Genomic DNA, 143,145 nt, shown 5'->3' with positions numbered 1-143,145 from the left:
AAAAAATTATTTTCTAAAATATAGTATTTAAAAATTATTTTTAGGTACACAAGAATTTGTGTTATTTTTTTGAGAAATAGTTTCACTTTAACTAATGAATTTTGAAGTCAATTTCTTGAAGAAGCAACTTTAAATTTTAAAATTGACATTGAAATTATTTCTTCAAAAGAAAACTTCAATAAATTTAACTATATTGAAGTTATTTTTTCAAGTGTAATACTTTACAAACTATCATCAATTTCTAAATACTTCTTCATTGCAATAAATTTCAAATTGTGATTTCAAGTATTAATTTTTACAAATATTCTATTTAAAAGACATAAAAAAAATGTCAAAAATCCCTTAAACTTTTGTATTTCTTTTTTACATACAAAAATATTAAATTCAAAGGGTTAATTTTGTTTATCTCTCCCGAGGTTTTGGATAAATACATCTAACACATAGGTTTGAAATTTCATTAAATACAAAGGAAGTGAGTGAAAATAAGACACGAAAAGGATATGAGAAATATTTAATGAAATTCCAAACCATGGGATTAGTTATATTTAGTTAAAACCTTAAGGAATGTGAACAAAATTAACCCTAAATCTAAACACACGTGACAAAACAATGGTCTCAAAAGTATCATTAATGAAACACACGATCTTGGGTAGGACGGTTAAGATTTTAGTGAATAAATTAACACATTTGATATGGAAAGAATTATCAAATGCTCTATAGTTAAAGCAAAATTAGAATTTGTGTATTGGGATCTTATATGGAGATGGGTAATAATTTTCTATAATATTTCTAAAAATGTTGTATTAACATTCAAATATTCAACTAAAAATAAATCTATTTGTAAACGTGTAGCCATTAAAGTGTCACAGTTCGAGAAACAAGAATGATCGATCCCTCTCAAGATCATTAGTTTGTGAATTAGAATCCATTGAGGATAACTTTTTTTTAAAAAAAAAAATTAGTTGACGGATGAAATCGAAATTAAAATTAAAATTTTAAAAGTTAATGTTATAAAAGTTTTATTAAATATGAAAAAACTTATCATATAAGTCAAAATATAGCTTATATAAGCTAAGAAATTCTGCTTCTTCGAAAAATTTAAAAAAATTTGTCTTCAAAATTAAAATTATTCATCAAATGGCAAATATGTATGGGAAGCCCAACTCATGGGTTAAAATATTTTTAACACTTTTACATTTTAATAAATAATATTCTTTAAAAAAAATCCACATGATCTTAAGGAAAGGGCTCTTGTTAACTCAACTCTTTTTTGTATCCACTTGTGATGTATTTAAGATAATTGAAGATTGATTTATTCAAATTAAGTATTCGAAAATCCTACATACTAAAATAAAATAAATTTTAATTAATAATAAATGAAATTAAGTTAGAAATAAATAATGTCTAATTATGAAAAATTAAAACCATAGTTAGGATTCAAAGAAATGATGGTATGTGAGCATATGGCCACTTTGATTATCCAAAAGTGAATTTTGAATATCGTAGAAAAAATCCAATGAGCTTTTATCAAAAGCCCACCGGCCCACATGAACTGGGCTAAGATATTTTCCACATTGAGCCCAAAAACTCCTACAAAATCCTATTGAATATCATAGAATAAGCTTTTAGAATTCAAAAACTCCTACAATATTATGTTATGTTTAATTCCAAAAAAAAAAAAAAAAAAACTAGTAAAGAAAATGAGAAGTTAATTTTTTTTTTCTTGTATTTGATTTTATTGTGAAAAATATTTTAAAAATTAAATATAATTAAAATTACTTATAAATTTTCCTCTTTATTTTCCCTTGTAAATTTTTTGCAATCAAGCATAACCTAATAAAAATTATTTTCTCAAATTCGGTTTTATTACAAAAATTATGAAAAAAATATATATAATTAAAATTAGTTAGAAATGAATTTCTTTTCAAATTATTTACTTTTTATAAAAAAATAATTAAAATAAATAAAAAATAATGTATAAAAATAATTTATTCACTTTAACTCTAATATTTATTTTTCTTTGCTTTCTCTCTTTTCCTCAAATTTCTCAGTAACCAAACGTAGCTGTCCAGTATCCAAAACCAATAGACAATCTGCAATACCAGAGGGGTGTATTCATGTCATGGTGGTCACATGTGAGAGTGAAGAGTTGGGAATGAAGACTCAAACCCTACATTCTCGCAAAAAAATTGATCAAGACCCTGAAAAACAACAAATGTGTTGTGCAGATGGATCCTAACCATAAAGTCTCCCATGTGCATTTTCTCTGGATCCAGCTGCAGAATTTATAGGACAGACAGATCTGCCATCAAACCCAACAAAAAAGAAAAAGAGAAAGAAAAAAAAAACAAACAAGATTCACACTGTGCTCTCATATCTAGGCAAATTGGTCAAAATCACAATTTATTTTTGAATATGCAGTAGCACTGACAACCAGAGGAAAGAGACAGTTCTGAAGGGATCTCGAGGTGGGCATTTCCATAAGATCAAACTCCATACAATTCAGTACAAAGATGAAGAAGAAGAAGAAGAAAAATAAATACTAATCAGAATAGTTTCCATTCTGATAATTGGCTGATGGGGTGGTGATATAGTCATATAATTATCAGTCTGCCTTGGCTTCCTTGACTTCTTTGGCAGCTACCTTCGTCTCCACCTTAGATTCCTTTGTAGCTTCAGTTGCTGCATTGGCTGCTTGCTTCACTGCTGGTTTCCCCTTCTTGGGCTTCATGAAGCAGAAACAAGAGCAACATGGGCACTGAAACAAGAACTTCATGGCTTCTGCAGTTCTGCTGCCTTCCCTGCAGTACTCAAAATGCAGCCGGAAACCAGTTTGTATTGGAAGGAATTGAAGCTATAGATCCTACTCTTATCTCCATTCCCATCCTTTCTTTTTCTTTTTTTAATAATTTGTTTGTTTATTGATTATCAATTGGATTCCATTTCAGTCACTTTCAGAAATAAAATCATGCATAATAATGCCAGCTTTAGGGTGTGGGGGGGAGGTCATGTGGTGGGGCTACCCATGCTCAGCAATGAACTTAATGCACTCTTCAATAGGCTCTACTTTTGTGTCACATGGTTGGCCATTTCCATTGACAAAAGAGGACTCCTTTTCGAATTCTTTGTCTCTCACACAAGATTGCAGGGCTGGCAAGCAGTATGAAACATTGATCTTACGTTCAAATTTTCATAGACCACGAGATTTTGACAAGAGGGGGAAAAATTATGAGATGAAGATAGATGAACCATGAAAATTACGTATGGTAGATAAAATAAAGTGAGAAGACCAATAATTCAAGATGTGGATAAATGAAATGAAATACTATAGAATGTTTGTTTTGTATTATTTATAATATTTTTTTATGATATAATAGAATAATTTTTCTTATACGTGGATATAGTCATAGTCGATCGAACTGTATTAAAATTTTATGTATTTTTGTATACGATTGTTTTTACATTAACATGTTTGTATTAAAACTTTTGCTAATCAACAAGAATCTAAACGCAATTATGTTTTTCACCTTTTCATCTTGCTCATTTATCATCGTGTTTTGGGATAGACAAATCTTAACCCGTAAGTTAATGAAGATTACCTTAATTGACAAGATTGCAAATCAATCATCAATTTTGTATCAGGGATTGACTTATTGGCCTCACATTGGCCTACAACTTTTGGAAAAAGGGACTTTCATAGTTGCATTTGGATATAATTTCAAGGAAGAATGATTTCCTAACACTTGACTTCGGTGAATTTTAGGAGGCCAAATTTGTCCCTAATGCCATATTAAAGGCATCCGATAGGGTAGACTATGGAGACAAAGACATAGTCCTAATTTGCAAGGCACATGGTGTGCCTGAAAAGCTTAGCAATCCAATTTACAGAATGCCTGAAGTCCCAATTTTCAATGCTTCATGCTTCGATGAATATAAACTTACGGCAAAACCATAAAAAGTTTATATTCTTGTATTTTTAAAATAAAAAAATAAATATAATTAAAATTAGTTATAAATTTATATAATTTTAAATTATTTTATTTTTATATGCACGAATTAAAATAAATGAAATAATTTTTAATTACATATATTTGAAAAAGGATGTGAGCAAAGATTCCAAGAGTTACTGATGAAACTTGGTTGGTAGAAGATCACCTCTACTCTATACACAATTAAGTCTTATCCCAATACGTACACCCCTTCTTTGGATCCTTTTGAACCGAGTCAACACACCTAAAAGTTGAGTTATCAAGGATTTAGACACTTAAACACCAACCTGCATCCAACATTCATACCCAAACACATGCAACATAGTAATTATCTACCCATATATCAAATATCAGCATCAATGAAGACAATGGGAAACAACAATTCCTATGCTACATGAAAGGGATGGTCTTCTTGCAGACCATTGGATGTGTATACATCCTATCGAAGTTTCGAAATCTTTATATATGATAAATGATCCTAGAATTGTGACGTGATGCAGCACCATGGCTGGCATCTGTTAAAGGGTTTGGATTGAAGCTTCAAAAGTGATCTTTTTTCTATGGCCATGTCGTGGAGTCGGTCAGCAACTAGTTTGCCAGTATACATAATCAATCACTACTTTGGTATTAGATCAACATCAATAAAATGTATTAGGTCATTCCCCTCTAACCAGTCCTGAGTTTGACAAACATGGCAACTGATTCATTGTATGAACCAATAATACTAATAGACCACCTAATCAAGGATGTTCCATGATTAATTAACAAAAATTAAGAATACCCAGCTCCAATGTCTTCATCTCATCTAAAACCAATTGATATCAAGCCAACTTTCGTGACGCTAAACATCATACCCCCCAGCCTGTTCTAAGAAGCATCATTTGGATGATACAACATCGGGCTTAAAAGCGACATTGTTACACCTCTTAACAATTGGCTATACATGAACATCTAATATCTTTGCATGTAGTTCTTGTTAAGGTAAACCAGATTTGAGAAGAGCATATATTCTGCAAGATTTTAACCCATCTTGCAAACAGAAAGGAAAAAAAGGTAGAACTAATCAGCATTTAACAGTTCATGTCAAAGAAAATTATATCTAAACTACCCTATACATCATTGTAATAGTACCATACAGGAATGGCCACTAGAAGCTACATTAGAGGACAAAAAAATAAAGGAGAAACTTTTTGATAATTGGAGCATAGAAAAAGTAGGGATTAAACAACCAAAAAGTCAAAAATGTGATAAACGTCACAAGGAAAGTGAAATTTACTTGAATATTCTTCTTGAAAAGTTTGCTTCACCAAGTTTGTGTTACTTTTTATCCAAAGGCTGGGTTTGCTTGAGGACCTCCTTCCTTTTTCTGTTGGTTTCTGTAATTGACATCGTAGGCATTTGTTGCCCATATCATCTTAAGACAGATCAAATATACAAAAGCATTATTTACAAAGGCATTATGTTGAGTAGCTCAATAATCTCAAAATGCCGAAGGTTCAAATTCGAGATGATAGGTTGGTTGCTCCTGTTACTTTACGATAGTTGTAAACCCCAATTCCTCGTTTTCTCCCAAGGCGACCTGCATCAACATACTGCTGGAGAAGAGGACAGGGAACATATTTACTGTCCCCTAGGCCAGCATGAAGAACTTTCATTATTGACATACAGACATCCAAACCAATGAAATCTGCAAGCTCTAAAGGACCCATTGGATGGTTTGTTCCCAGCTTCATTCCTGTATCAATGTCCTCCTTTGTTGCCACCCCAGTATAGAGTGTGAAAAATGCTTCATTAATCATTGGCATTAGAATCCGGTTTATGATGAACCCAGAATAATCCTGAGAGCATATCACAGTCTTGCCAAACCTGCAAATTCAGCAGTCACCAGTTAAATAAATGGCAAAAGGATGAGGAAAAAAGATAAACCCTTTCCCTATGCTAAAAAATAGAAGAGACTCATATTGAGCTAAGGCAAGCCCTCCATCCCCACCCTCCAAAAAAGGGAAATGATATGAAGCATAGGCATCTGCTAATCCCACCAGAAAAATTGAGAGAGAGAGAGAGAGAGAGAATATTCAGGCAAAAAGGTAGCCTTTATTCCATTAAGTGCTTCATCCTAGGCATGCAATGCATCCCCTTTCTCCCTAGATTAAACACCCTCCTCCATGCGACCGACAAGGTATTTCAGTGGATTACCTCTCTGCCAAGGCCTTTGTCAAATTAAAAGTTTCTTCTGATGTATCTGCACCTCTCACAATCTCAACCAGTTTCATGATAGGAGGAGGATTCATAAAATGCATACCAATAACCTGAAAAAGTGAATGTTACTTTTTTAATCGAACCTGTGATATAGTATGTTATGTTGGGATGAACATATTGATTTCACAAGCCATCCACAAATCTATGCAGTTAAGAATTCAGAAACATATTTTAATTATGTAGAGGCTAGGTTACACACAAATTTACCATTAAAGTCATGATAATGCAAGTGAAAGAATTTGTGGTATAACTATGCATGCATTTTAAATTATTAGGGGCACATCAAACAACCTGTTTATTTACTCAGAGGCACATCAGTTGCATGCATTAAGAATTTGAGGGTAAATTTTTATTTCATTTGGAAACTAAACCATTTCATGCTATTCTACATGACTTTGTTATAGATTCACTTTGCCCTTTGTAAAATTTGAAAGAAACATAATAAGCTTTTTCTACAAACCAGAAATACATGTTTGCAACAAAAATTCAGACAATGAATAAATAAACTAGATAAGTAGCTTGTATGACTAAAGTCTGTAAACAGGAAGTTTGGCCTGACCTGGCGTGGTCTGCTAGTTGCCAAAGCTAGACGAGTAATGGAAATAGAACTTGTATTAGATGCTAAAATAGCAGAACCCTTTGCAAGCTTATCTAATTCAGAAAATAATTTTTTCTTGGCATCCTCAGATTCAACGATTGCTTCAATTATAACATCTGCAGAACAAAGTTCCTCCAAATTTGAGGTACATCGTAGACGTTGCAGAGCACCAGTAGCTACTTCCTGTTAAGAGGAGATGTCAAAAACCAGTAAAATTTAAATAGTTGAAATATAAACTTGCATGAGCCCACTAGAAACAAAGATTTGATTGTTTGAAAAGAATTTGTTTTTCGCAAGTTTGAAATAAAAAATCACAGAAGGGCTTGAGAAGAGATGGATTTAACCCCTTTTGTCATCAAGTAGACCTTCTAATCTTGTTTTCCCATTATTTATTTTGGTTTCCCAAAAACAAGTCTACCGTTAGACATCACATGTCAAAGGATGGCACAAATTCTTGATAATGAACATAACTCAAATTCTTAAGATATATTCACTAAATAATCTACTAAATCATTTTTCAATAAAAACAAAAACTAAGCTTAGACAATGGGAAGCTAAAAACAGCCATCTGCAAGAAGTTCATAAGACACACCTATTAGAGAGAACACCAAAGCCCATAACTCAGAAACCCATTCACAATGGATGGGGATATGATAGGCAGACAGAGAATTAAGTTTACAGAGAAAACACCGATTGACCAACTTCCATCACCTTCTCATGATATTATCAGTGGGAAAAATTTCTCCCAAGCCTGTTTCCACACAAAAAAAAAAAAAAAAAAAAAAAGAACCAACCTTAGAAGGTGTCTTAGAAATTCCAAATCAACCTAGATGGGAAGGTGACAACATCTTCATATTCAAAAAATTAATAACAAGGTCTGACAGGGAGCCCCCCCTGAAAATGTTAAAAAAAAAAATTCCACTTCTCATAAGGGGAATCAAATCCCAGACCTAGTGTTTGCAAGAAGTTCATAAGACACACCTATTAGAGAGAACACCAAAGCCCATAACTCAGAAACCCATTCACAATGGATGGGGATATGATATGCAGACAGAGAATTAAGTTTACAGAGAAAACACCGATTGACCAACTTCCATCACCTTCTCATGATATTATCAGTGGGAAAAATTTCTCCCAAGCCTGTTTCCACACACAAAAAAAAAGAAAAAAGAACCAACCTTAGAAGGTGTCTTAGAAATTCCAAATCAACCTAGATGGGAAGGTGACAACATCTTCATATTCAAAGAATTAATAACAAGGTCTGACAGGGAGCCCCCCCTGAAAATGTTAAAAAAAAAAAATTCCACTTCTCACAAGGGGAATCGAATCCCAGACCTAGTGTTTGCAACAACCCCCCCCCCCCCCCCCCCCCCGAAAAGTGTCATGGCTGGCCATTGGGCTAAAGCCCACATCTTTTGTAATTGGCAAACTTTACATATGTTTTAGAAGTTGCCCCGAACTAAAATCCTGGCTCCACTATCTGCGAACCACATTATCTGCGAAAAAGTCTACAAGAACCAGCTCTCAGTCCATAAACTTCCTTCCAATCCTTGGCTTCCAGCAAACCCCATCACAATAATCAGACACCCAAGCCTCTATATGTACCACATCATTGAATAGCCCAAGAAACCAATCTTTTAGCAGAACCCACCACTCCAAGAGTCGTGCCAAAACTTGATCCACACTGAGCATTATCCACTGATATTTGAATCCTCAATAAAATATCATCCCTACCTTCCTGATTGTCTTCCACAAGCTTGAACTAAAAAACTTCTATACCTTCTTTCCCCACAATTACTTCTCTCCAAAAAGCTCCTAAGCACATCTCCAAAGCCATTAAGGCTTAGTTGAGAGGTTCAAGTCTCCTAATGCCCGAACCCCCCATCCTACTTATTAGAACATACAATCGACCACCTAATTGAATGAATCTTTTTGTCCTCGTGGCCTCTCCATCAAAGGAACCCTTCCGCATCCTTTCCAATCTGCTCCTCGACAAACAAGGAATTACAAAGGCCGACAAATAAGTTGGCAAGCTAGAAATAGTACTCTTCAAACGGGCAAGTCTCCCACGTTTACAGAGATATTGGAATTCCAAAAGGAATAATAAAATTTATTTATTTTTGTTCATCAGACCCTAATGCAAAATCCTTCAAATTCTCCGTCCATTTTATCAGCAACCAAACAGAGGGTAGTACAACAACTCACCTAGGTGCACTTGACCTTTTCATTTCCAAAATTAACAACGAAACATAAAAATCAAAAAAAAAAAAATTCTTTCTATGTTTTCCCAGCAACCAAGCAGAGGAAGGCAATTGGTCGACGCCGAACAATAAATGGAAGCTTATTTGGAGCTGGAGGGGCCCTCAGATAATTCGGTCGTTTATGTGGCTTGCTGTACATAATAGGTTGATGACAAATGAAAACCGGTACAAGAGACATATTGCCAGGGTAGTACAACAACTCGCCTTGGTTCGCCCAATTTTTTCATTCCCGATTAACAATAAAGCAGAAAAATAAGAATTCAAAAAGAAAATTTTCTATGTTTTCTCATCAACCAAACATAGCGACAGAGGGCGAGCTGTGTATACAGAACCTGAGAGAGCTGTCCTTTGGAGACGAAACGTTGGATGGAAGTGGAGATGGATTTGGTGGCTCTGGTAAGAGCCTCGGCGTCGGTGTCGTGAAGCCAAACGTCGACGCCGTGCACGGCGGCGAGTTGGGCGATTCCCGAACCCATCTGACCGCCGCCCACCACTCCGATGCTCCTGACCTCTGCCATGAGTCCCGAGTCCCGAGTCCCGGCTACGACCGCTTCGCATAAAATACAATAGCTCCGTTTGGGTGGGATCACGTGACTACACGTGCCTTTGTTCTATATAATTTTAAAAACAAAATAATTTAGGGTGTTTTAGGTATTTAAAATTGAAAGAAAAATAAAATTATTTTGAAGCTATAAATATATTTTATTTAAATTATTATTTCGTTTCATTTTCTAATTTCTATAATGAGGGTACGAGAATAATTAAAATAATGGAAAAAAGTTAATTTAAATTATTTTCTAATTCCTTAAATTGAAATCTCTTTTCATCGATCTTGGCATATTAAGACTATATTTGATTTCAAAAACAAAAAAATATTAAGAAAAATTATTTTTTTAAATTTGATTTTACTATAATATATATATATAAGTCAAATATAATTAAAACTATTAAGAAAATTATATATTTTTAAATAATGAAAATGATTTTTTCATTTTTTATTTTCCTATGAAAAATGTAAAAAAAAAAAGTCAAATATAATTAAAATTATTAAGAATTTTACATATTTTTATTTATTTAATTTTTATATAAAATATTAAAATAAATGGGAAAATTATGAAATAATATATAAAGTAATTTATTTTTTATATTTTTTTTCACTCTTCCTTTCATTTTACTTTTCCTCTATGTTTTTTTTTTTTTCCCTACATTTTCCTTCAAAATCACCGTGTACAAACCATAACCTAAAAGAATCGGAAAATTATATTATGTCAATTAGAATACTCTTGCATATTTAAATTGAAGCTAATCCAAGTTTATTATTTGATAACTTAACCAAACATAGCCTTGTTGAATTAAAGTTCATTTTAAAATTTGATTGATATATCAAAATTTAAAAAATGATTTAAAATTATATTAGATAAAATTTGTATATCATAAGATATCATAACCTATTGAATAAGAAATGCATATCTTATGATATCATTTCAAGTGGAATACGATATTCTTGAATATTATATCCGATGAACTTAAATTCGTAAAGTAACATATACAATGAGATATATTTCATTATGCTTATATGGAAATTATTAATAATTTCTATTTTTAAAATAGGAAATAGAAGGTATAACAAATAGTTATTAAGTTTATCGAATATGGTTTCTCATAATCCTATAACACAAAAAGGTTCCGAGACACTAGGTTTGATTGGTTGGATATAAAGGGAATATGATAATAGATAAAATAATACATTTTGCCTCATACCGGGATTTTGTTATAGGATAGAATAAATTATTTAATTACTCATTATATTTTATATTTAATACAATATTGGATAAAATAAGTGGTAAAATATATTATCGGATCTCTTTTTTATATCTTTTACATAAAATATATGTATCTTAAATCAAGATTATCATAAATTTATTTTTTTTCAATATTTTTATATTATTTATTTTGCAAAACAAAAAATTTTGAAAAAAAAATTAAATTTATAGTTAATATATATATATATATATATTATTCAAAATTTGTATATATTAAAAATACATATATATAATACATTATATATATTATAATATATATATAATGTATTATATATATGTATTTTTAATATATACAAATTTTGAATAATATAATATAAAATTTGTTATTTATAAAATTTTAAATGTTTTAATCATGAATGTTATTATTGAGTATGTAAATAATTACTAAAATTTAAATTGTTGAATAATTTTCAAATAATGTTAAAAATGAGATAGATTTCATTTTTTTAAATAACAAATATTGAAATATAATATGATTTTTATTTTAAGTAAATATTGAGTAATAAAAAATAATATATTTCATTTCACATTTTTTTATTCCTTTTACAAACTAAATATTTAGTTTATTTTATTCAATGGGATATAATCATAAGATATACCCAATCAAATCTAATTTAAATGAATTATATGGAAAAAAATAAAATGATTACACTAATTGAGACAAATTTATGAGTATTTATTTTATTGAAATTTGGCTGTTGGCTGACATGACTTGAGTGTAATTATACTTCATTCATTTTGAAGAAACAATTTTATTATATTCTAAATCTCTAAGACACAACTTCAAATTTTTGTATTTAAATAAAAATATTATTTTTTCCCCTCACACCAATAAATTTTAAAATGATTTTTTTACTATCATGTTTTAAAAAATATTTATAAAAACTATCTTTAAAAATCCCCAAAGATTTTGCTCATTAGCACCATGATGGATCACCTTCATTCTCTTCATGGTATCCATTATAAAAGAAAAAATATTTGAAATTTACGTTTATAACAGAGGTATAAACAAAATAAAAAAAACCGATAAATCAATCCAAAACAATTAAAATTGATCATATTAGTTCGGTTTTCAAAAATAGAAAAAGTTAATTCGATATGAAATTTTTGAAAACTAAATTTATTGGTAAAGTTTTCGATTTTCTTATTTTGCAATCGATGAAAATTAAACTAAACAGATGTTTTAAAACTTATATATAATTATATTTGATAATTTTTTTATATAAAATTTTAGAGTAACGATAAAACAAAAACTCAAATTAATGGGCTTTAAGCTTAAAAACAAATAAAGTCATTGAGTTAGGTTAAAACCGATCCACAAAAATTGAACCAAATTGACTTAAAGAACTTGAATTGGTTCAATTTTTCATTCCAAATATGTTTATTTATTTTAAATAGAGTAATCACTTTTCATAAATCTTTTTCCACAAAAAGGGAAAAGAAAAAGACCCAACTCTATTAAAAATGCGTGGTCATAACACACTAAGAGTCCAAAAGGAGTAAAGGCCATCAAATAGTTATCATTATTATGTGTCTTCATGTGGGCTACATGTCATCACTCCATGCACCATCCCACATGCTTTCCTCTAACCTTATTATATAACAAAAATATTATTCTACATTCCCCCCAAAAAAAAACATTTTTTATTAATTAAATAAAAAAATATTTTTCATATTAAATCCAAAAGAAAATAAATATAATCCCCTCACATAATAACCATGGTACATAATTATAGTGTGTTAATGTGGCCAAAATAGCATTATGAGTTACTATACTTTTTACATGTGCTTTTGGAAAAACATAAGAGTCAATTTCCTTTTGGCTTAATATGCAACTTTTAGGGTCAACTTTGACATATCAAATCAAAATAATATAATATGATATTAAGATAGCATAATTGTTGTATTTTTTTATTTTAAATATATTTATTCAATGAAAAATATTTTTTTTCTTAATATATGAAAAAAAAAATTATTGTACCATAGTGTTATAATAATTTTTTAACAAAATTTTGAGTAGATTATAATTAAAATTTCAAAATAAATATGAAGTATTTGGGTCATTTTTAAAATAAATCCAAAAATATTATTCAAAAAAATTATTTTTCCAAATTAATATTCCTAATGTTATGAAAATAAATAAATAAATTTGTCACTTTTTAAAAATAATTTAATGGGGGAATTATTTTAAGAGATAATTTTAAAATTCAATAAAAAAAAATTTAAATTTTGGTTTAGAAGTAATATTAAAAAAAGAAAAACAAAATAGAAATGGAGAAAAGGCCAAAGTGGGTTGGGTGGGTTTCACATGAGAGTTAGGTTGAGTCGTTGACCGGACAACCCAGGTGGCATGTGGACTCTCGTTTAGATCCACCGCTGTAGCCCGTGATCTCCACCGGATACTCCCGGTCAACTCTCCTTTCTCCCGCTCTCACTCGACCACTCCTAGCGCGTGTAATATGTACCTAATTATTTGACTGAAATCATTAATTTAAAAATAGGAATAAATAAGATAATTTGCTTTGTAAAATTATTATAATTTTAGAATTGTCATGTTAAGTCATGTTCTTCTCAATTTAAAAAAAAAAGTATTTTTATAATATTTTCTGGATAAAAAAGTAATTTTTGAAAGAAATAATTAATGAATGCTAATCCAAAAATCCAAATATAATACACTATTGAAGAAGTATTTTCAAAAATAATTTTTAAAAGTAATTTTAAAGGATTGTTTAATGATATTTTATAATACAAATGTTTATACAAAAAATTCATTTGTTTTCTATATTTTTAAATATATTTTAAAAAATATTTTTATATGCAACATTTTATTGAACCAAACAAATCTTAAATAAACCCCTCTATCAATATCGAAGATCAATTTTAATACCATTTATAATGATTTGTACTTAACAATATAGATTGAGAGAAAGACACGTATAAAAATCAGATACTTTCTTAATCGAGAACTTTTAAATGAAATTTTTTAAAAACATCATATTTTCTATTTCTAAAAACATAAAATTATTTTATGTTTTTTTGTTATTGTTTTGTTTTTATTGGAGAACATTTATATGATTTTGATTTGGGAATGTTTTTAAAACCTGTTGTCAAAGAATTGTTATTAAAAATAACTTATTTTCAGAATAAATTATTTTTATCAAAATTTTATTAAACATGTTTTTAGAATTAAAAAACTGTTTTCTATAGAAAAAAAAACACACACAAATTGTTTATATTGCCTTTGATCTTGTAATCCTCTCAGAATCACAAGAATTGGGCAAGAACTCAAAATTTTAGGATGAAATTTGCAATGATGGGAGCATGCATGATTACAAGCGCAGAAACTGCAAGTGGGCATAGGAATGATCTCTCTCCCAGGTATCCAGGCTAGATCGCAACCAAAATGGAGAGAAGCTCAAGTCCTGAATCAAAACCCCACCTCCACCCACTAAATAATGTGTTTTTCAACGAGAGATAAAGAAAGAGACAAATGTTGGTATTGAAATTTGACGCTTAGACCATAGCCACACTAGTAATCTGTGAGAAGTGAGGACAAACTAAGGAAAAAAGAAAAGAAAGAAAAAGGTGGGGAGAGAGAAATTGTCCAAAAAGTCAGCCCTTGTGTGCCATGCCATTTCAAATCACACTCCACACTGACTGCTCCATGTGTTTGTCCAATAAAAAACTAGTTTTGAATAAAGGACAGCCTCCCTTTTCTGTAACACAGTGAGTAATAGACTAATAGTAATGGTGTGTTGAACACTGTTCCTTTGATTTGAAATCTCTTCTTTCTTTTTCCTTCTTTTTCCCTCTTCATTTTTCTTTCTCTAGATTCTGTTTAAAATTTCTAGGGAGAGAGAGAGAGAAAGAGAGGAGGAGTTTGGTTTGGTTTGAAATTGTGGGATGACCCAGTTGTGGAAAAGTGGCTGGCTGCTGGCTGCTACCTGCTACTTGATGTTGGCTTCATAGGGGGCTGTTGCTTCACTTGCAAGTGATGGGTACTGAAATGGGATGTATCTCTGGGGGTGTTCATTGTAAGGCTTTGGTACACAGGTCTAGACTAGAAAAGTTGGTTGCTTTCTTTTCTGCGCTCCTGCTACTCTTCTTTGCTGATCTTTGATCTGGGGATTTGGTGTCAGTTGGCGTTCCTCATTGGGTCTTACTGGTAATTGTTGCTTTACTTGCAAGTTGGGGGTGTTGGTGTTTGTGGTCTCTGAGGTGTTATTGGGATGTGGGCTTGAAGTTTCTTCATATGGTTATCTTCTTCCCCCTTTTTTTTAATAATATTTAATGTATCTTGTTTTCCACTCGGGGATGTGGTAGTTCACCAATATCATATTGTACTTGAGACTAGGGTTCTGGGTTTTATGACTTTGGGGTTATGGTGGGGACTAGGGATCTATGCTGGTCTTACCGGTGATTGTTGCTTCACATGCAAGTTGTTGTTGATAGTTGGGTTTTTTATTTGGTTATGGGTTGAGTTTCTCCATTTGGGTTTTCTTCACTCTTTCTACAAGAGGCAGTCCCTGTTCACTGCAACTAGGGTTTTGAGTTTCCTTGATTTGTGGTCTAGGGATTTGATTTCAGGTGGGAGTTGGTAATCACAGTTGATCTGACGTTTGATAGCTGCTTCACTTGGAACTTGTTGGTTGGGTCTCTTTTGTGGGAGGTGTTTTGGTTTTAGGATGTGAGTATGCAAGTTTCACCATTTGTGTTTCTTCTCACTTCTGAAAAGCAGTGCATGCCCATTACCCATCAGGTTGAACTCAGTTTATAGGGGTGTCTTGGCCTTGATTTGAGTTGGGCATCTCCTTTGATTTCTGCAATGGTGATGCTGGAATTCACTCCAATGACTTTCCTCAAGTGGGCATTGTTGGCTTGTCTTGTTTGTTCCTCTTTAAGCCTTCAAATTCCAAACCTAACCCAATCCTGTGATCCAAATGATTTGCGTGCACTGAAGGAATTTGCAGGAAACCTCACCAATGGGTCAATTTTCTTCCTTTGGTCCAATGATTCTCACTGCTGTAGATGGGATGGTGTTGGTTGTGAGGATTCTAATAATGGGTCGGTTGCTAGTAGAGTCACTAGCTTGATTCTGCCCCACAAAGGCCTCAAAGGAGTGAATTTAACAGCTTTGGGTCGTTTAGATCATCTGAAATTCCTTGATCTTTCAAGCAATCAACTAGATGGTGAATTACCCATGGAGCTCTCAAATCTGCATCAGCTGGAAGTTCTTGATTTGAGCTACAACAAGCTCCTGGGACCAGTTTCAAGATCCCTTCTTGGCTTGAAATCTATAAAGTCACTCAATATTTCAAGCAATTTATTCAGTGGGGATTTCTTGGGAGTTGGAGGGTTTCTGAATCTTGTTGTGTTCAACATAAGCAACAATTTCTTCAATGGCAGTATCAGTTCTCAGTTTTGCAGTTCTTCTAATGCAATTCAGATGATTGATTTGTCAATGAACCATTTCACAGGGGGGCTTGAAGGCTTAGGCAACTGCAGCTTTACATCTCTCCAGAACCTGCATGTGGATTACAATTCTCTTTCAGGCCAGCTTCCAGAGTTTTTGTTTTCATTGCCATCTTTGGAGCAGCTCTCGATCCCCGGCAACAATTTCTCCGGCCATTTAAGCAGAAAATTGAGTAAGCTCCACAGCCTTAAAGCCTTGGTTATATTTGGAAACCGATTCAGGGGTCCAATTCCGAATGTATTTGGGAACCTTACACAACTGGAAATATTAATTGCACACTCAAATTCATTCTATGGGGTGCTGCCTTCAACCTTGGCTTTGTGCTCAAAGCTTCGAGTGCTTGATCTTCGAAACAATTCCCTAACAGGTCGTATTGACCTTAATTTCACTGGGTTGCCACATCTCTTTGCGCTTGATCTTGCCACAAATCATTTTTCTGGTTTCCTGCCAAACACACTCTCTAGTTGCAGGGAATTGAAACTCTTGAGCCTTGCTAAGAATGATTTACGAGGCCCGGTCCCTGAAAGTTTTGCAAACCTCAAATACCTTTCGGTTCTCACGTTGTCGAACAACAGTTTTGTGAACTTGACTGAGGCATTATCTGTACTGCAGCAGTGCAAAAATCTTACCACTCTTATCCTTACTAAGAATTTCCATGGAGAAGAAATTCCCAAGAATGTGAAGGGGTTTGAGAGCTTAATGATTTTCGCACTTGGGTATTGTGCACTTCGTGGCCAAATCCCATATTGGTTATTGAATTGCAAGAAGTTGCAAGTCCTTGATTTGTCGTGGAATCACTTGGATGGGAGTATCCCTCCTTGGATTGGTGAAATGGAGAATTTGTTTTACTTGGACTTCTCTAATAACTCGCTCACAGGACGAATACCGAAAAGCTTGACAGAGCTGAAGAGCCTTATCTTCACAAAATGTAACTCGTCAAATATTACTACTTCTGCAGGCATTCCACTATATGTGAAGCGAAACCAGAGTGCAAATGGTTTGCAATACAACCAGGTCTCAAGTTTCCCTCCATCAATATTCCTGAGCAATAACAGAATTAATGGGACAATTTGGCCTGAAATTGGGAAACTTAAACAGCTCCACGTCTTAGATTTGAGCAGAAACAACATTACAGGTACCATCCCTGACTCCATTTCGAACATGGCAAATTTGGAAGTTCTGGATTTATCATGCAATGACCTGCGTGGGGAGATCCCTTCATCATTGAACAAGCTCACTTTCCTATCAAAGTTCAGTGTGGCTGACAATCAGTTGCGTGGAATGATTCCCACTGGGGGGCAGTTCCTGAGCTTTCCCAACTCGAGCTTTGAGGGTAACCCTGGCCTCTGTGGCGAAGTGTTTATTCCTTGTGACACTGATGATACTATGGACCCGAAACCAGAGATCAGAGCAAGTTCGAATGGTAAATTTGGTCAAGGCAGTATCTTTGGAATAACAATCAGTGTAGGAGTTGGGATTGCTTTACTTCTGGCAGTTGTTTGGCTTAGAATGTCAAGGAGAGATGTGGGGGATCCAATCGTTGATCTGGATGAGGAAATCAGCCGGCCACACAGGCTATCTGAAGTGCTTGGGTCTTCAAAGCTGGTCCTGTTTCAGAATTCAGGTTGCAAGGATCTCTCAGTAGCAGACTTGTTGAAGTCAACAAACAATTTCAACCAAGCAAATATAATTGGTTGTGGTGGATTTGGTCTGGTTTACAAAGCCAACCTTCCTGATGGCACAAGGGCTGCAATCAAGAGGCTTTCTGGGGATTGCGGGCAGATGGAGCGCGAGTTTCGAGCTGAAGTGGAAGCCCTCTCAAGAGCTCAGCATAAGAATCTTGTTTCTCTTCAAGGCTATTGCCGGCATGGTAATGATAGATTGTTAATTTACTCCTACATGGAGAATGGAAGCTTGGACTATTGGCTGCATGAAAGAGTTGATGGAGGTTCATTTCTTACATGGGACACAAGACTCAAGATTGCTCAAGGAGCAGGTCGGGGATTAGCTTACTTGCACAAGGTTTGTGAGCCAAGTGTAGTTCATCGAGACATTAAATCTAGCAACATTCTTTTGGATGAAACATTTGAAGCTCATTTAGCAGATTTTGGTCTCTCAAGGCTACTTCGGCCTTATGATACTCATGTAACAACGGATTTGGTTGGGACTTTGGGTTATATTCCTCCTGAATATAGTCAGACATTAACAGCAACCTTCAAAGGTGATGTTTACAGCTTTGGTGTTGTTCTTCTCGAGCTTCTTACTGGTAGGAGGCCTGTGGAAGTATGCAAAGGAAAAAATTGTAGGGACTTGGTGTCATGGGTGTTTCAGATGAAATCAGAGAAGAAAGAGGAGCAGATTATGGATTCATCGGTTTGGGATAAGGATCGTGAGAAGCAGTTCTTAGAAGTGCTTGGTATTGCCTGTAGATGTATAGACCAAGATCCAAGGCAGAGACCCTCAATCGATCAAGTTGTCTCATGGCTTGATGCTGTTGGAAAGGAGGGCGTGTAACAGCAAATTTCATTTCTGTGTTTTCCTCTTCTGGAGCTCAGCTTCCTTTGGGATTTACATCATGTATAACTGTAAAGCAACAGGATTTAAAGTTTCTATGAGTTTGGGGGGCATTTCTTTATAAACAATCCTTTGGTACTGTATACTGACAGGCTTGAACTTTGTATACCTAGGCCAGTTTGGCCATTTCTTCCACCTAAAATGACCATTATAGATTGTCTAAATTTCTTATAAAATCTTCATCAATTGGGGGCATTTTCAATGTCTTGTGAAAACGAAAGCCTTCCATTGTTTATAGCATTTGAAATTAGCTCATTTTCTTTCTTCCTTTCTTAGCATATGGATTGAGTCTAGCTGATCAAATGTGTAAGATTATTTTTAGATTTCATGGATTATAGTTCCATTTCTCTACTGTTATTTCTGGTTCATGAATGCAACCTTCATTTTCTGTTCGCAGGACTTAATTAGGCATCTTGTCATACTCAAATCTGGTAAAAGTCGGGAAGTTCAGGTGAGCTTTTCCTCAATGTTTGTTGTAAACTAGACTCTGGACCTCTGGTAAATGCATGAATGGTAGTATGACTGAAAGCAGAGTATTTTGTTTCTGATTTCTTTTACCATTGTTGCTTCAGTTTTTTTGTTCCTTTGTAGTCTTCCATATTAACAACCCCAATCCACCTTATTTTGCAGAAGGCCTTGGACACAGATCTTAAACCTACAACATCTTGCAGATGCTCTGAAATGTCATAATCAGGGCCTGTTCAGCAGCACAAGGAGCTTGTAAAAAGATCGATATCTGCAAAACCCCAGAAGGCATGGTTGCTTTTTCTCTTTTATCTCCCTTGTGAATACCCTGTCTTTCATATATTGGTCTTGATGTTGCTGATTCAAGGAAAGCATATTTTAATTGTTTTAAGTTTTCACTTGTTTTCTAAAAGTTGCTTTAAAAAATAATTACACCAAATGGAGTATGATTAAAAATAAAACATTATAAATAAAAAATTATTTTTTAGAAATATTTGAAAATAAAGAAAACATGTTAGAGATAATTTTCATAGAACTGTTTTCAGAAATTATTCTTAAAAACTATGTTTTGAAAACTGTTTCCAAAAACGATCCAAAACAGGCCCAAAATTGCACTCCTGTTGATGATCTTGTTATCCACCTTATTATTAACAGACAGAGGAACTGAGATAACTGAGATCAAATCAAAGGACATTTAAAAAATCATGTTTGCTTGGTGAGAAAAGAAAACTGAAAACCAATTGTTGTCATGCCATGCAATTTTCTTATCTTAAGGGAAGAAGCAAGAAACTGTTTCTTGTTTGGTTCAAAGAGATCCCTGTGAATGAGACATGGGATTCTTCCTATTGAAAAGGGAAAATCACACATTGGATTCTCTCCCTCTGACAATTATAGCTAAAGCAAGTTATCAATAGTTGAATGGAACTAAGGGAAGCTTATCCTAACATGCTTGTTAAGTGCTTATTATTTCTCTTTTTATGGTTAGGTGAAGGAGGTTTGAGACAAGGAGATCCTCTTTTGACTTTGCATGCAATGGCCAATAGCCCGCATACCGAATTCTGATGTGAAATCAACTCCACATTTTCTGCATGCGGGTTATTCTCATGGATCGTTTTCCTCGAAATTGGTAAGAATGGACTTAAAGTTACTTTTGAAAAAAGAAAGTGATTCCTTTGGTTTGGTTTAAGAATAAAATGCTAGCAAAGATAACTTTGTAGATGGAAAAAGTTGTTCTGATAAGATTGAAACCCCAGAAAAACCAAGGCCTATGGTGTCGAAAACCTGTCCTATTAGGGGCAGGGTAGGTACCCAAAAATCCATTCCTACTTTTCTTTCATATGTTCTCTAGAAAAGGCTCAAGCATATTGTGAAATATGTCAAAAGAAAAGTTAGATGGTAGGTTGAATCCATGACTAAATGCAGTTGGTTCCAAGTTTGGTGCCTAAAATGTTTGGGCTAAGATAAGTGTTGGGATGTGGGCTAAGATTTGGGCCATTTAAATCCCATACAACATTGGGCGAATTAGGGCTTGGGTTCTAGATGGGTGGTTCAAAGTACCCAACCCAAAATATTTTATGTCGGGAATATCTTCTAAAAACATTACCAAACGGGTTCTAAGTAAGTGTTTCTTCTAAAAATTATTTATTTATTATGTAATATTAAAAAAGCACTTTTACCAAAATCATTTACAAATGGTCGCAAATTGTGTCATATTTAGAGTGCATTTGGTAGTGATTCTGGAAAGTATTTCTAGTCTTTTTAACACTTGAAAATTTTTATATTTTAAGTATCAGAAAGACTAGAAACACTTCTAAGAATCACTGTCAAACGCACTCTTAAAAAATTAAATTTAAATTTTATTCAAATGCATCAATTGGTGGTAATTATAAATAACGGTCAAACTATGGTATCAAATGATACATTGAGGTGCCATCGATCAAATGGTGTCACATATGCACTCCCCGATTCCATTTGTTTGTGCCTTTATACCTTGGTCTTATAAGTTTGTATCCTCATTCGACAGTTTAGATTTTGTCATACATATTCACCGATTCAATCGAGGAATTCAGTAGTAATTTGCATTTTCCTAAAATTAATGGAGTTGTATGGATGAAAAATCAATGAATCCAATGCCCTGTCTATTTCTTATCCCTAAATAACAAGATAATGTTGGAAAGATGATAGAAATGTGAGATTCTAACAAGGTGGAGGAAGTACCCCATTGGAAAGTGACTGAATGGGGCTCAAATGGAGAAGGTCTTTATCACCAATTCGTCTTCTACTCACCACCATCATACACTTTTCAATATGGACTAGCATGTGAATATATTTTTGTTAAGTTTGGTCCCTGTGCTCTGCAAAACACCAAATTCTTTGGCCCACAGATACAACTTTCTTTGGCCCATATCACTTGGGGTTTCCTCTATCTACATTTGGATAATAACTAGGCCCACAGATAGGGCCCATTTGGAGGTCATTTTCTTCGAAATGTAGGCCCGGTTTGGAGAGTATTATTTTTAAATATGTTTGATGAACTTTTGATTAAAAAAAAAAAGGTTTTTAAAAATAATTTTTAGATGTTTTTGTAAAGTATTTTGAGCAACAATTAAAAGAATAGAAAACATTTTCAAAAGTTTTGCATGGTACATAAGTGCGTGTACTAACAAGCTAAGAATTGAGTTCTCAAACAAAAATTTAGTTCATAAAAATAATTAAGAACCGTTTCAAACTTTTTTTTTTTTTTTTAACTCATAGAATTTGACACTTTTATTATAAACATTTTTGTGGAGAAACAATTATGCCACCTTTTTTTTATTTTTTATTTTTACTGGTTGAAATGTGAATAGAGCTAAATGTTATGAAGTCTACGATTATGTTTGGTTTCTAGAAAATTTGAGGAAAAATGTAAAGGAAAGAAAATAGAAATAAAAAGTATAAGAAAAAAAAAGATTTAAAATTAGTAAATTATTTTTAAATGTTACTTTAAACTCATTTCACTTATTTTTTTATTATATAAAGATTAAATAATTTTAAAATGTATAAATTTCTAATTAATTTTAATTATATTTGATTTTTTTTTTCATATTTTTCATAAAAAAACCAAACATTAAAAAACCATTTTTCTTAATTTTTTTCTTTCCTTATTATTTTCAAAGAACCAAACATATCTAAATATTAATAGTAACTTGTTGATTTTTATTTTTTAACATTTAATAAAGATAAAATATTTTTTAAAAAATAATTTAATACTTAATACTATTAAGTAGTGATTAGTTTTAAATTTTATTTAAAATTAAGTTTTAAAAAAAACAAATACCACCTAAATGCATAGTTAAATTTTGGTTTATGTTTAAAAATTTTTGAATTTAATTTTTATTTTTTTTCATTTCTTTAGTAAATATTTATAAGAAAACTCTATTTCTAAATTTGTTTGAGAAATAAGAGAGAAAATGGTAAAAACCAAAACTTTTCTAAGTTGTATTCAACTTTGATCTTAAGCACAATTTTTTGGGTTTTTAATATTTCTAAAAGGTATCAAAAAAGGAAAAAAAAATGTTAAAGAAAACAATTTTCTCATAGTTGTAATATGAAAATTATTAAAGATATCAAATATAATTAAAATTAATTAAAATTTTATACATTTTTAAATTATTAGATTTTTATATAAAAATTTTAAAATAAGTTAAATAAGTTTAAAGTGGAATATAAAAATAATTTTAGACTTTCAACCTATTTTTAAATTTTATTTCATATTTATTTATTTTATATATTTTCTCTTTATTTTTTTTCCTTATATTTTTTCTCAATTTTTTGGAAACCAAATATACCCATTGGTATAAATTTATATGAGAAATTGAGCATATTCAAACATATCATGAAAATATATATATATATATATATATATATATATATATATATATATATATATATATATATATATAAATATATAATTGTCATAGGAAGCTTATTTTATGGAGAGGTGATATGGCTTAAAAAATTTTACCCACCACCAAATATAAAAAAATAAATAAACATAAAAGTAGTACATGTGAGTGTGAGGTATGGGTACCTGACTACTGAGTACTGAGAGCGTACATTACAAATTTACAACTAGGCTGACTTTTCATATGGTACAGTTGCTCAAGGGAGCCATGTGAAATGATGGGTGTTGGGTCATGTCAATTGCACAATTTTGTCCTCCTCCTATTCATAATAATTGCTGCAACATAACAACATTTCATGCCAAAACTTCTTTCTCTCTCTCTCTCTCTCCCCCTCTCTCTCCCCAGTCCCCCCCCCCCCTCCCATGCCCCAATCTTTATAACTTTGTCCATTTACTTATGACCCTGTCTTCTCCATGTTAGTACTTAGGACTACTCTCTTTCTCCAACCTTCCCCTTCCTGTTTCTCTTTGTACCCTTCTTTCATAATCTCATCTCAACTACTTGTTGCCTTTCAACAAAATCAGGCTAAGCTCTGCATCTAATTCCCCCATTTGGGAGATTGCATAGCCCACTGAATCACACCATATACTGCAATTATGACCAATTAACCATTGTTTTTCATGATTGATCATGTGTGTGAGTTTTTTCACTGACCCATCATGAAAAATTTGGACAATTAAATGGATATCAAAACGCCTTGAGTTAGAGTTATAACACATGGCCCATCCTTTCAATGAAACAGATACGGGATTTCATTGAATTCTTAAGAGAGATGATATTAGAGGATGTTGGTAGTACAGATCCAAGATGTGGCAAAGAGAAGAGGAGAGGAGAGGAGAGAGATGAATAAAAGCCAAGGGGCTAGGGATTAATAAAGAAAGGAGTAGCATAGGACACTGTGCTGCACTGCTGTGTCCAACTCAGAGACTTCAATTTTGTGAAACATTGGTGCTGTACGGCCCTTCTAAAGGGGGGTCCCTCCATTACTGAGCTGTTCCTCTCAACTACTCCCTTGCCCCTCTTACTTAGGGTTTTGGCTTCTGCCCATTGAGATCTCCCCTATTTCTTGGAGGTGCAAGCTCATTCTAGATATCAGAAAGTAGGATACAGTAAATGTTTCTACAATAATTTTGGATTGATATTAACATGATGCCAGACTCTTGTAATCAGTTTGAAATTTGTTTGTAACATCGATTTTTAAAATTAAATAATTTTAGAAAGTATTTTTAATTTTTAATTTTTTAAATATTTAAAAAGTTAAAATACTTTTTAAAATCAATATAAAACTTACTTTTAATTAAAAAAATATTTTTTCACATGGGTTTGTAAATGAAATTATTTTTAATAAAACCAATTTTTGGGAATTGTTTTGAAGATATTCTATAAAGTTTTAGAAAATAATGTTACAAAATAGGTTATTGATTTTCAAAAAAAATACTTGAGATTAGTTTGATGTGGATGAAACCCACCAAGCAGTTGGGATTGTGCTGGTGGGTTTGGTACCAGTTTGCCAGCAATGATATAAATCTTGCACAAAACTCAATTCCCATACAAGGGTACATGGCCCCTACCCACTATTATTTTCTACCATTTGTACGGCTCTTTACTTTTTTTTTTTTTTTCATTTTTTTACTTGGAGCTGAATTTTATATACTTCGTTCAATCAAAATCACTCTTACTTATAAGTTTATAACACATTTTAAATATATTTATATTAAATAAAATAATAATTATAAATGATATCATAGCAAATCATTAATTCAAAGTCGATCACCAATTATAAAACATATATTTGGTTATGTAATTTTGTGATGTAATATTTACGTAAAGTTTTAAAATCATGAAATTTGTTGAATTTATGATTATCTATGTATATAAAGATTATAGGAAAAGGTTGCCTAAGGATAAGGTCTTATCCCCACCTTATCACGAACCCTTTATTAATATGTGAAAATAACATGATGGTAGTGATATTGAGAAGGTGGAAGATTCACTTTTGGTAATGAAATATTTTATAGTTATAAGCAATAATGCTTTATTTTTGCCACAAAAATTCCATAAAGAAGAAAAAATTGAATTGATATCTTTTATTAGGTCTAGTATTAAAAAGATGAAGTGGAATAAATATAATTAAAAGTTAAAATTATTTAAAATTTATATTTTCTTTAAGTAAAGAAGAAAAATAAATAAATTTAGAAAAGTATTTGAAAAAATTTTATTAAGTTTAAGTTTATATGTTATTTTTCCTATTATATTTTTCTTCGTTTCATATCTTCTTTAAAACTTTTCAAGAACATGACCAAACCTAAAAATTCAACAAAACTAAGATACATTGTTGAATAATTACTCCAAAGACCATGCTAATGTAAGGACTCTAATTAAATGCCTCCTAATTAATTACGATCTTTAGTAAATTAAGTCATCCAATCATTCTTAACTAAATCACCTAAAAATACAAAATCAAATAATTTCTCGTATCCCTTGCATTATAACAAGAGTAATACCAAGGAATTACTCATCCTTCAAATTCTAGTTAGAGCATATCTTGATAGACATGTAACATATATAATATTAATTTAATAAAAAAAGAAAAAGAAAATTGAAGTCATGACCCCTCTAAGGCTAAATTATATACTAAGATTAATGTTTTAGATTTTATGCACATGCCGTAACTCTTTTTTTCGTGTCGAGAATGAATATCAGGCTCATCCTTTGCATGGCAAGGCGAGTAATACCAAGGAATTACTCATCATTTATATTCCAGTAAGAGTCGTATCCCAATTTGCTTCTCCAACAGACATATAACATGTATAATATTAATTTTATGAAAAAAAGAAAATCTGGTCTCAGTCTTGACCTCTCCGCCAAATTAAATACTAAGATTAATGTATTGCATTTTATCCACATGCTTTCCTTTTTGTTTGGAGAATGAACATCTCACTGGGCAACTGCAAATACATTCAGTAAAAGGTGACAAAGGAATTCAGAGGGAATTACAAAAATGAAAAATGAGCAGAGCCCCTCTTGTTTAAAGTCCTTTAACCATCATTCACTGTGTCACTAACCTAGACTGACAAATACCCACACGCAAAAAAACACAAAAACACGGAGAAATATGGAGCAGCTGGTCTTGTGGTCCTCACACCCTCACTTCTCCTCTTTTTTGACCTTTTTCCATCATATGCCTCCACCAACTTTTTCCTTCTTCTTCTTCTTCTTCTTCTTCCTCCTCCTCCTTACCAGCCTCTCATACAATGGAATCCAAGTCTTCTACCACCCCAAAAGCCCTGGAAACCAAGTTTGCTTTCAAAGAAAAAGTTGCGCCAAAGCAAGAGACTGGTGCAATTGACTTTGACTTTGAAGAAGAAGAAGATGATGATGATGATTACCCTTATGGTGGTAGGGCGCTGTTTAAGGATGATGATGGTATTAACAAGAAGAAGAAAACGGTGGCTGCTGTGTCAGGTAGCCGGAGTGGTGGTGGTGGGGTGGGGTCGCCCTGCTGCCAGGCGGAGAAGTGTGGGGCTGACTTGACTGATGCCAAGCGGTATCATCGACGGCATAAGGTCTGTGAGGTTCATGCCAAGGCAGCGGTGGCTGAGGTGGCCGGGCTCCGGCAGCGGTTTTGCCAGCAATGCAGCAGGTCTTGAGGAACCCTACTTGGTTTTTTAGCTAACTATATATATTTATATATCTGTTTGTTTCCAAGGAAAGTATTCCCAGAAAGTTTTAATTTCATGGGAAAGAATTTAATTTTGGTTTAGGGTTTCATTTACTTGGACTGATATTTTATGGACTTTTTTTTTTTGGGTTTTCCATACATTTTTTTCAGCATTGAATTGAATGCAGTCCCCTATTCAATTCTATGTTGTATGCAAATAAACTTGCGTTCCTGTTTGTTTTGATGGAAAATATGGGCATGTCCTATATTAATTTACCTCAGTTACCTTTCTTCAACAAAAAAACTACTTTCACTGAACCCCAAATTTTCCCTGAAGATTTTCTGTTCAAACAAATGAATCCAATGTTGTAAAACTTTCCCTTTTTTTCTCTGCAATTTATATATGTTGGAGTTTGATTTTCACACTCTTGAAACCGATGAATCCTGTGTTTTTGGCATCATTTCATGATGATAATTGAAAATCTGCAGATGGTTTTTATATTTCATCCATGTATGATGATCAGTTCTTTCACAGGTTCCATGAGTTGTCTGAGTTTGATGAAGCCAAGAGGAGTTGCCGGAGGCGGTTGGCCGGCCACAATGAGCGGCGGAGGAAGGGTGCATCGGAGTCTCAGAATGCAGAAGGGTCAGGCGGGAAAGAGAAGGAAAATCAGTGCAGGCAAGCCGAGGAAAGAGCTGCGGGCAGAGTTGAGATCAACCTCCCTGGAACCTCTTCTTATAAGCATTTCCAGATCAGATGAAAAAAAAAAGGGAAAGGAAAAAATTCGAAGTGTTTTTGCTCCCTCTCTTCTGTCATCATCCTATATCAATTTGGCCTTTGATCTTTGGCCTCTCTTCCCCCTTTGAGTGATTTGTGTTTAGGATTTGTGGGCTATTTGCATGTGGATTAGGCCTTCTGGGTTGGTGTGTGATTATGTGCCATGTACTTCTATGGTTAATAATGATTAATAAATTAGAGTCCTTTTTGGGTTTTTTGAAATCATTTCTATTATAAAATGCATTTAAAAATAGAAAGAAAAAAAATCAAACATCTAACAAAAAATTAAAAAATTACTTATTGTACTTCATGAAGAAATTCTTTATATAAGGTGATTCTTTTAAAAATATTTTTACTATGATTGAACGTACCAGGTACAAAGAATGACCTATTCAAGTCGACAAGTACTATCAACCCATTAGCCTTATCATTTCAAATACCTCGCTAAGTTTGGGAATTAGTGGCCGATCCCATAATTTGATTTTTGGCATTCACACAAAATTAAGCTCATGGCTCAAGAGCACATCTAAACCTACTAAAATAGAAAACAGTTCTTGAAAACTCATAAGAGATCAAGAGGTTGAACTCGGGCATTTGGGAAACAAGGCTAGATAAAGTCCATCAGGTCACTTGAAAAGCCCATAAGGCACAAACACCAAGGGTTGCGACAAGATGCGTACAAGGAACATCCGAAAATGAATTTTGTTCTATCCCATCAATAGAAGGCCCCTCATGCTAATCAAGCACACACCACTTAGCATAGGCCTAACCAACCAATGATAAGCTCTACATGATCCCCGACGTTTAAACCCCTAACATGCCACTTCCCAAGGGTAAGTTAACTCCTTCAACCAATCAAAGCCTAGGACAAGAAGCCTATAAAAAGAAAGAGGACTAAGAATGATAGAAAAGGTAATATGTTTTTTCTCCACAATCTGCACACTCTTTCATTTTCTCCTCATTTATTTATGCTTTTACTTCTCTCTCTCTTCCTCTCCCTTCTCATGGGTCATTTCAATTTTCATATCTCCCCCCCTATATACCTCACCATCCCCCTTACTTGTGGGTCCTTTTCCATTTAGGGCTATGCCATGGCTACTCCACTCATTTCTACTTTACTCCTTCTCTTTCCTTAAAAGTACATTTATTAATTTGAAATAGTTTGTTTTTTTAGATTTTTCTCTTTGTTGATTTCATACATTTGCTTGAGATGTATGTTTTCTTTCTACATTGTTTCAAAAAAAAAAAAACGCGGGATAAAGTAATGGGTTTATATGTTCACTTTTTGTTAAGCATAAATTTAAGGGTTTTTCTTAAATTTGTTAGTCTATTCCTCTTTGATTTTGAACTCTGAAAACACATTGGTCTACCAAAGAAGATAACTAGTTGAATTGAAAAAAAAAATGTCTTTAATTAGATTTCTTCACTATTTTATTTTGATGTTTTGCTCTACTTGTTAAGATTTTGAAGCATGATGTTGTGGCAAATGCTCTATTTCTATAGTGTAAAAAACTATTCTTGTGGTTCTTGTCGTATATGTACTTTTAAGCATAAGTCTAGTGGAAAAGTGACAAATGTGTTGACCAATTTGGTGTTTTAAAGAGTTGAATCAGAATCAGAGAAATAGAATTTGTCCCCATTTTGATTTCTCATCCCTGGTGATTGGAAGAAACATTCCATTTGTCCCACAAAGGAAAATGAATTTGTTTCCTTAAACCCCCCAATGAGAGATATTAGAGGTGCTATTGAAGTCTTTTTCCATGAGTAGTGTTGGAAGAATGGTTTGATTTCTTTTCTAAAATTCAAAACCCCTCTTTTAGAGTAGTTTTGGCTTCTATCATAAAGTGAAAACAATACTTCTTTTATGAGCATTCATGTCAATTATTCTCATTTTGTGTTGCTTAACTTTTAAGTAATGGAACCAATCTGATATACATGAATAGTCATTCTTTTCTATTAATGACAAAATTGGAGATCGTCGTAGCCTTTGCCAATTACGTATCTAGTTTTTCAGTAGTTTAGGAATTTTTTTTTTCTTATTTGTAGTTCTCTTCCCAAGGGATAGGAAGTTGGTTTAACTGAAAACCTCAATTTTCATCAAACAATTTGCATCCCTTGCCTATCTACAATTTCCATTTTTCTTGTATAGATTGAGAAGAAAACCTCTATTCTCCCTTGAAGGTGAACCAACATTAAGAAGCACCTTATCAAGGTCTGAACCCAATTTTTTTTTTACTAAATCATAAGTGACATTTCCTAAATTTGGAACCCAGTTGGTCCTGCAATGCAAACCACAACATTCAAATAGTAATCTCTAACAAAAGTCATGGAAAAGAATGATTCCAACTGAGGACTGAAATATTACTCACAACTAAAATATTATGTGAGATGATGCTTATGCATAGCCAAAATACTTTTGTCATATGCTTTCTATAAGTAAGGATGGCCCTTTAGAACTTCATTTATACCTAGATATAGATGCAAGGAAAAGTAATATGACATGGACTCATCATTAGTTCTTAAAATTTAGGCAGGAATAACCAAAGTGTTTGAACTCATTGGAAATCATGTGCATTATGCAATATCTTTGATCAATAATCCATTTAAAAGAATTCAATGAAAAATGGAGTGTAAGTTTTATCCAAATGCAAATTTCTAAAAACTGTTTATAAGGTGATGAAAAAAAATGTTGTACAATGGTCTCTATTTCTCTTTATATATATATATATATATAGTATAAACTTATGAATTTTAATAAGTAAATTCATGATTGTTATTTGAATTTTTTTTGTATTTATTTTTCGGACAAGGAAAAAAGAACTTAGATTTGCAATTTGGTATAACTCCAAAAGTGATCATCCTAGAAAGAAAACAACTCATCTTCAATGACAAATATTGAAGAATCTAATGAGAAGATTTGTATTTTTGGTACTATTTGGTATGTTAATGTGTTGATGATTCTTGTATATGAGTAAGTATAATATTTTCCATGCCAACACACATTTCATTATATATACAATAATATTTAATATTGTTAACATCACTTTTTTATGTTCATGTAGTGATGATTGTGGTATGTTTTTTTTTATCAAATTTGTGGAATACCTTATGCACAACCATCCAATGGATACACTGAGAGGCAAGTGGATGGATTGGTTTCGTGAGAATATGGCAATGGAGTTATTTTTCAATAAAGAACTTCCTATGTGATCCCATTGTAAATGAATAGTGGAAGATGTTTCTATGTAATAACATCGAAGTTTTTTGTTTAGCAAATTCCTATGTTATATCACGTATTTAAATAGTTACATGTTTTTCGTACATCCAGAGAAATGAATGGTTGCAATTTTATTTTTTTTTATAAATGTGACTGTGTTATGATTGTTAACAGGTTTAAATTTATTGTAGTAAGCATAATAATAGAAACTTATATTTCAATGTAGTTCAGATCATATTTTTTTAGCTCAAACTTAATGAGTGTTAAGTTACTTGTAAAAGAAACTTGACCCAAGTGCAGTTCAGGTGAATATCCTCAATTAAAACTTAACTCCTACTAAGTTCTTTATTAAAAAAACTTAATTTCAGTGTAGGAATGCAAAAGTTGCATGACAATGATCACGGGATATCATATCCAAGCTACAAGTGTGTGTGTTGAATGATAGTTCCTTATTTGAAATAGATCAAAATTTCCCAACTTGATTGCACGAAGTCGCCACTTGCATTCTTTATTGACACATCCAACGTGTGATAACTTGGTCAAAGATTTTAATGTTTTGAATTGAAACTTTCTTTTCAAAGCAATCATGCACAACTTCTTATGCAATTCTTTCTTATCGGAGTATATTAGGTGCTCTTCTATGTGGTCATCACCAATTTCACTATAACCAACTATAAATGGTTCCATTACTACATATTCCATTACATCAATTTGCATCACTTGGCTATCCTCATTCGGGTTAACATTCATTCCACCATCTTCATCATCCTTGTTCATATTCAAGTTATGAGAATCAAAACAATTAAGTGGATCATAGTTCAACCTTGTTCTGTTTTCATAATCAAAACCACTTAAAGATTCACTACTATTTATGAATATCATGTCCATATTGATTTTTTTTCTCAACCTTAGATAAAGTATGAGAGCCAAAATTAGTGTTGATGATTGATTCATACCCATGATTGCAACTTTTTTCTCTATTATGATACATAATGGAATCTGCAACTTACCATCAGTACAATTTAAAAGAATGAAAATTTTCATTTCTTAGCTATATAGGAGAGGTTGGTATATTGTCATTGAATATATACTTCATCGAAAGATTGTGCTTTGTTAGATCTACTTTCAAAATGTGACAAACAATCTTCAATAATTCTTCATATGTCATAGTCTTCTTAGGTTCAATACCCTTGGTAACTTTCAAAGTAATACATGTTTCCATTTTACACCCAATCTCCTTCATAAAGAAGCATTATTCCCATTTTATCAATCACTGTAACAAAAATAAATAAATAAATTGAATTATTGATACAAAAAATAATATTAAAATAGTAGTTATTTAGATAAGTAAGTCAATCCTGCAAAGTTGTAGATTAACATGTTGAACTGTACTCAACTATCTTCAAGTTTTATATATAAAGAACTTAATACTAGTTACGTTCAATTTTTACATGTTAAATACAAACTTTACTTTTTTCATACAAATCTTTTTAACAAAAAATTTCACTCATGTTTACTCTAAAAATTTCATTCTTTTCCTTACAACCAAATAATGTTGAGAATAGCAAAACTAAGGTAATTTTTTTCCCAAATGGGTTTACATACCTTCATTTGACCTCGCCATATGTTTTTCTTTAATCATCTCTACTTTTCTTACCTTAGTTTTAATGGTGGGTTGCAGTAATGGTGTATAGGAACATACTCACATTGTTGGTAAGAGATATGCAGACATATGTAGTATTGATGAGAGATGTAGAGCTAAAATGTTCTACTATTGGAGATACCATGTCTTTGGTGGATGATCTTACTCTTTTCTGTTTCTCTTAGTTTAGTTTTATTGGTGGATTACAGAAATGGCGTATAGAGACGTACTCACAGTGTAAGTGAGAGAGATGTAGTAGTGATGAGAGAAATAAAGCTAAAGTTTTCTACTTTTGAAGGGATATCATGTCTTTGGTGGGGGATCTAATGTGTTTTTGGAAGGAAATAAATAAGGGTAAAAATGTCCAAATTAGGTCATTTCTCAAAACAATTAATTGGTGAGGTTGTTTTTACAAATTTACCTTTATTTTGAGTCACCTATCTAAATAACCCTTTATATTGAAATGAGTCACTAAGTGGTTGAGAATTAGGGTAGCCAATAGAGAATTGCCCCTTGAAAGTTGTGCGCCAACGATTACTTCAAATAGAAAGACTGTCAAACACAGTCTTAATCTTCCTATATTCAATTGCCTTGATTTTACACAAATAATTTGTGGAAGTTGATGACTAATGTGGTTAATTTTCTAGAAGGGATTGAATTTTAAAAAGTTTTGAGAGGAAGTTTCTAATTTATAAAATTTTCTAGGATGTTTTCTGAATTTATTTGCCTTATTTTCTCTCTTATACCAAGAATGAAAATTATATAAATTGTAAATAATTTTTTTATACTTTATTTTCATTGTTGTTATTTTCCAAAATTAACCCAACAAAAAGTTTTAAAATTTTTCTAACACTTTTCTTTTCCTATTATTTTCCATAAAACTTATGCAAATATCTTTTAACTTCACAAAAAGTCACATAACAAGTCTTTGTAACATTTTTAAAAACTTATTAATTTCAAAAATACTATTCTTCATACATTTTTAACTTTTTTTTTTTATAATTAAAGGGTGGAAATAAGTGTAAAAATATTAATAAGAATAAAAGATAACTTGAAAGAATGGAAAAGATAAATGAAATCAATGACACCAAATTGCTATAAAAGTAAACACGATAAGTTATTTGTGAATGAGAATTATATATAAATGCAATAAAATGTAATTGCATGAAAGAGTAAGAAAGAAAGATTGTAAACTCAAGTTTTTATAGTGGTTTAATGTGATGCAACCTACACTTACTCTCTTCAAGCTCTTAATCAAGTAAAGATTCCACTATTTTGAGGCTTCTAACCATTGGAAGTCAAAAGGTCAATCGACCCTTTATTGGTCTTTAACTGACTAAATATTCGCTACTAGAAAAGAGAGGGTGTGAAAATACCACTTGACCAATTGAACCCAACTAGTTCCTGACTCCTTTGACCATTTGCATTGTAAAGTGCTTAAAACCTCGTTTTAAGGATTGGAACCTTTAACAACTTTGGTATAACTTATTAAAAAAATTTAGGATAAATTTTAAAAAATATTTGACTCAATGATTACTACTTAAAAACAACACATTTTAAATAATAATTCTCATGAATTCCATACCTTTTGAGTAGTAATTATGCCTAATATGCCCAAGTAATACATTGTTACCCTGGCAAAAGATACTAATGATTTTTGTGAAGTTTTGGAGGTATTTCAAGGTGATTTTTGAAGCATTGAGTGACAAAAGAGAAATGGAATTGAGGAGGGCAAATAATATGGATGATGAGGAAGAAGCAATGTATTTGGACTGAGATTTGGAGCTGATTTAAAGGTAGTTGAGGTGGATTCAAAGGAAGAAATGAAATAAATGAAAAAAGAAAGCTTAAAAATCAAATATTTCCATTTCGCATTGTTAGGAAAAATTAGGCTAATCCAACCTATGGTAATCACCCTAGAAGGGGGGTGAATAGGGTGATGGTCTCTTTTTGCAAATTTAAACTATGTGAATGTAAGAGACAATTATTTGCAAGTATATAATAAGCAATATAAAGACAATTGCATATAAATTAAAGAATAGGGAAGAGAGAATGCAAACACAAGAGTTTATAGTGGTTTGACGCAACCCGACCTACATCCACTCTCCTTTAGCTTCAATCCCGAGCTTGAGGTTCTACTAATTCAAGGCTTCCAAACCAAGCCTTCAAGCAATACAATTGATTATGATTCCAATTCACCCTCTTGGACTTTTGGTTCCAAGCACCTTTTACATTTCTCAAGAGATATCCCACTCTTGAACAACTTCCTCTCAAGGATTTACAAATAAAAGATCTCACAAAAATCCTAACACAAGAACTTTAAGCTCAAATGATACAAGAGAACTAGGATTGAATGGTGCACTAAAGATATGCAAGTTTTGGAACAATGGTACACTCAAAAACACTCTTAAAGGCTCAAATATATTCAAGAAAGGTTTGGGAAAGTTAAGTTATTTAAACAATGAAGATTGGAGCCTTTTTATAGAAGAGAAAAGCCAAACTAGCCATTTGGGGGTTCGACCGGTCAACCGTTGGACCTCGATCGATTGAGGTTCAACCTTGACCGATTGAACAACCGTTCTAGAAGAAAGAGAAAGTTTTTTGCACCCTCGACCGGTTGAGCTGGGGGTCTACCCGAGCCTCGACCGGTTGAGCTATGGGTCGACCCGGACCTCGATCGGTTAAGCTAGGGGTCGACCCGGACCTCGACCGGTTGAGTTGGGGGTCGATCGGTTGAGCTTGCGGTTGACCGGTTCCTCACCCGGTTCAACTGGTTGAGCCATTTTTTGGCTCAACAACCAACTTTTTCAACTTAAAACCTTTTAAAACAAGTTTGAAAGACATTTAACACAAGGTTTTAGTTGAAAATATGAAATCATCCAATTCTTAAAATATTTAAAACAAAATAACTTTTGAATGATTTTGGTGCTAAGTAAATAATGTAATGCATGAAAATCCTAGTGCACCAACAACCTTACAAAGAGATCTTATGAAGCTTGGGTCTTGAAAAACACTTCTCTTTGAGGTGGTCTTCTTCTTCATGATTTCTCATTGGCTTGATTTGTCTTTGTGATTTCCACTTTGGAAATCGTCTTGCCTAATCACACTTGAAATATAATCATTAGTTCTAAACCTTATTTTGTTATCATTAAAATCAAAATTAACCAAACCTTGGTTTCACACGCATTACTATGCGAAATTGACCAAAAGGTGGAATTGTGCTACAAACAAAGGAGAATTGTCAAGCTAATTTCACATGATCATGTGAAAATTTGACACGGTCATGCGAAATGCTCCAGAAAGCTATAACTGCTACTACTAAATTATTGATTTCACACAACCATGCGGAATTGGTTGAGCTCGTGCAAAATGGTCATTTTGTTGTTAAACTCCAAATTGTTTGATGAAGAAGCTTCTGAAAGACATCTTAGATGATGCCGAGTGTCCACTTGACCATGTCCTATAAATAGAAACTTCAATTCTTCATGAAGAAGATGGAGGATGAGAAATTTTTTTGAACATTTTCTAATTGTAGATTTTCCATATTTTCTTTTTCAATAGAATTCTCTACTTTCCTTCATTTTCTCACTAGCCAAACATGTCTTGTGAGACCAAATCTCCAAGCATGAGTGGTTAAATCTCGTTTTTCTAAGAGGAATGAGGATCTTGAAGCAAGATCCATGGTGAATTAGAGAAATGAGCTTGAATTACAAAGGTAATTTGATCCAATTGATTGATTGATTGGATTTTGGGGGTTTTCTATTCAAATTGTCTTGGATGACTATTACATTGCAAACTAGGTGGATTCATTAAATTCTTAAAAGTAGATTTAATGAAATCAAATAGTTGCATTGTATGAATCATTGGAAGATGATTTAAGATGAACTAAATTTATAATTTAAATTGATATCTTGGATTAAATAACCTAATTTGAAGATAAATTAGATCTAGACTTAAAACTACATCTAAAATCGATTTAGATGAGAATTTAGGTTTTCAATCTAACTTGATGAAATTAGATCTCAACATCTATTCACCATGTAAATTGTTTTCCAGAAAATCCTAACTCCAAGAATTTCATTTCCTATTAATTTTCTTCTAGTTTACATTTCATTGTTCTTTTCAATTTGAGACCATTGTTAAATTGATTTTTCACCATAAATTTTCAAATTGATTTCACTTTATAACAATCACTTTTTATCCTCCCATTCAATCCTTAAGTACCGAAAATAATTCATCCTAGTGGACGACGCCTAAAAACCACTATACTATGATAGTTTGTATTGAAACCATTTTTTAATCAGGTACAAGCTACTCTAGAATAGTGAATTTAGTTATAAATTGTGTTTTGATGCGATAAATCAAAAAAATTAATCGATCATTCAAGATTTTTAATTGAAAACATGAAATCATCTGATTATAAAAATTAAAAATTAAAAATTAAAACAAATTAGTATTTGGATGACTTTAAACACTTAAGTAAAAAATAAAATGCATGGTTCTAATACATCAACAGCTTTACAAAGAAATCCTAGACAAGTAAAGTCTTGAAAGTTCTTTTCTTTGAGATATTTTCTTTTACTTAAGATAAACAATTATATCCAAACTTTGTTTTATTATTATTAAAATTAAGATTAACCAAACCTTGGTCTAACAAGATGATCTCAACGAAAATCATGAACAATCAACCAACGTAATGTACCTCTAATTTAATATCGAATTGATTTTGTTTGACTTGAAAAGTTATAATTATTTCTTATCACATGTATTGTTCTCTTTTTCATTCATTTCAATTCAAATCCTTTTATTTTATAACTCTAAAAAAATGATTTCGTTGTTTGATATTTCAACTAAGTTCATAAGCACTCCCAAGGTGTAGTGTAGCTCTAATGTTGTACCAAATTGATTTTGTAACTTTGTTTGACTTGAAAATATATTATTATTATTATTACTTTTCTAATCCATTCATTTAGATTGTAATTAATAAAAAATAATAAAATCATTGATGATATCTTCAATTAATTTAGTTCTATTTATTTAGTATGATATCTACCATGTATTTTATCATTTTATTTTTAAAAGGGTAACTTATAATTTTGGTTAGTAAATTACTTCTTCAAATTGAATTATTCAAGAAAGAAGTTTTTATTAATATTAAAATATTTAAATTTTCAATCTGTTGTCTTTTTATTTAGGTTTTAATATTAAAATAGTTTTTAAAATTTTTTCCCTGAACAAATAGAAAGATGTAAAGCGTTGTATTCCTTAGCAAGTCTATTAATTTTAAAAAATAATTTAAAACTCGAAAAATAACTCAATCTCAACTAAAAATTTATGGACTAAAATTAATAGACAATGACTATGTTGTTTCTTCTTAGCACATAACTACGTTTGTACAAATTTTCTCAATAAACAAATGAACTTCAAATCAAGCGAGACTTAATTTGTTAAATTTAGTGATGAGTCTCATAATTTTTAAAAATAATATAACTCAAAAATAGACTCAATCAAATCTGATCCCAAATGAGTTATAAATTTATGATTGTCTTTTGTACATAATTATCTTTTCTTAATGTTGTCACTAGTTCAAGTGAAACCAAATTAAATGACATAATATTTTAGATTCTTTATTTAATCTACCAATTTTTAAGAATAATTAAGAATTCAAAAAATTGATTCAATCAATCACAAACCAAATCAAAATTAGTCCAAAATATTCCATTTTTTATTAAACATTAAATATATACATATAATAAAAAACTTAACTTATTTACATATTAAAAAAAAAAGAACTTAAAACTTTACATATTTTTAAATTTAAATAAAATATTATTAACAATTATTATTTTAAAATTATCATTATTTACATTTTAAAAATAATTAATTATATCTTTATAAAGATATTAACATCCATATTTTATAATATTACTAAAAATATAATTTATAATTTTACTATAATATTAACATTCATATTTCACTAAAAAAATATTTACTTTTAATTTATTTATAATAAAAAATAATTTTTACTTTTAAAAAAACTCAAATTAAGCTTAATTAACATTATATAAATTAAATTTACAATTTTTTTATAAAATAAAATTAAAAAATATTTTTAAAAATTAAAATGTATTTATACAAATAATTTTATTTATTTTTATTCTTTTAAAAAATATGATAGTTGATAACTTAAGTGATGTTTGTTTTTTGACTGAATAAAAAAAGCCAAAATATTTAACTTTTTTTATTAAACTAAAAATAATATGTTGACATCATCCAACATAACTAAATTGAACTTATTGATAATAAGTTCATGTCAACAAGTTACTTTTAGCTGAATAAAAAAAAACTAAATATTTTGACTTTTTCTATTTAACCAAAAAACAAACACCACCTTAATTTCATGTCAAAGTTAAGGAAGGCAGATACCAATTTCCAATAAAAACAAAAAGGGTTATTTGATTAAAAATAATAATAATATTAAACTTGCAAATTAAAATAATGTCCAATTTTTGACAAAACCACCCCTAATGTTTTTTTTTTTTTTAAGTCTAAACTTATATAAAAAATAATCTAATATTAAAAGACATTTATATCATTATTTTTCAAGTTCAAAGACGGGAGAAATTACTTTTATAAAGTTGGGATTATTTCATCCCGTTCAATCAAATAATCCCAGCAAAAAATAGAATGATTCTAGTTCTAAAAGTCACTCAAAACACCCAAACAGGAGTCATGTTTGATCTTCTTCTTTTACCATACAACACACAAAGAAGGTTTGCAATATATCATTTGGCATTTCAGCTGCAGTATGAGCTTGAACCTCCAATACTGATACAGTAGAAAAACAGAGAGAGAAGACCTTTACAGTGGCAACAAAAGACATGCATCAGGTTCATTTTTACAGCATACTCAACCAAACACCAAGGAGATCATGAAGAGAGTTCATCCCCAATCCAACAAAGAAAAGCACAACAAGAAGCAAGAAAGCATCTCACTGGAATCTTACTACTATGCAGGAGATATCGTCTGTGCTCTTCCTAATCAGTGCCTCTTCAGTAAGGTGCTTTGCTGCAGCCCTGGCATCCTTTATGTTCTTGATTGAGTCTGCTGCTTCTTGGTTCGTCATTACCTGGATTTCAGTCCATGCCAATTACATTACATTGGAAAAGAAGATGAATGACACCCAACATCCACATTGTCAAAATATTGCTCGACCACAAGGGCTTTTGAGGCACAAACATACAACTATCTGTAAACGATATTCTCTTCTTTAGTCAGGTGCACTGCAGAGGTTACACTATCATATGATGCATTTCTCTTGAGTTATAGTTGTTGGACTCAGAGTTTTGTATCTATTAACCACATTCTATGAAAGGATCATTTAGGGGGAGTGTGTCGAAGGTGCTCAAGTATGCAATATTAGGGCATTCTTCTTTTGCAGCCACTAAGTAGGGCTTTCTTAACCTCTCTAATGACTAAGTGTTTCCTAGGAATCAGTTCAGTACTCATGTACGATCTAGGTTTGTGATAAACAGGTTTATCGGTCATCAAGCAAGTTACATATTGAAATCTAGTTAGAATACTTCCATGGGACTTCATTTGTCCAGAAAACTGATACATTTCCTTGAACATGTAGCCAATTCTTCCTAGCATTTCTTCCCCAGTGTTAGCCTAAATAATTTTATTTCCATGCAATGGATAGTTTACGATAAAGTCTATATTACTGGAAGATAGCATTACTGGAAGTTGGAAGGTAACAAACCTTCCATAATCCATCACTTGCCAAAATAGCAAACTCTGTATCATCATATATGTGCTCTACCACCACATCTGGTTCTGAACTGAGGTGTCCCTTCAAGCTCTTGTCACCAAAAGCCCTTGCAACTGCCAACTGCCCATCAACACGAGGAACATCCCCTGAATTAATCACAAATACATAAGAACTCCTCTGAGAATGGATGATTTGCAGTAAGGAGGCAGTGTGAAAACATCGCTATTGGTGATAGTCCCATTGAAGACATTGATATCACATTAACATACTAGGACAGTGGTAAATAAAATAAATAAAAAATAAAAAACTGATGGTTAATCGCAAAAATAAGAATAGAAAATGCATACCACCATAATACCAGGAAAGGAAACATGCAGAAGCAACTTATATCAATTGAAAAGCTATACAACCCTCTTCAGAATCCCTGTTGGTCATTACATGTGGTATCCCATGATGGGGTTTAAACGGCTCGTTTGAGCGCACAGGGAAGTGAAATGTCTTTATTTAATTCCCATAAGATAGGGAGCATGGTTTTTGTTCCCAATAGAGTCCTCAAAGACTATTAAGAGAACAGTCGTGAAAATCTTAAAATGAACTTACATTAAATAAGTGTTCAGAAAGAAACATAGCCAAGTCAAAATATAGATGATGGAATGATATAATTGCCATGTGGTGTCTGGACAACCTTAAAAGAATCTGTTCATATTTCAGACATCATTTTACCTGGGAAGTTTGATACAAAACCACCTCTGTCCTCAATGTTCTTTCGTTCCTTGCTCGGCTCATGATCAACTGATAGTTGTTTGACCACCCCATTTCTGCATATGACAGCTCGAGAATCCCCGACATTGGCTACTATCAACTTATGCCCATTAATTAATATTGCTGTAACTGCTGTTGATCCCCCTTTACCCAAATCAGCTGATTTCTCCAAAATTGTAGTATCAGTATTATGATATGCTCTTCTAATTGCCTCCTCCGTTTCAGTCCAGAAGTCAGGCTAGTCGCAGCAAGAGAAAAGATGCTGAGATTGCTATCCCTTTAACAAACCCAAAAAAGCACCAGAGGCAGAGAAGGAAAGAAAAGGCAAAAACTAAACATGTTTAATCAAACAATTAGAGAAAAGAAATGCAGTAGATTTTAACCAGATTTTCAAAAACAACCGCGAACTAATCTACATCCAAATTTCCATAATTAACCAAGTCAAAGTTCAAAGTTTTGAGTATGGAGGCAGAAGTCCTAAACACCACTCAAGAAATGGCCTAAGGGTACCCACAAGCAGACACTATAAATAGTTCATAGAAAGCAATTCCAAACAAGAAAAAATATGATGCAATGAAGATATCATGAATTACCTCTGTCAAAATATTATCAAATAAATGAGACCGCAAATAATTAGGAATATCATGGCTCAAGTGACCATCAAATATTGCAAACAGACCAAGCTCTTTGTCATCAACTTTCTTAAATTGTGCAACAACATAATCTTCCATGGCATGGTTTGATTTTCCCTTTACCAAGTGATAGCCATGTGTTATGTTCTTTGACATCTTGCTCTTCCCTTTGCCAGTGTCACAGGAAGATGAACCCAACCCAACTTTTTCCTGCAACAAATATTTGGAAACTGGTGATTCAAACAGGGAAGAGCAAGAATTGGAGTTATGTAACCAATTTCAGAGGGTTGCACAAATCAGTGAAACAGTATTCAACAGAACAGCCATTGATGGGACACACGATATAGATGACTAAAAGAAGTCAAACACAATGCTTGGAACAAGAGTAGATATTACAACAAGCATGTCCTCGTGTGATATGCAAACATAGTTCAAAGTATCTGCTAAGATATACCAGTCTCGGCCAGTTGGCATCTGCCTAGATCATGGCCACCATGACTCTACCTCAATACATAAGCATAAACAAAAAATTCAAACTCAATTATTTTCAAATAATTATTTTTTTATTAATCAAATTTCTTTTTATTATTTTCATTTTTTATTTTCAAAATACACCAATTATCAAAAATTGGTATTGAGTGTAAAAATGGGTATGGTAAATGTTTTAAGAGCATTCAATTCTTAAAACTATCACCAACCAACTCAAACACATGCTTTTGTAACCATTTTAGATAATGTAAAATGTCATAAATGCTTTTTTTATTAATTTGTTGAATCTGTCTAATTGTAATTATTTGTCTAAAATTTTTCTGATATTGATCTAAGATGTTGAGCCCAAGACCTACTGAGTCAACAACCAATACCTCAACTTAAAACCATGTTCAAAAGTAGTTAAAGGATAAATATTTCAACAAAATTCCTCTTTTAAGTTTTTCTCTTAAACAATATTTTTAATTTGTCCTAATAGAAATATAAGGAAAGTGACTGGCTCACAATATTAAGCATTTCCTGGTTGTGCTTCACCGATATACTTCAGGCTTGTTCATCCTTCATACTGATCATCAGCTTAAAGCACATAAGTAAGCAATCAACAAGTGCTGAAATTTCAGCATGAAAAGCTAGTGGAGTTGAAAAGTTGCAACTCCGTGATTCATACAAAGTGGGTACTTATATAAACTCCCATATGATTTGAGTGGGAGATCTCTTTTGAAAGACACCATTGGCACAACTGCTATACAGAGTTTTGAAGGAATTGCAACAGACTGACTTTGGCCGTATATAGTCTGAAATTTAGGAGCTTTGACATGCGATTTTCTGATGCAGGATGGTTATTTGTTCAAAAACAGCAATTTCCAGGTTGCTCATGTAGATAGGTGATCATTAAAAACAGCAAGACAAAATTGTGGTTACAACTAAAGAGAAATCTGCAGGGGGCAATATCAAAGACAGGATCTATCAGTCGAAATGGCATGTAGATTCCATAAAACATGTACAAACATGTCAAACACGTTACAGCAAAGATGTCATAAGGGTGGCCAAACTCCGAATATTGACAGCCAGATCCCTGGCAATGTGGAACATTGCTTTTATCCTCCACTAAAATGGCTCACTCTGTACCTTGTCACAACACTATGAATTATGGTCAAGTGGGTTGGACAAACTCTTGGGAAATTTTGAGAAGCTGAACAGTATTCTTTCCCTTCACTGTCAGATCATGACAAGAATTTTATAGGACATGTTTGGTGTTCTCCAGGGAGAAAAATGATAGGTAAGCTTCAATATAGTAGCTCTCATCATCCACAAAGGACAGAATGACTAATTGTTGGGTAAAAACAAAAGATTTATTGAGCGAATCTGTTTTAAGCAGTGTGCAATCAAACCCAAATGGTCCATCTGATCCTTTTCCTTTGCCTATATCTGATAATCTAGTGGCAATGTTCATGATAAAGCTTAGCATATCAAGAAATTGCAACTTATAAGAGATAGAAGGAACTGGTTGATAAGCATCAAAAGATATGTGGACTACAAAGTCAATATAGTTTGGATCAACATGAGAGAAATTTCCACATAGTATGGCAACTAGCAAGATTGGGCCAATGGACCATTTTCGATATAGAAGCATGTGAGCAAGCAAGATTTTCACATGGTTGGTCTAACAGCAAGATAGAAACTTCAGTAACCTTCAATGTGCCCAATTTGTAGGCTTATCATGGCAAAGATGCTTATCAATCTTCAGCCTCAATCTCAACAAAAGGGCTTTTAGGTACAAAGTTTATTACAATCCTAGCAAGGCTTGTGCTCTTAATTTTCTTCTCCCATTCCTACATTAAGGGTTGCAAAAAACCAAGTTTCAGAACACTTCTTTCGAGGTAACGAAAGACCCCTCCATTGAAATGTTCTGCACTCTCCTGACTAATTTTCAACAACCCGAAAATCGAAATATAATCATATTACTTGTCCATTCCCTCCTTAGTCCTTAACCATTCCCTTGATTGCATCACAGCATTTTACTTCTTCCCCAGAGTTCAAATCCCATTTCGCCCAGTATCAGTGTCCTCCCTTTCCATCTCCCAACACTCACACACATCCAAACCCCCAAACCCCTGTATTCTACCCAATAAAAAAGAAAGGCAAACTGGGTTACAGACACCATGATCTCAAAAACCCTTCAAATGGGTCTCACATCATCACACCCAATAGCCCAACAATGCCAGAATCCACAACATCTATACTCCAAACATCCATATTGCACCATTAATTAGAACAGGGAAACCAAAAATAAATAAAAACCCAAGAGGATCACATCAACCCATGTAACATAATTGCACCGTTGTTCACCTAAAACTATCAAGAAACCATTACAGAAATGAAAATTGAAAAAACGAAAAAAAAAAAAAGTGGGGGTGGGGGGTTACCTTCATCTTATTGATGATTTCTTTGCCAGCCATTTTGTAATTAGAAGATGGGGTGTATATGTAAGAGGAGGAAGGGGGGGAGAGAGAAGAGAACAAAGGCAAAGGGATAGGTGTAGAGCGAAGAAGAGGAGAGAACGACAAGTGTGAGCTCAAGGAGGAGAAGTCGCTTCAACAGTTGACACGACCTCCCACCCACCCACCGCGAACCTTTTCACATCTCAGACCGCGTTCTTTGCTATAAAGTCATGAAGCGTTTCCACCATCGACTTTCCTTTCCGGGGAAATTTGTTTATATTTTCCCGGAAAATTATATCCCTGCTTTTTATCTTCAAAAAAAAATAATTAAAAAAAAAAAATATATATATATATATATATATATATATATATATATATATATATTTGTTAAACTTATTCTGAAAAGGGTTTCCTATTTATAATAAATATAAGATATTTTATATTTTTTATAAATATTTTTAAAAATAATTTAACTTTTTTTATTTACATACATATATATTATATTTAATTTAAAAAAAAAATCTTTTTTTGATAATTAAATTACAAACCTCCATTTTTTTTTAATGCAACCTCTCTAATAAATATGTTATTTGTGCGTTTATTTGAGTTTATGGCAAATATGAATGCAATTAAAATTGGAAGTTTTTTTTTTTTTTTAATGAAAGTGAGAAGCATTATCTTCTTTAATCTTTTCATGGTATGAAGGTTTTTTTTTTGTAACTTTATTAAATTTGAAAGATTTTGTGGGGCCTTTACTTTTAAAAAGAATTATTAAATTTTATTTAAAAAAAAAAAGGTTCTTTGCTTCTTCTCACCCAAAAAAGAAAGCTCCCAATAATTCGCTTTATATTATTTATCAACTTACTTTCTATTTGATGTAACTTAAAACTATAAGGTTACAACTTGGGTGGGTTGGTTTGTTTTGAAGGCTAACTTGGGTTCAATCTGGATTAAAAAGCAATTAACCTAAACTTAATATAATCTGAACTCTAACTCAAAGTACTTAACTTAAACTCAACTCAACCTCATTTTTCTACACTCGGAATAATAATAATAATATGATATAAATAGGGTACTAAGTTAACTCATCGAGATTGGACAACTCGACTCGACTCAACAAGGCTCCAATGAGTAGGGTTGGCTAACTCGAGCTCAATTTGAATTAAAAAAAAACAATTAATCTAAACTCAATCCAACTTAAACTCTAATCCAAAATACTCAACTTAAGCTCAATCCAACCTCATTTTTATAAAATTGGAATAATAATAATAATAATAATATGATATAATAGGGTATTGAGTTAACTCATCAAGACCGGACAAGTTGACTCGACTCAACAAGGATCCAACGAGTGAGGTTGGCTAACTCGAGCTCAATTTGAATTTAAAAACAATTAACTCAAACTCAATCCAACTAAAATTCTAACCCAAGGTTTTCAACTCAAACCTAACTTAACCTCATTTTTATAAAATTGGAATAATAATAATAATAATATGATATAAATAGGGTACCAAGTTAACTTATCAAGACCAGACAAGTCAAATCAACTCAATAGGGCTCCAATGAGTAGGGTTGGCTAACCCGAGCCCAATCTGAATTAAAAAAACAATTAACCCAAACTCAATCCAACTTGAACTCTAATCCAAGACATTCAACTCAACCTCATTTTTATAAAATCAAAATCATAATAATAATAATAATAATAATAATAATATGATATAAATAGGGTACTGAGTTAGCTCATCGAGACCGAACGAGTCGACTCGACTCAACGAAGCTCCAATGAGTAGGGTTTTAATATCAGGGGTCCTACCATCAACCAAGGAAGATTAAGAAATGAATTGGGAGGTGGGGAAGAATGGAGACCAAACCAGGCTTGACCCAAAAAGCAGAATGAGATGGAAATGGGCCCATGGGCCCATCACAGAAACCTCAAATGGGAGACAAAAGAATTTTCTAAGGAAAACTTGTCACCATGTTTGGGAGTGAAGAAAGTGTCTGATCAAATTAAAATAAGCTTTGATTTCATTCAAGCAGTCCCTACTCATTGCCCCTTTTTGCTTCCACAACACAAAAGAAAGCTTTGTGTTTGTTGACCCATTCTTTTGTATGGACCTCAGTCCCCACACTTGCCTTTTTTTTCCCACAACACACAAAAAAATATAAAAAATAAAAAATAAAAATGGAAAAAAGGAGGCTATGTTGAACCCATCATTGCATGGTCCTTCTGGGAGCCTCAGCCCTGCAATTATATTATGTACCACCCTCCCTTCCAAGCTCCATTCTTTGCTTTACATGAAAGAGTGTTTCTTGGAGGCTGTGTCCCTCTAAAACAATAGCAAATAGACAGAGATATGGAAAAAGATTGAGAGCTATTCTAAAATAATCAAGGGTTTATGGAGAATATTTCCTCGTGTTCCACCTCTACTTTCATTAAGGTTTAAGGTATTAAAGTCAAATCGGGAACTTTGTTGTAATTATATGATTAGTTCTAGTAGAGTCACACTAAGACCTTCTAAGTTTTAAAACCCGCTTCTATCAACAAATTAAGATGCATTATTAACAATCGTTTCATGTCCGACCACCTAACTCTTTCATCAATGCCATTCAAATTGAAACCCTGGATGGATGATATGGATCGATTACAAGGTGGGCCATTGGCAAAATGTGAGGCTCAAGTTTGATTAATAAGACTAATTATATTATAACACAAGCACTTTGGAATATCCCTCACTTACAAAGATTATTGCAACACCATGTGTTTGAATCAAAGGTTAGGGTTGGCAAGAAGACGTACATGATTAAGACCACTAAGCTGATCAGGACCATCCACCAAACGGTCCAGATCGTTCCACATGTCACGCTCCCGAGAAGACGGCCAACCTTGTTACATCGATCATATCAGAGACTCGAGGTTTGGATATAAATAGAGACACATTTTGTACACAAAGTGTCAGATGATCCAATGGAAAGTCGCCGGCAGCACAAGAGTTCCGGTGATATTTTCTCTTTTCACAGTCAGGACCAAGACTCTGAGTTTGAGTTTGGTTGTGTTACACCAGACTTGCCTTCAAGCAAGAGCTCCCCAGCTGATCACTTGTTCTGCAATGGCAAGCTTTTACCGCATGTGTTTCCCTGCCAATCGGCTAGTCCTCGGACCGATATCACCCGAGCAAACAGCAGAACAAGCAGCATTAGCAGCAAAGACTCATTGGTGTCGTCCAGAAGCAATAGCACAAGCAGTAGAAGCAGCAGCTGTAGCAGTGCAAGGACAAGCTCAAGCGATAATTCTGAGAGGATGAGAGCATGGACTACTATGCAGGCCAAAGTTGTGGCGAAAACCGCGATAACAAGAGACGGGTACCTTGCAAATAGGCCTGTTTTGGCTCAACCATATGGGAATTCTCAGAGATGGCAGTTCATCACACCAGCACCGGTCCTGAGCCGTGAGCCTTCGCGTCGGAAAAGAGCTGGAGCTGCAGTGCAAGATGACCAGTTGAGGCAGAAGAAGGTGGCTGTGGAGAAGAGGAGGGCGAAACCCGGGATTGGATGGAGGTTTTTCAGGTCATTCATGTCAGCCTGCAGAGAATGCCATGCCATGGAACCATCAAGGAAAGAAAATATCAAGTCAGGGTAACAACTCATGGATCTGGGGTTTTCATTTGTCAAGCATTTTTTATGGGGTCATCTGCTAGCATTTTGATGTGTTTTTCCTGCTTTTGAAAGCAAAAACTGCTTTAATTTTTACATTCAAAACAAAGAAACTACTCCCAAAATGCTATCAGAAGATTACATTCATGATCTATTGATGATTCTGTTGTGGTTTTGTCTGATATTTCAAGCTCTTTTATATATATATAAAAGGACCTAAGAGCTATATGCTGTAAAGGGTTGTGATTTGTAATCAACATGACTGTTTTTCAGCTGACAGTTAGCAGCAAAAGATTGAGTGGTGTCTGGTTTTCTTTCATAAAATCAAGCTCATCGAGCTCTCCCAATGTGAATTCAGTATAGATTTTAGCATAAAAAGACCATTAATTTAGAGTCTTTCATATGGGTTAAACTTAGGATATAGCATCAACTTGAATATTTCATCTCAAAAAGATGTCTCCCCTAATATTCTTATACCATATGCATAAATTCTCATTCTTATTTGGTTCAATTTTAGACAAAATACAACTCATTTTAACACTGAATTCAAGGTAAATGGAGACTCAATGTTTCAAGGTGATGATTGAATAACCTTCAAACAAAGATTGATAACTTCTTGGCAAAGGGTGTTTTCAAGACAATGATTTAATGAAGTTTTTAAGAAAAATAATTGATAATTTTTAAGTGGAACATTAGTCACTTTCAAGGTGATCCAACCCCAAAAAAAAGAACAAGGATTTAAAAAAAAAAAAAAAAAAAACACTAATTTGAAAGATGGTCAAAAGAAAAAGATGTCATATTTAAGTCTAGGCTGTGGTGGAGCCAAAACAATTATATTTTGTCCTAAATGGGTCAAATGGATAAAAACTAAATAAATAAATAGATATAATTAAAATAAAATAAAATAAAATAAAAAAACAAAATTACTCCAAGATCAATAATCTTGGGTCATTTCACTGAAATTCTTGCTTTTGGATCTATGTATGAAAGGCTTAGACATTGTGCACCAACAAATATATGGACGTGGGAAAGATACATTAAAATTGAAAGATTCCATTCTGTGTTTTGAAGATATCGCTTCTGAAAGTTAAGTTTCTTAAAATTTTCAACCAAAAGGTAGAAAAAACAAAGTGGGTTTCTCCCAAGAATGAAAAGCAAGAAATGGTGATGGCAAGATTCCCTGTAAGCCAAGAAAGGTTTGTGTAACTTTAACCCCACTTCAGTTGCAGCACAAATGATTCAAATTCTCACCATTCCTGTTTGAAATTTTAGTAGGATTGTGGGAAAAGTTGAAAGGAAAACTTATGATTGGAAAAACTACAACAAATAGTGGAAAAAAGTTCAGTAAATGGATCAAGGAAACACAAGATGTAAAAGAGACTAAAAAACAAGCACAAGAATGTGCGCAGCAAGAGAGCCACAGAAGCTTTCCCTACATACAACATCTCATTCTTTATGGTCTAACCCTATAGCTTCCTGAGATGATCACTCCAAGAAGGTCTCCATGACATCTGGATACATCCCGGCTTCGGAATTTCTATATTCCACAGGGTGGTGCTGATGGTGATCGAGTGAAGTTGAAGATGATGATGAAGCCATTCTTGCAGGCAAGGTAAAGCTCCTCTTGAACTTGTTTTCCATCTTCCGGACGGTCTCTGGGTGGCTGTCCAAGCTCAGAAACTCATTGGGGTTTGAGTCTGAATGCGGATTTGGATTCTTTCCTTCGAGGATAAGAGGGTGGTGATTTTGGTCTGGCTTGTTTCCTAGCCCCTCAGGGCTGAACAGAAGCTTGGCGTCATCACTTCGTCCAGTTAGAGCATTATAGAAAGACAACCCATTTGGCCATTTGATGTCATTTTCATGATCTGCCATCATATCTTCTATTCGGGTTTCAGATGAATGAGGAAGGAGAAACATATGGGTCTCGTCTTTCGTGTGTGGAAATCCAAGCCTAGCAGAGTTTTGAAAATTGGGAGAAGCAAGCATGGAAGTCGCAGATGGAAGCGACCTTTGGCCCCAATTAAAGATGGGAGGCGGCGGGCGGCTTGGGATGGTGGATTGCTTGGAAGGAAGTGAGGAAGAAGAGGAAGTGTTTCTAGTTGAAGAGAAAAGCTGGGAGAGGTAGAACCCAGATTGATACCCAAGAGATTCAAAGGTATGCCGCATTCTCAGCACAAAATGAAGGTCTTCCGGTATCTGAGCATACATAATCTCAATGAGATCAACTCCTTTCAAGGAAACAATGGCTCAAACGCATACATATATCAACAAAATCTGAAAAATATCAAGAATTACTAGCAGGACAAGAGATGATCAAAGCACAAAAACAAATGAAACTCACAATCTTGCAGGAACCGAGTTGAAGAAGGCCATGGCCAGCTTGAATTACAGCTATGGTCTGGTCAAGGGACATACAAAGATGACAAAATTAAGGGACAGAGAAAAGAAGCAATAATGCAAATAACGCAAAGACCAACAATAGAAAACCACAAACTACTGTGATTCTGACCTGAATGCCTGACTCAAACTGATCGGTCCATTCAGGAGGAAGCTGCAATTAATTCAACCAAAAGCTAAGAACATCATCAATCATTAACATATAATAGACCACGACACGAAGCCAAAAAGAACCCATTTCTCCAAATTTATCAAATCACCCACTATTTGCCCACACAATGGTAATTAGTTTCATCAAATACCCAATCAAAAGAGAACGTTTGTGTTTGAGGTTCTCTCTACTTACAGCATCAAAAGAACTCTGCCAGTAGTTGGAGACATTTGGTTCGCACTCTGAAGGCTCTTTGAAAACCCATTTATGACACTTATCAGATGCAACCTTCCCCATCAACCTGCTCATAAAAGCAATTCATCCTATCAAAGCCCATGTAGAGGAATTTTTGTTTTTTATTTTTATTTTTTCACTTTTCTGCTTCCTCCCTATTGTTGAGAGAGAGAGAGAGGGAGGGAGTGAGGGAGAGAGGGAAAGAGAGGGAGAGAGAGATGAAATCAAATAAAAACACCTACCCAGTACCCACCCTTCTCCATAATTATAAAGTTGAATAGACATTTTGCTGAAGGCTTTTCTGACAGGATCTTCACCATCAATCTCTTCCAGACACTCTCCAACTCTGCCTCGGCAAAACCCATCTTCCCACATCAACATCCTTCAAAAGAAAAGGGGGGGAAAAACAAAAAACTCAATTCAAGAAATCACTCAAAAGAACACCAAATCATAATACACTGAGCATCCATCTTTTGTTACCAATCATTAGACCATTACATACTAAGACCCAATTTCCTATTATTTAATTTTTCTTAGCTTCCCCTGTTTTTCTCCTATGTCTTCACAAGAAAACACAAAAAAGCTCTGTTTGGCTAGTGGGAAAATCCAGGAAAAGATAAATAAATTGGAATGTGAAAGCAAACTCTTTCACTATGTGGGACCTGAGAAAACTACACCCACCCTCAACTAAGCCTAACTACAGGAGTCATTAAATTCATTCAAAATATTGACTTTCTTTTCCGTTTCCCCACTGTTTTTTTCTCAGCAACCAAACAAAAGGGGGTAAACAGAAACCACACTCACAAGCTGCCGTTGTCATCTCCAACCTTGCACCCATTACCTCCTCTAACTCTTCTGCAAAAATGGAAGATACCCGTTTGAGAAAATATCAGGAAAACCAAAAAATCACAGACAGATAGATAGAAAAAGTGTAGAAAGGGAGACATACGGGCGAGGACGGATGGTCCAGAACACAGAGTAAGTCCAGTCTGAGTTGAGACAGACACTTCTAAGGGCGTCATGAAGGGCCATCATCCCAACTGCTTCTTTGCTCCTATCTGATCCTCCTGAGCCCACCATTTTCTCTCTTACTTTCTCTCTCACCCTCTCTCTCTACCTCTCTCTCTCTCTTTGCCTTTTCTTTTTCTCTCTCACCGCTACAAATAAGACCCTTTTCCCTCTGAGCAAAACACACTCCACTACTCCATCAAAATTGCACTCACTGAGACACTGCCCCTCTCTTTTTTATCTTCCTTAGCACCTCCACAATGCTCAACAACCACATACAAAACCCTCCCTTCATCACAGGGGTTTTGTTAATTTTCTCCGAGAAAGATGCAGGTAAAAAGAAGAGAAAATTTTGCTTGTGCTGTTTGGGGGGTTTTACCATGAAAAACAGTGGGGACAGCTTTTATCTTGTCTTTGGCTGGCTTTGGGTGTCCTAAATCACATTCTTGCCCTTGTGGGTGTGTCAGGAATTTCAGTTTTGGTTGCAGGGTTTAGGTTTTTTGTACAATCCTCTCTGTTCGAGCTTTGTTTGGATGATGAAGGGCCCCTAGTGGGCTAGTGGGTGATTTTCTTTTTTGTGCGTGTTTGGCACTGCTTTTGGAAACTACTTTTCAGAAGTGAAAATTTTGGTATTCCGCACAGGGTTGAAACCTGTTTTGTGTTTTTTAAAAATAAAATATTTTCAAAATAAAAATATTTTCCAAGAATATATTTTATTTTTGCCACCAAGTTAACATAACCATCATAAAAAATAAAAATAAAATAAAAAAATCAATAATTTATATAAAATTAAAATTATTTATGAATTTTACCTAATAAAAAATTTTATTTTTTTTCCCAGGCTTATTGGGTTCTTTCACTATAAAAAATAAAAAAAAAATCAAATATAATTAAAATTAGTTAAAAAATTATATATATCTAAAATATTTAATTTTTATATAATAAAGAAAAATAAGTAAAATAAATTTGAAAAAATATATATAAATAATTTATTAATTTTAAATTTATTTATTATTTTTTTTATCAATTTTTTTTCCTTCATATTTTTTCTCAAATTTTTTGACAACCAAACATAACCTCATAAATAAATAAATAAATAAACCTTTTTTCAATTATGCTTTTTCCTCAAAACCCTTAAAACAAATGGTGTAAAAATTAAAAATAAAAATAAAAATTTAATTAAAAAAATGTATGAAAATGGGTATTGAAATTTCCACAAAATTTTTATTGAATTCAAAATGGGTATTCAAGATTTAGAACAATTTTTTTGTAAAAATCTAAGATTACTCATGTTTTTCAATACCAATTTTCCAAGATTCACCAAACACCCATAAAAAAATAATTCACCTTTCGAGGACAAAAATGATGAGGGATACTTATGACAATTGGGATGCAACAGAATCTTTCAGAGTCAAAAGTGATATGAGGGATTCTGAGGGTTAGATTTTGATCAATATTTTAATGGGATTATAATATTAGGGTTTGTCAGTTGTTAAAAGGAACTTAGAATAATAATAATCATTGTAATTTTTTCTTTTTCTTTTTCTTTTTCTTTTTACCCATTATAGTAAAAAAAACATTTGCCATTTGGGCACCCTTCCTTTTGGTCATTGCTTGACCTAGCTTCCTAAGTAAGAAATTGATAGTTCCAAATTGCCCTTTGAATGATGACAATTTTTTTATTTTAATAGTTTTAAATCAATTATTTATTCAATAAGATGAGGGGTATATATAAATTTCCTCCATATCATTTTCTTTGAATAACTCACAAGTTTATTTTTCTAAAAAAATATAATTTTACCATCCAAAATCAATCATTTTTTATTTACAAATAATTAGTTTTTTTGAATATTTGAGTATTGATAATTGAAGTCATCATTTTAAACATTATTTTTTTTGCGTCAAAACATGATTTCAATATTTTTTTTTATTTATAATATGTAAATAATTAGTTTTTGAATAGATTTTTCAAATTGCTTGTTGAATACATTTAATAACGTGAATAATAATTTTTAAATAATAAAAACATTTACTTCGTGTGTCAATTGCACCAACTTTGAAAATGGAATAATTAGGCAATTTTTTTAATATGGGTAAAGGGCATAATTGTCATTTCACAAGTGGGTGTCCCTCCATGGAATGAGGGTGTCCTAATCAAGTAGGACTAACGGGAAGGTAAAGTATTTATTAAAAAGAAAAGTTAATAAACAAAAGCTTGAGAAGAATAATAATAATGTATATAAGAGAGATTAACAGGAGTCACGTGCGCACGTGACATGGGCAGTGAGTCGGTGCATCGTTTCTCATAAAAAAATCGGACCGCACGAATTGCGGGGCACTGCGTCCTTCCTCTACATTCTACACCACTCGCACTCGGTTCCACGCGTTATTAGACCAGTTAAATGCAGCCACGTCACCTCCGCCTACCCTGCGAATAGAGCGTGGGGAAAGAGGCGCGTGGGTTGAGGAAGAGAATATCGATCAATCTAGTCCTTCTCGCCCTCCGCATTGACCGGGCCAGGCCTCGGCCCAAACCCCACGACCAAATCTTTTGTAGGGCCCACCCCAAAATCCTCTAACCCTCCCTTCTTAACCTAACCTCAACCCTAACCCCAATTTTCCTTTTTATTTTTAATTTAAAATTTTTTTAAAATTATAAATTATTATTAATATCAGAATCCCTTCCCTGAATCAAATGTCCTTAATTTTTGTAAAATATTTTATTTGCTAATTTCAATGTTGTTTCCCACATTTATCTATTTCCTAGTAAAATTATATTTTTTTCCCCTTGATTTCAACATTATAATTTAATAAAATCGAAAATAAAAATTTACTTAAAACTATATCTCAAATAAAAATTTAATATTATTTATCGGACTTTAACACATTTAAAAATTAATAAATATTTAATTTATTACAAATTCAACTTAACTTCTAATCAAAGTACTCGAATTCAAACCTAATTCATTTCTATTTTTTTAAAACTCGAGCTAAGTTCTGTTATGCCAGCTTTGATTGGACCAAATTATATGGGTCAAATTTTAGATTACATTGAGCTAAACTCACGTGGAAGGATTTTTTAACTTTATTTTTTTTATTTTCTCTATCAAAATTTAAATACTAAATAACACATTTTGATTATAATAAAAAACCATCTATTTATATTTCTAAGCAAATAAAGCAATATATAATACAATTAAATTTAATATTTTTATTTTAAAATAGTTAAAAATAATATTAATTGATGTTACTGAGTAAAATAATATATGATATAAATGTTATAAAATATTAAATTCCTCTCAAATTAAGGTTGAGTTGCATGAACTCTTACCTAAACTCATAGGATTTGAGGCTTATCCACTCAAACCTAACTTGAGTGTTAAAATAACTTATCCAAGCCCTTCCAAATATCACATTGGATTCGGGTTAAGTGGGACCTACCCACCTAAGTATTACCCATAATTATTTGTTTCTCGTTTTAACTTTTTGAAAAAAAAAAAAAAAAACAAAATTTTCTTCACTCCGCAATAAATATTTAAATTTTTTTAAAATAATAATTATTAAAAATGATTATAATGACCATCACAAATATGTTTTAAGCTAAACAAGGTGATATAATACTCAAAATTTTGATCGGTTTAAAGTTGAAACCCCAAATCCACTTAAGTATAATTATACTAAATCTAACCTTATTCGACTTCATCCTATTGAGAATACATTGATTTTTAAAAATACTCATCCTATATATCGTCGTTCCAAATAATTGTATTTAGCAAGATCACCGTTGATTTTCAACACATTTTTTCAAATTCTTTATATTATACATACTAACAAAATATCATAAATTTTACAATTATGTCAAGCTTTCATAGGGTTTAATATTTGTCAAGAGACTTTGTGATGGTGATTGAAGATGAGAAGATGCATTGCATGGGCGTTCAAAGGGAGAAAGACTAGCAATCAAACTATTTTTTAATTTAATTTATACGAAGGGTTTGTGGGTCAACATTTTATTATGTTTTTTATTTTTAGATTATTTTTTATTTTTTTAAGGAATGCATGGTGATTTTATTTTTTATTTTTTATTTAATTAAGGTGGCACGTGTACCGTGAATGCTTTTTTATTTTAAATAATTAATATATTTATCATATAGTTATTTTAAATGGACCGAGGAGACAATGGGGACTTGTAATGACTTTCTACAATCTAATTATGTATGGGTTTTTCATTTGTCTATTTTTAAGTGGTGAGTTTTATGATAGATCGTAATTTTGGAAATTTAGAAATAGGAAAAAAATCAAAGAAAAATTATTGAAGTTTTTAATAAGTTTGAGCACTTTAAACCGTATAGATTTTATCTACTCTATGTTTAAATGACTCTGTCTACAAAGTTAAGAGAAGCTTATATTTATATAACGTCAATAATTTCTTCTCCTATATGATGTGTGATATCGCAAATGTTTTATAAAAATAAAATTAAAAGAATTATGTGTCTCTTGTTATTTAAATTATCATAATTTATTAAAGAGAAAAAATATTTTTCAATTATATTATAAGTATGTAGATGTATTTAAAAATTTTCCCATAAAGTTGCACCTTCTTCAAAAAGTGACTAGTACAAGATCACCCTTCACGGATATGGAAGAAGATAATCAAGAGTGGGGAGTTCATTTGACTAACTCTTTTTCGACGAATAAATCAAACGTAAGCAATTAATAAGAAGGTAATTATACGAAGATAATGTAAAGATAAATAAATAAATAAATATCGACTATGATAAAACATGCGACCTTGATCTACTCCAATCTTAGGGTTTTATATTGTCTTGATTTGGCCGGTTTGAAAAGTTTGACCTTATTGGTTGTTGAATAATCCATACTGTCTCGAATTTTATTAATGGATCGTCAAATAATGATTATAATATCCTTAATTTAAGGATAAGACTCGTGCACATTGTAATTGTGAGGATGAACTCCATTGCATTAGAAATATATTTTATCAAAATATATGTTACAATCATTAGTCTGAATAGTGTTTAAGAAAACAATAGTTTCGAGTTTGAATTGCTCAGTCCATCTTTAATATATGCCTTCGTATGAGACGTAGCTCTTAATACAATGGATCCTATAAATAAATGCTATTCAAATAATAAGAATTTTATTAAATATAAAATATTTTTTTTACATAAATCAAAATAAAAAACTTTTATACATGAAGCTTTGATTTAATGATTTTAATCAATAATTTTATTTTATTTTATTTCTAACAAAATTACCCAAAATTATTATGAAATTCAAGAAGGGATGTATCAAAGTATCATTCAAAATCTAGTTAAGGCATGAATTACATGTGATTTTTTTTTATTTACATTTTTCATGTGTTTTTCATTTAAGAAACTTCCATTACAAAATGTATTATTTTAATTTTATTATAGATAGTCAAACTTTTAAAAATGAAAATGTTAATATTAAAATTATTTTTACTCAACTTTATTTTATTTTATTTTTTATAATTTCGTATGCATAGAATATGAAGAAGAAAAATCAAATATTTAATTTGCAAACTATATTTTTCACCCAAAAAATAAAATATAAAAAAATTGAAGAAAATTAAGAGCAAGTATACTAAAATGAGATCATTTTTTGACTTTCAAATATGAATTAAAATATGTTTTTCAAAATTTATCCCTAAAACAATTCTTTAAAAAAAGTTTATTTTGACAATATAAATATATATTTTTTTTATCCAAATAAATGGATTCCAAGTGATGGAGTGTAAAGGTTTTTTTTTTTTAACAAAAAAATAAATAAATTCATTCCTCGTACTAAACTAATCTTTAAGAATTTATTTTTTAAAAATATTTTAACTATATTTTATTTTTATATGAACTTTGATAAAACAAAATATTATTTATTGATTTATTTAATTTGGGTAGACATGAAGATCTCACAATCACGTGCGGTTGGCACTTTTATGCGTGCCAAGCCAAAGACCATTGAATATTAGGTCATTGTCCCACAATATTTTAAGGGCAATGGGACTATCCAATGACAAAGTGGCAACTATACCCACTTCATTTACATTCAACATACCTTGAGCATAAGGGCAATTTTGTCTTCCCACTATATCTAGGGACCCAACATTAGCTCATTTTTGTGAGTAAAATTTGACTAACTTAGAATCACATATCTAGGTCTCATTAATTTTGTTGGAACTCTATTTTGTTTGGGCATACAAATTAACAACACAAAATTTTATCATAAAAGTATAAAATGAAAAAAAAAAAAAAAACTTCAATTTTCAAATGAAATTTCAATTATTTTTAAATGAATTTTGATTTTTTTTTTTTTTTTGATTCAGAGGAAGTAAAATTAAATAATTATTAAATAAAAGTTAAATGGATTTAAACTTCTTTTTTTTTTACCTTTCCTTCTTAGCTAAAGTTTTAAGTGAAACTTGACAAATCGATTCAATATGACAAAAATCTACCATATTAATTTGATTTTCAATAACTGACAAATTTAAGAATTAAGAAAATTGACTTAATCAATTTAGATTTTGATTTCTTTTTCTCCTAACCAATAAAAACCAAACCAAACTAACATTCTCAAGTCAAATAAGCTCCAAATATGCTCTTCTATCAGTCAAACTTGTCTCCTACCAAAAATAATATGTTGTTGACTTTTATATTATTGTTATTATTTAATATAAATTCTTTAACAAAATTATCTAAATAAAAAATAAATCCCATACTATGTCACATGTAATTTCTCAAAATTAAATATAAACAAAGGGTAAATCTACTTTAAAATAATTATTTTGAAGGCACTAAAAAGGAATTACATAAAAAAAAAAAAGGCCTATATTATGAGATATAATGTGAAGAGATATTAAGGCTTTTTTTTTTATAGTATTTTCACAAACGGTTTCGAGAATAGTTTAGAAACTACAAAATATTCCAAGTAATATCAATATTTTCAATATTTGCTCCAAAAAATAAAATAAAAAAAAAACCCAAAAAATACCTCAATTTTTTTTTTTTAAAAAAAACTTGTTTTCAAAATAAATTCTAAAAAAAAAAAATGTTTTCCATAAAAGTTTATCAAATGTGTTTATGAATTAAATAATTATTTTATATTAAAAAAGGGAGAATATTTTCAATAACAAATTTAAATTGGTATCTCAAATCAAAGTTAGGTGTGACCCATGTTTCATGCCTACAAAATATAAATATACTTTTTTCCATCATAGACTAAGAAGATACCTATAATTAAAAAAAAATAAAAATAAATAAAATAAAAAGGGAACCATGAAATTCGTGCTTGACATCCACCTCCAAACCCTCCATTTCAATTTTTTCATAAAGCATGTCCTCTTAAATAGAAAAAATTTCAATGCGATAATGTTGACGAGACCGCAAAATACAAAACACGAGAAAAACAACATAAAGTTAAGATTAATGATTTTTCAAGTTAGTTTGAAAGTGTTTTTGTTAGGACTATAAGATCCTATTTGGTAGTGATTTTAGGAAGTGCTTTTAATTTTTTTAATATTATAAAATTTTTATATTTCAAGTATTAAAAAAACTAAAAATATTTTCTAAAATCACCGTCAAACACACTCTAAGTGTTTTCAAATATCTAAAAATATATTTTATAAAAATTAAACATTTGATTAAATTTTAAAAATCACTTTCGAGTGATTCTCGTAAAACTTTTTTTTTATTTATAACGTTTTTGTTAATAATGCTTTTATTATAAATACTTTTAAAGGGAATCGTTTAGACCTCGTTTGAAAGTGATTTTAATTATAAAAAAAAAACTTTTATTTTGCAATGCTTTTGTTAATAATGTTTTCATTATAAACACTTGGAAAATTACTAGTTTTTGGAAATGTAATTAAAAAAAAATGCATGAATAGTATTTTTGGTAATCCACTATATAATAATAAAAAAAAAATGAGCTCTAAAAGTGTTTTTGGGATAATCAACTATTAAGTGTATTTTTCAAATTTTTAAAAGTGTTTTCTAAAATTTGCCAAATACCTAATTTTTCTTCCAAAGTGTTTTTTACTACAAGTGCTTTTTAGAAACACTATTAAATAGGCTCCAATAAGTAATTATCTAAGAATCACTTCAAGTAATCTTCTATAGTTTTTAAAATAATTTTTAAAAAATTGTCATTCACGAGGAAATGCTTTTAAGTTCTTCTAGAAACACTTTTAACCTCTCTCAAATGGGCTTTTAGAGTTTGATATAAACTAAACAAAAAGTATTTTAAAGAGTGTTTTTGTTATTATGTTATATGATAAAAAAAAAAAAACTGATTTTTGAAAGAATTACGTGATCCTCTATATTTTTGAAAGTGATTTTTAAAAGTTTGTCGAAAATCTAATTTTTATAAAACAACAATGTTCTCATGTATTAGAAAACACTTATAATTGTCTCAAAATCACTTTCAAGAGATTGTTTTAATTCAATTGATTCTTCGATTAGTAATATTAGGGGTTTGTTTGATAGTAATTCTCTAAAACATTTATAATTTTTTAATATTTGAAAAAAATCTCATTTGATAAAACTTTTTTAAGTGTTAAAAAGATTAGAAACGTTATACATGATTAGAAACCACTGATCTTGTCGTATTCATTGAGTAGATTTTGCTAAAACTTAAACAAATTTTAAACCTCATATCAAACATGGAACTTTTAGGCCATGTTTGGTTGCTAATAATAATATTTGATAGGGTAATAATATGATAATATATCATATTACACATGGTTGATAATAAAATAAGATGTCATATACCCCTATTATATGTCATATTCAACTAAACATAGCATAAGATATGATAATCCTAATAAATATCATATAGATCATAAATTAATTCTTCTAAGAAAAAAAAATTAAAATTATATTTATGAAATATAACATAAAATAATACTAATATGAACATGCAAAATGTTTTTATAAATCTAATAACATAATATACTATTTTTATTTATAAACTTTTTAAATAATGAATATTATTAACAATAAATAAAAATTACTTAGTGATAAATTGTAGAATAATTTTCAAATAATAATAATTATGAGAAAGATTCTATATTTTTTTGAATAGTAAATATTGAAATGCAATATAATTTATAGTTTATTTTTTTTATTCGGTATACAAACTAAACATAAACATGATATAAGAGTGCATTTGATCATGTTTCTAGAAAACAATTAAGTGCAAAAATTAGTTTTGAAGAAAAAATAGCAGATTGATGAAATTTAGGAAACACTTTTAAAAATTGAAAAACATATTTGATTTCTCTAAAGAATACTTTTAGGAGAACACTCATATTAAAAACATTTTAAATAAAAATAATGTTAAACTCATATTTGATATAATCTTCCATAAAATGAAATCTTAATATTTGTGTATTCTATTGATAATAATATTTTAAAATATGTATATCCTATTATATCTTGTCAACCAAAAATAGTCTTAGTATTTGGATAAGTCTTACTTTCATTATTCTCGATAAAATAACTCCATAACATCACCTTTTGAAACAATTCATTTAGTTATTGTTTGGATACACTTCATGTTTTTTATTTAGAAAAAAAATATTTATAATATACAATAATTCTTAAATATTTACTTTGAAAGGATATTGATAATGTGTTAATTTATTTTTTCTTTTGTATTTCAAAATTTAAAAATTTTAAGAATATGAGGGCATGTTTGGTAATTGTTTTTAAAATAATTATAAAAAATAGTTTTTGAAAATTGTTTTATAATTTTTATAAAATTTAAGTATGTTTGAAAACTCAAAATATTTTTAACACATTTTTAATATTTTTAAAAATAATTTTACATCTAGTGTTTTATTTTCAATCATTCTATATATTTATATAATTATTTTTTAAAACAACTATTAGAAAATAAATAAAAATAATTAAAATATGTTATATGAAAACACACAATTTTTTATTTTAGAAAATAGAAAACTATTATAAAAAATAATTTCAAAATATTCCCTACATTTCTACTATTGTTTGGTTTTAAAAATAAAGGGTAGAAAGTGGATTGCAGTGAAACTTAATTAGAGGAAAAAATGATTTCACATAGTATTATTGGCTAAAGACTATATTTTAAATAAATATTAATTTAAAATTTTATTTTGAATACAAAATTAATGTTATTAGTTATTAACTTATTACCAACTCAAACCTTCAGAGTCACGTGCAGTTGTCTAGACTGTTGGGAGTCCCACGCGTGTCAAGACAGAGACTCATTTAATGTTTAGGACACCGTCCTACAATTTGAAGGGCAGCTTGCATCTCAATAACCAAATGACAAATATACCCACACTATTTTCATCTCATATTCCCCTAGTCAAAGGGCACTTATGTCTTCCATCATATCAAGGGTCCCAAAAATAGCTCATTTTTGTCAGTAAAATTTGACTAGCTTAGCATATATCTAAGACCTAGGGCACATTAACTTTGTTGGGACCCTATTTTGTTTGGATATAGTAATTAAGAAAATGAAAAATATGTGTAGAAGAATTGAAAATTTATAATTTTTGGACACAAGTTTTTCAAATTATTATTATTATTTTTAATTTGATATTATAATTTTAAAAAATAAAAAACAACAAAATGAACAAAAATTATATTCTAAATTGTATGAAATTTTAAAAAAATATTTTTTAAAAAAATAAATTTTATTTGCACTGTAAAAGACGTTTGTTATTAGCTTTAAGATGAGTACGGTCTAATTTCAATTAATAAGCTAAATCTAAAAAACAATTAGAGCAGTGGATTGAGTACAATGTATGCCAAACTTTAGGTCAAATTCGCCTTTCTCTTTTTTTCTTTCACCGTCCAATCCTATCTAGGGTCATATCGATTTTTAAAATCATGATCCTTTTGCATTATATCATCTCTTTTTACACTTCCCAACCGACTCTTGTCCTTTGACATCTTATTTTAAATCAAATCATTATGCTAAGTCATCATAATTCAACAAAGACATCCTAAGCAAAAGTCATGAACATGTTTAGATTTGACTAGTGCATTAACATGAATCATTAAGTTAAGTAGACAAACAAGTTAGGATTAGTTTTGTGAGATATTTCAAGATCCTGTTTGTCTTTATAATCCACTTTAATCAATGATGTAATAGTAGTATGTAATCATATCACTTGAACTAAACTTTTCGGATGCCATTCGAGATAATTTGGTTTTTGGCTCTACCTGGACATTGAATCTAAAGCCAAACCAATGATTTTAAAATAACATTATTGATATATTAAAAGTTCTATTTAACATGATATAATTTTTTATCGAACATATTTTAATCGTATCAAAACATTTTAGATTTTTTAGAAAGTTTCAAAAGTTAATTCAAACACGACATAAAACTATGAGATACTATTAATCCCAGGTAATGATAACCCAAAACCAACAAACTTCAACTATTCTTGCTTTGGATTTGAAACCTTATACGTAAATAATCGGCTTCATTTGACTAGTTCCTAGGTGAGGTCATTTCATGTTTTCATGCAAAAGAAAAAATTGGACATGGCAACTCATCTTGGCCAACTAGTGGGGTCTCACTAGGGGGACAACTTCTTTTACCCTTCAAAAACTTCCCATATATCTTCCTTTATGGCCTTAGTTTTCCCCATGCTTCACCATTATAATGATAAAACCCTAAGAGGAAATGTTCATGGGAAAATTTGGAAAGTGGATTTGATGCTGCATGAAACAAGGAAAGTTGGCATGCAATGAAGGAAGTGTCAACTTTTGGCTCATCTTGGTATAGCTAAATTATAACATACTAGACCTAGTTGTTTGACTCCGGCCCATGGTAAAGTTAACCTCATAGTATTGGTATCCATCAAAGTGAATGAAACAACCTTCACCTAGAATTTAGGTCGTTTTGATCATGTTTCAAAAACAGTTCTCGATTATTTTCAAAAACAAAATTATATTTGAAACTTCAAGCGCTTATTTGACAACATTTCGATCGATTAGTTTCAATAATAAAATTTTATTCAAAAACTCAAATAAAAAAATAATTTTCACAACTTGTTCATTATAAAGATGATTTACACATATGTATACTGTAACAGTTCTTAAAATATTTTCAATTGTTACTTATAACACTTTTCTCAAAAAAATGGTTGTGAAATGTATTTTTTATGTTCGAAAATTATTGTATGTTAAAAAGATTAAATCTATGTTTTTTATTTTTTTCGGGTTTTTCTTCGGGATACATGTTAATTTTTCTACAATATCACATTTCTCTTAATCCATGTTTAGAGAGCTACACGAGAGAATCCAAATGTCTATCACCATTGTTATATAAATCAAATCTCACTCTAAAAGTTATGCTTATAAGCCCAATCACTAACCCTTAACTTCTTAATGCAGGGTGCAATTGGATCATGCATAAGTACTATTCTCAATCTATTTCTATTCTCCTGTGCTAATCGCACCAAGCAATCATTTTCCCATGATAGTGATAGAAAATTGTCATCAATCACAGGAAAATGCAAAAGAAGTCAAGAATAGTAGCAGAGAAATTTCTCAAAATCTTCAAAAGAAGTTTGTCAGTATATGGTGAATCAATCTTCACAATAATCTCCTAAAAGGTGCTTTAATTCCCTAACTTTGCCATATCTTGTCAGCTGTGCAATCCTTCCAGTCTTGCATGGAATGTAATCCACTTTGGAGCTTTAGCTGATAAAGTTGTACAGAAGAAGAATCTGTAAAAAACAACTGCCAATCAGAAGCTTTGAAGAGGTGGCATGAAGGGCTTTTAGAACAACCAAACAGACCCCAGATTAAAAAAAACAGCAAAGCTCCCCCAGTAACATGAAGTTTTTTGTATGGGCCGTTGGCCCGAGTGAAATTACACGGGAAAGAAAATAAAATAGATTTAAAATTCACTCGATTTTATTTTATTTTTTATATAAAGATTAAATCATTTAAAAATATTATATTAATTTTTTTAGTATTTTTTATATTAAACCAAATATAAGAAAAATATTTTTCCAAATGCATCAAAAGTTTCACTTGGACATTGACTTGAGTTTATGCATTAGTTTTACTTTATAAGATTTTGCTTTAAGTTTCTATTAATTGTTTGGTTGCTAAAAAATTTAAAGGAAATAAAATAAAGAAGAAGAATATAAGGAAAAGAAAGATAAGAAAAATTTACTAATTTTTTTCTTGTTTGGTTGTATGTGGAAAGTTTAAGAAAAGAAAATTAAATTATTAAAAAAATTATTTTTCTTATATATTTTCAAATTATTTCATCTTATATAGAAAAAATAAAATAAGATATAAAAATAATTTATTAATTTTAAATCTATTTTTAATTTTTTTTTCACATTTTTCCTTTTTTTCCCCAATTTTTTTTTGCAACCAAACATGGCTCAAGTGTTTTGATATTAATAAAAAAAAACCTTTAATAGTGTTTTTATTGTTTGAAATTAAGGTTTTGGCTTCAACTTCAACTTTCAATTAAAGTCAAAAATAGAAAATATCTCATGAAAGAAGGCCTAAGTATGTTTGGTTAAATAACTCTATTTAAAAAAAACTATTTTATTAAATAATTTAGTAATATTATTAAATTAAAATTATTTAAAATAAAAAGTTTAGAAAAACATAACTTTTTAATTATTATTAAAAAAATAGGGAAGATAAATAAAAGGAAAATAAAAAAAGTAAATTTAAAATCAATAAATTATTATTTTTATGTATTACTTCAAACTCATTTTTATCTATTTTTACTTTTTTATATATAAAAACAAATTATTTAAAAATATATAACTTTTTAATTAAATTTGATTTTCTTTTAGTAAACAAAAATTGTTGCATTTAATATATTTTTCTTAGTAATTTTTGACTTTTTATCATAACTAATATCACATCAATGGTCTATTATAACTAACATTGTATTGATCACTTTCGACTTTTCAACTACCTATGATCTAATTGTCTTATTGAAATCGAAAAAAATGAAGTTTTCAAAGATCTTTTATCGTAAAAAATATCAAATAAAATAAAATATAATTAAAAACTTATTAAATTTTAAATTATTTAATTCATATATAAAATAATTAAAATAACAGAATTGAGTTTAAAGTAACATATAAAAATAATTTATTGGGTTTAAATTTACTTTTTATTTTTCTTTACTTTTTTTCTCTTTCTACTTTTCTTTCCCTTACATTTTCCCTCAAATTTTCAGACAACCAAACATCACAATAATAAAATTTCTAAAAAAATAATTTAAAAAATAAATAAAATAAAAAGACTTCCCTAAAGAAGTAAATGTGTTCTCGTGATTAGAATTCCATCTTTTATGATGTCCTTAATTGTCATTTTCAAAGGTCACATTTTCAATTTCATTTTGGTTGCCATATTTTTTCTCTTTCTTTGCAAATTCTCTATGATTCTACCACTATTTTGACATATTTTTTCAATCCATCTTCAATCAACATCAAGATTTTTGCACAAAAATTTTCAAACATGTGTGAGATTTCAAGAATTTTGGTCACACCCTCAACATCGTTATTAAGTTGCGTTTGGCACCCGGCAATATGGACGAAAATGAAGTTGAGAGCAATCCAAATACTAGTGAGTGTGTTTAAATTCCCATTAGAATTTTGGGTCTTTTTACATTTTTAAAATAATTTTTCTATTTTGATTTTATTACAAAATTTTAAATTCAATTTATATAATATTAATCAAACTTAATTCGAGTCTAATAAATTCACTTTACATAATATTATCAAAATCTAATTTAAATCTTAAAACAATCCTACGACTTCACCACTGATGTTAGATGTAGATGGAATTGAATTAACAACTTCTTACAAATAAAAAATAATTGTTAATAAAACATGAATATTAATATTGTTAAAAAAATCCTAAATTAATATTTTTAATTAAAATTTTAATATTGTTTTAATATATATTATAAAATATGGACTTAAATTGCTTCAATATTTTATGACTCAGGAAAATTTTTAAACAATTACTTACTTTTTATTAATGATTATTGGCTCAACCAAAAAGACACAAAGATGAAAAAAGTTTAAAAATTATGATGGAAAAAGAGAAAAAAATAGCGTCATTTTTAATCAATTTTTGTTTATAATTTTTTAAAATATTATTTGGATTAGCATTTGAGTTTTAAATTAATTTTAAAATTCATTAAACTTTTTAATGAATTAAATGTTGTTTAATTTGAAGTTTATTTGTTTAATATTATTTTATAAATATAATTACGTGTAAAAAAAAACTAATGAAGTCATTAAAGTCGAGTTTTAGTCAATAATTTTTTTTATTATGAATTCAATCACTTTTTTTTAGTTCCCTATTTTTCTAGTATTAATTGGACCCATTTATGTGTTTTCAATAATATTTAAAAATTAATAAATTCAATATATTAAATATCATTTAATTTATAATTTATTATGTATTTTTTAAAGATTTTTTAAAATTATTATTTTATTTATCCATATTTTTTTAATATATAAAACCAACATCTAATTATTCAGAAAACCATTATTTATTTCACATTATTTTTAAAAATTATTTGGAGAAATTTTTTTGCCTAAATTGTTATAAATTTTAAAAAATGGTTTTTTGTTTTTAATTTTAAAATTTGAAAAAAAGGAAAAGAAAACCAGACTATCCGGTCCAAAACCGGCTGGACCGGTCCAATATTCCACAGGCGGAGCCAATAATTATTACAGAGAGAAAAAAAACTAAAAAAAATGAGGAAACTTCAATCTCTGTCTTGAAGCCTCCGAGAAATCTAGAGAGAGAAAATCCAGAGAGAAGGATCCATGGCTTCTTCTCATCAACGACTACAAACCTATTAACAGGTGAGTCCCAAATCTCAATCTCTCCATCAGAAGAGCATCACTAAACCATTAAAAACCCTAGAAAAATTGTGTTCACAAACCTCATTTTTGAAGCCACCTATTGCGTTGTGATTTCGCTTTCATTTGGTTGTCATCCAATGGAATCCTTGGCGTTCCAGAACCCCATTTGGTTGGGCTGTCATTTTGGCGAATCCTACTTCCACCTAACAAATCTTGGAACTATATTAGGCCTCAGTATGGGTTTGTCTGATTCAGGAGCTGCTTGCATTGGGATGTGAATTTTTGCCTTTTATTTTGATTTTTTTTTTCGATTTTTAGATCCCATAGTGTGGTTGGTTTGGTTTTGTTGTGTGTTTTTTGTGTCTAATTATGTGGAAACATTCCTCTATTGAATGGCTGAAGTGTTGGAAATGGTGTTTCAGATATGGGATTTGAAGCCAATCTGGGAATTCTTAGCCCCATTTCATGAGCACTTGATTTCCATTTCAAATTGGAATTGGGTTTTGGTTTTGAGGAATGTGGTTTCTTTGGCATTCGGACTGAGTGGCTGTGGAGAGCAAGGATTTGTGTGCAAACATGGCTGAAGCTGCGGCAATAATGGATGCGACTGGGTCTAGGTTTAGTTCATTGGAGTTGATCGGAAGAGGTTCATTTGGTGACGTCTATAAAGGGTCAGTATTGGTTTTTATTGGTGCAATATTTATTTTTCTTTGCTCTGAATTGCATCTCACTTTAAGGCGAGTTTTAAAGTATTTAGGGTTTGCATTACTCGCTGCTAACACACAATCTGAATTGCAATCTATTTAATAGTCAAGATTATTCCAAGTTTCATTAGAATAGTAAAAGAAGACCAAATCATAATTCTGAGGAAGAATGAGAATGTCAATACATTCAAACACATTGACCAGACAAATATATGGCAATATCAACAAAAATCGATTTGTGGAATATTCTATAAAGCAACGAGAGAAAGACTACAAAACATGAGAAAATCTACATAAAACTTTTGAGATTGTTAATACGAACACTAGCACATCATTTGTAGTGAAAATGATCAAAAGAATGCATGTTTGATACACATTTTATGTGTAGGATTAAGACTATTTACAGTGTTCTTTTTATTTTTTTTTTATAGGCAAAGATGAAACATATTAAAAGCACCAAACAATAGGGTGTGCAGAGGTATATATGGTGTGTACAAAAAGGTGCCAAAAGGTTGACCAAGGCTAAGAGATAAACAAATAACAATTCTCCCTCCTTACTTAGAACTCAACCAATTAATAAAGTCCAACATGGACAAGGAGCTATCCCCCATGTACGCTCTAATCCACTTCAAAAAGTTGTACCAAAAAGGATTGTTTGATTGCTTGATCCGCTTTTTCAGAATTATCAAAAGTTCTCCTATTTCTTTCTTTCTTTTTGTTAGACAACCAATTTTCCTAAAAGTTTAAGCTTATAGGATTTGGGTCTGTAATGTGTATTATGCTCTTTAACATTTTTTTTTCATTAGTGCTCTTTAACACCCTTTGTTATGTGTGGCCCCATATCTACACGTGGAGAAACACACCAGTCCATAAGCAAACAACCACAATCAGTTTTTTTTTTTTGATAACCGAGGAACCTTCCATGGCAAAGCTCTTAGGACTCTTCATGGGGACCCAAATCTCGGAGTGTTGACCGCTTCGGAACAACCAACATCTGGTAAATTCATGGTATTATCAGTGGCAGGAGTCGAACTCAGGACCATGTGCCACTTACTAGGACCGTATTTCCTAGTGTTTGCCTTTACCAACTGGACTACCCTGACGGGTAACCGCAATCAGCTTTTTTTAGGCATACATGTAGGTTTAATATATCGGGGAAATAAATATTATCTAGTGAGGTTAAACACATGACCACTCGTCCAATGAGACTTTGATGCCATGTTGGAAAACTAGTTTTCTTAAAAACTTCCACAATGTATATCATACTCTTTAATATTTCCAAATGGACCCAAATAAGCACAAAGGAGTCGCTTTCCAAGCTTTCTTCTTTTTCTTCTTGACAAAAGATTTTTACTAGCTTAAAAAGACATCTCTTATTGAGGAGCGCATTACCCATTCTATCCCAAAAAAACATAAATTAGTTCATAGCATGACTACTTTCGAATGATAAAGGAGGATGTGATCAACTGTTTCTTCTTCTCCTTTGCACATATAACATCTATTTGAAATATTCCATCCCCCCCCTTCCCTTTTAAGCCTGTCCAATGTCAATATCCTTCCCCATTTTGGAAGCCTAAGCGAAAAAATGCAGCCTCATCGGGGCTTAAGGATTCCAAATTATGCTTGTGGGGAACACCTCAAATCTTTCATTAGATAAGGATGAATAAGGGGATTTAATTGATAAATTTCCACATTTTGAGTTCAATCAAACCATCTTATCCTCTATATCTTTACAAATTGTTTGCCCATGCAATCTCCTACAAAAGGCCTCCACCCCATCTAGCTCCCCATCATGGATCTGTCTTGTGAACCTTGGGTTCCAACAACCATCATCCCCTTCTTGCTTCCATGCCTCGGCTACCCATGCTTGACGATGGCTATTGAGAATAACACAAGGAAAGCCTCTCTTAAGGGTTTGTTACCATACTATTTGTCCATCCAAAACTTCACCTTCTTCTCATTTCCCACTCTGAAAATCATTCTGCTCTTAAAGTCCTCTTGTCTACTTCTGATAGCCTTCCACATGCCCATCTCATACCCTTCCCTCACTCTTTTAGAGCACCATCCCCCCTTTTCTTGAAGTGGAAATGATTGTACACACAACATAGAAAACATTCTGTTTCGTGGGTATAGGTATGGGTATCAAGCATCGGTTTGTATCTAGATGTTCAATTAAATCTTAGGGTATGGGACTTGACTAAAGATGATCCAAAAGTGCCTATCCAAAGAAAAAAAAAAACCTAAAGATGATCCAAGAGTTGCATTTGTTTGTGTTGCACACTGTATAAAAAGCTTAAAGTGGTTGTCATGACATAGAACTTAAAATACTGGACAGATCAGTATTTCAAAGATCCAAACTTAAACTTAGTATTAGGTTAAATAAAAACTGCCTAACACGGGAGTCTATAATAACTGAATCCTAAGTGAAACCGTTTTTTCCCCTTCTTTTGTCTTCATTAGTAAGCACGCACTTCAAGGTCCGTGGACAGTTAGTTGAGCCTTGAGTCAAACTGGCTTGCCAATGATTTGAGGGAGAAACAACACCACATGAACATCCCAATGCCCTGTACCACCTTTTTTCTCTTGAAATCTCCTTCAAATTTCATATCTCTCCTAAAACCCACTCTTTCTCACAACCTCTCAAATTCCATCTGTTCTCTCCCAAGCCTCTCTCTTAGGTTTCCTCTCTCTTTTGAACCCTCTTTCTCTTTATCTCTGTGCAATCATTCTTCAGCAATAAAGACTCTCTTTAGTGAATTCATCCTCAATGAGAAAAGCTCTTCCCCTTTGGTGAATCCATTTTATTCCTTAAAGAGAAGCAACTTACAAGTAGCCCCTGATTTAAGTTCTCCGTCATTTTTCTTGTCCATTCCAATGACCTTTACCTCTCCCTTTCCAATTTTATCTTCAATTGTTTAGATTAAAGTACATTTTAATTATAGTTTTTAAGAAAAAATTGTCAAATTTGTTTTTTCTTAGAAACTGCTAAATTAGTCATAGATACTTGCGTTGTTGTATGATGTATTATATTTATAATATAGGATACTGTTAAGATAAGATACATATTGGTGATAACTATCCTTTTCATAAAAACATATCATATTGTGTATCATAATTTTTTAACAATCACTTTTTTTCAAAAGGCATCAGCAAAAAGGAACAAAAACAATTCTCATAAAAAAAGGAACAAAAACAATTCCTCTCTTTACGTGTACTTTGGGGCAAAATTACCTTTTTGCAACTTTTAAGCCAAAAAGCTCTTATCTGGATCCAATATATGATTTTTCCAAGATGAAAAAGATGCTTGAGTCTTTAACCAATATTCTTTTGGTTAAGGCTATGCATCCTTTTCAAACAATTTAATATAAGACTAGCAGCTCCCTTGAAGTTGCAGGCGTGGCAGCCCACAAGGCCAAGCTTAAGTGGTAAAGAGTTAGGGTGGGGTTGTGGCAGATTCCAGGTTCAGGTTTCAACAGGCATAACAAAAAAGAAAAAAAGAAAAAGAAAAAAAAGGAAGAAAACAAAACAAAAGGAAAAGAAAAAAATGTTTACCTATAAAAAAGAAAAAAAGAAAAAAAAAGTTGTAGGCTGCAGTAGTTGGTAATTCCTACCAATTGAAGTGGGAGTTAGAACTCCTGCCTTCGATGACAATTCAGTCAACTGTAGGAATACAGGCTGGTTAAATAAACAACCAAAATCTTGTCTATTGAATACCGTTCATGTATGTTCAATTAGTTAACAGTTAACACCCTGCTTAACATGCAACTTCCTCTCACATTTGGATTAATAAATGGAGGAAAGAATAAACAGATGGGGAAGTTAAACCCCAACCTTCAAGAGTCAAAGCTTTGATACCATATTAAACTAGCAATTGAGTTTAAGTTTAGGCTGTTAAATAATGAGTCAATAAATATATCAAGCTGGTTAAGTTGTTTATTATTGAATCTGTTTTGGGAAGTCTGCTTGCACATGAGGCCAGTGGCCCCTAATACCTCTTCTTGTTTGCAGGTTTGATAAAGAGCTTAACAAAGATGTTGCTATTAAAGTAATTGATTTGGAAGAAGCGTGAGTATCTAGTTTGATACTTCTGTTTTTAGTATTTTGTTCTCTGTTCATTGATTTAGATGCTTGCTCTTCTATGAACTTCTTGTTTATTCAGGGTTTTTGTTTGTACTTTATTGAGATAGAAACTGTGTTATGTATATTAGAAGTTCTTTATTTGATGATGATAATCACTCTACATTAGGGGAATTGAGGAAACCCTTTTGTGAAGGCATCACCACCCATGGCACAAAATGTGCAATGTTTTTGTTCCTGTTTGATTTCATGAATTTGAAAAGTTACAATTTTGATAGATTTTGTGGATTGGTTAGGCTCCCCGTAGGGTGCGGTTGTTTGTATGTGTTCCTGCCCGTATTGGTTTTTGTATATGTACATATCGTGTATATCTTTATTTTAATACATTACCCTTTTACTTGTAAAAAAAAAATGAATTTGAAAAGGTGCAATAGAGGAATGCTACCATTATTGGCACATGCCCAACAGTAGGACACCCTTATTCATTAGAAACTCTCTATGATACTTCTTAACATGTTCCCTGGTTTCACAGATATTTCGGGAGTGAAATACTTATCTCAAAGTGTTTTTGTTGTGATGATAACCTTTACTGCTTTACATATAGGAAATTTAGTTAATAAGGCTTGGATGGCAGACCTCTAGGAAGGAGAGGGTGTTCTTGGTGACTGGTCATCACTGGTCGCCTCACTTTCCAAGAAGCTTCCATGATAGAGGGTTGGAGGTGGTGTGTGCTTTTCTTCTGTGTCTTCAGTCGGCTCTGTGCAAGTAGATGTAGTGATAAGTTTTTTTGTACAATGATGAGGAATGGTACTTTGTCTTGCTAATCTTTCTATGGCTTTTTGGGTCTGAGGTGGTTGGGGCCTTTTCCGAAAAGGGACATTTGGTCTCCTTTGGTGCCATTCCAAAATCACTTTTTGTCCCCAAGGAAGCTATATGGGTGAAAACCCTTGCAACATACGAACTGATGAAAATGGATGGTCTTTTGTTAACTGGTGTTGTCTTTATAAACAGGATGAGGAATTGGCTAACCATATCCTCATGCTCTGTAGATTAGCTTAGCTGGAAGTTTGTGACTTTTGTAATTTTCTCTGTTTGGGAATTCCTGGGTGCTTCCAATTTCCAGGTCTTTGAATGAGTTGTTGCTGGGGAGGAATAGGAGTTCTATTGGAAGGTGAAGGGCATTTCTAGTGGCTTGCTCCTTTGTGTGTAGTCTGGTCCATTTGGAAAGAGTGAAATAGAAGAAGCTTCAAGGGCAAGAAAAATTTGGAAATGTTGGTGAAAAAATCCACCTTAAATTCTTTGTTTTCTTAGCCTGCAGTTTCCCCAGATTGTAATGTTGGTTCCTTTCTAGATCTCATTCATGATTTAGGTAGAAGGTAGGGTCTGTTCTTTTGCTTTTTCTCTTCGATGTGCTTATGATAAAGAATTGACGGTCAGTGATGTAGGTTGGTCCAACATAGAGGTAGACGTTTGGTTAATCATTAGAAGCTCATATCAGCTGCATGCTCTATGAAAAGGAGACAAGTAATTAGGGAATCACCCAAATGACATGTAAGGACATATCTTGCAAAAATGAATACACTGTTCAATCAGAGGGTGATAACCCTCATGCCCTTATCATGAAATGGATCTTTGGAGTTTCCATCTCCAATCATGGAAGAGATTTTAAGATTGAACAGATAGAGTAAGCTACCAATTGACCTGTTAAGAAATGAGCCCATAATGTATACCTTCTCTCATGTGGAGAGACAAATCGGCAGTTATGGATTTAAAGCTAAATAGATAGGAGAATAAACTGTTGGAGAGACTTTAACTTGAGGCTTCTAGTTAATCATAGCTTTGATACCCTTTTAAGTTATCAATTAACCTAAAAGCTTAAATTGTTAGGAAATTGGCCCACAATGTGTACTGGGCTAACACTACATAAATTAAGTGCCTTGTAACCAAATATTTACATAAATCAACATTTAAATGCATGAATAAGTTCCTTATTATTATTATTTTTTTGATGGCTAAATAAGTTACCCCCAAAGTACACAGGATGTGACGGCTTGTGAATGGTATGGGGAGGAGTCGTTTTGTGGTGGAGTCCAAGTCGTTTGAGATTGAGGTTGAGGAGTCGGGTGGAAAGTTGAAAGGATGCATATGGGAGAGATGCAGGGGCTTTGATTCTTGGATTAGATTTGGGGAGGCTAGCCTTCGTTGTCTGTTGGAAGGCATTGAAACATGTTGTAGAGAGGCGGATGATCAAAGATGGGCTATTGAATGGTTGGAGGGAAACAGAAAATTCAGAATGGAGCGACGGATGAACAAAGCAGGGAGGTTCATCCTATGCTCGGTCCGAGATATGGAAGCAAAAAGATACAGCATCATCTTCCCTGAAGGGAAGGGTCAGGCCAGTGGATGGAATTTGTTGGCTGAAAGGTTGAGAGGGCTGGGAGTGATTCCGACAGAAGGATTAAAGCCCACCAATATGCCAGAGGCTCCGTTGAAGCCGAAGGGAGTCCTGAAGGTTCAGTGGAAGGAAAAGAGGGTGGAAACGAAATCTTATGCAGATGCTGTTAAATCGACTCCGAGAAGGGTGGGTGAGTCAGTGTGGTTAGAGGTAGGGATAAAGGGGTGCGTGGTAGACTTGAGCATCTGAAACATTGTCTAATAGGAAGGTGGGGTTCTATCTCAGCTCCTTTTCCTGAGTTGGATTACATTAGATTTTGGACCCGCCATAACTGGGAGGTTAAGGGGAAGTTGTCTATTGTCGGGTTGGGTAGGGGTATTATGTTGTTTGATTTCGAGCAGGCTCAAGAGGCTGAGAGAGTTCTGGCTAGAGGCATAAGGAACATTAAGGAAAATTGGCTTTTCTTGGACAGATGGAATCCTGAGGTGGGGTGTTCCCTTAAGGACTCTTTTGCCGCAGAGTCTTGGGTTAGGGTGGTCGGGCTCCCACTCCATCTCTGGAGCTTTGAGGTGTTTAAAAATATTGGTGATGGGTGCGGAGGATTTTTAGCAGTGGATGAAGGTACCAGGTCTATGTCTGAGTTGCAATGGGCGAGGATTTTGGTAAAGCGTGTGGATTGGGAGGTCCTTAGCTCTGTTCATATTGTTCTGGGGACGGGGTGCTTTTCTCTTCATCTATGGTGGGAATCTGTACCTTGGTTCTCGCAGGTGGTTCCGGCGGGAAGCGGCTCCGGGAAGGGCGGGTTAAGGTCAGGGGAAGAAGACGCTGAGTCTCATCGGGTGGATTGCTGTGGGAGTCAAAGGAAGGGGGTGGAGCAGTTGGGGGTGCAGGTGGAGGTACAAGACGTGGCGCGTAATGGAGGAAATCCACTTTTTCACTCTGATGAGGCCCCTGCAGAAGGGACTGTTGAGAAGGGATGGGTTGATGGCTCAGCCGTCCTAGTGGGAGGGGGTAGGGAGTCCCCTCCTATCGGTATGGACATCAGTGGAAGTGGGCTGGCTGGCCCTTGCAGGAGCTGCGGCCCGTCAGCTTTGCTCTGTGGGGAGGCCCAAGACTATTGTCTTGTTAGCCGGGTGGGCTTGGGCCGGGTTCCAAGGCCCATCTCCCTTTCCTTAAGTGATGGTGTTTCGGGTGAGGCCTGTGGGCCAGGTCAGGCTGATGAGGGGGCCTTTTATGGAATCAAGCCCCCAGTCTCGCCTCCTAGGGCTCGGGATCTGCAGCCGCCTCCCAATTCCAAAGACGCAAGTCAAGTTGCAAGAGGAGATGACGATCCTCTCGTTGGATCGCCGCCGCATCCCACATCCAAAGGCGCATGTGTTGCAAAAGGATATGACGATCCCCTCGTCGGGCTACCGCGAGACTCGATGACGCGAGTTTCCTCTCTGTTGATGGATCGGGGGCTCGTGACTGACGAAGCTCTTTGCGAAGAGGCTTCCAGGTACGCTGTTCTCTGTCATATTCCTATGGGGGGTCGGGATTTCTCTTCTCCTTCTCCTTCTCCTTTCGGTCGGATGCCGTTGGTTGAGGGGTCCATCGGGGTTTCGGTTTCTGAGGTCAACGAAGAGGAGCAGTCTCCGCTGAGTATCATCCTGGCTGACGGTAGCAATGGGGTGCTAGCCCCTAGGGGAGAGAAGCCAGTGGCTGGAGAAGGTCGGGGGGAGGAGTTTGAGGGGATGCTTCAGGATCTGGATGGGGGCCGGTGGGACGACAGTTACCTGGCGAGGTTTAGTAAATTCTTGGGCTTCTCCACAGACGGTTTTGAAGGCGAAATTCTAAATCTGCTCCTAAGGACTAAGAGAAGAAGAGAGCAAAATTTGAAGAAGGGCTCGGCAGGAACCACTAAGTTTGACAGGGAATTGAAAAAACTTGAGTGGTCTATCAATTACTCTGGGGCTAGAAAGGAGAATTCGGTGGCCAGAGTTGGTGGGGATAGAATCTTGACAGTTAGATGAGGCTAAAGATTCTATCCTGGAATGTCAGAGGGGCTAATGACAAGAATAAAAGGAAGGTTATCAAGGCCCTAATCAGATCGCAAAAGGTGGATTTGGTGTGCTTGCAGGAGACCAAAATCCAACAAATGTCCAAAGGGGTCATTCACAGTCTTGGCGTGGGAAGATTCTTAGGTTGGGGAGCTGTAAATGCAAGAGGGGCAGCTGGAGGGGTGGTGGTGTTCTGGGATAAGAGAGTGTTGGAATTAGTAGGCCTGGAAGCGGGAATTTTCTCAATCTCGTGTCGGTTCAAGAACTGCGAGGATGGGTTTATGTGGTTTTTCACAGGGGTTTATGGTCCTACTTCGAAAAGGTATAGAGAACCTTTTTGGGAAGAGTTAGGTGCTATTCGAGGTTTGTGGCCTGATCCCTGGTGTATCGGTGGGGACTTCAATGTTATTAGATTTCCCAGTGAGCGGAGTAGAGCAGGAAGACTGTCTGGCTCTATGAGAAGGTTTTCGGAGGTGCTAGATGAGTTGGCTTTAAGAGATTTGCCTCTTCAGGGGGGTCCTTTTACGTGGTGTGGGGGGTTAAATGGCCAGTCCAGGTCAAGACTGGATCGTTTCCTGATTTCGGAGGAGTGGGAAAATCATTTTGGTGGAGTTTCTCAGTGCACTCTCCCTAGGCCTGTGTCTGACCACTCCCCAATCCTGTTAGATGGGGGTGGAGTTAGGAGAGGTCCTATTCCTTTCCGTTTTGAGAATATGTGGCTGAAGGAGGAAGGTTTTAAGGAGCTTCTGAAGGGCTGGTGGCAAGGTTTTAATTACAGTGGCTCTTATAGCTTTGTCCTCTCAGAAAAACTTAAGGCTTTAAAAGTTAAGCTGAAGAATTGGAATAAGGAAGTCTTTGGTAAAGTGGGGGTGAATTTGAGGATGGCTTTGGGCAAAGTTTCTTTCTGGGATGAGCAGGAGAGGCAGAGAACTTTAAACGAGCAGGAGTTAGAGGCTAGAAAGGAGGCCAAGGAGGAATTTAAAAAATGGGCGATTATGGAAGAAATCTCGTGGAGGCAGAAATCAAGACAAATTTGGTTGAAGGAGGGAGATAAGAACACGGGATTCTTTCATAAGATGGCGAACTCTAACAGTAGAAGGAATTGTTTGAAAAAGATTAAAGTCGGAGGTATCTGGCTTTTAGACGATCAAGATATTCAAAGGGGAGTGGTGAGGGCCTATCAGGACCTGTTATCGGACCCTGGTGGCTGGCACCCAAGTATGAGCAGCTTGGAGTTTGATAGAATTGGTAGAGAGGAGGCTGCCAGGCTGGAGGAGATGTTCTCCTTGGAAGAAGTGTACCTGGCCCTTTCGGAGCTGAACGGGGACAAGGCTCCTGGTCCGGATGGATTTCCCATTGCCTTTTGGCAGTTTTGTTGGGATTTTGTCAAAGACGAAATAATGGGATTATTTAAGGATTTTTTTGAGAGGGGGAAATTCGTTAAAAATCTTAATTCCACGTTTCTGGTCTTAGTTCCCAAGAAAGGTGGGGCTGAGGATTTACGTGACTACAGACCCATTAGCCTAGTGGGTGGGCTGTACAAGATTCTCGCCAAGGTTCTAGCCAATAGGCTAAAGAAAGTAGTGAGTAAGGTGGTGTCTCCGTCCCAAAATGCCTTTGTTGAAGGAAGGCAAATCCTTGACGCAGCGTTAATTGCAAACGAGGCCATAGACTCGCTGCTGAAAGGGGATGAAGCTGGTGTGTTATGCAAACTGGACCTGGAGAAAGCTTACGACCATATTAATTGGGACTTTCTGATGTCAGTGATGCAAAAGATGGGTTTTGGGGAGAAGTGGGCTGGCTGGATCAGGTGGTGCATCTCTACTGCATCCTTCTCGGTTCTGATCAATGGCTCGCCAGCGGGATTCTTCCAGAGCACCCGAGGGTTAAGGCAAGGGGACCCTATTTCCCCCTATTTATTTGTCTTAGGAATGGAGGCCTTAAGCTGCCTCATTAACAAAGCGGTTAGGGGGGGCTTTCTTTCCGGATGCAGATTAAGGGGTAGGGGTGGAAATGGGATTCAAGTATCTCATCTGTTATTCGCGGATGATACGCTGGTCTTTTGCAAGGATTCCCAAGACCAAATGGCTGTCTTAAGTTGGCTTTTAATGTGGTTTGAAGCCATTTCTGGTCTGAACATCAACTTGGAGAAGAGCGAAATTCTGCCGGTGGGAAGAGTTGAGAATGCTGAGGCCTTGGCTTCTGAATTGGGCTGCAAAGTGGGTTCTCTTCCTTCCACCTACTTGGGGCTGCCTCTTGGTGCTCCTCACAAATCGGTGGTTGTGTGGGATGGTGTGGAAGAAAGGATGAGGAAGAGACTTGCTTTGTGGAAGAGGCAGTTCATTTCTAAGGGGGGGAGAATCACGCTCATCCGGAGCACTTTGGCTAGCATGCCGATTTATCTTATGTCCTTGATGCGTATCCCAAGGGTTGTAAGATTGAGGCTTGAGAAAATCCAAAGGGACTTCCTTTGGGGTGGGGGTGCGTTGGAAAAGAGGCCTCACCTTGTAAAATGGGATGTGGTTCGCTCTCATAAAATGAAGGGTGGCTTGGGGATCAGAAATTTTTCTACCCTCAATAGGGCCTTGTTGTGTAAATGGAGCTGGCGCTTTGCGGCTGAAAGGGAGTCTTTTTGGAAACTTATTATCAGCACAAAGTATGGGGAAGAAGAAGGAGGGTGGATCTCTTGTGAGGTTAGGGAAGGCTATGGGGTGGGGTTGTGGAAGGAAATCAGAAAGGAAGGCGGGCTGTTGTTTAAAAACGTTTCCTTCACCGTAGGGGATGGTAGAAGGGTGAAATTTTGGAAGGACATTTGGTGTGGTAACATTCCCCTTGGTGAGGCATTTCCTTCTCTGTTTGCATTTGCGGGTTCCCAAGATGCGTGGGTAGAGGATTGTTGGGATTCCATAGGGGATGTGGGGGGATGGTATCCTCGTTTTACTAGATCATTTAATGATTGGGAGCTGGAGGCGGTGGCGAGCCTCCTTTCGGTCCTTCAAGGTAAGAGACTCAACGTTGGGATGGAGGATAGTGTGGTGTGGAATGCTTCTAAGAATGGGATATTCTCTGTAAAATCTCTGTACAATACTCTTGATTCTGGTGGTGCAGTCCTGTTTCCGTGGCGAATCATTTGGAGTCCTTGCGTGCCTACTAAGGTGGGTTTTTTTGCTTGGGAAGCTTCTTGGGGGAAGGTTCTAACCCAAGATCATCTCAAAAGGCGGGGCTGGTCTCTAGCAAACAGATGCTTCTTATGTTGTGATGATGAGGAGACAATTAACCACATCCTTATCCATTGCCCCAAGGTGAGGGTGCTGTGGAATCTTGTGTTTACGTTGTTTAGAGTTAATTGGGTCCTTCAGCTCACGGTTAAAGACACTCTCCTTGGCTGGTCCGCTTCCTTTGTAGACAAGAAGCGTGGGAAAATCTGGCGGGCAGCCCCTCTTTGTTTATTTTGGACGATGTGGAAAGTAAGAAATAGGATAGTGTTTGATAATGAGGCTTTGTCGGTCCAAAGATTGAAAGTCTCTTTCGTTTGTAATCTTTTCTCTTGGACGAAGTCTTGGTTAGATGGAGAGCCCCGTTCCTTATTTAGCTTTGTAGATTGGTTGGGCTCTAATTGAGGGTTGGTGAGTGTAAGCTTCTTTGTGCTTTTTGTTTTTGGGGCTTCTCGTGTATACTCCCTGTATGCTTCGGGTTGCCTTCTTGCTACCCTCTTTTAATGAAAATTTTTCTGTTTATCTATCAAAAAAAAAGTACACAGGAGATATAAAATGGACACCTAAAGGAAGGCCTTGAAAGAGAAGTCACAAAATACCACCCTTACTCTGAACAAGACCCCACCCAATTTACAAAATCAATCAAAGGCATTGAGCCTTCTCTTATGTACATGCTAACCCATGTTGAAAGATTACAAAGGAACAAATGTTTTAATTTTTAGATTAGCCTGTTTCTTGTTTGTCCAAAAAATGCAAAGCGGAGTGGCTCTACCTACTTTTTTCCCTTTTTTCCCCTACAAAGGAACCATGCCAACTTAACAGAGTATCTTTCACTGAAGAAGAAATCACCCAAACTACACTGAGCAGCTCTGCATGAATAAGTTCCTTCTGTTTCAACTTTCTTGATGCTGTATCTTCTTCATGGTTAATGTACAATTTTAGAAACATATAACTGCATGATTAGTCGAATGACATCCTACCATTATTGTTAAAGGCCTCAAATTTACTGTGTTAGCTTTTAAGATTGTGCAAAGGTGTTTTAAACTAATCCTTCCTTCTTGTATTTAAATTTCCTGAAGAGTTTGTGCTTCCTGGGATTTTGGAAATTGAAATCAGTCAGAAAGAAACAAATTCTTCTCCTATCTTGAATAAGTTTCTCATTATTTTCAGAATTTAAAAAATTATGTTTTTCTGCATTCTATTTATGATTTTTAGATATGCCTAAGCCTTGGTTCCTGAATGATTGTTTTGCTGGACATTTCTATCTGCAAATAAGCTCTTCAGTGGAATTTTTGACATGCTTGTGTGTATTCAATGTTTACTTCACCCTTGCTTTATGATTTACTTCTAAAGCTGGCTTTGGAATTTTTCTTCAACAGAGAAGATGAAATTGAGGACATTCAGAAGGTATTTTCCAGAGTCTTGATCAATTACCAGTAAATGAATCTACCACACAAATGATTAGGTTGCTTATCTAAATTCTTTTTCTTCCAGGAAATCTCAGTTTTATCACAATGTCGATCTCCATATATTACCGAGTACTATGGTTCTTATCTGCACCAAACCAAACTATGGATAATAATGGAATACATGGCTGGCGGTTCTGTTGCTGACCTAGTGGGTTACTTTTCTTGACTTTCTTCTACATATTAAATGCATGAACCTCATAACCATTTCATTTCATGGATCAGTATTAAGGAGGAATAAATCATTTCTCATTTATTCCCCTTGTGCTAACAATGTTATATAAGCCTTCTATCAGATTTCTTCATGTGATAAAATATTTCTATTACTTTGGTAAAAGAATCATCATTTGGTTCATTTAAATGCTTATTACCTGCTAAATGGATTAAGATTTCTGTGGAGGAATCCAGTTAGCTGGGAGGCAGAAGTATATGCTTAAGAAAATCCTTCATAGACAGTGTCACTGATATACCAGTTTTAAATGGTGTATTTGTCATTAAGCCTCTTATCTCCAAGGCTCTACTCCTCGAAGCTATTTGCATATCATAATATCTCTTCGAAATTTTTTCCCCATTTAGAGTTTTTTTTTTTTTTTTTTTGGTTTTTTTTATATGTTTATTATTTGTTTGCATTATTTGTGCCTTTTATATTTGCTTTGACTCATTTTTACTGCAATTTTTCCATTAAAAAAAGGAAGCAAAAAAGAAAGAATTAGGATCAATAAAATTATGCCACTTTTTAAATTCAGATACTAAGAACCCATTTGTTTGCTTTCTCCTGTCTGTTTCTTGAGGACATGGAAATGGTAAATAAGCCAACAAAAAACATGTTGAGTGAACGACTTTTTGTTTTCATTATTTAAAGCAGTTCCAAAACCAAGTTTCATAATTCTTTATGCCATATTTGACATTACAACTACTGCACCATCATCACAGCCAGCAGCAACACCACTCTGCCTTTGCCATTGCTGCCATCACCTCCACCAATACACTGCTGCTGCTGCTACCACTTTCAGCACCACCACCGTCACTGCTGCTGCTTCATCGCATCTGCCGAAAATTTCCTCATACTGCTGTTTCCAGCAGCGCTACTGCTGCACTCTGCTGATGCCATTGTCACCGTCACGCTCCATCGCTGCCATCACTGAGCCTAGGACTACCACCACCTCCACCACTGCCAACCGCCTCAACTGCCGTTAGCACCTCCTCCACTACCACCCTTACACCACTAGTGGCACTGCTACCTTATTCCCATCATCATTTCTTACAACTCTATTTTCCAAAAGTCTAAATTTGATTTTTTTTTTTTTTTAGTGTCTGAGTTTTTTCTTCCTTTTCAATAGTGGATGAGCATAACCACCAATCGTATTTCCGTTGCCTAAAATGTAGAAACAAAATGAAGACAACTTCTTTCCCATTTTGTAAAACAAAAAAATTTGCAGAATAACTTAATACGATCTTAGTTACCAAGTATCAATGCTCTTTTGCACTTGTCCTGGTGTATAAAAGCTTCAAATCTCAAAAACTAATTTAAGATTTCAGTTTGCCATCTAGGAACTGTGTTCTTTTAAGGTTTATCCATGTCTTCCAATTTATATTTGCGTTTTTTTTTTCTTTTTTTTGAAAAACCTAATTCATTAGTTTATAGGCCAAGTATTCCTCCAATCCTTCCCACCAACAAGCAGATGTGGTCTTGGCTTGTGAGTCCAGGAGGAAAGATTATTACACATGGATTAATAATAAAACATAATGGCTATTGACTGGAAGCAGAAGCAAAATCCTCATAAAGAATGAGGTTAATAACGCTCTGAAACCAGAAATTGTGGAGAAATGTGGCCTTTACTTCTGTGGGAAGCATTAGACAGTAAAAAAGGTTCATTTGTTAGTGAAATTATGAGTTTGAAAGGGGGCATCAATGGAGAAAGGCAGTGGTTGATAAAGATAGAGAATGCTCAAATATCAGAATTTAGATATGATTAATTCTTGCTCACATGGGGAGTTGGGGATGATTAGTAAGGGGTGATATTTCACCAAGAAAGGCATTTTGTTCTAGAATACGATGCTAGTGAACAAGATGATACCAACTAATTGTAGAAGCAACGGAACGACTTGGTTTTGAGACTTAAAACTGCAGTCCTGACTTTTCCGTTAAAAATTTCTTTTGTTGCATTCCTTGTTTCATTTCCTACATTTTTCATATGTTTCTTTTATTATTATGAATTCAGACACGATTTCTCTTATTATTTTGCATGTTTTCATGGTTTTCGGCGGCTTATAACAGATATAATGTTCCAATTACATTTCTTGCACTCCCTTTCTGTAACTGTGTGAGGGCTAAATGTTGTCTGTGTTTTGATATTACTGTCTGTGGCATATAATGCTTAGCCTATGATCTCTTTCTATTTTTCTGTAATTGTCTTGTTCAGTTTGCAATTTTCCATTGGCATTGCATAGAAAAATGAAGGAACATAAAGGAGAAATGGAATTGGTACGGTTAGTCGTCTTGTAGACCTTTTTCCCCAGCCACCATTTTTTTCATTTCATAAAAAATTGAAAACCATTTTCCCCATTGTCTCCAAGAAGTTCTGCCTGACCAGTCTCTGCCCATTAACCCAGTCAAGGTAGACACAAATCCTATTTTATGTGGTTTGATTCTCTTCTGGTGTGAGAATATGTGGCTCCTTTACCCCAGATTTAAAAATACAGATTGTGAGTAGTGGAGAGTATATCAAGCTGATGGGTGGCAAGGCCTTAGGCATGTGCAAAAATTTCTAGAAGCAAAACTTTGGAATAAAGTCACTTTTGCAGCCACAAAAGGGACAAAAAGTCTATTCTTAGGGATACTGGAAAGTGGATACTTTGGAAGGTTCAGGAGGTTTGTCTGAAATCTCTTAGGGCCAAGAGGAAGTTGTAGCAAGGAAAAATTCTGCTGAAGGAAGAAGTGTCTTGGAGAAAAAAAATCTAGGATAAAATAGGTGAAGGAAGGAGATTGTCACTCTAAATTCTTCAATAGAGTGGCTAAATATAGCAGAGACCCTTGGTTTTTATTTTGTTCTTGTTTTTTCTTTTGGGAAACTTTATTGAAGCCATAAGGGCCAGTGGAGGATTGAGGGGTTAAGATTGGTTCCCTATTTTCAAGCAAAGGGCTAGCTGATTAGAGCAACCTTTTATAAAAGAAGAAATAAAAGAGGCTGTTTTTAGGTCCAGATGGTTTTTCCTTAGGTTTCTTTCAGGGATGTCAGTTCAGTATGAAAGGAATTTATTGGATCTTTTCTCTGTTTTTCATAATAGCAGGGTTCTTAACACAAGGATCAACACAACCTTCATTGCAATGGTTCCTAACAACGCTTCTGCCAATAGGGTTGATTATTTTAGGCTTATTAGCTTGGTCACTATTCTGTACAAGATCATGGCTAAGGTGCTCCCTAAGCGTCTCTTGGCTTTGTTACAAGAAATGATTGCATCTTTGCAGGGAGCTTTTTTGGAAACGACAACTATTGGATGTAGTATTAATAGAAAACTATTTTGGTGTTTGAAAATTTCAGATTTGGAGGAATGGTTTCAAAAGTAACTTCGATGAAGCCCATGATCATGTATATTGAGATGAATTTCATCTTACTTAGAAGTAGTCTCCATTCTAGTTAGAGATCTTGGATTTTGGAATGCAACTTTTTTGTGTTAGTCAATGGGTGTGCAAAAGGATGGATTAAGGCCTCAAAGGAAATTATGTGAGGAGATTGACCCAGTTTCTCCCTTTCTTTTTGATATGTAGGTTGTAGGATAGGGGCTTGCTTGAATATTTTCAAGTGGGTTGATGGCATGTTAGAGTGTGACATCTCCAATGGATGTAAAAAAATGAGGAGCAGTCTGATCAAAAGCTGAAATGTTCTTTCCTTAGTAACAACCCTTTAGCATGCTGGAGATTCCTAAGAGCCTTAAGGGAAGGTTATGGGGTGGGTCTTTGGAAATGATGCTGGTGGACCATGCCATATTACACTCCTTTATGTACATGTTTTTGGAGTGGGTCATAGTGCATTTAGGGTCTAGCACGTTGGCTTTATTTGTCTTTATTGATTGGTTAAGCTGTAAGTGAGGCGAGGGCGTTGTTTTTTGTGTATCACTTTTTTTTTTGGCCTTGTATACATCGTGTATGCATGAGGCGCTTTTAATACAATTGCTCTTACCTATAAAATAAAATGGGTTAGGTTGTACATAAAAGAAGGTTTAATGCCTATAGATTGGTTGGGATCATGCTAAGAGAGTTGTTTTTTGTGTTCTCTTTTTTGTGGCATTGCCTTTTGGTGCCTGTTGGATTCATCCTGTGTACTTTGGTATATTGCTTTTTTGCCATGAAAAGAAAGGGAGAGACATCTACAATTCATGGATGGTGCTGCTAGATATGATAAGAGGATATTCATATTAGGAGACTTATTCTATTAGCCTTTGCAAGGTGCCCAGGCTTAAGGTAAATTTAAGTAAAAACACTTTATCTATAATTAATATCAACCTCTATTGTCTCAATAAATTAGCCATAGATTTAGGTTGCAGTATTACTGATTGGACTCTCTCTGATCTGAGTCTTCATTTCGTGGAAATTCAATAGCTCCTATGTTTTGGGATCTAATCTTAGGAAGCATCTTTAAGAGATTAGATGGGTAGAAGAAGGCCTACCTGTCTGTTGCAGGTAAAAGCACTCTTGGTCAATCAAGTTTAGGTCATTTCCTTCTTATTTCCTTTTAGTCTTCAAGATTTCAATTAATATTGTTTCTAGAATTAAGAGGATTCAGTGGAGTTTTCAGTTGTTGTGATCAGGAAGGAGAGAAAAGATCGTTTGATAGGCAGGAATAATGTCTACAGGCCAAAAGTTGGAGGAGACTAGGTATTGGTAGGAGTTCCTTGAATGATAAAGCCCTCTTAGGTAAGAGGTTGTGGAGTTTTCCTATGGAAAGTGATGCTCTTTGGTATAAGGTTATTATAGTCGTTTGAGGAAGATATTTCGTGGAAACATCAACTCCTGCACTTCCAATTTCCCAACATCTATCCGCTTATCAGGTCTAGGGATTCCGCCATCTCTATTGTTTTAGACCATTCTTCTCCTTCCATGTGATGGAATCTTGATTTTCAATGAAATTTGACCAACCAAGAAGGTGAAGGTCTTTCGATGTTGTTGCATTCTCTGTTATCTATATATCTATCACCTTTAGTGGCATATGGTAGTCTAGTTGGTTAAGGCGAACACTGGGAAGCGTGGTCCAGTAAGTGGCACATGCTCCTGGGTTCAAATCTTGTCACTGATGATACCTTGAATGTATCCGATGCAGGTTGTTGCAGGGTAGTCAACACCATGAGGTTTAGGTCCTCATAGAGAGTCCTAAGGGCTCAACCATAAAAGGTTCCTCAGTTATTTTTTTTAAAAAAAAAAAACTATATATCCATCACCTTTGTTCTGGATATCAGAATTTTGGTCCTTGACCTCTATTGGTGTTTGTCCGCCCATACTTACCTTTTGGTTTGGCCAAATCTAGGGAAACCAGTCACTTTTCTCCTAGTTAATTCATATGGAAATTCAGCGCTTCATCTAAGATGAGAGCCTCGCTTGGCTTATGGCTAATAAAAGGGTCAAAGACTTATGATCTCTTACAACAAAGGCCTCATAAAGCCCTTAGACCTGAGTGGTGAGTGATGTATTTGAATAGTAGTGAATCAGTAGATCACCTCTTTTCTTTGCTATCCAGTCGTTATGGGGTAGACTTTTCAGAGCTGCTGGTTTGGCAGGGGGGGCCTCCTAGAGAGGTAGCAGATATGATGGCTTTGCTTTTTGTGGGTTTGAAGAAAATGGGAGGCATAGAACACTTTACTGCATGGCTAGGCTTGCTTTCCTGTGGGTGATTTGGTTGGAGAGAGATGCTGTGATCTTCAAGGATAGATGGAGTTTGTTGGAGACAGTTTAGAATGTGGTGTACTCTCTCTCTTCCCTCTGGGTATTAGTAGCTCCAGGACTCTCAGGCTCCTGCTTAAATGCAATAATCCTGGATTAGAGAGCTGCTTGTTCTGAGAGAAGGCCACATTAGTGCATTTTGAACTGGTTCTCCCACCTCCTCCTTTGAGCTGTTTGAATCTCAACTTTGTCAGATGTTCTGTGGGCAATCCTGGACAGATAGGAATTGATGGAGTATTTCGAGATCATAAGAGTGGAGTGGTTAGAGGTTTTCCCAATGCCTACTTGGTGCTAGCTTTGTAGGAACTTGGCAGGTTTGACTTAGGCTTACACTTTGGGTTTCAGCATATCAGTGTGAAGGGTGATTCAGCAATAATTATTGCTTGCATTTGTCAGAGGAAGAGAGGTCCTGGAAAGTTGGACTTCTTGTTGCATAGGATTTCATATTTTTCTTCAATGCTGGGGATTTCCTTTGTGGGGTTTCCATGTTTGGCCAACCAGTTGGCGGATTCTTTGGCTGGGATAGGACTGCTAGTTTAGAAATTTTGGTCTCTTGTTTGGCTGTTTTTGGGGACTCTTTTCTCCCTTTTTCATTCTGCTTTGAAGGATGACTCATCCTTCCCACACTTTTTTAATTCATGATGCAATGAAATCTTTGTTTCTGTTGAAAAAACATGTTGTGATGACATTTACACTTTTTTGGCACAATCCCAGGTAAATCATTTGCCTTAATAGAAAATTTTATTTTGCAGATCCAATCTGGTCAACCACTGGATGAAATGTCTATAGCTTGCATTTTACGTGATCTACTCCATGCAATTGAGTATCTCCATAATGAAGGAAAAATTCACAGAGATATCAAAGGTATTGTCATCAAATGGACCCTTTGTTAACTCAAGTATCTTTGCTTGAAATAGTGTCTTTTGATTTGCTGTTTTTAATAATTTCTCTAATTAGAGCTTTTCTTTCTTCTTGTAAACTATTTTGGTGGAATGACAACATTGATATTATAAATTTGCAGCGGCAAACATTTTGTTGACTGAGAATGGCGATGTTAAGGTAATCCTTGATGCTCAAATAATCCTTTGCACCAAATCTAACTCATTGGAAGAATGCTATACATAATATGGATGAGCATGCGTGCTCTTCTTTCTGGTTTCTGAATTTTATGTTTCTGACCTTGTAACAGGTTGCAGATTTTGGCGTTTCTGCACAATTAACAAGGACAATCTCAAGGAGGAAGGTACTATTTTTTCCAATTTCTAAGGGTTAATTTTTTATCAAATATGTGGAGATGGTTTATTGACTATGCTTTCTGCCTTTCTTTGCTTTATTTGGTTACAATATAGCTTAAGCTCACCCAGTGATAAACCTGTTTGTTTACTTGTGTCGAGTTCCTTCACTTGGTCTCTCTCTCTCTCTTTATATATATACATTGGCACAACCATCATCCCTTGAAAGATTTGTTCTATAATTTTATTTTTTATAAATAAGAGAATGTATTAAAGAGTGCAATTAATGCACAAGAATACACAAGACGTATACAATGAGCACCAAAAAGCAAAACAAAAAAGAGGGAAAACAAAAAAATACTCCTTCCATCAACAAAAAGCCAACCAATCTATAAAATCAACCAAAAGCGTAGTGCCTGCACTTATATACACCTTAACCCACAGAGACAGACTGTTTAAGAAATCACTTATGATCTTTGATCTGACATCTCCTCACTTCCAAAACATCTTCAGTTTCTTTCCTTCCAGATAGTCCAGAAAATACATAATAGAGCGGCTCTGCAAGCCTTCTTGCATCTTCTACCTACAAAATTATATCCTATTCTTGTTCTATAATTATATCCCATTCCTGTAAGAGTCTTCTGCAGATTGTTGTGTATCTTGTAACAGGTTCTACATTGAACAGTATATGTAAATTTGCTTGTCCCTTTGGACCCTAGCAGCCACCAATCCCATAAACAATTGGTTCTATGATTATATCTTGTTCTCATAAATCAATATGATATCTAGAAGTATATAATTTTTTTATAAAAACGATATATATATATATATTATATATATATATATATATATATATATTATTATAGCATTTAGAAGTATACATATATATTTATAGTTGTAAGAAATATGTCACTTTTCTAATTAGTTGAGATTACGACATTTTAATTTCTAATTTTTCATCAGCACAAAGCTTATACTGTTGTAAAATTTTTGTAATGAAAAATTTCCCAGCTGCCACTAGATGGCAAATCAACTTTCTTGTTTCTTTGCTGATGGATATTGTGACACTTATGGCTATGCCATTCTGCAGCTTTATGCCATTAGCCCCAACAACTCACATCACTCCTGTTGCATCGCCATTTGTGGCTAGGAACCAATGAACATGTCTAAAAGTTGAATGGATGGAATGCCTCTTACTTCATTTCATGATATATATTTTTACACTAATGTGTTTAACAATGACAGACATTTGTAGGAACACCATTCTGGATGGCTCCAGAGGTAATTCAGAATTCAGAAGGATATAATGAAAAGGTATCTATACAGATGCTTTCTCTCTCTCCCTCTGTGTGTGTGTGTGTGCACGCTTGTCTATATATATATAATTGTGGGGAGTTCAATCATATTTTGATCAGATTTTTTGTAATTGAGGGGAGGATTCTTTATCCTTCTCATGTTTTCTTTAACAATCTCTTTTTTCTAATAAAAAAAGATATATAAATATAAGATATATGTATTTTTGTTTTGGGGTTGTGTTTGGCTTGGTTTTGTTGGGCAGTTGTGAGGTGGTCAGTATTTGTGTTTCTCCTTTTTTGCCATGTTTTGTCCATTTGGTGCTTCCTCCCACTTCTGATATTATTGGGCCATGAACAATGATGCAGGCGGATATTTGGTCTCTGGGAATAACTGCAATTGAGATGGCAAAAGGGGAGCCTCCACTTGCAGATCTCCATCCAATGAGAGTGCTTTTTATAATACCTCGAGAAAATCCGCCTCAGGTTTGCCAATCATTCCTTGATGTCATACTTACTAATTTTCTTGCCAATTGATCTTGAATAATGAGAGTCATTTACCAGATGGAAAATTATTCTCCATAGTTCTAAAGGATAGATACTTTGTGTTTGTTGTGCAGCTGGATGAGCATTTTTCTCGCCCCATGAAGGAATTTGTTTCATTGTGTTTAAAGAAGGTTCCTGCTGAGGTAAGTACCCTCCAAATAGCTCACTTCTGTTTGATTTTCTTGTTATTTTAAATATTCTGGTGTGTGGATAAGAAACTGATTGACTGTATAGACATCCCTACTTCTGACAATATCATTTTTAAGATATTGTTTGGTTTGACTTTTATCTGTCTGTCTACTAGTCTAGAATAGAATGGCTTTGTTTTATCATGGAGATTATGCATCATTCTGAAGTATGGACTCTTGAATATTTCTATGTGGAGGAATATATAAAGTGAACATTTGTGATAACTCACCATAGATATAATACCCAATTGCCTTTTGAATTGACCTCCATGAGAACAAAATTAACTCAATTAATACATCTACCTACTAAATCAACCTGGATCCACGATGTTTCATACACACACATTGAGAATTTGTATTTTTGGATTAACCCTTTATATGACTTGTTCTGTGCTATTATTTTCCCTCTAGTTAAAAAAAAAAATTGAAGCAATGAAATTTGTCATAGAATGGTGGATCTATACTCATACTCCATTTGGATTATCACTTAAAAAAGGAGACAAGAGAATGAATTAGAGGAGAACATAAAGGACAAGAAACATTTTCTTCAGGTTGTTTATGTAGAATAGGTGGAGAAAAAGTGATAGAAGAGTGGGTGGGCCCCATCCAAACTCTTTTTAAAGCGCACTTTTAACTTAATAAAAAAATGTTGAACATTTTCTTCAGGTTGTTTATGTAGAATAAGTGGAGAAAAAGTAATAGAAGAGTAGCTTGGCCCCATCCAAGCCCTTTTTAAAGCTCACTTTTAACTTTATAAAAAAATGTTGCACTCAACTTTCTTTGTAAGTTCTCTGAATCATCTCATTTTTTGTGGATTTGTAGGGATTTATTTCTCTTATCATCCTATTTCTTTTCTTTTCTTCGATGTCGACAAACCAAATTGCAGAACTTGAGTAGATTTTTTTAACTTCTTTTTTCTTTTCTCTTTTGTTCTTTTCTCTTGTTTCTTTCCAAGTGAAGTACTAATAGAATTAGTTCAGGCCTGCCGCCTGTGATATAAGGATTCTTCTCTTAATGACTGAGGCGCATCATTGTGCCATGTCTTTGATATTTGATTCCTAAGAGTTGACTCTATATTGTAAGACTCTTTAAAAACATGCTTCATGTCTTGCAACTCATATACTGAGTGAGTGATCATGGCTAAAGCCTTGAAATGTCTTGTATTTTGAAATGTACACCTCTCACACTGAGGATGGGAAGTGAAGTTTGCTTCTTAGATTTGTCATGTAAGTTTTATAATTTGTTTAAATTGGCATGTTATTTGATACTATATGATACATCCACAGTTTTGAATAATCATTTGAAGCTATATATATAATTAAGAAATGTGCTAATGCATATTTGAAGGGATTAAAAGTTAATACATGCTTTCTTTAACCACCTAGTGGCTGTATTAGTATCAAAATATATTATATGAGATGCTTGAGAACGGATTGCTGTCTGTTCATTTTTTTCTCTATTTGTTTTATTTTCTTAATTTTTAATCTTTTTGGATTTCCTGATGTACATGCCTTGTATCTTGAAACATATGCTTTCTCTCACTGGAAACCTAGTGATTTCTTGTTCCTGCCTCTTTAGGGTGGCGACATGATACTCCATTATTAGCTTAATCATCATTATGCACTGTAAATCTACTTATGCTGTACTTCTTTGTCTCTTTAATTTCAGAGGCCAAGTGCCAAGGAACTTCTAAAGCACCGCTTTATTAGGAATGCAAGGAAAAGTCCAAGGCTTTTGGAGAGAATAAGGTGCACTACGTTGCTACTACCTGTTCAATTCTATTTATAATTTATTTTAGAAACTTCTGGTATACTTCTTTTTTTTGGTGAGCATTTGTGTAAGAAGGATCTTGAAGTAGGCCTGCGTTCACAGATATAAGGTGTCTAAAGGGAATATAAGACACACTGAACCATGATGCAGGATTAGTTCATAGAGCACTGTATGGCATCCAGATCTGTTAGTGTATTTATCACTTTAGGAAAGGGGATACAATAAGAGTGCCACTACAGAAAAATGCTAAAATAGGAGTGTCTACGTGGATTAGTGTGATGATGACATCCTGCTTTTACCATCTTGATAGAGAGCGCCCAAAATACCAAATAAAGGACGATGCAGAAACCCCCAGGAATGGTCCTAAAGCTATTGGGGAAGGATCTGACACTGTGAAGGTGACAAGAGATTCAAGGGGTGAGGAAACTGTTCGAGCCAGGTGGGTTTATCTGAACTAATGCTTTACTCATTTCATAGTTGGTTTTTGACTAATTAGGTCAAATATACAGTAGTCAGGGAAAAACCCTGAGAAATGCTGGATGGGATTTCAGCCTTGGTGGCTCACAGAGTACAGGAACCGTTCGAAGTGTCATAAGACCACCTCAGGCTAGAGAAAGGAAACCAGAGGTTTCATATCAGGCTCCCTCAAGAAAAACTGCAGACAGTAACAACCATCTATTGTTTGCATCTGGAAGTGGACGTTATGAATCATCAGAAATTTTTCTTGGAAAAGAGGCTAGGGATGCTTACTACGATGAACAAGACAATTCCCATGAAGATGTAAGACTCTCTCTCTCTCTCTCATACACATGGTTTCTTGCAGGAATTGTAACCTACATCCCAGTTGCTACCTCCAAAAGTAGCTGTGGATTTGAATTTGTAAAAACTAATTAAAGACGAAGAGCAATGGACTTAAATTTCTCTTCCCTTCTGTTCTAGTAGACCAGGAAATGGTTGCTATATTGATCTAATGAAAAAAGTGGGAATGAGGACTATGTCGTTATGAAGTGGGAACTTCAGATAATCTTATATGTACAATTAGGAAAAGGTAATATGCTTTAAGAATGAGTCAAAGTAGTTCTTACCTTGATCTTTACACTGTCAAAAATCAGTCAGATCCATGCATTACATTTTTGTGCCCTGATATGCTTCAATGAAGTTGGGTTTTAGATGATCATTACTCATCTCAGTAGGCACAATAGAGTTAACTCAATTGTTTAACTTAAATTTGAAAAAATGGAAAATTTTACACCATATATTTTTTTTATTTATCTGCTTCTGACTGGGCAAATTTGACAAGTTCTAAGTTCATTAGTTCATATTCATCAAAATTTGAAAGAGCTAGATGAAACTATGGTTAAACAGCCTAACTCAAAATTTAGCTGTCTCAAGCTAAATCAAGGATATGTTTTTATCAAGAGATATTTTTTTGAACTTTTAAAGACAGTGGCATATATGGACTTCATGTGCTTGTATCTATTTCTGAAGTTTGAAGTGCTTGATTTACAGGACGAATTGTCTGTGAGTGGATCAGGAACTGTTGTTGTACGATCTCCAAGAGGATATCAGTCATCTATTCCTTTTAGTGATCAAAGTAGTCTGGTATGTGACTGTGTTGTTCATATGATAAAAATATAATACTTAGTAAATGAAGTTTCTATATCTTTTGTGCGGTGCTAGCCCTTGACTTGATTGCATTTTTACATGCCATGTAGTCTAGCAATACATATGCTTCTCTTGAAGATGCTTCTACCAGTGGCACTGTTGTTATTCGTAGTCATCATGATGATTCTGATTCTCCTCGAACGCCAAAGTCCAGATTGGGAATCCAAGAAAGGACATCAACTGCCCCACCTGAAGATAGTGCAATAAACCTTGCTGAGGTTAGACATTGATTTTTTTCATCAGATCCAATTAACTCGATTAACTCAATATAATTTAATAACTTTAAATTGTTCATATGATGTGACGGATCTTCCTTGATTCTTTGTGACATGATAATTTTTTTCTTATTAAATCCAGTATTACATTTCATGAGATTTTAATTTTTCTCCCAATAAGATCATGGCCTTTGCCCCACTCAATTCCATCCTTAATTTTTCTCCTAGTATGATTCTGATAATTTTGTTTATTTTTTTTTTTGTGTTTACCACTAGATTCCAGTCTTGTTTTTTTATTTCCTGATTTATTCCAAAATTTTGAAATTGGTCCTGCCCTTGAATAATTCCCTAATCCTAATTGTGTGAATTGGCTTACTTGTTCTAAGATGTTCTGTTTCGGCTGGTATGTTATTCAGGCAAAGGCTGCTATGCAAGGAGGCTTGAGGAAAGGAAATGCTCGGGAGAGGTCTGTATTGGGCAAGGTCAACAAAGATGAGCAGGAAAAAAGAAAAACAGAGCAAATAACAAGCAGCTCTGATTCTTCCAGGTAAATTTTACAGTTGGTATGTTTTTATTTTCTGGGTTTTTTCCCCGCAGGAAAAAAGAAAAAGAAAAAAAAGCAGGGTTTAAATGTTACCATTTCTAAAAGGCAACACTCCTCCAGACATTCTCGTGAGTACTATGATGCACCAAAAGCATTTGCAAGGTCGCGCCAATCAAGTGATGATGATGAAAGTGCAAGAGCTGCTGTATTGTCATCATCTAAGGCATTATCAATTTTGTTCATTCCTTCATTAAAAGAGGTGAGTACATGCCAAGTTATATGGTGCATAAGAATCCATCCTTTAGTTTGATGCTCAGATGCAGTATGCTTCCATAGCATGAATACCAGTGCATACATTTTTAGCATGTTCATGAAGTGACCTTTGGTCAAGCATGGCTTCAACCCACAATGCTTCACTTCTCATGGTTGTCAATGTATATAATGTAGGCCGGCCTTGATGATTCAAAAGGGGCAATTGGTCATGCAGTGGCAAATGCACTCATAAATATGGAGCGCACAAAGCCTGGGTCCTGTGAAGTTCTTGTCAGCAAGTTACTTCAACACTTGGCTAGGTTCACAAGTCCTTTCATAATCTCACTTTTTTTTTTTTTTGGTTCTTTTCAATCTAGTACATGAGAAATGCATCTGATGTTTAGTTTAAATAACTGAAGTAGAAAAAAATCTGTGCAGTTCAAAGGAATCTTCATTGAAAGACCTTCAGGAGCTGGCAACTCGCGTCTTCACCAAGGGCAAGACAGCTCCTGAAGAAGCAGAAAATGCAAATGCAGAAGCCGATAACAGGAAAAGACAACAGAACAAGGAACTTAACTCGAATCCCAATCTAAGCCCACTTGCAAGGTTCCTCCTCTCAAGGTTTGTGGATCGATTCCTTTTCCAATCATACCTCATTTTGATTTATAGATACAAAGAAAACCTAACTTCATAGAACAAACATTGGCCATAATGTGTCACAAAAATTTCAAGATAAACCAATAGCTAGAGAGTTTCATAATGTTCTTACCCATAAAAGAATTTCAAATTCTATGATTTCTTCATTAAAGCTATTAGGCGATAAAGATCTATTAGGCAGTAGAACAATTTCAGATTTGAAGCACTTTAAATATCAAATATGCCTTGCTCATGAAATGGATAAGCATGTGTTATGCAGATGGCAAGGCCAAGTTTCAAGGGATCTGAGCCCAGCTTAAAGACGATGCCGGAAAAGGATTTGTTACACCTTCCCTTTATAGTGTGTTTTCTGTTTATGCATTTGTTTTTGATTCAATGTACATAACATTATAAGCAACATGTATTTTTTCACCCTTCTGATCCTGACATTACTATTTTTTCCCCTTACATTTTTTGTTTGTAGCAGCTGCAGCATTGCTGTATGATTAGCAGGTTGCTTTTATTATGGTAAAAATGTAATATTAATAACCCTAATTGTATTTATTAATAAGTATCATCTCACCAGAATTTTGCTGGTATAATGCCTAGAGTTAGATTTTTTCACATTGAACCCATCTATTTTACGAGCATTTTCCCATTTTACTCTTGTAGCGTGCTATTTTAAAGACGAATGTTGTCAGCTGCAAGCTTTTATGGAAGAAGCTATGAATTGTTTGAGATCAATAAGAATTGAGAATTGACCAAAGAGCTGAAACTGATGTTCAAATAGTCCTGTCTTACATTAAACTACCAACTACAAGCTAAGGTTTATGAAGTGAACAAATACAATTTTTGTCAGCAGACAACAGTTCTAGCAGATGACCGATTCCTGCCTTGGGCCACGAAAAATCTTCCATGAGAGAACTAATCAACACTACTGGATAAAGATCCACCCCCATGAAACATTTTGATCCATAACTCTTACAAATGGCACGAATGTTTGTACAAGAGAAAGGTGGAAGCAAAATTGACCTTGCCTCTCTGCATCGTTGGTTTTTTTTGGTAGGCAAACAAGAAAAAAGAGAATAAAGCTGAGGAAAAGAAGGGGATGTAACCTAAGTATACAGTGAGTATACAGGCTTGTTTTCCTGTACATCGATGAAACCTAATTCTACCTTGCCGGGGTAGGTTGCTTTGCAGGAGTCAGCTTCCGAAATGAGGCATGTAAAATCATCACTACAAAAGGATTTGGAAATGGAGAAATAAATCATTGGAAGAAAGGAAGCCAAAAGAAAAACACTTAAAGAAAGCCCTGAAGTTACCTGCATAACTGACACCAAGAGCACAGAAGAGTGCAAATTGAACGTTGGAGCAGAAGAGAACGACTGCAGTTGCTGCAGCCATGAAAAATAGTCAATATTACAACAAATAACCCAGTTTCAAAATTTAGACAAATCAAAAGTACTTAATTTCCAGCTTTTAAATTGATATTGTGTTCAATCTGTGAGTTATATCCCTAGTAGTCATTGTCTAGGAGATTGCCTGGTCATTTCTCAAGGTTGATAGCTCAAGTGCCTCGAACAGTCCCAGCAATGAACTTTGCATATTGAGAAATTACAGCATTTTACGTAGTTAGAAAAATAACTCCAAATGAATCACCCATACTTTTACTTTTGTCAGAAAAAGTGAATCAAAACTTTAATTCATTATTTCCAATAAACGCACCACTTGAGGAAACACCTTCACCAACCTCCTATGTTGTATGGGACATGAACATCCATTGTAATAGAGATTACTGTTATGGAAGTGGAAGGTCTGAAACTAATTTCTTGTGATGGATGGAAGCAACATGTTATGCAGCAATAGTGAAGACAAATTAATCCACAAAAAGGGATAAATGAGGTTTTAAGGCGATTCAACCAATTATGCTTGTATCTAAAAATAAAATAAATTAATCCTCTATACTAACAAAAAACATCATAGAGGAAAGAGAATGGAAAATACAAAATTTGAACCTGAAATAATCACATGTTTCTACACTACTACTATTTCCGTCCTCAACCCAAGCACCAGATGTCTCCTATGTCTTCTTCACATGTCTACTTACTCGGTATAGCTTCTATAGACACAATCCATCTCATTACTTTTGTCTTTATGACCTAGGAATATCTAAAGTGATCCTCTTAACACATTTTTATTCTGCAATGAAACTTATTTCTGTAAGGAAAAATCAATACAAGAATCTCTTATATGATATTCACTTTAAAAAGGAATTCTCATAAAATTATCAATTGAACAATATTATGAATTTGAAACACCTTCCAACAATTACCTCAAAAATCTCAACTGTCAAAATGCTTTCACTACATAATGGCTAAAGATTGAAATTCCCTTCAGTGTTTAATACTCTCTCTACAATATTCGCAATCAAGGTTATAACAAATGACCCATCAAGGCAATGTCTAGGTACGTCAATGACCAGCAAACATGTCTCAAAGTTTTCCAATACCAATGGAAGGTTCTGTCACATTATTAGAAATTATAGAAACACTCAAGGCATCCTATATATAGACAAAAGATCCATTATGAAAGGAATTTAAGGATCTTTGAACATAGGAAGAGGTCCAGGAGTCAAGTACTGAGGAAGGAAAACCATAAATACATGACCCCTCCGACTATGTATTTGGCAAGCCTAGGATCTAACTTCAGATCTCATTGAATTGATACGGTTGAGTTGATACATTTTGACGATCTCATCATTTCCTTGGTGTCATTTGGCTTGTGATTTCTCAAAAAAATTTTATACTTGTTAAACATACTTTGCTATTAAGATATTTGTATTTAGTGATGTTCAGGTAGTGGCCAAAGAGCTCCAATTTTTCTAGTTTTGACAATTTCTGGCCAAGCTAGCTATGTAATTGTTTGAATCAAATCCAACCCTGGAGACTTTATGCCATGAAGCAAGGCAATGTTGGAAGATTTGAAATAAAAAGGCAACTGGTTGGCAAGCAAATGAGTTTAGTTAGTATTTGCACTACATTAAAGTTGCACCTAAATTGTTTCTTTCTTCTTTTTTTTCCCAGAAACAAACTATTCATTGACATGAATTTTAAGTAGAAGCAAAGAATGAAAAATCCTCCAAAATAAAAGGATGATAAATAAATAAAAAGGAAAAATCTAACAAGATCAGCAAGATAGCTATATTTTACAATGCACAACTTGAGGCCAGAAGAAATACCCTACAAAAGAAATCATATGTTGGCTCCACATTTAGCTAAATGATTTGCAATCTCGCTAGCTAAATCAAGGATTTGACAAAGGCACATGTCGTATTTCCAAGGACCTCTCTCAAACTTGGACACGCATGAGATCACTACAGCAGAATCTTCCCCTACCAAAAAAATTGGAAAGAACCAAAGCCTTGGCCTACAAAAAGACCTCCAAAAGAGTTAAAATCCCTGCCTCAATAACTGAATCCCCTCCTGCCAATTTAGAGAAGGCTCTCAACACTATACCATAATGATCCATAATCACACCTCCAATTTCCAGCTAGCTGGGGTTACCTAGAGCACAGCCATCAAAGTTTAACTCAATAAATGGACTTCTCTATTGTCAGTCATAGCACACCAATCAAAGAAATCTTTCATTGACATAATTCAATCAAGATAAGTTGTTGGATCTCATTTTCCATAAAATTCAGCAGCTTCAAGGTGTACCATTTTCCTCACATCATCATCTTGCTCAAAGATTTTGAAACTCTCTACATCAACTCCTAGACAAATGTCTCTAATTTTGCCCCTTCTTCAATTTCCCATCATTAAATTGCATTATTCTTCAAGTGGTCTATCGGGTGATTGTCCGAATTGATGGTTTATAGCCTCATCTTCAATTGGTTGTTTTTCTTGACTCTTTTTTAACAACTTCATAATCTCATTAAAATTGCTATTTAGTTATATTACAACATTTTGATGGGATTGTTGCGTGGCAAAAATTTCCTCTAAGCGTGAGACTCGATTGCTTTATTTTAGGTCAAACTCTTAGAAAGCCTTACCAAGACTAAAATGTTTCCTACTTTTTCATTTTATCTTTATCTTTCCCATATTTTATTTTCTTTTCCCATTTTCATAATTTTATTCTCGTTCCTCTCCTTAAATCCTAAAAGATTGAAGCTCTAGCTCACCTTATTTGATTGTTAATGTCCTACATTACTTGTGTTTCACCTAAATGAATATTTGATAAGAGTTTCCACACATTCATTTTCACTTATGTGAATGAATTTATTTCAATACTGTTTTTCATCACCACATATTTTGAATATAGTTATTGAAGTATGTTAGTGGCAAGGAATTGATGTAAGGGGCAGTGCTAGTTACAAGTTGGCTACTAAGATGAAGGAAATAAAAAAGAAGCTGAAAGTCTGGAATAGGGAAGTCTTCGGTAAGCTGGAGAGCAACAAATCTGAAGCCTTGCAGCAGGTGGATTTCTGGGATAGGGAGGAAGAGGAGAGAGTTCTGACAGTGGAGGAATCAGAGCTGAAGAATGAGGCTAAAGAAAATTACAGAAAATGGGTGATGATGGAGGAAACCCACTGGAGACAGCTTTCGAGGGAAATATGGCTAAAGGAGGGGGATAGAAACACGGGGTTCTTTCATCGTATGGCAAGTGCTCACCGTAGGAATAATTCTCTGGAGAGAATTAAGATCAATGGGGAGTGGCTTCTAGAGGAGCAGGAAATTAGGGAAGGAATAGCTAATGCGTTTAAAAATTTTCTCTCAGAAGATACGGGGTGGAAGGCGGATATTGGGGGAATTCAGCTTGATCAGATCAGCCTTCAAGAGGCTGAGAATCTGGAGAGGCCCTTTTCAGAGGATGAAATCCATGCGGCCCTGATGGAGATGAATGGGGATAAAGCCCCTGGCCCGGATGGCTTTACCCTGGCCTTTTGGCAAAGCTGTTGGGAGTTTATCAAGGAGGAGATTCTAGAAATGTTCAAGGAATTCTACGAGCATAGCTCTTTTCTCAAGAGCCTTAACAATACTTTTCTGGTGTTGATTCCCAAGAAAAGTGGGGCTGAGGACCTTGGAGACTTTAGACCCATTAGTCTTCTGGGGGGGTTGTACAAGTTATTGGCTAAAGCGCTAGCTAACAGACTGAAGATAGTGGTTGGAAAGGTGGTCTCTACCTCTCAGAATGCCTTTGTGAGGGGAAGACAAATATTAGACGCCTCCTTAATTGCAAATGAAGTGATAGACTCGTGGCAGAAACGAAAAGAAAAGGGTCTTATTTGTAAGTTGGATATAGAAAAAGCTTATGATAGTATCAACTGGAAGTTTCTGTTGAAGGTGTTGCAAAAAATGGGCTTTGGGCCTAAGTGGGTGGGGTGGATGTGGAGTTGCCTATCCTCAGCCAAATTTTCAGTACTGGTTAATGGTGTGCCTGCAGGTTTCTTTCCTAGCACTAAAGGTCTTAGACAAGGAGATCCCCTATCTCCTTATCTCTTTGTGATGGGGATGGAAGTGTTAGATGTTCTTATTAGGAGAGCCGTGGAGGGGGGTTTCTTATCAGGGTGCAGTATAAGGGGCGGCAGTGAACCCCCTCTGAGTATCTCTCACCTGTTCTTTGCTGACGATACAATCATATTCTGTGAGGCCAGAAAGGAGCATCTAACCCATTTAAGTTGGATTTTATTCTGGTTTGAAGCGGCGTCAGGCCTAAGGATTAATCTAGCCAAGAGTGAAATTATTCCAGTTGGGGAAGTGGTGGAGATGGAGGAGTTGGCTGTGGAGCTAGGTTGCAGGGTGGGGTCCTTACCTTCTCAGTACTTGGGTCTTCCCTTAGGGGCTCCTAATAAAGCGCCTTATATATGGGATGGGGTGGAAGAGAGAGTCAGAAGGAGATTAGCTCTTTGGAAACGGCAATATATTTCTAAAGGGGGAAGGGTCACTTTAATAAAGAGCACTTTGGCTAGCATGCCAATCTACCAGATGTCTATCTTCAGAATGCCCAAGATTGTTGCTAGAAGACTGGAGAAAGTGCAAAGGGATTTCTTGTGGGGAGGGGGAAATATGGAGGGGAAAATTCACTTGGTGAATTGGAAGGCGGTATGCACAGATAAGGATAAAGGAGGACTAGGCCTTAGGAAGCTAGTTTTGTTGAACAAAGCCTTGCTTGGCAAGTGGATATGGAGATTTGCTTGTGACAAAGATAATCTTTGGAAACAAGTGATCAAGGTGAAGTATGGGCATGAGGATTTTGGGTGGAGGCCAAAGAAGGCTAATGGGGCAGTGGGAGTAGGGGTGTGGAAAGAGATTTGGAAAGAAGCAGATTGGTGTTGGAATAACATGACGTTCAGAGCAGGGAAGGGCAACATGATCAGATTCTGGACAGATGTGTGGTGTACAGAGTTAGCGTTGTCCCAATGCTTTCCTCATCTCTTTGGTATGACGGCTCAAAGGAATGCAACGGTAGAGGAAATGTGGGATCAGAATTCGGGACAAGGAAATTGGAATCTGATTTTCTTGCGGGATTTCAATGATTGGGAGATGGAGTTGGTTGGGGATTTTCTACATATTTTGAGGGGTCACAAGCCCTCTCTGGAGGAAGATTCAGTCCTGTGGAGGAAAGGAAAAAGAGGTCAGTTCAGGGTTAAGGAAGCTTATAGATTGTTGGTGAGGTCTGTTGATACAGATTTTCCTTCTAGGAGCATTTGGGTGGCAAGGGTGCCAACTAAAGTTGCTTTTTTTGCATGGGAGGCGACTTGGGGCAAGGTGCTCACTTTGGATAGACTTCAAAGAAGAGGGATTCAACTTCCAAATCGTTGCTTCCTGTGTGAATGCGAGGAAGAAAGTGTAAATCATATCCTTATACATTGTACAGTGGTTAGAGCTCTATGGGATATTGTTTTTGGTTTAGTTGATGTGAAATGGGTTTTTCCAGAAAGTGTAAAGGAGGTCTTAGCTAGCTGGAGGGGCTCGTTTGTGGGAAAGAAAAGGAAAAAGATTTGGGACGCCATTCCATTGTGTATTTTTTGGACGGTGTGGAAGGAGAGGAATAGATTAGCTTTTAGGGGAGGTGTGTTGAATGTGCAGAAATTAAAGAATTTTTTTGTTTGTAATCTGTGGAGTTGGGCCAAATTGTATGTAGGTGAGGAGGCGTTCTCCCTTATAGGGTTCCTAGAGTGGATAGCTTCCATTTAAAGGGAGGTGATTTCTTTTGTTGTTGTTTTTTGAGGCCTTAGCTGCCTTGTATACTCCCTGTATACCTTGTGGCGTTGTGCCTTTTGAATGAATATCCTTTACTTATCAAAAAAAAAAAAGTATGTTAATGGGGTAATCTTAAAAATAATAATAATAAAAAAAACAACAAGAAATAATACATATACCCATTAGCCCCTAGCCTAACCATCCCCCACTTACAAAAAGGCACATCCTAGTAAAAACACATCAAAATCTAATTCAAGATAAGAAACTGATTTTAAATAAATAAAAAAAAAACACTTCAAACTAAAATTTTAGCTAAAGGAAAAAGAATTTAATGTTAAAAACAATTTTGAATTTCAATGCATGTAAGACAAACTTATATGCAATTTTTATGCAGTACAAATGCCCAATAACCTCTCATGAACATATCAATCACTTGTTGCAGCCTTTTGATTTCAAATCTTTCAATCTTGCCTTGACTCAAAAGTGCTAGCTTAGTTAGAAATTGCTAACACTAAAAAAATATATTTTTTTTGATAAATAAAACTAAATGCATTAAAAAATAAAAACGCCACAAGGACGCTCTAAAGTACACAAGACATAGGCAAAAAGCGCCTAATAGCACACAAACAAGAAAAAGAACCCCAACAACAACCCCCTCCCTTAACCAAAACCAAGCCACTCAATAAAATCAGGTAAAGACAAAGAATCAATCTCTATATACTATTTAGCTAACACTAAAAAAATATTAACACCCTTTTTGGAAGTAAAAGCATCTACTAATTGAGCTACAAGTGGGGACTAATTTCCAAGGAGTTTTTTAGAGTTCTTTTTAGCATTATTTTGTAGTACTATAGTTCACCCTGCCTCCTAGTTAGGAGAATGATGGACATAAAGGCTAAGTGGTTTCTTTGCTAAGTGGTATTCTAAAGTTTAATTTTGACACATGATCCTAGACAATTTGGGTCAGACTAACATAGGATCATAAAGGCAAGATTATTTGTGTAGGGTTGTGGAAAGCTATTAGGAAGGAGTGGAATTATTTGAGTGGCAAGTTGGCCTACCAAGTGGGTAATGGGCGGAGAGTGAGATTCTAGATGAGTGGTGTGGAGATGAACCACTTTGTAAGTCCTTCCCTTCCTTGTTTACCCTTTCTTCGTTCAAGGAAGCTTGGGTCTCAGATGTTTGGAACCCTGAAGGTGATTAGGGGAGGAGGGGGGAGCGTTTTCTACAAAAGATCCAAGCTTTTAAGGTGCACAAGGATGTGGAAGATAGAGTGATTTGAATAGCTTCGAGGTGTGGGACCTTTTTGGTCAAATCTCTTTATTCTATCTTGGAGCCCTGAGATTCTCCTTTGTTCCCTAGTGGTAGTGTTTGGAGATCAAGCGCACTTCACAAGGTGGCTTTCTTTGCTTGGGAGGCTTCTTGGGGGGAAGTCTTAAACTCTGGACCAACTTCAAAGGAGGGGACACTTTTTGGCAAATAGGTATTTTCTTTGTCTCTTTAAAGCAGAGATGGTTGATCACCTTCTTCACTGTGCAAAGACTCGAGTTCTTTGAAATTTTTTTTCTCCCTCTTTGGTATGTCTTGGATTCTTGTTCAGTGAAGGCTACTCTTTTTGGGTGGCATGGGTTGTTTGTGGGTAAAGCTCGTAAAAAGACTTGGCAAGCGGCACCCTTATGTATATTTTGAACAGTATGGAAGGAAAAGAATTTGTTAGTGTTTGGGAACGAGGAGCTTTCGCTCCATAGATTGAAAAATTCTTTTGTATGTAACCTGTGGTCTTGATTTAGGGTATTTGTAGATTTGAGCCATTTTTTGCGTTTAAGCTTCATTGATTGATTAGGCTCTAAGTAAGGGCAGGTGATTTTTTTGTTTCTATCCCTTCCCCTTTGTGTTGAGCTTTTTTGCTTCTTTTGTATACTTTTTGAATACTCCGAGGGCATTGTTTTTTGTGTCCCCTATTTTCTTATCAATATAGATATATATATATATATATATATATATATATATATATATATATATATATATATATATTTGAGTTTTCTCAAAGAAAGCTAGTTCTGGAATAGCTAATGCAGCAAAGGCACTTTGTTCTACTTTAAGGTCTTGAAATTGCAAGAGTTTGGTATCACTAATATCCCAGTGGAGGGGAATTCGGTGATGGATTTTTCTTAGGTGGCTAACAATTGGATATGGTCTTAGCAATACAACCACTGGATGCAAAGGATTGAGGATCTTAGCAAGGGGTTGAGTTGCAAGATCGGCAAACTAGGAAGCTAACGAGATAGCCAAGAAACAAGCCTTTCGCTTGTTGACTTTGTTAGGGATATCATGCCCCATTAGTTTTTGGTAATATGTCACCTTAGGAGTGGGAAGGAAAAAACTTTACACTATGAAAACTTTTGTTTCTCTCTTTTACTTTTATTCATGTCTATTTTCTTTTCTTTTCTTTTCTTTTTTTCATAAGGATTTCTCCTCCTACATTGGATTATCCAAATTTCTTTTATCTAATCCAATACAAGTATCATTTCTTAGATAAACACCAACCCAAACAACTTCACACTCCTAAATGTATTTCATTTGAAATCATACAAATAATAGCATAGGACACACAACTTCTTTCTTCTTTTTGGTCGAGTCAAAGGATAACTAATCTTTCTTTGTATATTTTTGTGCAATTCAATCAAACAAATTGTTTGTTTAAATATAAAACATATGTAATACAGGGCACAAAAAGAGCACCTCAACACCAAAGTTCCAAATAAGACAGCTGAAAAAAGAAACCAATCCTTCATAATGCCCCTACATTGTAGTGTGTGGTAGTACAAACCAAACTATTTGAAGTGGCAATGAATTTTTATTTTTCTTTATTTTGATTTGCATCACATTTGAATATATATTTTTTTTCAAAAGCAATTGGCATCAGTCTCTCCAACCCATGTAATTTAATATTAGGATTTCAAAAATTAAATCCTTTCGATTCTATTTTTCCCCAAATAAAGAATTAATGTCATTTAATTACAAAAACATATATCAAGAAGAATGAACTATCCTTCACAAAAAAAACACAACATGACCAAAAAGAAGAAAACCTTGTCGAAAGGAAAACAAACTAAGGAGGAGCTAGAAGCAATAATTACAAGAAACCCTTCAAAATAAAACATCCCAGCAACTAAAAGCCCAGCTTAGTGGTCAACAAGGTTAAAAATAATTATTAAAAAAAATTCCCTACAAAAGTTTCAATCGATGAGGTACTTGCTTAATTAGATAATTTGCTATCACTTTTATCATTTTCCCAAAAGCTAATTGCTTTTGAGGAATGACTGCAAGATGTCTTCTCGCATTGAAGTGCATTAAAAAGTTTCTAATATCAATTGTTAGCTTTAAAATTTGAATGGGCTGTAGAGTGGGAAACACCAGTGTCATTTAATGAACCTCACTATGCAAAGCTATGACAAGAAATTCTTCTTGGGCAGCTCATATGTCAGAGGCTGTCCAAACAATATTTTTATGGCCATATACAGTAATTTTGAGTAAGCTACGTATGAGCCAATACTCCTTCCCATGATACAGAAACATGTATGTATTGTCAACCAAGAAGTGTCAAAAGGGAACAATAACTCACCACATTGGACAGTGTGAATCAAAGCTTGCCGAACAACAGGGTATCGATCCACTCTCCATTTATCACTGCAAAACCTGAGCAGATCCCAAAGTGCCAAACTTGAAATCAACCCAACTAGAGCAATGGGCATCTGATACCTATAACCAGAGATGACCAACACCAACAGTTATACCCAAATAAGAAGCAAAAAAAATTCTTTTAACTGCAATAAAGATTTGAAAAACGACAGAAAGAAAGAAAGAAAGAAAGAAACCACCTAGATAGTAACCATCTCCCTTTTTTATAGGATAGATACTATCTTTTGAAATATGGCCACTTCAAAAGAAGCTGGCCTCCACATTACTTAGTCTATTGCATGGCATTTTAAGAGGGCAAAACATCATACAAATTTTCATATCTTCCACTTAGCACTTGACTACCCAAAACCTTTATTTATAAGGATACTCCTAACCCATACCCTATATTGGTTGGAAAGGAAACTGAGGAAACGAAAGGAGAAGATGAGAAAACATACTTTGAATTGTGTGCTTCATTTTATTTGATTCCCAAGATTCTCACCCATCTTGATTTAGACAGATAATAGTTACATTAGAAACATTTGAGTGCAGGATTTTTACTTATTTTTCTCTTAGCTCCAAATGCTTATAAACATGAACTTAAAAAATACATTTCTCTGTCCTTTTCCTACGTTTACCCAGAAACCAAACTGAAAGTAATTTTTGAATTTCAATTTTTTTCTAAAACAAAATCTCCACTCAACTAGTCCTAATTCAACTACCTCATTTTTCTCTTCTTCCCTTTCCTTGAAAACTAAAACAACAATAAACACTGAGATTCAGACCTACCATTTCTTTTCTCTTTCCTAGGTTTTCCTAGCAACCAAATTGAAACCAAAATATTTTCAGAATCTCAAGCTTTTTAACTAAAAACAAAACTCCCCACTCAAATATTCGTAATTCAGCTACTTCACATTTGTGTTTCTATTTCCTCGACAAAAAATATTAAAAAAACCAACACTAATACCCCAAGTTTTTCTATTTTACTCAGCAACCAACCAAAGGACAAATTTCAGTATGCTGAGGAACAGAAAGAGAATAGTGGTCTCTTACAATGAACAGGCGAAGCAGATAATGAACAGAGTCGCGTAGTTCCGAGCATAGCGCTTGACGTTCTCGTGGACCCTTAGGCGAGCCTGGGACGACGACGATGGAAAGGAATAGGAGTCGCAGAAACCCACGAAAGCGAGGGTCCAGGAGGGGGTGGGGCCGGAGAAGTCATCGGAGGTGAGCTTGGAGAAGGGGTTGAGAGTGAAGAGGGAGAGTAGGGTTCCGAGGTGGGACAAGATTGAGACAAAAAAGAACGAATTGGAGGGGATTGAGGCGGTGGTGGAGGACGAGTCGCCGCCGGAGGAGAGACGGTGGAGATCGGAGGTTCGCTGGTCGACGACTTCGAGGTAGCCGGTGTCCCGGAGCCATGTCTCGAAGGCAGCGTCCGGGACGCTCAGAGATAAGGGGTTCGATGAAAACGCCATGGGCATTACACTATTTCCGCGGTGCCACCCCACTGCTCTTATTTTTGCGGGCTTTTTAATATAAATAATAAAATTAATATACATTATATTTAATTTTTTATATGTAAAATAAATTTAATATTAAAATTATTTTTATAAACTTTTTTTTATTTCAAATGAATTTAATATTTTAATTTTTTATTTAGTAATGGAAAAAAGTATTAGAGCGAGTATAAACATACGAAAAGTTCAACGTGTAAATAAATGAGATTAAAATATAATTTAATGGGATTTAATAAAATGATGAAATAAATAAAATAAATATAAAATAATAAGACCTGAATTATACACGTGCCATGACCTTATCGGACACGAAGGCTTACCCTTTGGCTTGGAAATGAATGTATGTTGTATAGCCTCATCGTAGACATATAAAGTCTGCGACCGGAGGCAGCGCGCGCACAGTCCGATTTAAAAAATGCGGGGAACTCATTTCTTCAAACACCTTTCCTGCATCTCATCCTGGCGCATTTCCTCACAACCACGCCGTCTCATTCATGGGGTTTTTCCATCTCCACTCTCTCAACGGAGGCTCAGCTCAGTGTTCCGAAACTTCTCGACGTCGTCTTCTCTGCCAACCACCCACCCGTTAACATCTCCTTACTTCTCCGTTCGCATCAGCTGCCCAAAAGATAGCGCAGTGAGCATCATTAGCTTGAACCTATTCCCAAATCCTACATTTCATTTATTTTTTGCTTTTTGGTTTCAATCTAAGATTTTCTTTGTCTTCTGGGTCTGTTCTGTTTGGACTGTGGGAGAGGTTAGGAAAGTAGAGGGAAAATTCTGAGAGTGGGTTGTCTGAGCCATTTTTGGCATTTTCCTTTTCAATTCACTCGTTTTTTCCTGACACCGAAATGGAGTCTTAAAGGTCACTTATTACAGCAAAAGTTTTCTTGGGTTTGATTTTTTCTTGTTCTATCTTATACTAGTCTGGTTTTGAGGCTGTAGAAAGGAGGAGGTTTGTGTTATGCAGGCGTTTAGTGTAAAACCTTTTTGAAAACTCAAACATCTTCAGAACTTCTGGCTTGTGCTGTCTTGGGGATGATGGTCAACAAAATTTGTGTTTAATGGGAAATTTTCTGAAAGTTTGAAATCTTATTGGTGGGGGAGGAGAAAATTTTAATGGTGGAAAGGCTATGAATGGTTCGGATTATGTTTTTGTTGAGGTGGGTTTTGGGAACTACATGTCTGATTTGTGTATAATGCTGTTGTGATGGTTAGGATATGCTTTCGGAAGCTCTTTTATGTTTTGGTGCAAGTTCTACTAGTATGGATGAACAAGGCAGTGATGAGGGTAATGATAAGGTAGAGACTCGACACACCCTTTATGTTTGATTTCTGGGTTATAATTTGTGTAACTTGTTTTTGTGTAATGCTTGTTAACTTGGACCAAACTGTTTATAGGTGAAAGATTGATGTCCATAGTAGATTTCATTGATTGGTTGGGGTCAGTTTGAGGGATGGAGTATCTTTTTGTTTTCCCTTCCTTTTTTTGGCACTTTTTGGTTGCCGCTGTATACATTGTGTGTACTTTGGTGCACCCTTTGTGGCGTTTTTAATACAAATATCATTTACTGATCAAAAAAATAAAAATAATAATAATTTGTCATTAATTTTGGATTTCTTGTCATTTTTCCTTAGTGAAAAAAAGTAGATTTAGAATTTGAGATATAATTGTGATATGCTGCTGCCTATGGCTACTTTTTTTATGGTCAATGGTGTTACAATCTGAAGCTCTTGAAACTACAAATTTCCTTTGTGTCTTTCCCTGATATCATGTGCAATATGGCAAGCTTTTTAAGAGATAACAAGGCCTTTATCTTTTTAGGTTATGCTGCTGTAAGTTTTTGCCTGTGCTATTCTTTATTGAATCATGAAAAGTGCAGTGGTCATGAATCACGAATGGTCAAACATTAATCCTTCATACACCTATAGAGAACCTGATAAGAATCTCACTCTTCATCTGTCTTTATCACTTTATCGATGATGATAATAGACACTTGACGAGAAAGCTTGATAAACTTGAAGCTTATGATAACACAGAAGTTCCTATGGAGACTCTATGGAGGGCTTGTAATGACTTGCTGTCTTTCCCCCACAATTAGTCCATAATTGCTCAACTTTAGTTGCTTTCCTGCTTCGACTAATTATGAGTGGATCACACTTTTTGGTTCACTGAGCAATGCAAGTAAAAATTAGAAGGAATAAATCATCATTTTGTAAATTTGGCCTGAAATTTGTTTTCATGCAGATTTGCATTGATTCTATATTTTCTGATCGCCAAGATGTGGATGTGTGCATTTCACATGCTGCTGATTCCGTAGGTTTGAAGGAGCTACCAAGTTATGAAGTCAGAGTGGGTGAGCAGTATGACTGGATAAAGAAGACTCAGGTTGAATTTGCTTCTCTTGAGCTATTTCATATCTCTCTCTCTCTCTCTCTCTCTCTCTCTCTCTCTCTATATATATATATATATATATATATATGGACGATAGATCTTTAAAAAAATAATGTAAAATGCTTCTATGATCTTTGCATTGAAATCTATACTGAAATCTGTTTTGGGTTGGTTGTTGACCAAACCCAACCCCCCTGTGTTTTAGACAAATATGATTGATCAGACTTCAGGCAAGAAGGCTTTTTATTCTGGAATACTACCTTCATTAGTTCTTTGGGTCCTTTAGTCTCTTTATTTTGAGTCTAACATATTCACATGTTATTTTTATATTTAAAGTAAGGAAGATTGAATTATTGAGCCCATAAAAAATCCTTTCAACCTATTGTAGCAGTTATGTAGTAATTACAGTAGGGGGTACTGTCCATGCATAGCAGATTACTGCAATGCAATACTTCTGTGCTACTGAAGCTGAAAACCATTTAGATTTTTTCTCTTGCAAGGTTTCAATTAGTCAAACTATGTTCTTGGATTTATTTGATTTTCTAATTAATTCTTTGGAGAATTAGGTTTGTCACAGAAAACAGCCAATGCTGATAACTCTAATTCCTGATCCTATCTTGTCAGAGATTTCATTTTAATTTGCTTTTGAATTTTCATCTATTACAGGAATCATTTTGTCCAGTGGAAGTAACTGAAGGACTTTGGATTGTGCCTGAGTGGAGAACTCCTCCAGTATGATTAATCATCTCAAATTATCTTTTCTAAAGGTTTTGCTGCAATTGTTGTTCACTATATGTAGGAGTCCCTTCTTTTTAGCTTTTAAATCTAAAATGTGTTTTCTTTGTAGTTGGTTTTTCATTTTTATTTGGCTTAAGCAGAGAACATTTAAGCATGCTATTTGAATGATCTTCTTCTGGACACAGCATATGCATGCATTTTTGTCCTATGTAAATGTGTATACAAATATATCCTCGTGTATTAATCTGATGTGATGGTCTCCTCCACATCTATGAGCTCACTATAATATTGGTTTTTGGTTTCCAGAAATAAATTTTGAATATTACGGTTGATGTTGTTGTAAGGATATTATGTTTGCTTCTCAATGCTACAGGATGCTCATGCAACAAATATAATTCTAAATCCTGGATTTGCATTTGGAACTGGTGAACACCCTACAACTAAGCTGTGTCTATTGTTGCTACATGGCTTGATAAAAGGAGGAGAACGCTTTCTTGACTATGGCACAGGTTCTGGAATTCTTGCAATTGCAGCACTTAAGGTATGTAGTTTTTATTTTACAATTGAATTTGCATTTGCAATTGCGACATTGATCTCATATTTACCATATTCATGCATATTTTCTTTGTTTTTCAATGTTTGTTTTAGACTTTTAAGTGGGTTGCCTTGTTATATAGTCTTTCTTCTTTTAAAAATTGAAACAAATTCATTGCTTGATGAATGAATGTAATCAAAAGTTAGATGGGTCCAAGAGAACTTTCTTTTTCAACTATCAGGCATCTTTGAATGTGTACTTCTATTGAAAGGGAGTAAGAACATTGACGGTGGCATGAAACTGACAGAACAATTCCTTCATCAATAATGTATCATCTTTCTAGTGTTAGAACTGTAGAACCAAAAAGGAAAATAAAATTTAAAAAATTATGGAAATACTGATGCAACTGATGTAAACTAAGTTACCTGTCTTACCAAATTTCCTTCAAGTGGAAGTTTGCCTATCAAATAATAGATTAAAACCAATTGATGCATCAGAAAGTTCAATTATTGGATGGTTCATTGGCAAAAATTCATGTCCATCTTGTGCTACTTTTTACCTCTAATATCCTGATGGTTAATCCCCCTTGAGAGGCTTTACATATGTTGTCTCTGAGATGGTTGTCGACATCACTAAATTGCTTTTCAATAGGAACTTGCTCGGACTTGTAGCGCAAAGTCACAGACTTGTTTATTCTTTCAATTCCATTGAACTTCAAAACATTGAGTATCTACAATTCCTTGACTTGGGACTCTCTTGGGTTCCAATCCTCTTGGTCTGCAGTCAGTTTTGAGCTTATGCTACCTATTGGAGTGTAAACTTGGAAGCAAGAATACATATTGTACTCGTGAGGTTTCAACAGTTTCTTGAAGTCATCTTTTAGCAATGCAAATCATAGGCAAAATACAATCCAAAAGGATCAGAAAGAGGAAAGCAGGCATGCAGCATCACAAATCAATCTCACAAACCAAAAGAAAATGACAGAGCTTCTGTGTGCTTTAACACATGAAGGAGAAAGAAGATATGAGAGATGAAGAAACTTAATCTCTAGTTGTTTTTCTGGTGCTAAAATTCCATGTCTGATGCAGTATCATCCCTTCTGTGCCAGACAGATGAACTGAATCGATACATTCTCAAATGATTATAAAATAATGAATTACTCGTGTTGCCAACTAATTCTTTGTTACATTCGGGGTGCAGTTTGGTGCTGCCTCATCAGTTGGCATTGATGTAGATCCCCAAGCAATCACTGCTGCAACTCAGAATGCCGCTCTGAACAAGATAAGCCCTAATAACATGCAGTTAACTCTAGTTCCACCGGATGGAAGGACACATGAAGTTGTGGAAGGACAGAGCCCCAATAGCATGGGAGTCACTACTGAATCAGAGAGTTTTGACATTGTCATTGCAAACATACTCTTGAATCCTCTACTAGATTTGGCGGATGACATTGTTTCTCATGCCAAGCCTGGGGCTGTCGTTGCAGTTTCTGGTATCATATCTGAGCAGGTATTCTTGTGGCAATGGTATTATTTATAAGATCTAGTTGGATAAATTTTACGGATATCAACAGAAAAAAAAAAAAAGGCATGATAATGTGTAAGTCTTGGTCACTGTGGGAAATCCACCATCAAGCCTTTATCCACAAGGTCATGCTTTATACTTCACATTTTTTTTAATTTGTGAGACTCAGGAAATGTGTGGAAGTCAGGGTTGGAGCAGGGCTAGGCCTAATTCCTTTGTAATTGCATTTTGATGCAGGTTCCATACATTATGGAACGATATTCGCCCCTCCTGGAAAGCATATCTGTGACTGAGATCGATGACTGGGCCTGCGTGAGCGGCACAAAGAGAAGGGGTCTCACAGTTAACTGAAGAAGATGATTTTTAAAATTGTCTAATGAAACAGGAGGCAGAAGCATGACTTTGCTTTGATTATTAACAACTTGGCAGCCATCTGATGTTAAAAGTCATGGCCTTACGCCCATTGCCTGCTTGATCATCTAGTAAGCTCTAAAGTTATCAACTATTTCGACCAGAAACATTCACGTCTATGTAAAAAAAACATGCTTAATCTATCAAGATGGTGCATGGCATCAAATTTTTCTGCGCTCAGACTCTTGACTATTTGTTTTTCACCTAGAAGCAGTCAAAACAGTACACCTTCGTTTTGTGTTTAAGAGTTTAAAACCGCTGAAGCATGTGCAGATTTTGACTTATGAAAATTAGTATTTCTTTGTCCATTTTTTCCCTTGTTTATGTGATCTGGTAATGCTCAGTTTCTTGACTGGTCAGTTGTGCTCACCATGGAAAAATGTTTGCTGGCCTCTCTTCTGATCTAAAATTTATGCAGCACACAGGAACAACATGGGGAAAATGACACCTTTTCCGAGTTGCTTCTCTTACAGAAACAATTTCCAATAATAGTTAACCGTTCATCCTAAGACCTCAACATAGCAATATTTGAAATTTAAATGCATGACTAAGAAAATAGAGGTCACAGAAACCATGGGCAGAGAAACAAGTGGAATGAAACTATGAATATATCTGAGAGAGGTGTGTATATAGTCATTTCCATGATTAAAGCAAAGACCAAAATAACATATTAATCTCAATTATTATACTTCCTTTTTAAGCTTTCTTTCAGCTGTTGCAGGGCAGGCCGTTCAATAGTTGTCTGTCATTGTAGAACTTCCATGAAAAGCCATTCCATTGGGGACATGATCACAAATCAAACATCAGCGCGGAAGTTGCCTCCACCCAGATGCAGGGGCCTTCTTTGGGATGTAAACCTTGTAGCTCACCTGATAAGAAATATTAGGTATGATGCTAAATAAATCTAAAATAAACTAAATAGACTAGCATTCATGCTTCACCGGTCCAAAGAGTGGCATGCAAATTTATAACAGATGAAAATACTCACTTGCACCATTTCACCACCCCGCATTACAGACATTGTCTTCCGCTCAAACTGTGAGCCCTCCTTGGCTTCTCCTTGCACTTCTTTTGAGCTTTGTTCTCCTGAAATAGGTTTAAGCTCAGGAGGCAGGTTCGAAGCAGCAGGACCAGAAGTATCACTAACTTGTTGACCATTATCCTTGCTACTCCACAGCACAGTTTGAGCAGTTGCGGCAGAATTTGTATTTACACTTGGCCTGGTCACCAGCAAATTTGGTCTATGAGACTCCTGTGAAATGGATGCTTGCTTCAAGGGGGTGCTAGTGCCAAAAGATTCTCGCCTCAGTACTGATGTGCCAGGCTTAGATTTATTACCAAATGCATTGACAGCAGTTTTGCTACTATTGTCATCATTGGGAGCACAAGTGGTAGCCACCTTTTCTGGTGGGCAGACAACTCCTCTTTCAGAAGCTCCAGGTTCATTTTCACTGTATCTTCCATCTGGAATCTTTCCAAGATTCTGTGAAGAATAAGTGAACTCTCTCCCGACAGTAGGCATATTACTCTGCTCTACTACTGGGTTTGCACTTACAGCTCTAGTCCCATCCACCCTGGAGGCCTTGATTTGCACCAACTCAGCCTTTGAAGTGGGTGAATGCTTAACTGCAGCAGTCACGTCTTTCGGAGTAGTCTTTGCATTTGTTTGGACCCCTCGGAATTTTCTCAGATTTTCTATAGCTCTTTGTCTTAAAATTGACTCCAAATGACCAATATCATCAGAAGCCTCATTCTTATTTTCCTCAACCCCATGGAAGCTTGGATTACTTCCATCATTCTGGGTCCCACAATCCTTGTCACTCTCTTTATCCTCAGTGGTTCTAATGTTAGAAACAAAAGCTTCTTCCACTGATTCCATTTGCTTTCTCTTCTCTGAATGATAAGTTAACTCCCTCTTCCCCCCACCATCATTACTATCATTACTTCTGCAAGAAGGGTAACCATCATCATGATCATATATAATCTCTTCTTTATGTGCATCCTTATCCAATTCTCTTCCATCCTCCTCTTCCGGTTCTCGTACAACAGTAATAACTGATCTTAAACGTCTTGAATTATTCTCAGCATCCCATCTCTCCACACTTTGATAACCACTACTTTCACTGCATCGACCATATGATGAACAACTTCTTGACCTATGTCTACTCCTTTTATTAACATGTTTAACTTTTCCCAAATTTCTCTTATCTCTCTCCTTTCTTTCAGACCTACCCCTTGGCCTCTCAAATTCACTCTCACCACTGCTGCTATTCCCACCTTGACATGTCGAACAACTCCATGAACCACTGCTCATGGAACTATCACTTACATCTCTCCTCGGTTTCTTCTTGTGGGCTTTCTTCCTTGCATCCAAATCACCATTCCTCTTTGACTCTTTTCTTTTCTTTGCACGGGGTGAACCCTCTACGCTTCCACGTCTAGGAGAGCTCCTTCGAGCCCTTTTTTTACTACTCTTTACGTCCTTTCGAGTGCGAGACCGAGCCCTTCTACTCCTATAATTTTCCTCAGAACTAGAGGATGACACTAACATTGAACTTCTCAAAGTATCATCATCAGAATAAGAAAGGGAATCATCATGACGACGGAGCTTCTTGGATTTATTCCTCCTACTTCTACTCTTACTTCTTTTCCGCTTGCGGACCTAGTGTATACATGTATATAGATGCAGAAATAGGCATTGAGATTGAAAACAGAGAGCCCATAATTATATCAATTCAATTTAAAAACCCAACACTCCCTTTGGTTGCCAAGAAAAAGTAACAAAAGGATCATAAACAAATTCCAGACTGTATTTTTCGTAATTGAAAGGGCCAAGCAAACCAAATCCTCCACCAAGGTGTAAAACATTAATATCCATCATCATATCAAGGTTCCAGAAATTCAGAGATATTGAAAGAAAGTGATATTAATTTAGAAAAATGGTACAAATTAATAGCAAACATGGAAATTTGAACAAAGATCTCGGGAAATAGAAGTCAACCCTCTTAGATATCAGGGATATCCATAGAAATGTTGATTCATCTAAAGGCATTTAGAAATGGAAATTTGATGGAGATCTTGATCCATTGTCAGAATTAATTAAGAAAAACAGTAGAAATCAATAGCAAAAATAAAAATTTGAACAAAGCTTCCAAATTACAATCAAAATCTGTAGATATTGAAGATCCCAGATGGAGCTATGGACCCTGTACCAAGACATCTACATCATGCCCACCACTACACTATGGGCAACTCGATTTTTATCATAAAACCAGTATAGTATTCAGTTCAACACGAACCACTAGACCCATAATTCAATTTCTGGTTTTTCCCCCACAATTTCTCAGCAACCAAACAGAGTGTAAGCCTCCCAAATTAAATCATTTAAACAAGAAAAGGAAATCTAACCCTAAAACTAGCAAAAACAAAAATCCACTGAAAGAAAACTGGAAGATAGAAAAGCTTCGAACACGATTGAATGAGCAGGGAGAGAGAAAGAAACCTGAGAGGAATTCTTGGAGCGTTTCTTCCTGAGAGAAGAAGATGACTTTCCCATTTGGCTTTGATCTTCACCTGCCACAAATCATTAAAAGAATTCCACAAAAAAAGAGAAAAATAAAATAAAAAAGGAAAACCCAGAAAGAAAAGGAAAGAACCTTTAATGGGTAAAGAATGGATTGATACAAATGGCTCTGGAAATTGCAGGATCGGGCAAGGGTTACTGCTTCATGGTCTGTTCCTTTTCCCCAATTCTCTCTTCCTCCTTTTATATATATATATATATATATATATATATATATATATATATATATACACATGTAGAGGTTAAAAGAAAGAATCTAGGACCATTGGACCAAACCCATTAACCTTATCCCTGAGTCAGACTCAATTTGGGCTTAACAACATTGACCTTATGCTCTGTATTCAGATGGAATTGAGTATGGGCGTACGGGCCTGTTAGGATGCAAGGCGATGTTATAAATTTTTAATCTGTGCCCTTTATTCTTGAAATAAAATTTAGTTGGGAATGAATAAGATTAAAGTATAAAACAATGATACGTTAGAATTTCCTTATGAGTAAATAAAATTTTAAGATATAAAACAATGAGACATAATTACAAAAAACCAAAACTTAAATATAAGAGATATAAGATGTAGGCATGATTGAGAAATAGAGTATAAAGAAGTAATTTAATACTATCTTTTAAGAAAAAAAAAATCTAGCTACTAATAACTTATGAAAATATACAATCAATTAGGTCGTGTAACACATATATTTTGATTGTACTGGTTTGTACTTTTTTGTATGTACCTTAATCCCTTTCATTTGTACCTAAATCTCATTGGATCTCGGTTTTTTTTTTCATATATTTTTAATTAGGGTTAATTTCATTCACCTCCTTGAGATTTTAACTAAACATACATAACTCCTATAAGTTTGAAATTTCATTAAATATCTCCTTTATTATTTTTGTTTCTTATTTTTACTCATCTTCCCCCCTCACACAAAATAATGGAGGTTTTTGATGAAATTTAAAACCCATGGGGTTAGGTGCATTTAACTAAAATATCAAGAAAGGTGAATGATAGATATTGGAAATTCATTTAGTACCAAATCACCAAATCGATATGTTAGTTTTTTCCTTTGAAAAATCAATCATTCTATTGAATTAGAAAAGAGTAGTTGTCTAAAAATGTGGTTTATAAGAGCATAAATCAACCAAGCCCCCATGGGATTCAAGGATTTAGTGTTGGGGAATCATTGATCAAAGAGTAGATTTTGGAAACACTCTTCATTGATTGAATGGTTGGTCAATCATTTATCAAAGAGTGACAACCTCTAGGTCTAAATACTAGGTCATTGAAGTGGTGGTTTTGGTGAACCATTGCTTCTTCTTAGATGAAGGATTAGAAAAGAAAAAAAGCCTTAGATGGAATTCAATAAGATTTGATGAACGATTACAAATCCCAAAGGCCATTTGGTGGAAATTTTGGTAGGAGGATTGTGTATTTTTTTAAAAAAAAAAAATTATATTAGGAGGCAATTTTAACCCTTTCTTATACCCTTATTTCCTACTTAGTTTAAAGTTTTACTACTTAGGAATTAGGCCTCAATCCTTATTTCCTTATTTTTAGTACATGTTGTTAAGGTTAGGATCAAGTCTTTGAAAGCAAAATATTTTTTTTGAGACATTTATCATTTATTAATAATATTGACGACTTTGTATATTTTGATTGTTATTTGATATTTTGAGTATATGTTTTGCCTCGTAAGATAAGATTGTATTGTACATGGTTTAAATATATGAATTGTTACATAAAAATAGACCACGAACCTTTGTAATTTGATAAGTTGTTTACAACAATTCACCAATTTGGGTAACTCGATAATAATTATGGTGAATCACCTCCTTTACATAAAATGACTTATTATTAAAGATTGACTTTTAGATAAATGTGTTCGTATGTAATATATATAAAACATAACTTTTAGAGAAAATGTCACAAATGCTATCACATGGATATGTTTTATCTCGTAAAATAACATTGTATGGATTCTTAATTTTGAGTTGTTACATTGTTGTTGGGGTTAGCGAGCACTTTAAGTATCATGCAAATGATATCCTAAAAAGACCACATATTTTTTATATTAGGAATAACCATTGATTCAATAATTGATAATAAACATCTTCAATATCAATACCATGATATCTCCAAGAGAGATGGTAATATCCTCTTGAGTGATTTTAAGGTGAATAGTAGTTATTAGGTCATGATCATGGTAATTCCATTTGATGGAATTTGATATTTATCATTAATATAGACATGGCAAGTCATTATAGAGAAAGTGGGTTTCGCTCGCAACATATCGGATAACCCGAAACCATTTTGTTGATAACACTTTCCATATTAGATTATAAATATCAATTCATGGGAAACAACATATAGTAAGTCCAAGGTGCTAGCATCTTACTTTATTATATTATATAAAATATTAAAGAAAATTATATTTCATAAAATAAAGACTAATTGTAGATTCTTTTTTTCTTTGTTCCTCTATGGAAGCCAATTATTCTAATGGTCTCGGCGACCCCCACTTGGTAATCTCTACTTCTGTGCGAATGTTTTGACCTTGAGTAGAAGATGAAGGTGCACTATAATCTTGGTCAATTGGTTGTACCATTATGCATGGTGGTGTCATCAAGGGAAAGGTGGACTTTTTGCCCTAGGCTTGTACATGGAGACAGAAAGAGCCACCACCCTCAACCTTTTCTCTCCCCTTTTATCTTCCATAGCCAAGGTATCGTCCACCCAATCTGGAGACTAGATCAAGGCAAAAGACTGACGAGTTAGAGAGCAAAATCATTTTTTTCTTCACCAAAGGACTCAGACTTGCCTCAAAGCCAAGTAAGTTCGAAGCCTTTTCAGCCAATATTTCCAGATACAGTATAAAATAAAGCCAAGAGGCTTATGAACACTAATTTCTAAATAAATAGTATACATTTTCTATAAGATTCACCACCACAACACCTTATCATATTACACGACAGAAACTAAAAACCAAAAAAGGAAAAGGGGAAGAGAGCGAGTATCCATCTATCCATCCATGCAGCTCATATACTGACTGGAACCATATTCTCATACTACAATTCACATACATGCCTGCATCTCTTCTTACTCTCATAATGTGGTACACCCATATTAATTATCGGATCAAGCATCTTCAGCATCACTCATGTTAGCTCGGGTATCGATGTAGAATTCTGAGTCAACCCCATCAATGATCCTCCCTCTATTTCATAGAAATGCACAGGATGAGAAAATAAGTGCAGGTTTGATCATGGGTGTTGAGAAAACCGAAAAGAACAATCCCAACTCTAAAATAATTGAGGGTGCCATGTACCTTTCAAGAACAAATTTCCCTTCTTTATACTTTTGGGTCTTGTCATGTGCCATCTCCTGGGTGGTAAAAATTGAAGGTTGTGGGCAATGTGAGATTGAGATGATCTTAATTACGGAAGCAGATGCATAGAAACCAGGTATGATATTTAAAGAGAGAGAGAGAGAGAGAGAGTACATATTTCCAGCCAACAATTTGTCCACAACAGCAGCAAAATATATCTGCTACAGTATGCATTCCTGAAATCATCATCCTCTCCTCTTGAGCACCAACTGTGATATTCACCCTGCACAAAGACTCCAACATAGAGATAAGAAATCTAGTCTCAAGTACCTATCTCAGATAAGGAATCACTAACTATTAATTCTATTCATATCTTAGCTCTTTGAAGTAAGAAAATTCCCTTCACTTTTTGACCTATTTCTACAAAGGCAATTTCTTCCTGAAAATTAATTTCTCAACATAAGCACAATTTGTTCTTTCCTTGACCCAGGAATAGTCCTATAAGTTTGGAAGTCAAGAAATAGCAATTTCCTTTCCCTTCAGGTCGGATCATTCTCCTATTCTCACCATGTCCATCTTTCCATTGTCTGCTATTAGCTCATCCATTTCTTCAAATGATAATAATATTTGTAAGAATTTGACATATGTAGTTTGAGGGACGGGGCATCCTGGAAATAATTCTCATCAACTCAGATTAACTTCAAGTTTGGCTCTGAAGTCATTGGCAATATGTTAAACAAATGATAACTTGGGGTTTCAGAGACTACATGAATGATCAAGGGAGAAATCAGAATAGAAGATAGAGCAGAGAGAAGAGGGAGAAACTATCAAATTAATAAATATCAAGTGTATATGCTTAACAATGCAGTCTTTTACGTGTCTAAACAAAAGCTCATCTGATTATCCTTCTAAGTATGGATAAAACTATTAGAATCAAGCACAAATCTGAGGAGGGATTTGAAAATAGACATGTACTTGGATGAGCCTTAAATTATTAAACTATCCCAGAGAATTGATTTCAGCTTTTTTGCATTTTGACATCTATATAACATGCATACACTGCATCTGTACACCGAGTTCTTGAAGTGGATTGACAATGAATACACAAATTTAACTAAACAAATGGTAAGTGGATAAATCCATTAATGAAAGACTATCTTCAGCAATCAAACTGGTGTTTAAATATCTTTAAAGAGGTAATTTACAAGTGAAACGGTATAATTTTCACCAAAATTATTTCTTCAGCTTTGTTTTCATATTGATATTTACATGTAGTGTACAACAGCTACAACATGCATCAATTTCTGTAAAGGAATCGACACTGAAGCTCAAAAGTAAGTGAAGCAACTGTTAAGCAGATTAATCCACAATTGACAAACAATTTTCAACAGTCAAAGTGGTGTATGGAAGAATCATTACAAACTCACGCATTATTGAAGAGGTATGCCTTTCCCCTGCGGCAGTGAAAAGCCTGATGAAATCACCAAGCAATAAGTGAGATTCCAGAAAGATGAAAAATCCAGCAGACAGTAGAACATAAAAATACTGTGTATGTGAAAATGAGCCAAGAAAAAATTCACAAAATAAAATATCAGCTGCACAAGGAAAAGATTTGCAATTGACTATTTGTTTTTCCCCTCCATAGACTTAGTTATAATGGAAGTATAAACATTTATCGAAATCAACATAGATCAATATAACTGCATCTATATTACCATGTAAAGAAAGTAGTTGGTGTGCCCAATCTATGATTCCTAAGATGCCTCTAACTTTCTTTGTTAACAATGACACTAAACACAAGAAGTGCATAACTAGTAAAATCACCATATTTGGTTTCCTACTTTATTTTTTTAAGAAATTCAGAATCCAATGTACCATATTCTTATCTGAACAAGTTGTTTTAACCAAGGACGAAAATATCAGGATATATCGCCAATATATCGTATATCGGAGAAGGTGAATATGATATACAGGTAAGATATGTCGTCTCATAGAAATATCGGTAAATATCAGTGATATATCGCCGATATATTGGTAATCATGAATATATCAGCGATACAAGCAAAATATCGGTCCTAAATGGGAAATATATCAGTGAAAAATCGATAAAAAATTATATTATTATAAATAAGTTAATTTTAATTATCTTATAATTTATTTTGTATACTAATTAAATATAAAACAAATATAAAATCATAAATAAAATTATCAATATTTTTAAATCAAAATCATAAATATATTTAAATCATATAATTAGTACATTTGTAATTATTTAGTTTTAAATTAATAATTTTATTTTATTTTGATATTCAAGTGTGATAATAGTATATTGAGAATAAATTAACTTAGTACATTTTTAGATTAGTATAGCATTGAATTTCAATTAGTACATTTTTACAATTAATTAATATATTTTCAATAGAGGTAAGTAAATTAACTTAATATAGTAATAAATTTGAATCACATAATTAGTATATTTGTAATAATTTAACTTTATAATGAGTGTACACTTACAAAATTCATATCTCCTATCAACCGACACTATATAATTAAATTTAATATCACAATTATATCATACATATATCAATTTCTTCAACAAAACAACTTTAAAATGTCTATTATACTTCTAATTTCATTTTTAAGAGTTTTTTTTCTTATATTTTCATAAGTTTTGATCAATTTTTGGTTTATTGATATTTTATGTCAAAATATCACCGATATATCTCTGATATATCCGATATATCCATAAAATCCAAGTACCAATATATCCGTGATTATCGATATTTTCATCATTGGCTTTAACACAGAGATATAGAGTACTAAACCCGCACAAATAGCATGTACATGCACCCCCTTAGTATATCACACGTTTAATTATACATCTGCCTATAAAAATCAATTGTATTTTCAATGGCTTCAGAACTTCCACCAATTCCATATCTTTCACAAGAATTATAGCATCCATGTGCCTAGAATTATGTTAATAAGACAATATAAGATTTCAGATCTCGTGTCAATTAAAATCAACCCGTTTCAACTAGAAAAAGCCAATGCCATGTTAAAAAAATTTAGGTTTTCAATTTCAGCAAGCAACAGACAAGTTCTTGTGGATATTGTTACAACTGATTCATTGCAACATGCATCACTTGATTACAACAAATTATTATTGGTGTAACCCCACATCCAAACCAAACCACCACCACCCCTCTCTCCCTTTCCAAACAACCCAATAAATTGAACCCACACCTGAACCCCACTCTAGCCCTGCATGACTATTATAAGTAATGCCCATAAGAATATTCCCTTTGATTAAGAAGATTATATGGGTTATTTAAAATAGTGGTTGCACATAAGTTTAGCTCCTAAGCTGATTATGCTACTCATGATACAGGATCAAGCCAAATTCTAGTTCTTGATTTGTTTAATGATCTTCACGTATCAGGTCTGATTAAAAATGGGAAACACATTTGTAATTAGTCTAGCTGCTCTCTCTGATGGGTCCAGGATCTCATATTTGTTTATATTTTTTTATAGAAAGGGATTTTTAATTAGAAGGAAGGCTCCAACATGGGGCCAATCCTCGTCTAAAAGGAAACACCATAAAGAAAGACATAAGCTAAGGCCAACAGAATTAGCCCATTAGTAAACTTTCCAGAAACTATAACAAACAAAAATATACCTCCTTAGCCTGGACAAAAGAGACCTAATCCCAAGTGAGCGTTGTCTTTTCTTCTAATAAAAACACAGCCCACATCTCAATTGTCTCCAACAACATACAGAGACCTTTGTACAAAATTCTATTTCCATTTCCATGTTTAGCAGCTAATTTTTTACTGATGTCTAGATTTAGAACATGGTGGTAATGAATGTTCCATCCTTTTCATGGGTCTAGTTAAAATCAAACTAGGCATTGTTTCAAACACTTGACAGCCAGATCTCGACTCCCTCCTCTCAACTATCAAGCAGGCTAATGGGGCAAACAACTGAACAAGCAAGCAAGCATGCATTTCCCACAAATGGGTTCACTCAACCACCCCATGCCCACCAACCCAAATCCACCAGGTCTTGCTTAATCACCAAGAAGCCATTTTTTCACCCTGCAACCACTACTGATCCCACCCCATACCAACAACCCCAAATCAAGACACACTCCCACAAAAATTCAAACTTGATATTCCAAAAATAGACCATTAAAAAAGAGGGGAGGGGGGGAAAGAATTACCCTAGAGACGAGATCATCAGCCAGAGCCAAGTGGGTTTTGCAGAACTTGCATTCATAAGCCCTGCCCTCGAGCTCAACCACAAAGACCCTTCCCATTTGGTGCCCCCCCCCCCCAACCAAAAAAGGCTCAACCCTTCAACTGCACAGTTCCCCTGTTCAGATGATGGAAGATGGAGTCGGTATGGAGAGAGAGATTGGGGATAGAGATGGGATTGGATAGGCGTAGCGTCCACAGCGAATAGGGTAAGCCAAGGCTGACGGTGCGGCAGAATCAGACTGCCAGCTTGTGGAAGAATCAAGAATCAGGACACCTCTGCTCTCCTCACTATTTCTCTAAATATCACATAAATTTATAAAAAAAATAAATATATTTTTCATTAAAATTAAAAGTTTAGTTTATTTTATATCTGGTAAACATCCAATAATTAAATAAATATATTTTTAAAATTTTGTACTTAAAATATATTTTAGTTTTCACTATTTTTTTTTAATTTCCAAAAGAGTCTTTAAAAATATAAAGAAAGTTTAAATCGGAAATAAAAAATAATTTTTTTCAAATCCATTATATATATTATCAAGGTAAAGTAGGATAAGAAAATATCTAAATTATATTTCCGGTTTTAAGAAGAAATATTCAGCCCATTCCTAACAAGCATATTTTAATTTCAAATATGTCTTATTAAAAGTAAATACCCGAAAAAACTTGTTTCATTATCATTCATAATCTAAGTAACTACATAAAAGCTAGTTGCAATCTCCACTTGACATGATCCAATGACCCGATTACCCAATGTCGACCCAAACTCCAGCCTTATAAGATGGGTTTAAACAGTGGCCCATGGGCTGTGACCAATGTAACCCAAAATTCTACTCGACCTTCATGGCATACGTGGAAATATGTTTGGGTAGGAGGATTAACAAATGGTAGAAGTTAATCTCATTGATTCCATGATAAGCAAATAAAAAAATATCATCATAAGTGTTTTTTTTTTCATGTCTTAATAGATGTGGATTGGATTGGGCTTGTTCAAGAGAAAGTTTAGGCAACCGAAGCCCAATCAAAATCCCAAAGGGCAAAACCTGAAATCTGTCTTTTAGTGAGTTGGGCTGGTGGGGATGGGCCCACCCACGGTTATCTAATAGTAAAACAAAATAAAATAATTTTAAAAAGTTATACAAATTTAAAAAATTATACTATTTGTAGGAAATTTTTAGTATTAATATAAGCATTGTAAAAACAAAAATTCCATTAATAGCAATAGAAAAAAATCTAATGGATACAATGACTAGAAGAAAATAAATTAAAGAGAATAATATATGTTTTATAATAATAAATAATTATAAAAACAATAGAAGTTTGTGAGAATAGTTTTATCATGACTGCTTGTTGTGTACTTTGATCCACTACGAATAGCATTTTTTGCTACGATTTGAGCAGCAAATGGCATCCCTCTTCTTGTACCCCTGAATCCACAAGTACTGGACGAGGACTAAGAAACCACCTGACCCCATACACATGTAACGGTCACAATAGTATTGTTAAAACTTGCTTGGATATGAATAACCCCCTTTGGTATTCTACACGCACTTTTATGTGAACCAATTCTTGGTATATTGTTCTACATAATAGAAAACATATTTAGTAATTAAAAATTATTTTTTTATTTTTTATTTTTAAGAACAAAAAATATAATACTTTCAGAAAATATCTTTTAGTTATTTTATATTATTTTCATTTATTTTCTAATTATTATTTAAAAAAATAATTATACAAACATATATAATAATTAAAAATAATATATATATATGTATATAAATTATTTTTAAAACACATTTAAAATAATTAAAAACATTTTAGGTTTTTAAATAGACTTTTGTTATACAAAAATTAGAAAACAATTTTGAAAAATTATTTTCAAAAATTATTTTTCATAATTATTTTTAAAAACAGTTATCAAATAGACATTTAGTATCTTCTTGCTTTCAATTCATAACATCTATTATAGGTATTATTTAAATTATATAACTTAAAATTTTAATATAATAAAATGAAATTTATATTAAATTAAAAATAATATATGATACAATCCAAAAATTTAATATTAATATATAGTTTGAGCTTTGCATAAAAAAGATAAAAAAAAAAAGGGACCATTTAAATTCATATTTTAGTTATATTATTTTATTTTTAGTCACGTTTTTATTTTTATTATATTGCTATTTATGATGTAAAAAAATTGATATATCAATAAATTAATTTGGTGCCAAAAGTGAGCTTGAAATTAATAATTAATAAGAGAATATTAAATTATTTTTAAAAAAATCTCACTATCAAACCTCATTTTCACGAACATAATTATACCCGACAGCAGCGGGTGGGCTGACCCAAAAGCACAACAAACGGAGGTTATAACGGCCGCGGTAAGCTACCAGCCGCCCCAAAAAAAAGCAAAAAAAAAAAAAAACCCTAACCACCGCTTCCATTCTCTTTCGGCGGTCGCTTTTAAGACCCACCACGTGTCACCCAGGCCACCCGCATTTTCATTCATCACCGGCGGGTCCCTGTACCATCCCCCACCGCCACCGAACAGCGCCGACGCGCCGGCTTAACTGTCTGTCCTACACACGACACGTCACCACCACCCGTCAAAGCATCTGAGAGACTGGTACTAGGCGTTCACGTGACAGTATGACACGCGTCCATATATAATTGGCGGGATGTCCACGTCACCGTACCCCTGCATGTAACTCATGCATGACAAGTAAGGAAGAAATCCTGTCCATAGATTCTAAGACGAAGACGACGACGACGACGACGACGGAGGAGAAGACTGGGGGCCACAGAAAAAGCGGCCGCCGCGTTTCCACCTGCAAGACTCATTCACACGTGGACCCAATTGCTGTCTACTTCACACTGACTAAATTTGAAAAAAATAATAAAATAAAAATATTCATATTATATATATATATATATATTTAATATTAATATTTTTGTTTTTTTTTTTAATTTTAATTTTTTTTGTGGAAGGGATGGCTTTGATGAAAGTTGAAAAAATCTCTAGATTTTTTTTTTTTTTTTTCAAATTTCAATAATTGATTTAATTTTTTTTTTTGTTCTAAATTTATAAATGATAATTGGAATTTATTAGAAGGATTTGTAAGATTATTGAAAGAGAATCTTGGCATAGTTGGGCATCAATATTAGGTGGTGGGGGCAAATTCCTTTTTAACATAAAAAGTGGGTGTTTACCTCTCACCCTTGGAATGGGTACCATTTCAACCTATGCCATCAACATCCACGACAAGTTTTAATATAATTTACATCATATTTTTGTGTCCAACTCCTTCCTCTACCTTCAAAAGCAAAATTAAAATTTGCTCGTAAATTTTTGTTTGTTTGTATGTCATGTATATACAAAGTAGTTGGCCAAAAATGACGTTTAGATTTTCCGCAAAAACGAAAAAAAGAGAAAAACATGGTATTTAATTAGGACGGTGGACTGCCACGTCACCATAACCCATATCGCGACATGTACCTCGTCAACACGGAATCACACTTCGCTATGGGCCCCGCCACTTCCGATTCGCCCTCTATCTGTCCCCATCTTTAACTCGGCGGTTTCGCCGTCGGTGCCGTCTAAAATAAATTACGCTCACACAGAAGCGGTCTTCTTGGGGCCCACCCACACCGGTTGTCTCAGCCGTCGGATCAAATCCACCCTAGGGATGCGTGTCTTTAAAAAAGAGACAAGATGAAACGCGAATCACGAGGCGGTTTCTGATCCGACAGTGCAGGCAGGGAGGAGCCCATGCTTCTCATCATGAGGCCGCCCTCTGTCACAACTTTTCACACTATATTAATTAAATAACTATAACTAGTGCGGTTTCCGTACGTTTGTAAGGCCCTTGCTCTCGTAAGCGGCCATGGTTTCTAACGTACGCCATCCAGTTTTAGTCTGTTTGGTTTGCGAGAAACGGAGCCACCGAATAGAAAGTTTCGAATATTATGGTTCCTTCTTTTTTTTTTTTCGTAGTAAACAAACGGAAAATTAACTGATCTGCAAAATTTAATTGAAAAACTATGAAGCTTGCATACATAGTAAATAGGGAGGGAACAACATTAAGAAAATCTAGTTTCTCAGTTGCAAAAAGGAGGTCGGTTATGTATATACATCGAATAGTCATCGATCAGCACATCAATACTAACGTGGCTGCTGCTTTCTCTCTAGATTGCTTCGTCATCTGTTTCGATTCGAGACGCAATAAAGGAAAGGAGAAATTCAATTCAAATGGAAAAGAAAATTTTAGAGATCCGATTATCGTCGCCGTGGACGGTGTAAAAGTGATGAAATCAAGCGACTTCCGCTGGAGGATGGTTGAGATCGAGATTGAGCAGCCTGGTACTGCGGTCATGGTAATTGAAATCAACCACGGAGGATGAGTCGGAGTCGCTGTGAACGCTACCGGCAATCGCAGGGTGAAAATCGGCAACCGCTCGATCTAAATCGAACATATCGCGGTGGGTCTTCGGCTTCTCTGGACGGGAAAATGGCTCGAAGAAGAACAACGGCTGCGCAATAGGAAAAACACCAACCGCAGGGTAACGAACTGCGGAAAATTGGCCGGCGGCGGCGGGGTGAGACAGATTGAGATCTAGAGCCGGAGGACCGGCGATCGCACCCGGAGACAGCGCCTCGCGGCTGGAGGACTCCACGGTGCTGCTCTGGCTAGGGCTCCGGTTAGCAGTAGTCGCGGCAGCTGCCACAAGGTCGGTAGGCGAAGGGAAGTTAGTCTTTGCCTTGGCTCCACGAAACTCCCTTGCCGCTGCATCGTAGGCACGCGCGGCCTCCTCGGCCGTATCAAAGGTGCCTAGCCAGACGCGGCTCTTCTTGCCGGGATCGCGTATTTCAGCGGCGTACCTACCCCACGGCCTCTTGCGCACGCCTCTGTAGCGGATCTCCTTGTTTCCGGTAGGGCCGGCGGTTACGCCGGTAGGTTTGTCTCTCGGCGCCATTTGTTATGTGTTTTGGTACAAGTGTTTGTGAAAACAGTGAATGAAAACGAAAACAGAGGGAGACAGAGAGAGAAAAAGAGAGAAAGAGAGAGAGAGAAGTCGCTTGGAGAAGCAGAGAGGCGTGGAGGTGGCTTTTATAGAGACTTGTGGAGGTGGCCTTCCATACCCACGCTCTTTCGGGCGTTTGTAATAATGCTACCATCCACACGGATGTGGCTTCTGTTGCCTCTGCCGCTGCTCCTATTTTTTACATGAAAAATGGAAAATAGTTTCCAGTTCTTATCTTTTATATCTTTTATATTTATTACCTTCAAATTTTAAAAATAATATTTATTTAGAGAAAAAAATAAAATAAAATAAATTTAAATTTAATATATTATTTCAAATTTATTATGATAACCAAAAATCCGCTATATGTTAAGAATAATATTTTCAATGTGTCTAGCTTTTTTAATAAGCCTCCTTAAGAGCATTTTCAAATTTTATTATTTATTTTTTATAATGTATATGAAATAATGTCAATCCATTTACACTTATGAAAACGATTTTTCTTAATAATGTCGAAGGCAAGGAGGTATGAATGTTTTGATATCTGGAAACGGCAGGGGACCACGAAGGCGTGGGGAGTACGCGCTATTGGTGTCGGTGAGGAGAAGAAAGAGGAAACACATTGGGGGGTGAGTGAGGGAGGAAGGGCGGGATGGAGTCAACAAGAGCGTTGACTGAGGTTAATAAAGGGGCGCGCCGCCCTGCCGGGAGCGTGGTGGCATGAATTACTCGAGCGGAGCGAGATGTCACGTGGACCGCGTTGTGCGCGGACACGCGGCAACCTGCAGACCCGGAGGGGCGGCGTTGTCTAACGGCGGTTTTGATGCCTTGTTCCCTCTAAACGGCAATGCTGACGGCAGCTTTCGCTACCACTTGTCTGCACTCTCCGTCTTCTCCGTTCCCCTCCTCGCCGCGTGAATCGGATCGGTTTTTGTACAATACTACGAACCCGCTTTTCTCAACGGCTCCCTCAATCTCTCTTCCCGTGTCTTTGACACGTGTCCCTCCCTACCCCTGCCTCACATGTCAGTTTTTTATTGGACATAATTTTTTTTAAAATATAATGCCACTACAGAGTGGACCCATCCCCAGATTTTGTCGCTCATTTTATATTTATATTTTTAATATTTTTTTTTTTAACATCCTAGCACTTGTGACACGTTTGGATCCACTTTCTTTCTTTTTTTTTTTATTTTAAATCTATTTTAATTTTTTTTTTGGGGAGAAATCATAATTTTTTAAAATTTTAATAATTTTTTTTAAAAAATGAGGCAATTTTTTAAAAATTATTGAATGTTTTGAAAATGATAAGATAAAGAAAATGGTAGACTTTATACGAAAAGATTGAGTGCACATGCAATACTACAAAAATATCTCAAAATGCATGACTCATTATTCGGAATCATCCCCTTATCCATAAAATAATAAAATAATAATAATAATAATGAAAAAAAAAAATGCATGTACCAGCTGTAAATGTTAGCTTTAATTAAATAGTGAAGTGGACACGTGTATGGAAAGTGGGCAATTTAGCACGTGTCGTGTTTCTTTAGAATGCCCAAAATCTTTCACGTATTAATATAGCCCAACTCATTTTGTCTCACATCATTTCTCCCCCCAACAAATCCTCCTTCCCATAATCATAATCATACATTTATTTGGAAAATTAAAAAATTTTAAGCTACCAAATCCAATGGCTTTAACTAAAGTTAAAGTTGAATTAAATTCACAAATTTTTAAAAGACTAATAATAGTAGGGATTGTTGTTATTCCGAATTTTCACTCAACTTCTTCTAGAACATTGCTTAGTTTTTATTTTTCATATTGACCAAAGTTGTAATTGTTACTAATAAAAGAATGTTCTTTGCAACTAGATTGACGCATTCATAAGAAGACGATTTCATATCCGTGTTATTTTGAATAAGTCGTGTTTTTACAAGTATGAACTCCTGACCTTGTTCTTACGGACACAACATATGAGTCATATTCTCAAAAACATGGTTCCTATTAGGTTAACTTTGTTTGTATTATGAGACAACTATCTTATGCCTCCGTACTCATTATGATGTCCACTTCAAGGATGATAATAAGACAGATTTTTTTTAGTATTTGTAACATCCACCCGTCCTTAATAAGGTCTTATAAAAATTTTATTACATATATAAAAACTTGTTACACAAGTAAAATAAAACTCATATAAAAATAAATAAATAAATAAATTATTAGCTTAGAAAATCTTAGTGAGCTTCAAAGAGGGAAAAAAAAAGGGGGGCACTTTTGACTAACATCACCCATATGTTAGTAATGTTTATTTTAGGAATCTTACTCTATTTTCAAAGAATTATAGAGCTTTGAATTGACAGACTTTTGTTTGGACCTTTGATGTAGGACCAAGGTCCAAAAAGTGATGGATATAAATTTGAAAATAGGGGTCAAATTCAAAGACTTTTTGATCCCTAAACTTCACTCCCAACAAGCACCGCTAACTTGATACATACATCATCTATTCTCAAATTTAACTAAAAATAGAACAAATGTGACCAAGTCCAACCGACCAATTATTATTATTATTATTATTATTATAAAAAAAAAAAACAAAAAAGCAACATAAGACAAAAAGATAAAAACAAATTGATATATATTTTGTTTGAGATCAATTTTTCATTTCATCCAATACTAGGAATGGGTTGAGTTTGAGAAAAGCATAATTTTTTTTTTTAATTGCAAGATGAGTTCGGGTATTGTCTTGTCTGGATATATATATAATATATATATATATATGACGGGGTTGGGATGGGATGACCTGCCAAAATCTTAATTGGATTCAAACTCATTTGGGTCCAATTCAAAAGTAGATAACGTGGATTCTCTACTGTGAAATAGTGTTGATGCTCTTTTCTCCAAACAGTTTTGCCTATTTGCCTTCCCAAACACTCTTTATTTAAGCTCCATGCAGAAGTTTCTTTTCCTACATTTCCCAGTTGGACGATTTCAAGCAACTCAGGGTTCAAGTGAAAGAAGCAGAAACCCTTTGAAGAAGTGAAAAAAGTGGCCAACTTTAGAGGTTGAAAAAGGGAAACAGTCAGATAAAGTAGCAACAATATCAGCAAGTTTTTGAAATTAATGGCTTGCAGAGACTTTTTACAAGTAGAAACGATGGAGGATTGATCCATCAACTTCTTTAACAGTCCTTTTTACATCTCTTTCCTTGAAAGAGAGACGTTGATTCAGCCCTCAGAAGACACTTGGTATTAATATTGGAAGTCTTTGGTCCCTCAAAACTACTATAAACAGAAGCACCCCAGGTGCTAGGAGTCTTATGACAACTGCATATACAACTAAACCCAAAGATTTTTTTTCTGCCTGTTTGGATGACTACTTAATTTTCTGTTACCCCTTTAACTTTACTTGCTGCCATTTTGGTTGAAAACTAGGTCCTATCATCATCCCCCACATCTTTTTGATGGAATTTCAGACTTTTTAGCCTTTCCATGTAATGTATGCATCTAAACAGCACACATACACTCTCCCTAGTTTTCTAAGTTCGCGCATTTTTCATGTTTTCATGAGTTGTGTCAATGAAGCAGCCGGCTAGCAAAGGACGCGGTTGTTCGGTTTAAACTGACAAAAACTATTTTGACATTCACAAGAAATGAGAGAAATACGCAAGTAAATGTGGAACATGTGAAGGTTCAAGGGGGGACAGGGGAAAAAGGTGTGAACTATATGCATGAAAAAGAGGAAGTACAGCAGTTACAACATGAATAAAGCAGTCTGAAGGAAAGAAAAGGCTATGAAAATTGACTTCTCCACAATTCCTGCCTTTAGTAAATGTGACACAAGAAGGTAGATTTAATTCCTGCCTTTAGTAAATGTGACACAACAAGGTAGATTTAGGTGGTTACCGGGGGAGCAGGTGTATACCAGCCATGGTGGATCTCAACAGCTTTCTTTCTTCGAGCAAGACGTGATTTTCTGCGTGCACCAGTGTTCCTGTGTAGTGTACCCACTTTCACAGCTTTGTCAATAACTGAGTATGCCTCAGCAATCAGCTTCTCAATTGGAAGGACTTCTTCAGCTTGTGCATCAGGTTTCTTCTTGAGCCCATCCAGTTCTTCCAAAACCTGGAAAAGAAAAGGTAGAATGAATTTTGCAAAAACTATCTGCACTCTTTAATGTACTTTATATTATTTCCTTACAAGATTCTGATAGATTTGCACTAGCATTTACTCAGGATTGTGACTTCTCTTGGTTAAGGCATTAAAGTCTATTATTATAACCACATAGAGGCAGATGGGTAATGAACACATGGAAAGCAAAAAAACCATTGTTCTAACCAAATTATTTTAAATTAATAGCTCAAGAATGTAACATGGAAAAAGGGATTTTCTCAGCTTGAATAGAACTTCATCAAACAAGAAATCGATATAAGAAACACTAAATCCTGCAAAAAAACATACAAAACCATCACTCACACTCTTAACTAACTGGCTTGAGAATGTAACAAGCACCCAAAAGGAAGTGTCTTTTTTCCTCCTCTCTTAACATTTCATTAAACAAGAAATTGGATACAAAAAAAAGATCTCCCGCAGAAGAAATACAAATATATCACTGACATTCTAAGAATGTAACCACTGTAATTGGATAAAAGACAGAAAAACAAGACAGAGGAGCTTTGTAGACATATACTACTACCAAGAAATTCCCCCTTGAACAGAAACAGTTAATTAACTACAATAAGGGCAAACAAATATGGGCTTAAAAGAAAACTTATTGAAAGAAAGCTCTTCAGTTTGATGGTCAATTTCCATGACCTTCATTACCAGCCTATCTTGAATGTCATAGAGTCAACATATTGGCTTGAGGCCCCTTTTCATCCAACCTAGCAAATTACTGTCTACGATGTTGGATAAACCTAGTCAATAAGAGCTTATAAACATCTTTCTATTTTTCTCCAACTTCTCCATGAACTGCTAGGAGAGTATAAATCTAAACATGTAGGAAAAATTTAGAGAGTCAAATACCCGGTTTAAATTACCAATAAGAAAAACCAATTTAAATTTCCATTTATATGTTTACTTAAAAGAGCAATAGGTCAACCATATCCCATGTGAAGTGGCCTTGCTCATTAAGGATATTAGCATTAAATTCCTGTCAACAAAGGACTATAACAGCAACAGTTAACTGCTTGGTGATGATTTTGCTGAATGCACAAAAATGATGAATCCAAAAAGGTATTGGCCAGAACTTCCTGACCATATAAATTCCAGATGTTTTGCAAGGCATAATTCACTTTTTGGGGCTAAAAGCACCAAGAGAGAGAGACAGGAGCATAGCAAATGAACCCCAGTAATTAGTAATCATGATCAAGAAGTATGAAATAGTGGCACAAGATCATTGCCAGATCCTTTAATCAAACCATCAACCAATCCCCAAGCTTAATAAATCATAGTGGTACAGAGTTGGTAGCCTTTTTACAAGCCTGCTGACAGGGTTTGGCAATTGAGGCAAAGCTTCTATCACTTTTGGAGGGTCTATTACAAGTGAAGGACATGAGCCTCTCCAATTTTTTGGTGGAGGGGGATGCAGCTATTGTTATTTCATGGGTGTCCAAAGAACAAATGGTTCATGGAAGTTTTGACAAGCAGTTTTGCCAAATTGTTGATGATGTGGTTTGAGATTTTTGCTCTTGAGGTCCAAGCTTAGTTAATAGCCTTGCCGATCTTTTAGTCAAGATGGGGGCCAAGTTTCTTTTGTAGGGGACTTTCTAGCCCCTTGAGTTGAAAAGAGTTTTTTCAGGAATGTACTTTGTTTTTATCTCCTAATTAAGTTCTGTAGCTTATTCAGTTATTTTTTGGAGTAGGCAACACCAACTTTCCTTGTTTTTTTATAAGGTTTCATATATTTAGGAAGGATTTTTTTGTCTGTCTTTGTAATTATCAATTCATATCAATGAAGTTGTTTGCAATTATTTAAAAAAATAACCCTAAATCATGAAGTTCATGTGATATATATTTAAGCTTCCTTTCCTCAGGTGGATAAACAAATTTGCCTTTTACAAGAATGCCACACCATATTATGAATTAAGAACGACTTTTATGAAGATCCATGCAGAGAGTGGGCCAGTAAAAGGTCTTCAAAATGATGGTAAATATCAAGAACGTGTTTCTTATAAAATAAGTAGGTTACGAAGGGATACTAGTAAGCATTATTCTACCAAAAGTTTGTTCCAAGTTCCTATTTACCTAATTTAAAGGAAAAATAAGTTGTGACACCATCCCCATGTTAATGGTAGAACAATGCACCAACCATATTAGGTATGTTCTCGAGGATTTTGGCTCATAGTCCATTAGAACTTCAACGGTGTCAAATAACCTTTTCCCTCCCCAAGAAGAATCTCCTGAGCTAACCTTTAAGGTTTGTTTGAGTTCCTTTGTTTCTTCAAATGCCAATGTTGAAAAGTTTCAGAATCTCCATGAATTCACTTTGCAAAACATCCTTTTTTATGGAAGAAATCAAAACACTAAGATGTGAAGAACTTTACTTTCAAATAATTATATATGGTATATAGATACCAGATCTTGCATATGGATATGATGTTGCATAAAGACATGAACAATGCGGTATAAATTCATACACAAACATGCATAGTGTTAGACACGACAACCTCAAAAAACCTAGAAATGATATCACAGCGTAAATTTGTTAGTTGTTAGTCAACCACATTGATCAAAATAAGGTGGAAGTGTCTAAATCGGTGCATGTCCTGTTTACAAAATAGCTGAAACATTTTTCTGATACATCAACTAGCATTACTGTAAGTGTTCCGAGACAAATGGTTTTTATGGAAGAGATATAAGCATTTTGAAGAAAGTTTGGTCTGCCATTACCAACGCCTCCATCAACTCCAACACAGTAATGTCAACGGAAAAATGTGCTTTTATTACTTATTAGAACTTCAAATATGCCATCACATCCAACTTATCCAACAGAAAAATGTCCTCTTTCGGTCTCTTTCTCATGATTAATTTTCAAAAACATGGGAGCTAAGAATCAGGAAGCTTCAAGATAACATAAACAAAGAAATAACATGGCTCGCCAGCATCATTTTTATTTTTTTTTGATAGATAAACATCAAAATATATTAAAAAAGGCTAAAAAGCCGCACGTATACAGGGGGTATACACATAAGCCCAAAACAAGGAACTGAAAGAAGAAATGGGAGAAACCTCGCTCACCCTCAAGTGGCCACAAGCCACTCCAAAAAGCCTAAGAGAGAATAGGTTTCCTCTCCAATGTACACCCTAGCCCAACTCCACAAGTTACATACAAATTTTTTTTTTAATTTCTGAATATCTAACGACCCCCCCCCCTGAAAGCTAACCTATTCTTTTCCTTCCAAACCGTCCAAAATATGCACAACGGAATGGAATTCCAGATCTTTCTTCTTTTTTTCCCCACAAAAGAACCCCTCCAACTAAGTAACAGCACTTTAACTGACTCTGGGAACACCCACTGAACTCCAAAAATGGCGAGGGCAATCTCCCAAAGAGTCTTAACCACTGTACAATGTAAAAGAATGTGATTCGCATTTTCCTCTTCACAGCCACACAAAAAACACCGGTTAGGAAGCTGCCACCCCCTTCTTTGAAGCTTATCCAAGGTGAGGATCTTCCCCCACAAAGCTTCCCAAACAAAAAAAGACACTTTTGTTGGGACCTTATCCATCCAAATGCGTCTATTCGAGAAGGTGCAGGCTAAGGAGCCAATCAGCATTTTGTAAGCACCCTTAACCCCAAAAACACCATTGCCTTCCCCTTTCCATCTCACTGAATCCTCCTCAGGAGAAGTCCTGAAGTCCCTCAGCAGATTCAGCATATCTCCTATTTGATCCAGCTCCCAATCATTGAAATCTCTAGCCAAGCTGAGATTCCAACCTCCTTGACCCAGGCTAAAGTCCCACACTTCACTTACTTTGGCATTTCTATGACCCGCCAAGGTAAACAGCTGTGGAAAAGTTTGTGACAACGCCTGATTACCACACCACTTATCTGTCTAGAACAATACTCTAGTCCCCTTCCCTACCTTAAATTCAATGCTCTCCCAGCACCAATTAGCCTCCTTCATGATCTCCTTCCACAATCCCACTCCAAAAGACCCACAAACTTCCTTAGTCCTCCACCCACACCCCTCTTGACCATATTTCACCCCTATCACCGTTTTCAAAGGTTATCCTTCTCATAGGCATATCTCCACACCCATTTGCCCAGCAAGGCTTTGTTCAACAAGTCTATCTTTCGGATGCCTAATCCACCCTCCTCCTTTGGGCTGCAGACCACCTTCCAGTTAATTAAGTGATCTTTCCCCTCCAAGCTCCCCCCCCCCCCCCCCCCCCACCCTCCCCAAAAGGAAGTCTCTTTGAAGTTTTTCAATCCTTTTTGCAACAGACTTAGGAATGCGAATCAGGGATAGGAGGTAAATGGGTATGCTGGCCAAAGTGCTCTTGATAAGAGTAATTCTTCCTCCCTTCAAGATGTATTGTCTTTTCCACTAGGCTAGTCTTCTTCTCATTCTCTCTTCCACCCCATCCCAAGAGGAAGAGGTTTTATGGTGAGCTCCAAGGGGCAGCCCCAAATAGACAATGGGTAAAGCCCCCACTCTGCATCCTAGCTCAGCCGCCAACTTCTCCAGCTCATCCACTTCCCCAACAAGAATTAGAACACTCTTGGCAAGATTAATTATGAGACAAGAGGCGGCCTCAAACCACACCAAAATCCAGCTTAGATTGGTTAATTGCTCTCTTCTAGCTTTGCAGAAAATGATTGTGTCATTAGCAAAAAGGAGATGGGAGACAGTCATCTCCTCACCCCCTCTCCCCCGAAGCCTACAGCCGGAAAGAAAGCCCCCCTCACAAGCCCGTCTAAGAAGGGTGCTAAGCACTTCCATACCCAAGACAAAGAGATACGGAGAGAGAGGGTCTCCTTGCCGCAACCCCTTTGAGTTCGAAAAGAAACCGACAGGCATCCCATTGATTAAGATGGAGAACTTAGCAGTTGAAATACACCACCACATCCAATCCATCCAACGAGACCAAAGCCCATCTTCCGAAGCACCTTCATAAGAAACTTCCAGTTGATGCTATCATAAGCTTTTTCAATGTCCAACTTGCATATCAGCCCTTTCTCTTTTCTTTTGTGCAAATAATCAATCACCTCATTAGCTACTAGAGAAGCATCCAAAATTTGTCTCTCTCTCACAAAAGCATTTTGGTCTACTGAGACCACCCTATCTAGCACCTTCTTCAGCCTATTCGCTAGGACTTTGGCCAAGAGTTTGAACAAACCCCCAAGCAAGCTGGGCCTGAAATCCCCTAAGTCTTCAACACCTCCTTTCTTAGGGATAAGAACCAGAAAGGTAGTGTTGAGACATTTGGCGAAGGACCCATGCTCATAGAATTCCTTAAACAAATCAACCACCTCCTCTTTCACAAAATCCCAGCATGCTTGCCAAAAAGCCACTATGAATCCATCCAGGCCTGGAGCTTTGTCTCCCCTCATCTCCATCAAGGCGAAATGGATTTCCTCCTCAGAAAAAGGCATTTCCAGGTCTTCAGCTTCCCGGGAATTAAGTTGATTGAGATGCAACCCCTCAATGTCCGCTCTCCACCCCGGCTCTTCTGAGAGTAAGTTCTGAAAGGCATTCACAATCCCCTCCCTCACCTCTTGATCCTCAGTCAGCCACTCCCCATTAATCATAATCCTATCCAGGGAATTATTCCTACGGTGGGCATTAGCCATCCGGTGAAAGAAACCAGTATTCCTATCCCTTTCCTTAAGCCACAGCTCCCTTGACTTCTGCCTCCAATGGACTTCTTCCATAAGCACCCATTTATAGAAGGCATCCTTAGCTTCTTTTTTCTGCTCAGTTTCAGCTATAGACAAGCTCCTCTCGCTTTCCACTCCATCCCAAAACTCCAGTTGCTGGAGGGCTGAATTTTTGTTGACTTCCAGCCTTCCAAACACCTCCCTATTCCAAACTTTAATTTTTTGCTTCAATACCTTCAGCTTAGAGGCCAATTTGAAACTAGCCCTTCCTCTCACCTCAATCCCCTGCCACCAACCCCGGAGAAGACCTTTAAAGTCATCCACTTTCAGCCACATATCCTCGAATCTAAATGGGGTAGGGCCCCTCCTCATCCCACCACCCATCATCAAAATAGGAAAATGATCAGAAGTAGGTCTATGCAGTCTGCATTGGGCGACCCCACTGAACATATCTAGCCACTGCTGGGTCACAAGAAACCTATCTAGTCTAGCCCAGGATTGATTGTTCCTACCCCCACTCCAAGTGAAAACACCCTCTTGCATAGGAAGATCAAGAAGTTCTAACTCATCAACAGTTTGGGCAAAACTTCTCATAGCACCAGTCAACCTTCCCTGCCTACTCCTTTCCCTCTGGGACAAGATGACATTGAAGTCACCCCTAAACACCACGGATCTTCCCACAAGCCTCTGATCGCCCCTAGCTCTTCCCACAAACGCTCGCCAGCATCATCAATATTAGATGGTGGGATTTTGACAAAAAGGAGTCTTTGGGTGTAATTGGGGCTTCGAGATTTGGGACCTTTAGATCGGAATCTCCTTCCACAGTAGTGAAATTAAATCACCATAAAAATACACACTAGACCACATAATTCTTCAGTTTAATATTACTTCTTTCTTATTGTTTTATGGGTTTATTACATCAAATTTCTGCCACAAACCAAGCACAAATCCGATCTAAAAACCAAATAAGCTGAAAATTCTTCCACAATAAGAACAGAGGAAGACAATACAATCCAGATGAACATTCACATTTCATAAAATTGACCAGAACAAGCAAATGAAAACTAAGCAAACCCATCAATCCAAAACAATTTTTTTCACAAACCGAATTACCTTCTTCATTCGGGTTCTGATTTCCGATTTCCGGGCTTTGTTGTAGATGCGCCTTTTCTCAGCCTGGCGAACTCTCTTTGCCGCTGAATCAGCTTTCCTCATCGGCGCAGCGTCGCATACAATGGAGTGATGAGTCGGCCCCCGGATTGTGCTTATTGACAAACGGCCTAAAATTGAAAAAAACCCAGAACTTTAAGTCCACGCCCTGTTTGGCATCCAGGAGAAAGGATAAAAATAAAGCAAACCAAAAATTTAAATCTCAGATATTTCAAGTTTTCAACCAAGCCTAAAGCAACCCTTTCGCTTCGTCAAGTCGAGTTTCCCCACCACAACAAACGAAACAGAAGAGCCAAAAAAATCGTTTTCTTTCCTTTTTCTCTCGTTTTCGCAGGAACCAAACAGGGGTTGAGGAGGGCAAATCAAACCAAACCAATAAAAACAAAATTACCCATTTGCAGAAAGAGAGAAACAGAGATGGATAAGTCGAATTATATGGTTGCATTGCATTACCTTTGGAGAAGACAGTTTGTGACAGATTAGAGGAGAAACCCAGAGAAGTGAAAGGAACTGAACAAGAAGAAGAGGAAGAAGCGTTAAGTGAAAGGATTCTGAATTTGGAAGGAAGAGCCAAGCAGTGGGCAACCCCAATTGCAGCACCGGCCATGGTTTTCTCTCACCCTCAAAGCTTCCTCAGCTACTGCTTTGCTTTATCCACAGAGAAGAAAGGGAAGGAAAATAGTGTGGAGTGAGACAATGTCTCTCTTTTGCCCTTTCTAGTGGGAATATATACTGCAATTTTATTTTTTTAGGAGGATAAAATTAGAAAAAAAATCTATAATATATAAAATAAATTCGAATATAAATTATAAAATAATAAGACCTGAATTAATCATATAAATTTAATTTAGATCATTAATAAAATATATTAATATTAGGTAAAATAATTTAATATTATAATTTAAAGTAAAAGAAATTTTAAATATTATAACAAAATAATTAATTTATCTAGAATATCAAATCTCTTTTATTCTATTTACATATGTTGAGCAAGAGTCTCTTTTACATCTATATGGTATTTTTTAAGAATAAATATTTTATAAATAAAATTTTATATTTATAAAATTTTAATATAAATATTTAATAAATAAATTTATTATTTAATATTAATAAAAATAAATATTAATTAAAATTTATAAAGGGCAAATATATTAATATGATAAATTACTTTTATTAAATAATTTTAATACTTAAAAATAAAAATTAAGAACTTGATTAATAATTATTTTTTAAAAATAATTTTCTGTTTTTTAGAAGACAAAACATAAGAATGATAATAAAAAACTATTTTCTATTTTCAAGAATAAAAATAAGGTTTTTAAAGAATATATTTTAATTGTTTTATATTATTTTCACTTCTATTTATTTTTATTTTTTATAATTGTTTTAAAAAATAATTATACTACATATAAATATTATTTTTAAAATATATTTAAAAATATTAAAAATAATTTTGATTTTTAAACAAACTTTTATTTTATAAACATAGTAAAATTTTCAAAATTGAGTTTTTAAAAATTAATTTTTTAAATTGCTTTTGAAAATAATTACCTAATGGAACGTTAAGTCTCTATTCATTTCAAAAATATTAAATTTTCACTTTTTAAACTAAATTTTAGAAATATTATTTTTTTAAAGTAATCAATTAAAATTTAAAATCTTATATAAAAA

At 34.4% G+C, this 143,145-nt stretch overlaps 13 protein-coding genes across 16 annotated transcripts; 5 read left to right on the top strand and 8 right to left on the bottom strand.

Moving 5' to 3' along the window:
- Positions 1-5,158: 5,158 nt before the first annotated feature.
- On the bottom strand, positions 5,159-9,634 carry LOC117909598 (3-hydroxybutyryl-CoA dehydrogenase). Its single transcript, XM_034823668.1, has 4 exons — positions 9,440-9,634; positions 6,808-7,029; positions 6,186-6,298; positions 5,159-5,855 (listed from the first exon to the last, which is right to left on the bottom strand). The coding sequence occupies exons 1-4, from the start codon at positions 9,623-9,625 to the stop codon at positions 5,486-5,488; spliced, it is 891 nt and encodes a 296-aa protein (XP_034679559.1). The 5' UTR covers positions 9,626-9,634; the 3' UTR covers positions 5,159-5,485.
- A 5,133-nt stretch (positions 9,635-14,767) lies between these two features.
- Positions 14,768-19,186, top strand: LOC117909175 (phytosulfokine receptor 2). Its single transcript, XM_034823086.1, has one exon. It carries the CDS (start codon positions 15,756-15,758, stop codon positions 18,915-18,917), a length of 3,162 nt encoding a protein of 1,053 aa, XP_034678977.1. The 5' UTR covers positions 14,768-15,755; the 3' UTR covers positions 18,918-19,186.
- Positions 19,187-26,529: 7,343 nt separating this feature from the next.
- On the top strand, positions 26,530-28,047 carry LOC117908676 (squamosa promoter-binding-like protein 3). The gene is made up of 2 exons (XM_034822346.1): positions 26,530-27,029; positions 27,583-28,047. The coding sequence occupies exons 1-2, from the start codon at positions 26,641-26,643 to the stop codon at positions 27,806-27,808; spliced, it is 615 nt and encodes a 204-aa protein (XP_034678237.1). The 5' UTR covers positions 26,530-26,640; the 3' UTR covers positions 27,809-28,047.
- Positions 28,048-39,399: 11,352 nt separating this feature from the next.
- Positions 39,400-44,964, bottom strand: LOC117909361 (probable protein phosphatase 2C 39). The gene is made up of 5 exons (XM_034823379.1): positions 44,765-44,964; positions 41,811-42,059; positions 41,179-41,455; positions 40,447-40,601; positions 39,400-39,813 (listed from the first exon to the last, which is right to left on the bottom strand). The coding sequence occupies exons 1-5, from the start codon at positions 44,795-44,797 to the stop codon at positions 39,676-39,678; spliced, it is 852 nt and encodes a 283-aa protein (XP_034679270.1). The 5' UTR covers positions 44,798-44,964; the 3' UTR covers positions 39,400-39,675.
- Positions 44,965-47,744: 2,780 nt separating this feature from the next.
- LOC117909065 lies at positions 47,745-48,754 on the top strand. Its single transcript, XM_034822967.1, has one exon. It carries the CDS (start codon positions 47,745-47,747, stop codon positions 48,414-48,416), a length of 672 nt encoding a protein of 223 aa, XP_034678858.1. The 3' UTR covers positions 48,417-48,754.
- Positions 48,755-49,707: 953 nt separating this feature from the next.
- On the bottom strand, positions 49,708-52,684 carry LOC117909687 (protein RICE SALT SENSITIVE 3-like). The gene is made up of 7 exons (XM_034823788.1): positions 52,162-52,684; positions 52,017-52,067; positions 51,466-51,594; positions 51,174-51,279; positions 50,940-50,981; positions 50,772-50,828; positions 49,708-50,626 (listed from the first exon to the last, which is right to left on the bottom strand). The coding sequence occupies exons 1-7, from the start codon at positions 52,290-52,292 to the stop codon at positions 49,916-49,918; spliced, it is 1,227 nt and encodes a 408-aa protein (XP_034679679.1). The 5' UTR covers positions 52,293-52,684; the 3' UTR covers positions 49,708-49,915.
- A 15,318-nt stretch (positions 52,685-68,002) lies between these two features.
- LOC117909411 (germinal center kinase 1) lies at positions 68,003-96,913 on the top strand. Of its 3 annotated transcripts, XM_034823448.1 has the most exons (22): positions 68,003-68,118; positions 68,541-68,789; positions 72,831-72,887; positions 81,928-81,955; positions 82,043-82,165; positions 88,702-88,813; positions 88,971-89,008; positions 89,139-89,192; positions 90,427-90,495; positions 90,843-90,959; positions 91,094-91,162; positions 92,876-92,955; positions 93,288-93,416; positions 93,487-93,757; positions 94,487-94,579; positions 94,693-94,860; positions 95,274-95,404; positions 95,522-95,660; positions 95,849-95,973; positions 96,092-96,274; positions 96,570-96,650; positions 96,774-96,913. In XM_034823448.1, exons 2-21 carry the CDS (start codon positions 68,695-68,697, stop codon positions 96,607-96,609), a joined length of 2,121 nt encoding a protein of 706 aa, XP_034679339.1. In that variant the 5' UTR covers positions 68,003-68,118; positions 68,541-68,694; the 3' UTR covers positions 96,610-96,650; positions 96,774-96,913. The 3 variants fall into 3 exon arrangements, with proteins under 3 accessions (XP_034679339.1, XP_034679340.1, XP_034679338.1); XM_034823449.1 differs by having other exon boundaries at positions 93,490-93,757; positions 96,570-96,913; XM_034823447.1 differs by having other exon boundaries at positions 96,570-96,913.
- Positions 96,914-97,039: 126 nt separating this feature from the next.
- Positions 97,040-108,669, bottom strand: LOC117909412 (PRA1 family protein H). Its single transcript, XM_034823451.1, has 4 exons — positions 108,226-108,669; positions 107,117-107,253; positions 97,612-97,683; positions 97,040-97,525 (listed from the first exon to the last, which is right to left on the bottom strand). Exons 1-4 carry the CDS (start codon positions 108,651-108,653, stop codon positions 97,461-97,463), a joined length of 702 nt encoding a protein of 233 aa, XP_034679342.1. The 5' UTR covers positions 108,654-108,669; the 3' UTR covers positions 97,040-97,460.
- Positions 108,670-109,062: 393 nt separating this feature from the next.
- Positions 109,063-114,537, top strand: LOC117908846 (ribosomal protein L11 methyltransferase). The gene is made up of 7 exons (XM_034822642.1): positions 109,063-109,326; positions 109,908-109,991; positions 110,938-111,078; positions 111,751-111,816; positions 112,196-112,363; positions 113,558-113,866; positions 114,119-114,537. The coding sequence occupies exons 1-7, from the start codon at positions 109,105-109,107 to the stop codon at positions 114,230-114,232; spliced, it is 1,104 nt and encodes a 367-aa protein (XP_034678533.1). The 5' UTR covers positions 109,063-109,104; the 3' UTR covers positions 114,233-114,537.
- A 188-nt stretch (positions 114,538-114,725) lies between these two features.
- Positions 114,726-118,057, bottom strand: LOC117908845. Of its 2 annotated transcripts, none has more exons than XM_034822639.1 (4): positions 117,949-118,057; positions 117,795-117,865; positions 115,281-116,954; positions 114,726-115,161 (listed from the first exon to the last, which is right to left on the bottom strand). In XM_034822639.1, exons 2-4 carry the CDS (start codon positions 117,846-117,848, stop codon positions 115,096-115,098), a joined length of 1,794 nt encoding a protein of 597 aa, XP_034678530.1. In that variant the 5' UTR covers positions 117,849-117,865; positions 117,949-118,057; the 3' UTR covers positions 114,726-115,095. The 2 variants fall into 2 exon arrangements, with proteins under 2 accessions (XP_034678530.1, XP_034678531.1); XM_034822640.1 differs by having other exon boundaries at positions 117,795-117,859; positions 117,949-118,035.
- Positions 118,058-120,643: 2,586 nt separating this feature from the next.
- Positions 120,644-125,724, bottom strand: LOC117908408 (protein yippee-like At5g53940). The gene is made up of 5 exons (XM_034821987.1): positions 125,419-125,724; positions 122,624-122,667; positions 121,371-121,479; positions 121,197-121,252; positions 120,644-121,085 (listed from the first exon to the last, which is right to left on the bottom strand). Exons 1-5 carry the CDS (start codon positions 125,512-125,514, stop codon positions 121,007-121,009), a joined length of 384 nt encoding a protein of 127 aa, XP_034677878.1. The 5' UTR covers positions 125,515-125,724; the 3' UTR covers positions 120,644-121,006.
- Positions 125,725-129,462: 3,738 nt separating this feature from the next.
- On the bottom strand, positions 129,463-130,541 carry LOC117908084 (ethylene-responsive transcription factor 4). The gene has a single exon (XM_034821762.1). The coding sequence runs from the start codon at positions 130,430-130,432 to the stop codon at positions 129,770-129,772; it is 663 nt and encodes a 220-aa protein (XP_034677653.1). The 5' UTR covers positions 130,433-130,541; the 3' UTR covers positions 129,463-129,769.
- Positions 130,542-134,165: 3,624 nt separating this feature from the next.
- Positions 134,166-142,164, bottom strand: LOC117909451 (30S ribosomal protein S20, chloroplastic). Its single transcript, XM_034823495.1, has 3 exons — positions 141,928-142,164; positions 141,418-141,584; positions 134,166-134,604 (listed from the first exon to the last, which is right to left on the bottom strand). The coding sequence occupies exons 1-3, from the start codon at positions 142,079-142,081 to the stop codon at positions 134,374-134,376; spliced, it is 552 nt and encodes a 183-aa protein (XP_034679386.1). The 5' UTR covers positions 142,082-142,164; the 3' UTR covers positions 134,166-134,373.
- Positions 142,165-143,145: the final 981 nt, after the last annotated feature.

This window comes from Vitis riparia, chromosome 19 (assembly GCF_004353265.1).
Source record: "Vitis riparia cultivar Riparia Gloire de Montpellier isolate 1030 chromosome 19, EGFV_Vit.rip_1.0, whole genome shotgun sequence".
NCBI classification, from domain to species: domain Eukaryota; kingdom Viridiplantae; phylum Streptophyta; class Magnoliopsida; order Vitales; family Vitaceae; genus Vitis; species Vitis riparia.
This window is presented reverse-complemented; position numbering and strand designations above follow the sequence as displayed.

Bases quoted from the DNA above. Each gene is read 5' to 3' on its own strand.
- LOC117909598 (XM_034823668.1), bottom strand. From the start codon at position 9,625: ATGGCAGAGGTCAGGAGCATCGGAGTGGTGGGCGGCGGTCAGATGGGT. The intron at 6,299-6,807 runs GTCAGGCCAAAC...TCACTTTTTCAG, and splicing joins CAACTAGCAGACCACGCCAG to GTTATTGGTATGCATTTTAT. The intron at 5,856-6,185 runs GTAATCCACTGA...CTGAATTTGCAG, and splicing joins ACAAAGGCCTTGGCAGAGAG to GTTTGGCAAGACTGTGATAT.
- LOC117908084 (XM_034821762.1), bottom strand. From the start codon at position 130,432: ATGGCGCCGAGAGACAAACCTACCGGCGTAACCGCCGGCCCTACCGGA.
- LOC117908676 (XM_034822346.1), top strand. From the start codon at position 26,641: ATGGAATCCAAGTCTTCTACCACCCCAAAAGCCCTGGAAACCAAGTTT. The intron at 27,030-27,582 runs GTCTTGAGGAAC...GTTCTTTCACAG, and splicing joins TTTTGCCAGCAATGCAGCAG to GTTCCATGAGTTGTCTGAGT.
- LOC117909175 (XM_034823086.1), top strand. From the start codon at position 15,756: ATGGTGATGCTGGAATTCACTCCAATGACTTTCCTCAAGTGGGCATTG.
- LOC117909451 (XM_034823495.1), bottom strand. From the start codon at position 142,081: ATGGCCGGTGCTGCAATTGGGGTTGCCCACTGCTTGGCTCTTCCTTCC. The intron at 141,585-141,927 runs GTAATGCAATGC...TTTCAATTTTAG, and splicing joins ACAAACTGTCTTCTCCAAAG to GCCGTTTGTCAATAAGCACA. The intron at 134,605-141,417 runs GTAATTCGGTTT...TTTCTTTTCCAG, and splicing joins TCAGAACCCGAATGAAGAAG to GTTTTGGAAGAACTGGATGG.
- LOC117909687 (XM_034823788.1), bottom strand. From the start codon at position 52,292: ATGGTGGGCTCAGGAGGATCAGATAGGAGCAAAGAAGCAGTTGGGATG. The intron at 52,068-52,161 runs GTATGTCTCCCT...CCATTTTTGCAG, and splicing joins TGGACCATCCGTCCTCGCCC to AAGAGTTAGAGGAGGTAATG. The intron at 50,982-51,173 runs GTAAGTAGAGAG...AATTAATTGCAG, and splicing joins GGCAGAGTTCTTTTGATGCT to CTTCCTCCTGAATGGACCGA.
- LOC117908408 (XM_034821987.1), bottom strand. From the start codon at position 125,514: ATGGGAAGGGTCTTTGTGGTTGAGCTCGAGGGCAGGGCTTATGAATGC. The intron at 122,668-125,418 runs GTAATTCTTTCC...TGATTTCATCAG, and splicing joins CTGATGATCTCGTCTCTAGG to GCTTTTCACTGCCGCAGGGG. The intron at 121,086-121,196 runs GTACATGGCACC...TCTATGAAATAG, and splicing joins GGGAAATTTGTTCTTGAAAG to AGGGAGGATCATTGATGGGG.
- LOC117909411 (XM_034823448.1), top strand. From the start codon at position 68,695: ATGGCTGAAGCTGCGGCAATAATGGATGCGACTGGGTCTAGGTTTAGT. The intron at 90,960-91,093 runs GTTTGCCAATCA...TTTGTTGTGCAG, and splicing joins CTCGAGAAAATCCGCCTCAG to CTGGATGAGCATTTTTCTCG. The intron at 93,417-93,486 runs GTGGGTTTATCT...TCAAATATACAG, and splicing joins GAGGAAACTGTTCGAGCCAG to TAGTCAGGGAAAAACCCTGA.
- LOC117909412 (XM_034823451.1), bottom strand. From the start codon at position 108,653: ATGCCCATGGCGTTTTCATCGAACCCCTTATCTCTGAGCGTCCCGGAC. The intron at 107,254-108,225 runs GTAAGAGACCAC...CTCTGGTTATAG, and splicing joins ATCTGCTTCGCCTGTTCATT to GTATCAGATGCCCATTGCTC. The intron at 97,526-97,611 runs GTAACTTCAGGG...ATCCTTTTGTAG, and splicing joins TCTTGGTGTCAGTTATGCAG to TGATGATTTTACATGCCTCA.
- LOC117909065 (XM_034822967.1), top strand. From the start codon at position 47,745: ATGGAAAGTCGCCGGCAGCACAAGAGTTCCGGTGATATTTTCTCTTTT.
- LOC117908846 (XM_034822642.1), top strand. From the start codon at position 109,105: ATGCGGGGAACTCATTTCTTCAAACACCTTTCCTGCATCTCATCCTGG. The intron at 109,327-109,907 runs GTGAGCATCATT...TGTGATGGTTAG, and splicing joins GCTGCCCAAAAGATAGCGCA to GATATGCTTTCGGAAGCTCT. The intron at 109,992-110,937 runs GTAGAGACTCGA...GTTTTCATGCAG, and splicing joins GTGATGAGGGTAATGATAAG to ATTTGCATTGATTCTATATT.
- LOC117909361 (XM_034823379.1), bottom strand. From the start codon at position 44,797: ATGGCTGGCAAAGAAATCATCAATAAGATGAAG. The intron at 41,456-41,810 runs GTAATTCATGAT...TGCTGCGACTAG, and splicing joins TTGATAATATTTTGACAGAG to CCTGACTTCTGGACTGAAAC. The intron at 39,814-40,446 runs GTTTGTTACCTT...ACTGAAATCCAG, and splicing joins CAAGTGATGGATTATGGAAG to GTAATGACGAACCAAGAAGC.
- LOC117908845 (XM_034822639.1), bottom strand. From the start codon at position 117,848: ATGGGAAAGTCATCTTCTTCTCTCAGGAAGAAACGCTCCAAGAATTCC. The intron at 116,955-117,794 runs GTTTCTTTCTCT...TGTATACACTAG, and splicing joins GCTCCAAGAATTCCTCTCAG to GTCCGCAAGCGGAAAAGAAG. The intron at 115,162-115,280 runs GTGAGTATTTTC...ATTTCTTATCAG, and splicing joins GGGGTGGTGAAATGGTGCAA to GTGAGCTACAAGGTTTACAT.